Genomic DNA, 128,473 nt, shown 5'->3' with positions numbered 1-128,473 from the left:
CCTTGACTTTTCACTGTGATCCCAATGAAGACCCTCATCCTAGCACCTCCCTTCCTCCGGAAACCCTTCCACACCTGTGTGGTTGGTGCGTCTCCAGGATGGCCCAGCGACCTGCAGGTTCAACATGCCCACCCCCCCACCCCCCTACCCCGCCCTGGCCCCGGGGGCCAGGTGTACTTTCCAGACTCCTAAGGAAACCGTACAAAGGAATGTCTGAAAATAATGACCTGGCAGGGAAAGTCCAGAAAGAAAACGGCAAAATCATGGATAGAACTTGGCACGCAGCTATGCTCAAGACTGTTATGCAACTTAATGAATGAACGGAAACCCTACCTCTAGATGCTGGGAATCTGAGTATCTTATGTCCTCGTGCACAATGCTTTGAATTTGCCAAATTTTCCATAATGAACATGTACCATCCCTTTGGTATTTTTAAAAATTGGATTTTTTTTTTGTTCACTTGGAGTGTCTTAGTCAGCCTGGCCTGCTACAACAGAGCACCCCAGACTGGGCAGCTTATAAACAACAGATACTCATTTCTCACAGTCTGGAGCCTGGAAGTCCAAGATCAGGGTGCCAGCAGATTCCGTATCTGTTGAGGGCCGTCTTCCTGGTTCATAGCCAGTGCCTTTTCACTGTGTCCTCACGTGGTGAAAGGCAGAGGGAGCTCTCCCGTCACTTTTATGTGGACACGAATCCCTTTCATGAGGTTCCACCTCCTGACCTCCCAAAGGCCCCACCTCCTAGCACAGTCACAGTGGGGGTCAGGATTTCACAAGTGGATTTGGGGGGACACCCACATCCAGTCCGTGTCACAGGCGTGAAGCCCAGCCTTTGTGCTGAGGTCCCTGTGGACTCTCCTTCTGTATCTCTGTCAATGATTCATGGAGAATCATGGGGAGTGAAAACGCTTTGGGTGGAAGGTCCCGCCTGTTTTATTATTGACTCTTCAATTCCAGCTGAGGGCTGGGTTTCTGAATAAGCATAGGGAAGAAAATTTACATTTATTTCACTTGTACAGTAGCTCTAAATTGACCAATATGGTCTTTTCTTCTTTAAAAAAGAGAAACGTTGGTTTGCTAACCTGCAATGAATAGATACCTCTAGAAATGTGCATCAGATGTGGGGGTGGGTGAGTTTGAGGAGGAGGGAGAGCTGATGAAATGTTACAAGGTGATGGCCAGGGCAGGACGGTGGCAGCAGCCAGCCCGAGGATCCCTGGCCAGCAGTTGGGGGCCCGCCCCTCCAGCTCCAGGTACATTTTGTACGGCCTCAGACTCTAGTATCTTCCATCACTCCAACCACCAGGCCCCAGAACTGAAATAGAAACCGAAACCCCCCTTTCTACAGTGGGGACAGGATAACATGAGGTCCCTCGAAGGAAACACCAATCAGAAAGTCAGAAGGCATCGGCTCTAACGAAAGAAAAACACGTAAAAGACCTTTGGGCATCACGGGCCTTGATTCTCCCAGTGCTGTACTGTGACCTACCCTGGCTGTGTGTCCTGGGAGACAGAGAACTCTGCCCACTGACCAGCCCTTGAAGCCAGGGACCCCTCTCCCTCCGGTCTCCAGCCACAGGGGAAGGTTTCACCACTGGGCAGGCCGGCCATCGGATGCCGGCGGAGCCAGCTTGGACCCACCTGAAACAAATCTCTGACATTTCCATGGCCACCAGGTGTGTGAGGTGGGCACAGCTGGCTCCCGGTGGTCCAGGATCAGCAGCAGCTGGGTGAGCAGCGCACAGCATCCCAGCCGCCCAGACCTGCGGAGCCAAAGCCGCCATGTGACTAGGTGTCCCAGGTGTGCACAGGCTGGAGACAGGGTCATTCACACCAGGCGTGTGAGCCCACGTTTGTGAGTGCACACGTGCGTATACACAGATGTGAGGCTGTGTGCAGTGTGCGTGTGCAAGGGGGCATGGGGGTTTGCACCGTACACTCACTAGTGCTGCCCTGAGGGCTTGTGTGTGTTTGTTCTCCGGGGCAGGTGGGCAGGACTGGTGCTTCCTGCTGGGCTGGCCACCTGCCTCCTTGGGGCCGCATCCCGCCATTGGCTTAGGCTTCCCCTCCTCTGCTCTGCAGCAAGTTCTGAATAAGCGTCCGAGGGTCTGAGGGCAGTGTGGCCGGCTGTCACCGCCGCCCTCTGGGGGTCAATTTGCTCAGCCCTCCGCTAGGGGGCAAGCTCACCTGCACCTTCACTGTGCCTTTAGGATATTTCATCCATCACGTCTGGTTCAGAGCCCCCAGCTCGGGACTGCCTCACCCCCACATTCACACTCACGCACCGCCTCACACTCGCATGCACGCACGCACACACCCCAACACCCACACTACCTCCCTCACACACCCACCCGAGATGTGGAAGGTCAGAGAGCTTTACCCAGAACGCACACCCCTCCTGGCTCTGGTCTGGGCTGGCCATGTTCCCTGAGGACCCACACCTCTGGCCACTTGCTTCTTGGCTTCTTTGCTCCGGAGGTGACCCTGACCCCACAATCGGAGCCTAGGCTTGGGGGGCGGGGAAGCCAGAAGAGCCATGTGGACCCTAAGGTCAGCAGGTAAGACCCCGGTTTTTCTTCAAAGATGGTTTGGCCACTCCTGACACTCCTATTTCATATGAATTTCAGAACGAGTTTTTCTAATCTCATGAAAAATTCTTTTAGGAATGGCACTGAATTTTATTATTTCAGGTCAATGGGTATCTTTGGGTTCCGCCTCGATGCAAAGGGTCTGGGAAGTTCAGTCCAGTGGTGTCTGCGGCAGAGATCTCGGACACCAGGGGCCGGCTGGGCAGCTCTGCCATGTGGAGCTGCATCCAGAAGACTAACCTTGTGGGGCTCTGCTCGTAGAAATGACCCATGTGGCTGTTTGACATCCTGCCAAGGAGGCTCTCTGGGGACAAGCAGCTTCGGGCTGGCACAGGGGGGCAGACTGTCCAGAACTTGGCATGGCCCTGGGTGATATTAGAGCACAGAGCCTGAGGAGGCAAGAGCGCAGAGAGGGAAGGCCACAGCTCAGGGACCAAGGCAGAACGCAGCCATTCTCAGGGCCACAAGGGCCCTCTACCTGCCAGCAAGAGTGGGACCTGGTGCAGCCAATTCAGGGGTGATGGACAAAGCCACCCCCACCACAGCACACGCAGAGCAGAGGCAGTTGGCAGCCCGCTTAGGGAAGCAATGAACCAGGGCATCCATCACAAGATCACTCAAGGTCAGAAGTAAGCCCAAAGCTCACGTGCAATGTGGACCATGAGTAATCGTGGCCCAGCAGGCCCTGTGCAGCCCCAGGCAGGGAGGTCTCCAGGAGAGCTGGTAAGAAAGGCCGAGCTCCAAACTCAGACTGATGTGCTGCCTTTGTGTAGAAAAACAGATTTCTCTTTGCTTTTATTTCCGTAAAGTTGGAAAGGACCCAGAAGAAGGTGATAACAGAATACAGTCATGTTCCTTCCACCATCTGCCTACTTCGATGGCTTAATCTCTGGTTCAAACCCCATTTTAAAAAGAATAAAAGTCCCCCCCTCCGTGGTCCCCAATGTGACCTGAGCAGATGGTCTGGGGCCCATGAGGCCAACAGAGATCATGGGGAAGATGGCTTGGGGCTGAGGTGACCAGGGCTTCCCTGAAGGGTTGTGTGACCCGTGCCGGGGGCAAGTCAGGAGCAGCTGGCGAGAAGCAGTGCAGGCCGAGAAGTCGGTGTTTTGGGGGGTGGCGGGGGGAGAAGTATTTCTCCCGAGAGTCTCCATCACCTGGCTATGGGTCAAGGCGAGCCCGAGGGCAGCAGCCACCATCACGGGGCAAGCGGGCTAACAGAAGTGCACGGTGAACCCAGCAGGACAGCACCGAGTGCTGCAGGGCTACCTCCCCTGGCGTGATGGGCTCCAGCCCCCCCACCCACACTGGGCTCCCAGGTCAAGTCGATCTGCAGGGCCTCAAAGCTGTCTGGGTAAAGATTAAATAAAAGAAGGAAAAAAAAAGATTAATGCCCTTTATGTCGACAACTGTTATGAGAACAAAGTGTAGATCTGAGTTGGAAGGAGACACGGGGCAAAGTAACCCAGGGTGCTCCCAACCCTTCATGAGCTGCCCTGCAGAAGTGATGGCAACACCTGCATCCAAGGCAGGCGAGCCCCGGTGTGGTTCTAAAAGTCGGCCCTGTCACCAGTTGGAGGTGCCTCTGGCCACCTGGGCCCCAAGGGGACCATGTGGTGCAGGCTCCCTGCAGAGGCTTCCTGGGCAGGGGCAGGGGCACTTGTGGATGCCCCTGTTTCCACAGAGCCCCCACCCCAGGTCATCACCAGGAGGTCCCCCGGGTAGACACCTCTTCCAAGACAGAGGGTACCCTCAGCCAAGGGGGGACCTGGCTGGGTGCATGTATTCACAGAGGCAGCTCCTGTGCACCAGCCTCCCTCAGTGTCAGCAGGCCCCCGGGCCAGGTCCCCCAGGCAGGCTGACTCGGACCTGCCAACAAGGGGCCAAGTGTGGAATGGGACCCCCCCTTCCCAGATGGCAGCTGCCCAGAATGTCTGCCTGGGTAGTAGGTACCTCCCCAGATGAGCCTGGTCCCCATCTGGGCTTGCAGCCTGGGCACCCAGCACCTGCATCCTTAAGCAGAGCAGGTGCCCACGTTTCCAGCTCCTTCAGATTTTAGGGGTGAGGCCACGGACAGCCTGTCAGACCAGCCCCAATTCCCAGAATAGCGGGCACAGTTCAGGGCAGCCTGGTGAGACCGCAGGACAGAGGGGGAGCAAGCAGGAAGCAGCCGTCTGGCTGACTCAGCCCATCTGTGCAGACGCCACTAAGGCTCAGCTCTACAAGGAAACATGGAACAATCATGACAATTCCTGGAAAAGTGGGAATAGGAACTCAACTCACCACCACCCCGACCCTGATGGATCTTCTCGTCCGCCTCCCAGACTTCTCGCCTCTCCAGCACGCCAGCCGTCATAGGCACACAGACGCAGAAGGCTGGGCTGCTCCGTGGGCTGGCCGTTCTGTCAAGGCCTCTGTCCAGTCACCAGCCTGGCTTCTGAGACCAGACAACCTCCCACTCAGTGCCCCTCCGCCCCCCACCTCCCCGCCCAGAGCGCAAGCTAGGGATGCACAGGAGTGATGAGGGATTCCAGATTCAAGGCCACTTCCTCAGTTCCAGGTGAATACGCTCCTTTAGTAGCAAACAATCCCCACATTCCTTTAGTCTCTGAATCTTTTTTCAAACCCTTTATCAGCTGAGCCACTGAAAATCCAACAGCAAAATGGACACTGAGTCGCAGACACTCCATTTGGGAAAGGGATGGAGGGAGGGAGCATGGGGCCTCCGCTCACACGCCACCTGTCAAGTCCTGAGATTTTGTGCCAAACGGCAGCGCACTGAGTTCTGTGAACACATTGTGTGTTTTATGAAGCAGGCGGGGCTCAGAATTTTCCAGAAAGCACACTCATCTCCTTTGCCGAGCAGCCTACCTCCAAAGGGGGGAGGCGGCTGGGGGGGTTAGGCGCTGCAAACATTATTCTTTCCTCTGCCCCAGGGGCACCCACCTGTGGCTGTTCCGCAGCATTCACCTACTGAATACAGAATGGCAGGCATTCGTCCCCCTGGAAGAGCAGGGAGCTCGTCAAGACAAAACGCCCTCATTCACTGACCCCTCGCAGAAGGAAACGTGCATGGCTCTCCCCCTTCCCCCCCCACCCCAGGTAGCCCAGCCCCAGCGTGGAGAGTCCCCTGGGGTTTCTATGAAGGCTGAGCAGTGTCTTCTGCCAGGCGAGCAGTTGTCTCAGCTCTGCCCTCCATCTCTGGGCCTCCCGTTTGGGCCGGCTTTGGCACATTCCAAAACATGGGGACCAGGACAGGTTTGTGCTGACCAGCTGAGGCCCGGGCACCCAGACCTGTCCCCAGGGCTGGCTCAGGGGTCTCTGACCACCTGCGATTAGTCTCCTGCTCACAGCCCTCCCCTCACTTGGCCTTGTGTGGACACCCCCCCCACCCCACCCCGTACTGGACTTTGATCCCCTGTCAGTCTCAGACCTGGTGGCCTCGGGCCTGTTTGGTCTAGCCCTGGGCCAGGATGCCTCTGGCCAGGAGGGGAGGTCAGAGGTCAAATGAGGATGTGGAGGAAGAAAGAACTGCCTAGGGGTAGGGGGGCCAGGAGGGGCCTCTTTGCTCCTGAAGATTCCTGGAGCTGAGGGCCAATCTTCTCAGGCCAGGAAGGTGGAAGGACCCTCTAGACGTCCAACCCCTGCACAAGGCTGAATGAGCCTCTGAAGGGAGGGGGCTGTCGACTGAAACAAAAATCACACAATGAGAGAGCTGCAGGTGGAGTGAGCGAACCCCTCCCAAGAGGTGGGGGAGGCCACCTCCTATGGGACTTTCGGCCGGGAGTTCAGGTGGTCAAGCATCCATCTTGGATTACTGTACTGCTTGTCACAAAGAACAGACATCGCAAGTTAACGATTACAGTGCTTTTCTATGTGTGGGAAGATGCACGCAGCTGGGGTCATTAAAATTCTTCCTGAGACATGCATCTAACTATCTAAGGGGCTGCTTGTCCGGAGTGCAGAACGTCTGTTACCATCTCTAATTCCTGTCTGAGCACAGAGCGCACTGTGGGTGAGCGGCTGCAGTGGGTCGATCTCTGCAGAATTGGACGGTGAGCAAGACACTCTTTGCTCCTCTTTTGTGTGCAGGGCTGAGCCTATCTAGGCTGCAACCCCTCAGCTGAGCCACTCAGGGGAGGCCCCTCAGCCATGGTGACCATCCAGGAGTCCCTGGGAGCCCCTGCCCTTCCCTGGATGGCCTTGAGCTGACACTCCACCCAGGAGGGGCAGCGTGGTGGTGGCCAGGGCCCCACAGACCCTCCCCTGGGAAAGGCTGGGTGTGGGTCGGAGGGGAGAGGCGATGGCCTTCTAAGGACCCATGGTTTTGCACTTAGAGCCCATGGGCATTTCAGCTTGTCCCTACCCCTTCCACCCACTGCCCCGGGGGCCTTGGGGAGGGCCCAAAATAGCCCTGGGGGGTCACCCTACTGTCCCTTCTCCCCCAGTCAATCTCTCTCTCTTTAATCTAATAAAAATCGTGGTTTATTCTTAAGGAACACAGTTTTCTCTGATTATTTAAGCACATGTCCATTGGAGAAATTTTGGAGGAAAAAAAAAAAGTAGAAGAAACTGTAAAAACCTGTAGTTCCCCTACTCAAACTTAATTCCTGATGACATTTTATGTCCTTCTAGCTTTTCTGGAAGTATATATGTTTATATGTATTCAAAAGGAAATTGGGACGATACTGTCTGCACAGTTGGGGATCTTGTCACCAGGTTCTGCTGATGCCCAGACACTACCGTCAGACGTGCCCTGGCTTCACCACAGCCCCTCAATCCACACCAGACGCTGCCATGCACAGGGACCGTGTATGGAGCCTGCAGCTGATGTAGCTGATGTCACAGGAGCATCCCCAACAAGATCCTCTGCTTCTCCCCAGACCCTCAGGTGGTCCCAGAAGCACCAGCACCTCCAGGTCAACGGCACCTCCAGGGAAACGCCCGGTGGCCCCTCTCCCACACAACACACCCCAGGGGCCCTCCCCCTTGATGACCATTTTCAAGCAGCCCCTGAAGAAGGTCTTTCCCAGCTCCCGCCCCCCAGGAACAGCTGAGGAGTCTCCCTTTGTTGGAACCGCTCTTTCCGAGATGCCTCTCGGAAACTCCCGCGGAGGGAGGGCGTCTCCCAGGATGAGAAGGAGCCGCATCCCAGGGCCCTGCCCTGCCCTCTAGTTGACTTGGGGTTACAGTCTTCCCAGGGAAGCATCCTGATTCTCGGGTAATTCTGGGAATGGAGGCAGACAGCTGAAGGGAGAGGACGGTGTGTGGAAGTGGCAGCTCCTCCACCACCATCTCCGGGGAACACTTGGGGTGACTGGGGCCGGGGGTGGGGGAGCAGAGAGGCAGGCTGTGTGGGCCACGCTCATGCTCAGTGGGATGAAGGAAAGCTGCTTTGAAGGGCTCTAGCATTTACATGTTTTGTAAACTTCGCACTGTCCCTCCCGTGCTTGCTGGTCCTGGGACTTCCCGGAATTGCGGCACAAGACTCACCCCTCTTGGCACTGGCTCCCACTCAGCCTTCTGCAAATATTTGCTGAATAAACAAGGGCTGGTTTGGGAAAGAATCTACATTGTTAAAACAGAGTAGTTTAAACAAACCAATAAATATTGAGGACATAAAAATGGATTTATTCTGCCCCCAAAAAAAAACCCCGTGTGGGGATGCCCATCACCTTGCAGGTGAGGATTCTGTGGGGAGCAGGTCTGGACACTGCAGGTTGCCCGGCACGCTGGCAGGGCCCACGGGTGCATCCCCAGGGCCCAGAGTAGCCCGGCTCCAGGCCAGCCCCCACGAAGGGCCAAGTTGGCTCGGGACCTACCTCCTGTGTCCACTGATCCTGCACCTGACTTGTCTGCCACACACCAGGGGTGGTGCCAGGGAGCTCGTCACACTTACACATGACTTTTCCTCCCAGGAAAACGTCCAGCTGGGCCCCACCGGGGGCAGGACACCTACTCTGAGCTCAGAGGCACTGGAACAAGGGGGGACTTGCTGTTTGGGGACCAGAAGGAGGCCAAGGCCAGCAAGCCCGAGGGGATATGGGGGGCAGTAGCAGGATGGGCGTTTAGTGGAGGAAAGGGGGTGGGAGGTGGCCTCAGTCAGGGCCCACAGAGGGACGGGGCCACCAACCCCCTCACTGCGCCATGCAGCGAGTGCATTAAACCACTACACTCGTGAGCACACCAGAGGGTTCCCTCTAGGAATGCCATCCCAGGAGATTTATTTTCTGTTTACCTACGTTTTGTAAATGTTCTACAATGAACACGTTGTCCTGATAAGGGGGAGACAGTGCTCTAATGTCACCTAACGGAGGCGACGCACAGGAGAGCCTGCCCTTCCCCTTCCAGGCAGAGCTGCCCTTCTGCTACTGTGGCCACTGTGTCTCCGTTCCTGGTGCCATATCAGCAAGGTGACATCAAGGTGCACTGGCCTGGCTCGTCCCCAGAGAGGAGAGGAGAGCATCCAATCAGCTGTTGATGATCCGCCAGGGCCTGGGAGGCCTGGAAGCAGCAGGAACCCTGGGAGGAGCTGTGGGCGCAGTGTGGCCCATCCAGACCCTTGGAGCCCCCTTCCCCCCTCATTCTGGGGAGGCCACTGCAGGAGCAAGACCTTAAGGATGGTGTCACCCAACTCACGTGTGGGGGCAGAGGCGGGGCTACTTCACATTCCCTGAAGCAGCAACAAAGCACCCAACTTAATAAAGGATGACAAGCACTTCTATAAATAAAATGTTATAATATTCTGAAGAAAATAAACGAGCTTTCGGATAAATGGAAGGGCATAGCTGGGTCTTGGTGAGGAAGGATTAATATTAAAAATGTGATTCTCTCTAAAATGAAGCTATAAATACAATAAAATCCCAAGAGCGTTGAAGGGTGGGTCAGCTTGGGACAAAATAACCAGATGTTTGAGGAACACAGCCATTTCAGAAAGAAAACATCATATTGCTTGTGACTCCATCAGAAAGAGAAATATTAATGGGTCAAGAATTTTAAATTAGTCTTAAATATTAAAACTTTAAAAATTTCTAAAACACGGGAGTTCCCTGGTGGTCTAGTGGTTAGGATTCGGCGCTTTCACTGCCGTGCGTGGCCGTGGGTTCAATCCCTGGTCCAGGAACTGAGATCCTGCAAGCCGTGTGGCTCGGCTAAAAAAAAATCTAAAACAGATAGAATTAGATTAAGTTAGAAGAACAAGAATAAACAACAAGAACAAAGAACTAAGCAAAAATCTTAGCTGAAACAAAACAAAGAGCAGAATTAAAGAACACGAGCGCTGGGATAAACGGCGCATGGGTGCCACTGAGGGGTGAGATCACAGGTTGGAAGAGCTTGGCTGAAAACCTCCTGGACCTGGGAGTGAAATGGCTGTGACATGTGTGCTGACATCTGGACGGCGGGAGCCCCAGGGAGAGCACTGAAAATGAAGAGGAAGGAAGTGCATTTCTTGGAGTTAAAAAAAAATAAAGTGGGACTTCCCCAGTGGTCCAGTGGGTAAGACTCTGAGCTCCCAATGCAGGGGGCCCGGGCTCAATCCCTGGTCGGAGAACTAGATCCCGCACGCATGCCGCAACTAAGAGTCCGTGTGCCGCAATAAGTGTCCGCATGCCACTACTAAGACCCAGCACGGACAAAATAAATAAATTTTTTTTTTTAAAAAGTGGAAGATCTCGGTTTGAAAGGGGCCACAGGCACCAGGGAGAGGAGTAAGAAAAATACTCCCCTCCCCTAACCAAACACAAGAGGGAAAGTTTACCTCCCCAGAAGGATGATGCATAAAGAAACGAGAACCATTCAATTCTTCCTCAGCTGCTCTGGAAATAAGATGATACTGGACCAGGGCTTTCAAAGTATCGAGGAAACGAGAAGCCAGGATTCTGGGACTGTGCACCCAGCCCCAAGGCATCCAAACACAAAGGTGTGTTTAAACACACTCTCAGGCCCATGAGCCCGCAGAGGGTCTGCACTCAGACACCTGCCCTGACACAGGAGAGCCGACCGTCCGAGACACCAGCAGACAGGTGTGGCATGAAGGTGGCCACATGCCTCGGGGAAGCTGCTCATCCAGAAGGAGAGAATTGAAATGTACACGTGTCAGCGTAGGATGGGTGTTGGCTGGTCCACAATGATCCTGATGCATGGAAAGTGGACTCAACTACCAGAGATTGTCAGGTTGGATAAAAGTCTAGATAGTTTCTGCTTACAAGAGACGCACCTAGCATGTGGACACACAATAGCTGAAAGTAAAATCTGGAAAATGATCTATCAGGAATATTTTAACCAAAGACAGTTGGTGTTACTGTACTGATATCAAACAAAAGAGACTAAAATAGGGCTTCCCTGGTGGCGCAGTGGTTGAGAATCTGCCTGACGATGCAGGGGACACGGGTTCGAGCCCTGGTCTGGGAAGATCCCACATGCCGCGGAGCAACTGGGCCCGTGAGCCACAACTACTGAGCCTGCGCGTCTGTAGCCTGTGCTCCGCAACAAGAGAGGCCGCGACAGTGAGAGGCCCGCGCACCGCGATGAAGAGTGGCCCCCGCTCTCCGCAACTGGAGAAAGCCCTCGTGCAGAAACGAAGACCCAACACAGCCATAAATAAATAAATAAATAAAATTTAAAAAAAAAAAAAAAAAGAGACTAAAATAAATTGGATGATTAGGGTGAAAAGGGTCACTATCTGATGACAAAGGCTCAACTTACCAAGAAGATACAGCAATTTAAATATTTTTACATCTAATAAAATAGCTTTCAAATATATGATAAAAGATTGCTAGAACTACAGGGAGAAATGGATGATTCCCCATCATCTGAGCAATTCCAACCCACCTCTCCCAATCATTGACAAATCAGCTCAAGCTAATAAAATTCGGCAAGTATATAAAAGATCTGTACTACCCCACCGATCACCTTGACGGGAGGGACCACAGAGGATACAAGGATGTCTCAAGGACCCCGAGGCATTTACAACAATTGACATGCGTGTGTGTGTGTGTGTGTGTGCGTGTGTGTGTGTGTGTGTCTCAACCGAGGCACAAAATGGCAAGGTGTCAAAGTGAGGGAGCCCAGAGAATGAGGACAGAAGTTAGAACGAAGTTACAAATTGGCAACAAAAAGATAAACATCACAGCACTTCTGGAATATGAAGAACATGCTGCTGAACTGTTTTTTTTAGTTAGATAGGAAATCAGAACTGAAATCTACAAATTCCTAGAACCGAGGGAAAATGAAACTCCACCTCTCAGCAAAGGCTGAGATTCTAGTGTGAAACTTCTGAGAGAAGAGAAGGGAAGACCATGAGGGAGCCCAGTGCCCTCCAAAGACAGGGTCCCAGGATTGTCTAAAAACGTGAAAGATGCACACCTTGGACAAGCATTCTGTGTTTGTACAGACACAGAAAACTTCTAGAAAGTTATATGAGGAAGTGTCCACAAGCGTTACCTCTGGAAAGTAAACAGGAGTCCCAGTGAGATACAGCACAGTTTGTTTTAGCTTCTTCTTATGACATATGACTGGTTTACTTTCAATACAAACAAACTAGTTTCATTTCAAAAGTGTAAATGCTTTATCAGGACACCCATGCTTTATCAGGACACCCATGTTCATCAAAGTCCCAGTGGGTCTCACTTCGTAGGGACGAGACTCTAACCCCTCAGCTGATGCTCAAGGCCCCTCAGTGTGTAGGACCCTTCTCCTCTCCTGCTCGAACAGCCCCTGCCCAGGACCCCCCGTTGAGCTGAGAGACCCTAGGCAGGGCTGGATGGGAGGGGAAGGAAGGACTGATTTGGGAGGTGGCTTTAGGGATCAGACGCTCCTTCCAGCCCAGGTGGGCATGATGGGCAAGGGGATGGCATGTGGCACTTTGGTCCCCAGGCCAGGTTATTTGTGAGACCTTTCTCTAGTGCCTCGTTGGCCCTCGGGATGGGGCTGGGGACCCCAATCTCGGCGCCCCTCTGTGGGGGGGCTGAATTTCACACTGACCTTGGTGCCACCTTCCCATGAGGACGACTGGCTTTGAGGTTTATCTGCCCACTAGACGAAGGTTACTCCTTTGGCACGTCCAGCCAGGACTTTGTCCTGTTCTGCCTAGCTCAGATGCCGGGTTGCTGGTCAACCTTCAGGCCCAAGTCCAACTGAAGAGGTGGCCCTTTTGCCCTCTGACCTCCTTGAAGGCTGAGATGCTCCACCTGTGGGACAGATGGTATGTTCTGTCCTGTCCAGTCTGGGCCCCTCCTCTTCCACCCACAAAATTCAAGGGTCCCCCAGACTCAGTTCTGCATCCTCCTCTCTTTTCATGAAAGTGGGGCATCACCTACCCCGGCACCTCTCACTGCCTGCCTGACAAGGACTTTCCCAACCATGGGTCCACAGCCTGTGGGACCTCTCCCCTGGTGGCCTAGAAACACGTCTTTGTCCCTTACTGCACCCTGCCAGCAGGTCACCTTGGGTTCTAGTGGAAGGGGACAGTCCATGTGCCACCCAGCTGGCACTGGGGACTTCCAGGCTTCCTCACCCCACCTCCAAACCACCAATATCTGTGGGCTCTCCCTTCTCCATACACCTCCGAGCCTTCCCCACCCCCCATGGAACCACTGCAAGCACCTCCAGACTCGCCGCCTCCACCTCACTCCTGCCTTCCGGGGGGCTTTTGGAAGCTCAGGTCTGATGAGGGACGTCCCACTCTGGATGGAGACAAACCCCTTCTCCTGCCCCCCATCCCCTGACACAGCCCTGCACACGCCCCCTTATTTCTCATAGCCATTGACTCATGACTTCACTGCCCCAGGTGTAAGTTCACAGGACACAGACTGCCTGCAGCTGCATCTGTACACCTGCCCCTCTGTCACAAGGAAGATGAAGCTTGGCGAGTTTAAGCAGGTTGGTCAGTGGGGAGTGACAACGAGTGGATGAAGGGTCAGCAGCTGCCTCCTGGTCTGCAGTGAAGCTGGGCCTTGCTGACGAGCCCCCGAAAGCTGGCGAAGCTGGACATGGACCAAGGACTCTGGATTCAAGTCCACAACACCTGCTTCCCTCCAGCAATTTGAAAAACGGAGCCTAGAGTGAACAAAGAATGACTCAAACACCTCCGCCCTTCCCCACCCGTGTAACGCTCACATATTCCCCTTATTCCCCACTTTCAGAGTCTCAAAGAGAAACTTTTATCTTAGTGATTTTTATAATAAGCACCAAAACCATCTGTACATGAGAAACATACAAACCCCTGTAATGAACCCCTAGCTTCCAATGTTTCTGCAAGGTCAGCACCTATCGGCCTCCACCCTCTGGGAACGATCTCACACAGGTATGCCCCTAGGTCACCTTCGTCTGCTCACGATGTGTCTCCATGCCCACCCTGGGTATGACCCTCCATGGGGAGGGAGCTGGGAGGAGGAGCCCCTTCTGCTCAAGGGCTAATACAGTGCAGTTTAACCTTTTAACTCTGTACCCCTGCTCCTATTTATTATGGCTCCTTATCCCTGTCTGCACCCCCAGTCCTACTTCCAAGCGGACCCAACTTGCATTTCTGACAAGTTGGAATCAGGCTCTGAGGAGTCTCAATAGGCAGTGCTCTGCCCCTTGGGTGAGAGCCTGTGTGTGTGGGTGGTGCACACAGGAGGGGACTGGCAGGTCCCCTGATCCACGAAGGGCAGTGAACCCACCCAGCTCCCCAAAGAAGCATCTGTTCTGAGGAAGCTTGAGGATGGAGAACTCCAGGGATTGGCTCTCCAGGAAAAACAACCACCTGCTGTTTTCTTTAGAATGATCATCTAATGCAGTGTAGGAAATCACTACCAAGAAAATCATCAACTTTTCCCGTGAACTCAGGGCAGTTCCTGAAACTCGAGTGACTTCCCGTTACTTGGGTTTCCTTCCTGAATATAGGACCTGGGTGCCCAACCTCAAGCGGATCCTGGATCCTCCTTCCCGCCTCCTCCTCGCCTGGCTCCGCCCCAGGATCGCTCAGTTTTAACCGGCCCACAGCGCACAGAGGAGCTGCAGCTGCGGGCGTGGATGAGCCGGGCGCATCGGGACCCTGGACTCAGGTGAGGGGCTCGCGGGCCGGGAGGGGAGGCCCAGAGGGGCGGGGGCGGGGCTCCGGGTGTCGGACAGCTTGGTGCGCTCAGGTACGCGCGGGGATGGAGACGGCGTGGCGCGGAGCTCCCTACCCTCACTCAACACTGGCCGCCTCTTGCCACAGGGATGCGCCCAGAGCGCCGGGCCGGGGTCCGCGAGCCAGCGACCAGGGGCGCAGGTTGCACGCCGAGGGAGGGGACAGGGACTTCGCGTCGAGGTGGGAAACTGCGTCTCTGCAGGGCGTCCCCAGGCTCGGCTCTTGGAGGGGCAGAGAGGTGGCATCTCGGGCTCCCAGGCGTCCACCCATCCGGACAGAGGCCCTCCTGCCCCCGACCACGTCTGCGGCGAAACGCATTCACGTCCAGGGCCAGCACGGCGGCTCTCCCACTCGCGCACACACGCTCACTTTCGTGCACACATTCACACTTGTGTGCACTCCCAGGGGTGCACACGCACACTCGTGGACTCTCACACTCATAGGCACTCAGCTCATTCACTCACAAACACTCGTAAAACAGAATGAAACCCCCCAGACTTCCCCTAAGGTGGTGTGGGTGCTCAACTGCCCCTTTCCATGCTGCCCTTTCATTTTTGGTTTAACTGCAGCAGCAATCACTAAATTCAATTCACCACCCACTACTGGTTAATGATCTGCAGTTGGAAAACCACTTTACATGCCTGTGGTGCCAGAGCCCCTGGGAGGCCTTCATCCCCAGGGACATAGTGATAGTGATAGTGAAGGTGGTGGGGAGGTGCCGAGGTCCCAGGAGGGTACAACCAGCAGGTGCAGGGAGGGGAGAGTTCTCAGAGGAAGTGCCTTGTGGTTTTTTTTTGTTATTATTTTATAAAGTCTTATGGGATATCCAAATGTATTTATTTGTTTGTTTATTTAAAATATTTATTTGTTTATTATTTATTTTTGGCTCACACTGTGTCTTTAGTTGTGGCATGTGGGATCCTTAGTTGCGGCATGCATGTGGGATCTAGTTCCCCAACCAGAGATAGAACCCGGGCCCCCTGCAGTGGGAGCGCAGAGTCTTACCCACTGGACCACCAGGGAAGTCCCCAGGAAGTACCTTGTGAACGAGAGTGAGAAGCAGCCAGGTAGAAAGGCAGAAGGGAAGACATGTGCTGAGGCTGAGGCGGCAAGGGTTTTCAGGCTCGGCCCCTAGGCCTGGAGGACTTTCATGCCCAGTGGGGATTCCCTCCAGGCCACAGCAGCAGGGACAGGACATGGGCAGTGGCGCCCTGGACTGGGGCATTTCCTCCCTCTGAGCCAGGAATTGGGGCTCTGCGCCTTTTCAGCTACCTTCTGGAGGTGGTTGGTCACCTCCCTCCACAGTGTTGGTGAAAAGCCGGCCGGGGCAGCGTTGTGCTCACCTTCCCATGTAAACATCCAAGTACATACAAGTGGGTGTTACCGGAGCCTCTGCGGCAGGCGGGAAAGCTGTTCCAGCTGCTCTCAGGTGCTGTGGGAATGGAGATCCCCACTGACCAAGGACCCCTGTGCACCTGGCCAGCTGACACCCTTAATTCCACAAAACTGCTGCCTCTGTTTCCCCAAGATCCTGTGGCAGGACAAGGTGCTGGCAATGGCATGCACTTCCCAAGGTGTTTCACTGACTCCCAAATGTGAACAGCTCCCAAGTGACTGCACAAATCCCAGCTGTGTTGCCCCATCTTGATATGCGCACATGCCAGCACCTGTGTCCATGATTTGAGAGAAAGCTGAATTGTTGCCTCGGTTTTCCCAATCCCAGAAGTCTTGGGGCCCCTCCAGTCCTTGCCCCATGCATGCAATCTTCCTGTACCACACCTGAGCCTCTGCCTTCTCACCCCTCACTTTCCCTGTTGTGCCCTGGCCTCCCTCTCTCCCATTTTTCTGTCCTTTGCAGCATTGGAGAAAAGAGGGGAGACTCAAGCAGAGTAGTGGAGCTGCCAAACTTAAAAACCCATCTGAATTTCAGATAATGAATCACTTTGAAATACAAGTATGTCGCAAATGTTGCATAGAATATACCTAGGTTTAAAAATAAGACAGCAGTGGAGCCCCAGACAGATCAGGGCAGCAGAATGTTCCTGAGGACATGGGGATCTCCCTCCATCCCCAGTCCAGCTCCTCCATCTCCAGTATAGCTCTTTGCAGACAGCCCTTCTGTGCTCTATAAAGTGGAAGTTTGTGTCTCCATTTTATAGATTTTGTTCAGTTGAGTTAAGACTTGTCCACAGTTTTGGGGATCTGCCCCGAGCTGGAGGTCTTCCCAGCTCTTAGGCTGTATCCTCTGATGGTGAGGAGCCAGGCCCAAGGTGGCTGTGGTTTGGGGGCAGAGATGGGTGCGACCCAGGTGTCTCTTATCTGGATTCTGGAACCATGCAGGGGCTTTCCTGGTGAGGAGAACCTCAGGGAGCACATGAAGTTTGACTGAGAGGTTCCTGTGTGTGAGGGCAGAGCCCCCCCATGGCCTGAGGAAGGCTCAGAGGAGACTGGAGGCTTTGGGCAGTGGGAAAAGGAGCCTGGAGTCCCAACCAGGGCCTGTCTGGGAGCCCACACCTTCAGCAGCCTCTGGCTTCCCTCTGACAACATGACAGAGGATGGCCAGGGGTCACCTTTACACAGGTCATACCCCCTCAGGAGGACACCAGGTGGTGGTAGGAGGTCTGTGACACTTCCTGGTTTAATAGTCTCCTGGTCATTTCATTGTGTGTGACAACATACCTATAAATAGCACATCTAATGACTACAGATGGGTGTTTCTTAAGGTGAGGCTACAATAAATACTAATGTTTAAAAAAATGAGTCAGTGTAAAAAAAAATGGTACTGATGAACCTAGTGGCAGGGCAGGAACAAAGACACAGACATAGAGAATGGACTTGAGGACACGGGGGGTGGGGAAAGGGGAAGCTGGGGTGAAGAGAGAGTGGCATCGACATATATACACTACTGAGTGTAAAATAGTTAGCTAGTGGGAAGCAGCAGCATAGCACAGGGAGATCAGCTCTGTGCTTTGCGATGACCTAGAGGGGTGGGATAGGGAGGATGGGAGGGAGGCTCAAGGGGGAGGGGATATGGGGATATATGTATGCTTATGGCTGATTCACTTTGTTGTACAACAGAAACTAGCACAACATTGTGAAGCAATTATACACCAATGAAGACGTATAAAAAAATAAATAAAATAATTGTTAGGATACTGGGGTATATAGTGTGGTGAAAACCACAGAGGTTGGGGCGGGAGGCTGGCGGGAACGGGAGACTGGTGGGCTGGCCTCACTAGGGTGTTTCCCTGGCAGGCAGGTGAAATAGGACATACCAATACTGAGGGCAAAGGGTGGCCTGGCAGACCTGACTCAGGCTCGGGGAACCCCCGCACACCTCTCTCAGAGGGCCCCGTCCTCATTGCTGGAGGTCCCCGGCTGTCCTCCCAGCCAACCTCTGGACCTCAGCCTGCTGCTTCCTTTTGCTTTCCTTTTACTTGTCAACACACATGCTCCCTCCCAAAGTCCAGCCAGGCAGGTCAGCCTCTGTTACGTGAACACACTTTTGCTGAGGTCACCCCCTCTCCATGTCACCTGATCCAGGTGTGAACCAAGGCTGACCTTTACCCTCCTAGCTCAGCTGAGGCCCCTGCCCAGGGCCCATCATGGGGGACTGACTGCACCCTTCATGGGAACGGCCCTGCAGGGGAGGCTGAGCAGGTCTGCAGGGATTGAGCACCTACTGTATGCAGAGCAAGTGGGAGGCCCTGAGGGGCCCTCCCCCCAGCACTGTGTGTGTGTGTGTGTGTGTGTGTGTGTGTGCCCTGTGTGCTTGCTTGCATGTGGAGGGCTGGGCCTCGCAGGGAGTGGGAGTAGGATCAAGGAAGCCTCTGAAGAGGAGGTGGTTTCTCCAGGCTGGTGAGGCCCTGCACGGTCCAGGATTGTGAACTAACCCACCCATTCATTTATTCTCAATCAACATCCCAGAAAGTGTACTTGGAACTTGAAACACGACTCTTAAATTTATAGGAAGGATAAACGCCGGACAAGAGTCAGGAAAACATGTGATGAGGAAAGGTTTTGAGGGGGAGGGTTTCCTCCTGGATACTACAGACCCCTGGGTATCTCCCTCCGAGAAAGAAGACGCCTGCTAAGTCTCGAGGATGCACAGAAGGAACATGGTAGAAATAAATTCGCGTTCAGAGGACTCCGGGTGTCAAGTCTGTGCACTGGGCATTCGGTGGATACGCCAGGCCACCAGCAGGGGGCTCCACCACACATGCCGCTGAAGGGCCAGGCTCCCAGAGCATGGGCTTAGGTGGCGTTCATGTTTTGGTCCCCTGGGGGTGAATCCTTCACGTGGCCCTGAGGACACCTGCCCGCTCCAGCCTTGGGGGTCAGCAGGCAGGCCTCCCTGGGAGCGTGTCCTCCCGCATCTCCAGCCTGGGGAGACTTGGCCTGCCTCCCCGTCGACGGGGCACACAGACCCACGTTGGATGGCCGGGGAAATGTGGGGACCAAAGACTGTTCTGAGGTCGGTGGAGGCAGCAGAGTGGCAGGAGTTGGGGGGGAGACCTTGAGGAGACTGGAAATGCTGGGGGTCCTGCCCAAGGCTTCCTCTAGGGAGGGCCAGTGGCCAGAGATGACCACACAAGATGAGTTTCCTGTCTGCTCAGCCAGGCTCGGGGTAGGACACACCTGTGCAGGGGTCTCCCTCCAGGTAGCCCTGAGGGCTCTGGCCAGGGGGCCAGGAGTCACTGTGTACCACCAGGAAGGATGCCTTTGGGCCCCATGTGTTGCTCGGCACCGTTCTGTGTATTCCAATTTAAGAAAACTTGTTTTGCAAAAATACTCAGGAAAAGGACTGAGCAGATCTTATCTGAGGTGCCAGGAAAAGCCCCAGCACAGAAAGTTGCAAAACCTCTTTCTAGAACCTTCTATCACATAAGGCTCTCAGCAACATGTAATGGTGATGAGCTATTTATACCCATCCTGGCAATTGCTGACTGGCAGTGAAATCAGAAAGGTAGCCACTGGATTGTGTCCAACTGTGAAATCTCAGCCTCTTTTGTGTTATGCTGAGCAGGTTCGGGCAGGATCGGGACAACGGCCCCTCTCCACTCAATCATCAAAAACTTGGTTCTAAAAAAAAAAAATTGGGGCTTCCCTGGCGGCGCAGTGGTTGAGAATCTGCCTGCCAATGCAGGGGACACGGGTTCGAGCCCTGGTCTGGGAAGATCCCACATGCCACGGAGCAGCTGGGCCCGTGAGCCACAACTACTGAGCCTGCGCGTCTGGAGCCTGTGACCCGCAACGGGAGGGGCCGCGATAGTGAAAGGCCCGCGCACCGCGATGAAGAGCGGTCCCCGCACCGCGATGAAGAGTGGCCCCCGCTTGCCGCAACTAGAGAAAGCCCTCGCACGAACCGAAGACCCAACACAGCCAAAAATAAATAAATAAAGTAGCTATAAATGTATGACATAAATTAAAAACACAGTGAGATTTAAAAAAAAAAAAAAAAAATTGATTAAAATTATGTTAATGTTCTCATGGAAGACAAACGTCCAAGGAAAGATAAACAGAGCGGTAGAGAGAGCCTGCCATCCCAGGGGTGAAAACACATGATGGACAACAGCGGCTTGGACCGCATGGCTTGGCAGGCTCTGAGTGGCCCCGCTTGGTGGGGGTCCCTCGGCCAGAGGGGACAGGGTGCTTCACTCTTCAGTGCCTCGGGCACCACTTGCCCTCCTGGAAGGAAGCAAAATTAGACCCTGTCACATGCCACTTGCAAAAAGACCTTGAGATGGATTTAATATTTGAACATAAAAATAGACGAAATTTGGCCATGATGGATTCTCAACGGTCTGGGAGGCCTTTTTATTTTTATTTACTTTTAAATTTATTTATTTTATTTTTGGCTGCGTTGGGTCTTCACTGCTGCTTGCGCGGGCTTTCACTAGTTGCAGCGAGCGGGGGCTACTCTTCGTTGCGGTGCGCGGGTTTCTCATTGTGGTGGCTTCTCTTGTTGCGGAGCACAGGCTCAGTACTTGTGGCACACGGGCTTAGTTGCTCCGCAGCATATGGGGTCTTCCCAGACCAGGGCTCAAACCTGTGTCCCCTGCATTGGCAGGTGGATTCTTAACCACTGTGCCACCAGGGAAGTCCTGGGAGGCCTTTTTAAAAGGATACTTTAAACAAACAAAAACCACTTTAAAACAAAATCTTGAAACTTTCAAGGAAAAGACAGACAGGATGACATAAACACGTGGAGTCTTTATTCCAGAAACAATCAGGGGAGAAATGATGTTGGGGAGGCACTTGCCATGGATGGTGGTTTGTTTCTGTAAGGCGTGAAAGCCTTATAAACCTGTAAGGAGAAGACAGACAATCCCAGGAAAATGGGCAAAGGGCTTGCAAAGGCAGTGGCAATGCAGAAACCCAAAGGGCCAAAAGCAGGATGAGCCGGTCTGCCCCGTGTAGTCCCCGACCTCATCTTTAATTATAGCTGCAAAGGCCACCTTCACAGGTTCTGGATGGACATGTGTTTTGGGGGTCACCATTCACCCCACTACATACAGTATGAAGGGAGAAAGGAGAGAGGATGGGCAGTGGGCATCTCTGATAAAGCTCGTCTAATATGATTCCACATATGTAAAATTACTCACGTGTGTGTGCACACGTGTGCACAAGAATACGTGTCTCTCAGTTGATATCTTTCAGTGCTTCTTTCTTCCTCAGCTACAGATATGGTACATATATGAGAAAAGAAGGCTGTCCTTCTGATAGTGAATTAGGAATAGAAACAAGTTTAGAAAATCAAACAAAGGAAGCTGGGAAACAGCAGCACCGGTCACACGAGTTCAGACTCTGGCCCACTGACCACTCTGGAACCCGACCCCGGCCCCACGCAGCTCAGAGCCACTGGAAGGGACCACACCTGGTGGGGCCTGGCGACTCAGCTTCCAGGGTGGCCTACACCTCCGCTGCCTCAGGACCTGCCACTGCCTCCTGGCAGCCGGGTCCGCCGGCTAAGCCTGGAAGGATGGCAAAAGGAGGCTCCCCAGCGGAAACTGGCCAGTAGCCTATCATACTATTAAAAACAGCTAAAATAAAGCTTCTCTATTTTTTAGGAATGCAGAGGTGCAAAACAATGCATAAAAAAGCAAAGGAGTGATGTGGAGGGTTGGTGGGGGGAGGCAGCGGGGGGGCTGGCGGGGCTGCCTGGTGGGTGCAGGTTAGGGGCAAGGTCAGCCAGAGCCTGATGTGGGAGGTGGGCTCATGGATGCTGATTATTGGGAGTGAATGAATGAATGAGCTGGACCAGTGGTGGGAAGACACACACCAGGAATCATAGTAACGCAGCTCTGGGCCATGTGTGCTCTTAGATTAAACAGGTATCCATGCATAGATGGAAAACTGGCACCCAGGGTATAGCAATTGCCTCTGATTTATGAAGTTTAGCAACACTGCTGCTAGCACTGTCATAAGATGCCTGGGCACATGCAGCACAGCGATTAATCAAACCTCAGGGAGATTCAGGGTCCCTGTTCTTAAGAGAATAGGCACATACCACGTAGAGTCCATTCTGGGTTTGCCATGGGGTCTCATCCAGGATGCACCCAGGGTCAGCACCATCTACTAGAGACCAGAGCACCAAGACACCTAAGGGCAGGGGGATGCGTTGTCACTGGTACACCATACCCTGTACACACCCCACCCCGGGACTCCAGAATCCCATGTGGATTGAGTGAGAAAGAAAGCACCACCCATCCATCAGCCTGGCCATCTGTCTGTCTGCTCTGCCTGGTCCATCCCCCTGGAGGGTGAGCCAACTGGGACCAGCCCTGGGCCCATGGGCACACCCATGCTAGGGTCCACCCCTGCCCTCCCCAGGAGTGTGGCCGCCAACCCAGAGCCCCTGCAGACCCAGCCATTCAGGAGGAGGACAGGAGAGCATGGGTTGGTTTGCATTTTACGTTCTCGAAACCCTTCCTGACTCAAATTAGATGTTTCTTTCAAAATCTGGATGTAGCCATTTTCCTTCCAGGGTAGAGTGGGCCTCCCTCTCCTGCTGCTCCGAGGCCCCCAGATCAGCAGGGCCGTGCACCCTGTCCCACTCCCACCAGGAGCTCCCAGGGCCACCAGTACACTGGCCAGGACCTGCTGGTCCAAAGACCACTAGCCCAACAGGAGTCCCAGGGGCGAGGCAGGTAGAGGGGGCAAGACTACAGGCAGTCAGCTGTCAGCTCGGCTCTGAGGCAGGAACCCAGAGGGGGTTGGGGCAGAATGGGGAGATGGGACAACAGGGAGGACCACAGGCCCCACCTGGTCAAAGTCCCATGGATTTGACGAGTTTCCACACATGCAGTGCTTGGAATGAGGGTGCGATGTGGCCACAGTGGGGGGGGACGACTGAGATTGTCCCTCCCAATGTCATTCTCCTTGCTCGGCCCAGAGCCTCCTGAGGTCAGGACCGAGCCTGTTCACCGACGGCCCCAAGCTCCTGGAAGCGATTGCGTTCACAGTTCTCTTTGCTCCTGGCCCTTCTGCCCAATTCCCCCCAAAGTGGAAAAAACTCAGAAAGGCTGAATTCAAAACGGAAGGGTCCCAACTCTATGACGTTCTGGGAAAGGCAAAACTATGGACACAGTAAAAAGATCAGTGGTTGCCAAGAGTTGGGGGGAAGGAGGGATGAATAGATGGAGCACAGAGGATGTTTAGGGCAGTGAAACTACTCTGTTTGTTACCTAATGGTGGATGCATGTGATTATACATTTGTCCAAACCCATTAAATGTCCAACACCGAGAGTGAACCCTGATGTAAAGCGTAGACTTCAGTCAGTGAGAACAAAGCACTATAGGCTCATCAGATGTAATGAATGCCCCACTGACTGGAGATGCCAGTAATGGAGGGTGTGGGAATTGTCTGCACTTCCTGCCCAATTTTTGTGTAAGCCTAAAACTGCTCAAACACAAAACCAAAAAGTCTATTATTTATTATTATTATTATTATTTTAATCAAAGGGTCAATAGTTTAAATAGCTTAAACTGATCAGGATAAATGTCACTTTTACTGGAGGCTGAAGCCTGAGATGGGCACTTGTTTCAGAGGAAGTGAAAGTTCAGTTTTCCTGATCAGAACTCACGAGTTCCACAGGAAGACTCTTTTTGTTAATAAATCTGGCAAGTGGGCCAAATGTCCCCAAATGCCCAGCTGTGGAATGCAAGAGCGGGAGAGGGGCTGGGGGCTTCCAGGGTGGTCTTAGGTTGGTGTCAGGTTCAAGCGGCTACGCGAGATTCTGTGTGTCACGACCCGTCTCTACAGGACACACGGCTCAGGCAGTTTTGTGTGTTTTATATAAAATTGAAGGATAACCCCTGCGATGTAAATGGGGTTGTCTCCCAGGGACTCGTTTCCTGTCTCGTCCATGTTTCTCATCTGTCTGACACTGGCCCCACTGCACACATCATAAAGGTACAGAGAAGGGTCGAGGCACAGCGGTCAGGGAGGAGCTTGGGGACCCCCACCTGCCCTGGCCAGGCTGTGGCCGCTCCCACTGGCTTCTGAAGGAGCCCAGGGGGCCTCTGACTCATCGGCTTTCCTTCCTCCAGGGAGTGTCCCAAAAACCACTAAGGAAGACGAGGGACCCCTGAGGCCTGCTCTCCGTCCTGCCGGCCACGTTGACCTCGGCATCTCCCCTTCCCGCTCCCAGCATGCTCTGGGCCCTCCTGCTCTTGGCCACCTCTGGGAGTGCTCAGAGTAGAGGTAAACTTCGTGGTCCCACTCTGCTAGGGGGGCCCCCCCGGGGGTGAGACAGGGGTGGAAGGAGAGACCTAGGTCAGGCCAGGAGGGCCCAGGCCCCAGGTAGTGTCAGTGACCCCAGAGAGGGCAATCAGTGGATGTCCTGAGGCCCAGCCGTGACCCACATGTTGGACTGTATCCCCACACAGGCTGGGACAGCCCCAGCTGCACCGAGGACGCGGTTTCTGTGTTCAGGGGCAAGCCAGCCATGATGGCCTGCAACATCTCCAACCTCTTCTCCCACATCAACATCTCCCTGCGAACCTACCACGGGGAGAGCTGGCAGCTCGTCTTCAGTGTAAAGGCCCCAGGAAACTTCCGCCAGGGTGGATGGCAGCTCTGGGTTCAAGGGGGCGAGGCGCACCTGGTGATTGAAAAAGCCCAGGACACCCAGGCCGGGCAGTACAAGTGGAGTCTTGTGGGGCTCCAGAGAAACGTCAAAACCACCACCCTGAACGTCTCAGGTGAGGGCAGGAGCGCCTTGACCCCCAGGTGCTTTCCTGTTTGGGAGGGGCAGCAACCAGGGAGGAGCAATTCCTGCCCACCTGAGGTGCCCAGAGCTACAGGGATGGGGTCTAAAGAGGGCTTCCATTGGCTCCATCCACCCCACATCTGTGCCCCCTCCGAGCTTCTCCCCAGGGCAGCCCGTGCACGCATGCCCTGGGCACCATCCCCTGTTTGCCTGCACAGGGAGCTGGTCCCTTCCCTCCCTAAAAACCTCCCACCCCCCCCCTCTTCCTTTGCTGCAAAACTCCCCAAGTCACCACCCCTCACTCTCACCCCCCCACACCTGGTTGTAATGCAGTCGTGGTCACCCCGAGCTCTGGGGACAGGGAGCAGGGGTTCAGCTTTGCCCCCGACCAGGTACAGTGGGAGGGGCTGAGAACGGCACCCCCAGCCTAGCCAGGCCCTGGGAGGGGAAGCCAGTGAGGCCCTCATGGACTCCTGTATCCAGAGCTCATCTGATACCTGGGGTGGAGGGGCTGCATAAGGGCTGGCCCTGGGCAGGTCCCCACCAACCTATCTGGAATCTCTCTTTGGCAGAGCCCCAAGACACACTCTTCACACCTTCCCGGGGTAGGTGTTTCTATCTTCATCCTGGGGTACAGGAGGGGAGCTTCAAGGAAGCCCCCTTGGGTCTCCCCCCATCAGACACCCGCACCCTCTGTGCCTGGCACCCTGCCCATCCCATGCACCCCATCTCCCTGCCACTCTCCCACCTATGGGTTTCCTGGCTGGAGGTGATGTCCCCCTCGAGGGTGCCCTCAAAGCAGGCAGTGGCTCCTGCACCAGTGAACAAAGGGTGGAGGTCCCGCCTACTCCCCACAGGCCCGGAGATGCTGCTCCCCAATCTCAAGCCTGACCCCGAAGACAAGAGCCAGGTCCAGGTGGTCCTCCCCATCCTCGCCCTGGTCGCCCTCTCCGTCCTGCTGGTCTGCTTGCTGGCCTGGTGCAGAAGGTCTGGCTCCCCAAAGTTCTCCAAGCTCCAGCAGGTATGGGCCCCTGTGCCTGGTCTGTGGGCCGAGCAGGGGGTCTTGGATGGGGTCTTCTGAGACTCAGCACAGACACTCGGCCTCATGGCCTTGTACCCACCGGGGCTAGTGGGAGAGTGGGGAGCGTGCAAGGTCGCAGAGCGCTGGTGCCCCTCCCCCAGAGGACCCCAGCCCACTATGCCAGTTCCAGGCCCAGAACACAGATGCCCCTCTCCCAGCCAGACCACCGGGTCCCCACTGTCCCCAGGACACCCTGGAGGATGGCATGGGGGGAGCTGGACTCCCTGCTCCTTCCAGGAGACCTACGATGTGTGGGCAGTTGGTGTGTCCTCAGGTGTGCCTGTAGGCACAGGTGTCTGCCGATGGCTCTCATCCTTCCCTCCCTCTCTCCCCAGATAAGGAGGCTCTGAGCCAGAGTGGGGAGTTCTGTGCACCACACTCTGCACTACACAGAGGGAAAGTGAGGGGAGGACCAGGCCGAGGACTAGGAAGCCTGGCAGCGTCCTGGCCTCACCCTGACAGGCAAGCCAAGGAGGGCTCTTCAGCAGCTCCTGTGGCCAAAAGTGCAAAAGTTTCAAGTTCCAAAACACTTGACCCAGCAGGACCCTCCCCCTCCTCTGTTCCATCCAGGCCTCTTGGCCTGGGCTCCTCCCTGGGGCAGGAGGGCCATGCTGCTGTCACCTCGGAGACACCCCAGTCTGGGGTCCTGTGTTGATCGTGGACACCCTCCTGTCTTTGGACTATGAACAAGAACAAGTTTTGGGGACCCTCCTGCCAGCAGTTGTGGCGCCAGGATGCGGGGATCAGGGGCCTGAGATGGCGCGTGGGCCCCTCCTCCACCACCAGGGGGTAGAGCAGCCCCTCTGGAAGGGAAGCAGGACAGGTGGCTGCTGGGGACCTGTGTCCAGCCCCCTGGTCTCCCCTAGCCCTGGGGCTCCCCTCCCCCACATCTGCCCCACCTGCTGGCTCTTCTAGGTCCCCAACCCGTTTATGCCAGATGTCTTCATGATCAAAACTGTGTAACTCCACTGAGTGTGTTCTTTTTTTTGGCAGGGGGTGGTGGGGTAGGTCTTTTTTCTTCCTTTCCTCTTTTGTTCTCTTCTCTTATGATTTGATGACTGTCTTTAGTGTTGTGTTTGAATTCCTTTTTCTTTTTTGTGTGTATATCTATCATAGATTTTTGGTTTGTTGGTACCATGAGGTTTTGATATAGCAGTCTATACATATGCATGATTGTTTTAAGTTGCTGATCTCTTAATTTCAAATGCATTTCAAATATCCTGCATTTGTACTCTCCTCCTCTCATGATGACTGGTTTTGATATCATATTTGTGTGTGGATGATTTGCTATCTTTACTGTGTGTTTGCCTTCACTGGTGAGCTTTCCCGTTTCATAATTTTCTTGTTTCTAGTTGTGGCTTTTTCTTTTCCGCCTACAGAGGTTCCCTTAGTATTTGTTGTAGAACTGGTTTGGTGGTGCGTTTAGTGTATTCTTAAAAGGTACATATAAGGTGATAAAAGAAGATTTTTCTAGAAGTACTGCATTCAGTGCTTTGCAAAACATCCGTATTGCTAACCCTCAAGATGAATAAACTAAACCAAATAGCAAATCGTCAAATGAGCTGAGAAACACATTTTTAAGTGGAGAAAATAAAAATCTCAAACAAGCTGCTTCGAGTCTTAAAAACTAAAAAGTTCCAAGGCATCCAAAAGACCAGACGTCTGCGAGTCCTCACTCACCATGAAGAATCCAAAACTGGAGACCCTGCGCGGTGCCTGACGACTGTGGCCTCACAGGAGAAGGATGACCCCAGAGCAGCTTTGCTGGCACCCAGAGTCCAGGTCTAGAATGCGCTGCATTTGCATCTCTCAGGTTAAAGTAACGTTCACACGAGAAATACTGGGTTTGTGCCACCACAGGGCCAAGCCCATGGGACACAGTGTGCACAGCACCTGGGACCGCCATGCTTTGGGGGCCATGAAATCTGTTCCATTTTGCCTGAAACAGACAAAAAGTGTTGATGCATTTGAAGTAATTCAAAGGTTATTTTAACATTGGTATTATGGTGGGAAGGGCTCATGTAAGTCATTCAGCCCCTGCACACCCAAGGCAGGAAACCTAGAAGGAAATACTGCATCTGGGTCTCTGACTAATTTTCATTTTCTACTTGTTGCTTGTCTGTATTTTCAAGGATTTCTCTAAAGGAAGTTTAGTTCTGAGTCCTTGCAATGCCCTAGAAGCCATTCCCCCTGATTCCCTCTGCCTCTCTGCAGCCACACTGGCCCTCGTGCAGACCCGCAGACACACCAGGCACTTTCTGGCCTCAGGGATCATGCACCTGCTGATCCTTCTGCTTGGAACGCTGTTCCCAGACACCACGTGACCCTCCCTCATCTCCTCAGTCCTTTACTCCTATGGCCCCTTGAGGTTTGGCCACCTCTCCTGACACAGGCTCTATGTCCTGCTGCAGGTCTGCTTCTCCATCCCTGGAGGTCAGCTCCGGGCCACAGGCCTCTTGTCCATTTTGCCCTCTGCTCTTGGCAGGCACTGGCACGTCCGGGCGCCCGGTGAGTGTTGGTGATAAACAAAGGCAGAATGAGATTAGGAAGGGTCTTGTTTTGCCAAGCCCTATGCTTTCATCACCTCCTGCAAACAACTTGCTAGGTTCCTAGGGGCCTTTGGCAAGATTCTGCCCCTGAAATAGATACCCCTCGTGCAAGGAACGTCTGTGGGTCAGCCTAGCAGACTTAATCTGCCCCCACCCCCAAACCCCACTCAGGACCCTGAGCCATCAACAGACAGGAGCATCTGGCCAGTGGAGGGGGCTTCCAGGGAAGAAACAGCTTAAGGCTTTCAGACCACATGTGAGCCATGTGCACACACCTGTGTACATGCACATGTGGCTTTGGGCCCAACACTTGAGGCTTGGCCATCTGGCCCGTGGCCCACAGAGGAATGACCTCCTGGTTGCCTAGAGTCTGCCTCCGTGTCCGCGGGGTCAGGGGCCAGGCATGGGTCTCCCTCTGCCCTGGGGGCTGATCACCAGGACCTGGTGCACCAACATAGGATGCTAGTCCAGCTGAGATGCCTCCAGCCCCTGCACCCACAGGAAGCAGAATCGCAAGCCACCAGGGCAGCCGTAGCCTTGGGCACACGCCCTGGCCCCGTCCCTACAGCCACAGCAAGCCTCCATGCTGTGGGTGTGACTGACATAATACTCCAAGTTTCTGGGCATAAATCAGGTCCCCACGTGGGGACCCCCTTATCTTTCTCCTGGGCCTTCCCCTGCCTCACCCTCCTTTCTCCTCTCCCTGTTGTGAAGCAGGGGCAGAGGACCAGGACCATGGGTCTACCTGGAGGCACTCAGCAGTTTAGAGGCGGGGATGAGGGCCACCCCTCCCAGCCTCGCCCACAGCGCCTCCCCTCACTTATGGCACCGCCTCCAGGAAGCCCTCCTGGAATGCCCAACCTACAGTCACTGTGTGCAGTCCCCCTGCCTACCTCCTGCTCCGTCCTGCCCCGACTGCCCCTGGAAGTGGCTGTCTGTGACGTGGTGGCACGCAGTTAGGTGCTGCAGACAGGAAGTCTCGACAGCCCTGTAAGCGGGGCCCTGCTCTTCCCCCACTGCAGTGAACATGGCTGGGCTCCTGGGGCTCCAGCTGCTCCCCATGCTCCTTGTGCTCCCCTGCAACCTGGCTTCCCAAGGTAAGCACTTCCCAACCATCCGTCACCCCGTCCCCCACTGCACCCATCAGCGGGCTCAGCGCTCCCATCCAGCCAACCTTGCAGCCCTCCCCTCCCCGCTCTGGACTCTCCTTCTGGGAAGGGGGTGCTTCCCCTTCCCAGGGATGCTGGGGATGCTGAGTGTGACCTTCCCTTGAAGCCTTGGCAGCCCCTCCAGAGGATAAGGTCCAGCTTTGGACACTTAGACAAAAAACAATGGGCACCAAGACGCTGATATCTGGGTGCAGAATCACTATGGTTGAATCTCTTCTTTCTCTTTACCTGAATGTCTGGGGACTTTCTCTCCTACAACCAGCAAGGCTGTCTTTGTCCTGAGAGAACATTGTCCTTCGGTTTACCTTTTGTGCGAAGTTCTGCAGTAAGAAGGAGATATTAGTTCCGCAAGGTGGGATGGGGGACCCGGCAGGTGCAATTCTTGTGTTGTCTCTCCCAAAAAGAGCTGCAGAATTTAGTTTGTGGAGAGCTGGTATTTGGATTATGTTTGCACCTAGAAGTGGGTCCTGCTGGGCCTCACTGGGCAGATGAGGGAACTTTCTGGGTGTCCCATGGACAAGCCAGGATATGCCCACCCCATGGAGCCACTGGCTTCAGGTGCCTGGAAATGGTGGAGAAACTGAGGCAGTAGGCATTGGAAAGAGACAGGGAGACAGGACAGTGCCCCCGGCTCTCTCGGGAACTGTCATTTAAGAGGGGGAGAAGGTGTAGAGCCTGGGAGAGTGGTTGGAGGTCTCAGCGGACGGCCTGCCACTTTGGAAGGAAGAGGCCCTGGCTCCGACTTCCCCCGACCCTCAGGGTGGGGAGAGGTCACAGGCTGCCCAGCCCCCTGGGGCCCCTTTGGAACTTGAGTACAGCCCAGGGTGCTGGCACCATGAGCTGCTCCAAGGCTTCCGAAAGTTGCCTCATCCTTGACAACAGCCGGCTGTCCAGGACTTCGCTGGTGGTCCAGTGATTAAGAATCCACGCTTCCACTGCAGGGGGCATGGGTTCGATCCCTGGTGAGGGAACTAATATTCTGTATGCCATGCGGTATGGCCAAAAAAAAAAAAAAAGATATTAAAGCCTTCTTTAAATTAAAAAACAAAACCAAAATAAAACAAAAACAGAAAACACCCAGTGGGCTGACCCAGGGCACCTCTGCCCTGCCACCATCCCCGGCAGAGAGGTGGGTCCCTGCCCCTCTGGCCAGGCTGGTGGTGACAGTGGCAGGTCCCCCTTGCAGAGGTCTGGCAGTCCCCCACCTACACGATCGCTTTAGAGGGGGACTCTGTCAACATCACCTGCTCCACCCTGGGGCCCCTGCTTGGCATCTACCTGAAGCAAAGGTGGCCGAAGCTCAGCAACGTGATTTACTATGAAAACGGGAGGGAGCCCACCGTGGACCAGCGGTTCCAGGGCCGCATCACCTTCTCAGGGCTGCAGCACAACCTGACCATCAGCATGCACCACCTGCAGCTGGCCGACACCGGTGACTACGCCTGCCAGGCCATCATGAATAACGAGGTCTGGGGGCCCGGGACCTTGGTCGTGGTGACAGGTAAGGAGTGTGCCACCCCGGGGACCACTCCACCTGCCTGCTGGCCAGCCCGGGCTCCATCTGCCCCTGTCTGAGGATCCTCCCTCTACCCTTGCTTGAGTTACCACAAGCCCACCTCCTCCAGGAAGCCTCCTGGATTCCCACATGCACACACACTCCAGAGCCCCGCCCTTGCCCTGAACCCCAGAGGCTCTCATGGACTCCCTCACCTGCCAAATGCCTCTCTCTGTTCCTTCTTCCCAGAAAAACTGCCCCAAACAGAGAACACGTGCCAGGAGACTCAGCGGATACACTTTGCCCTCCCCACGGCCCTGGCTGTGGGCTTCTTCCTCATCGGTCTGGGGCTGGGAGCAGTGTGTGTGCTGAGAAGGACACAGGTCAGTGTGGACCCTCAGATGTCATCTGCGTCCCTATAAGCCCGCATCTCTCAGAGAGCAAGGAGGGAAGGAGAGTGGTTAAGCCCCAGGGAGTTGGCCACATGGGAAAGCTCAGCACCCACCCACTCCCTCCGTCAGGGTCTCCTGGAGCTCAGAGGGTTTGGACGGCAAGGTCCAAGGTGGGAGGAAACCCAAGAACTGGAGCCCCCAGCAAGGACGGGTGTGGGACCAGGAAGACACGTCCTGGTCAGACGTTTACGGGGGAGCGAGAGGAGGGTCCAGAGAGATCCTTTCGGAGAGCATGGGGATGCCGCGCGTGACTGTGAGAGTGTGCACGTGTGTGCGCACATGTGCATCGGTGTGCATATGCGAGTGTCAGGCCTGTGGGTGTGTGAAATCCATGTGCGATCATGGACTGGAGGCAGGAGGGGAGGGGGCAACAGAGACAGGGGCCAGGAAGTGGTCAGCTTGCCCCTGGTCCATCAGCTTTTGCCCCCACCTTCACCTAGCGCCTCCAACTCCATGTCCCCTGCAACAGCCAGACCCCTCCCTGTCCAGGGCCAGGGAGCAAGGTCACTTCCACCTGCAACTCCCCGCCGCTGCCCGAGGGCCCTGCCTCGCCCACCCTTTCCCAGACCTGGGCAGCTCTGGAGAACTGGGGGTCTGGCCGAGGACCCTCCTTAAAAGGGTTCATGCAGGCCCCCAAATCTAAAAGCTTCCTGTGGGGAGGTGCCTTGAAGATAGAGGGTGCCCCTGAGCGAGCTGCCCCCAGTGGTAGGTCACAGGCTTTCTTTCAGATCCAGAAACTTTGCTGTGCGAGGGATAAGACCTCGGCGTGTGTGATCTACGAGGACATGTCCCACAGCCGCTGTAACACCATGTCCATCCCCAACCAGTACCAGTGAGCCTGGCAGGACCCCAGGCCTCCCTCTGTCCAGCAGAGCTCTGGGCAGACCATCCAACCCAGCATGGACACACAGGCAGCTCCCCACAGCAGTCAGGCTGCTGCTGCCTCCTCCAGGCAGCCCTCCTTGCCTGCCTCCCACCCTTGAGGCTGCTCCTGGCACCTTGGAGCCACCGGGAAGGAAGCTTTTCTGTCGTCCTGCTGCCTTGACCCTTCCACGGCAGAAGAGGCTGCTCTGAAGGAGGGACTTGGGCCTGGGGCAGCGGGCAGCTGGGGGGTCTGGGGAGGCTGGGGGCTGAGCGCTGACCCCAGCCCAGCCTTGCCAGAAGTAAAGGGCTTCTCTTCTCCCCTTTCCAACTCCAGTGTCTATTTCTCAGCCAGCTTAGAGTCGAGGAGGGGAGGATTGCCTGACACCCTCCCTAGAGTCTCCAAGGACTTTGACAGCCTAAGGGATTATGTGTGAGGTTTTCAGGAAGGAGGGAGGGGCAAGGGGACACACACTCACTCCAGCCCCTGTTTAGGCTGGAGAAGGGGCAAATCAACCAGAGTCCTCCTGGCCTCACTAGCCTCCACCATGGGGTGACGTGGGGATGGAGGAAGGGGAGCTAGCAGCAGTGGTCTGGGGGTCTTAATAGAGGGCCACTCCTGGTGTGCGCTCATGTTGGGGTGCGATGGGACCTTGGGGAACCGACCTTGGGGAAACAGGCGCGCCAAGAGTGGATGTGAACCATGGCTGCGTCCTCCTGGACTCGGGGCCAAGAAACAGCAGACCATGCTGCCCACCAACTGAGATGAGATAACCCTTCATCCATGGGGTTTGCAAAGATTAAAGTGTCATTAGCGAATGATGTTCGTTTTAGCTGGAATTATATCTTTGGGAAAGATCTTTGGGCATAGAAACAAGATTACAGTGATATCTATGGCAGTGTTGCTTTTAATACAAAAATCAACAACTGAGAAATTACCTAAATGTCCAAATAAGAGAACCGCTATATCGATTATGGTTTGCACATGCAGCAGGCATTAAAAGGGCACCATGAAGAATCTGAAACATCACGCTAGGACCTTTGCAAGATGCCAAAACAATACAAGCTGGTGCAGAGTGTGTGTATGATCCCACATTTATAAAGCACAGATGGGTGTATGTAGTTGTTTAAACACATGACAGTACTTTTATGTCTACACAGATGACATAATGGAAGAACAAATGGGGTGTTGACACTGGTTCTGTCGCTGTGAGGTGTGTGTCACCGGGGCAGGGAGTCACTGGGACACCCTGGGCTTGGGCTGGGCAGCTCAGAACATGATCTCAGCTGTTCTTGTGGAGGGTACCGGGACCTGCAGCTGGGACCCAAACGGGTACCAGGGGCAAAGGCAAGGAACACAGCGCCCCTGTACCCCCTACCTCCCAGGGCCCTGAGGAAAGGCAGGCCACCCTACAGAGCCAAGTATACAGCAGGTGTCCACCTGTTGCCTGCTGACTTCTGGTCTCCACTCTTGTGGCCTTGGGCAAGTCCTGCCTCTCTGGGCCTCAATTTCCCCATCTGTAAATTAGAGGAGTGGGATCCACGCTGTCTTCAAGGGCTGGGCTCTGTGGTTTCCCACACTGGCCACCCTTCCCACTGCCCCGACCCTCAGCTCTCACCGTAGTTCTGCCCTCTTCTCACCACCTGAGACGGAAGCAGACAGCGCCATCGGCCCACCTCCAGAGGCCCTTGTCATCGGAGGCATCTCTCCACCCGACTCCACCCCAGCGACCAGAGGCTGTGCCCCCTCGGTCCTCCTCCCCTCCTTGTGGTCCGTGCTCGGGGCTGTGCTCCCTACCGTCCTCCCCTCGCATGATCACCCCTTAATCATCTGCTTCTCTATCCTTTGCCAGGACTGTGATGACACGAAGGGCAGGGCTGGGTCCCTCCTCCATGTGCCCCCTGCCCCACGTTGAGCACCACTGCATGCTGGGCATGTTACATACATGTAAGCACACTGGCATTTAAGTACTCCTGGCTTTGTTTCCGTTGTGACAGAGAACCCGAGTGTGGCCTGAGTCCTGGTTCTCACATGTCTGTGTCTGGGTCTGAGCCTCCTGGGCCTCGATTTCCTCAGTGTAAAATGGGGGCAGGGAAGTGGTCCAGTGGTTAGGACTTGGTGCTTTCACTGCCGAGGGCCCGGGTTCTATCCCTGGTCGGGGAACTAGGATCCTGCAAGCCGCATGGCACGGACAAAAAATAAAAATAAAAAATGCGGCCAGCAGCTTCCCTACCTGGGGGGGGCCATGAGGACCGAGATACCTCAGGTCAGCCCTCAGACTGGCTTCCGCAGAGCAAATGCTTCACCACCTTTGCGGGTGTGGACTGAGCCTACGGCAGCTAGAGGCAAAGGCCTTGACTGTGGCAGCAGTCTCCACCCTCAGACCGAAGCTTTGGGGGTTCCAGTGGGGGGCTTTTAACTTGGAGAAACAGAGTCAGCTTGGCCCAGGCTGGCCAAGCACTGGAGCAGCAGTGGAAACACGGGCCTCCGGGCACTGGCTCCTCCTCACTCTGGCCCCCAAAGCGTGGCACTGACCCTCCTGACACAGGGGCTGGCCCGGGACAGCAGCCAATGGGGAGGGGCCGGCACAGTGGGCAGAGGGGTCGGAGGGTGGGGTCTCAGCTGGCCCAGGGGTGCACCCCTCCCACTCCAGGTTGGCCTGCCCCAAATCCCTGGGCTAAACTCACTAATTAAAAGATAGTCTCGGCTTCCCTGGTGGCGCAGTGGTTGAGAATCCGCCTGCCAATGCAGGGGACAAGGGTTCGAACCCTGGTCTGGGAAGATCCCACATGCCGCGGAGCAACTAGGCCCGTGAGCCACAACTACTGAGCCTGCGCGTCTGGAGCCTGTGCTCCGCAACAAGAGAGGCCGCGATAGTGAGAGGCCCGCGCACCGCGATGAAGAGTGGTCCCCGCTTGCCACAACTAGAGAAAGCCCTCGCACAGAAACGAAGACCCAACACAGCCAAAAATAAATAAATAAATAATTCTTTAAAAATAAATAAATAAATAAATAAATAAAATAAAAGATAGTCTCAAACTGTATTTAAAAGAAAAGATTCAACACTATATTGTCTGCAAAGAACAATAGGAACAATAGGACACCACAGGTTGGAAGGAAAAGAATGGAAAACATATAAAAAGCAAACATGAACCACAAGAAAGTTGGAGTTATCAATCCTACCTTCTGGCAAAATAGTAATACTGGCAAAGCGACAATAGAACAAAAACACATAACCAGTTTGAACCCATGAATCTAAAAATAACAAAATGCATAAGAACAGGAAGGACGTAACCACTGTGAGAAATAGAAAAATCAACAAATTAAGCCTGAGATTTCAATTTGCTCCTTCAGATCTGAATCATGCTGTTAGTTAATGTGAAATCCCACACTCATCGAACAGAAAATAGACATGACTGTACACCATATGTGAAACTTTAAAAAATGATCATTTACTATCAAGAGGAGCTGAGCAAAAATAGAAACAGAATGAGGTCTACAGGCCCAACGCTGTTGACATGAGCTACAAACACACACACACAAAACAGTGGTGCACATTTTATCCTAACTAGACACGCCTGTGATAAACTCAGCCTTGGGCTTCTGAGGAGGGGCAGGTTGTGAGTTATCCTGGACGACCTGGAGGGGCCTCTGTCAGGGACCCAGCCTGAAGGCCATGTGGCCACCCCCCTGTACCACCTCAGGCTCGCCCCAGGGTGTGGCAGAGAGGCTCACTCCAAAGTGTGGGCAGAGGTGCAGCCCAGGGGAGCCTGAGCTCATGCACACCAAGAGGGGCTCTCTAAGGAAATAAACACGAAATCACCAGTGCAAAACCAGGTACAAAAGCAAATCTTTATTTAGAACAAAGAAAGGAAATCACAAATTTTAAAAAGCATCCAAAATATCCAGGAAATAACAATATTTTAAAATTAATGAACATCATTAACAATTCTATTTTATGCTCCATAATTTCACTGCCTACTCTTTGGTGGCCTCTTGATATGACCACAAAAGAACACAGAGAGGGAATTCCCTGGTGGTCCAGTGGTTAAGACTCCATGCTCCCAATGCAGGGGGCCCAGGTTCGATCCTTGGTCAGGGAACTAGACTCCACATGCCACAACTAAGAGCCTGCATGGCGCAACTAAAGATCCCACATGCAGCAACTAAGACCCAGCGCAGCCAAATAAATAAATAAATATTAAAAACAACAACAACAACAGCACAGAGAAATACCATTCTTCTGAAAGCACCGCTGGATCAGGATGTGCTTGGCCAGCTGGAGATGCAGAACAAGTGCCTTGGCTCCCTACAAACACAGGGGTTTCAGAAAATTCTATTTTTCAAGAGTCTCGTACCAGAAGAAAAAGGGAGGACGGACGGTGCTGTTGTAATTGTGTTGGGCTGCATCATGGAGGGCGGTCCTGGAGGTGAAACAGGTTTTGACCGGCGTGGACGAGCACCAAGGCCTCTGCCAACAACCTCACGTTTTACACACCTCACCTGGCACTGCCAGGCACGGAAAGTCGCAGGCTCCCTCCGTCCTCCACCCCTTGACCCAAACCTTCCTGTCGTGAAGCCGGAGAGCCAGCCCAGGAGCCGGGGGCCGGGGGTGGGGGGGGTGGGGTGTGCAGGGAAGAAACCTGTCTTAGTTTCCCGTGGAGTCCATAATGAATTACAAATTTGGTGGTTCAAAACAACAGAAATTAATTTTTTCACAATTCTGGAGGCCAGAAGTACAAAACCAAGGTAGGGTTGGCTCCTTCTGGAGGCTCCGAGGGAGAATCTGCTCCAGGCTTCTCCCAGCTCCTGGTGGTGCCAGTGATGTGTGCTTGCTGGGCTTGTGGCCACATCACTCCGCTCTCTGCCCCTGTCACTGAGACAGGAGATAGATGGGCTCCAGGCTAGGCATTTACAACTGGCCTCCTGTTTACGTTCCTTGGGGCGAGAAAAAGATGGGCTTCAGGCCGGACACTTACGGCCAGCCCCCTGTTTGCACTTCAAAATAGAAGTAACAACAGAAACAGGGTAAATAGCCAGGACACTTTAAGATAACAGTCAAGGCAGGAACAGAGAGGGGCTAAACCCTGTTTAAGTAAAAGATCAAGAGGTCATATATTTCCAATCCTTGGGGCAAGGGAGACATTGCATATGCGCAGAAAGCCTCCTTGGGGGTCAAAAAAGAGGGGGCACCACCCCAGAATAGGTGATGCCAAGGCCCCCATAGGCCTCTGGGCTGGAAACCATCTTGGAAAAATGTTGCACACGTATGTTGGGGAGGGTCCTAGGGCGTCAGGTGTGGAAAAGGCAACCAGATGATTGGTCAAAGGTAAACAAAGACCGGGAAGAACTGCCCTGTATAAACGATTTCACCGCCTCCTTACCGTGCTCCTCTTCATTAGGGGGGACGCCCACACCCTTTTTCTCCGGGTGTGTATCTCTGCCTTGCTTCTGTCTTAACTAAACAAACTGCTTCCCTGTGTGCTCTCCCACTTGTTGTACTGTGTCTTTAATGGTAAACTTTGTACCTGTTTTTATAGTTTTTGCCTCCTTGAGAAATGCATTTTCTCAATGGGGGCAAGGGCCGGGGGAGTTTTGCTTCTTAGCCTCTAGCCCCTGGTGGTATAGTGGCTAAGGTTTTCATACAGGTTACCCAGGTTCAATTCCTGGGCAGGGAACTAAGATCTCGCTTCAAGCCACCTCTCACTGCTGCCTCTCCAAGATCATTACCACATGGCCTTCTCCCTGTATCCAAATTTCTCTCTTCTTATAAGGACACCAGTCATAACGGGATTAAGGCCATTCAGGATGGTCTCCTTTTAACCTGACTACATCTGCAAAGACCCTGTCTCCAAATAAAGTCCCATTCACAGGTCCTGGGTGGACATGAATTTTGGGGAGTACCATTCACCCTCAGTGCACCGTCCCTCTCCCAGATAGATAGCAAAATCTTCATGCATCTTGAAGCCACTGCACACTCATAAGTAGACCCACTAACCAACTAAATGTATCCCCAGCCCAACTTCCTCTTAGCCAGGCCCCAGAGATGCTCTGGGCCAGCCTGAGGCCACCTGACACACGAGCACACTGGAAGGAGACAGGGGTCTGAACCACCGTGGTTACACACCTTTACCAAGTTTTACATCACACCTGACCCTCCAGGCCTTGGGAGGGGCTGAGGCCTGAGTGTCAGAACCACATAGCAAACCCGCCTGGGCCCACCGGCCAGGGTGCTTCTGGGAGATACGTCCACCCTGAGCTCCAGCTCAAGCCACCTACGCACAGCTTCTAGATGCCACAGAGTAGATGGTCATTTCTATACAGCAGGTGAGATGGGGTCCAGGTACCTGAGGGGCAGCACCAATCCCAGGTCGCAGACCCGGCTCAGCCCCACATCCTGAAGCTTCCCTGACGGTCTGCTGTGAGCCTCTTGGACCATCAGGCCTGAGGCCACCCCAAGCCCCTACCCCACTGAGGAACTTTCCAGCCCTGCCATACACCACATTGCTGTGGCGTCAGCTCTTGGCTCCCCAAGTAGGGGACACCCAATTAAGGGGCAGTGGGTGCTCAGCCCCTGAAGAAGACGCCGGCTGTGCCCTATAGATGTCCGTGTGATGTAACCAGGTTGGGGTCCAAAGGTGGAGCCAGGGACAGTTCTTGTTCTTCTAAATGAACAACTTTTATCTCCATCCAACAAATACTGACCGAGTGGCCATTCTGCACAGAGCACAGGTCTAGGTGCTGTGGGTACAGCGGTAAACAAACTTGGGGCCCTTCCCCCAAGGAGCCAGCACTCCTAGGTGGCAGGAGAGAGATCTGGAAAGAGGCACCTGGGTGCTGGTGAGAAATACTGCAGGAGGGGGATGCAGGGAGCCAGGGGCGGGGGGAGGGCGGCAATGCTCCATGGGGCCAGCGTGGGGACACCAGGGGAGGGCCTCAGCCTGACACCACACCGAGGGTCAGGGCTGTAGATAAGTCCATCTGCTGCCCTCACTGCCCCTGTGGAGGACTCTCAGGTCTGCAGGCCTGGGCGAGGGGGAAGGGTAAACACGAGGAGACCCTCCCCCACAGGCGCAGAGGTGAGCAGCTACAGAAATGTCAGTCTGCTCACAGGCACCTGTCAGCCTGGCCAGCAGAGGCTGTGGTTGCCGCGACGGGAGCTGCTGTCTGGGTGCAGGAAGGAGAGGCGAGGCCTGCGGTGCCCCCCACCAAATTCTCGCTCCCCCGCCGGCCTCACATCCGCCCCCAGCCCTGCTCAGTCCTGCAGCCCCCCATCCTCCCCAGCCCCCAACACCCACAAGGGCAATAGCACAAGTGGTGCCCGTATCCAGGCAACTGTCTTTCACACCTAAACCAGGGAACCAGCGGCTAATAAAATGTCCCCCCATCACCACCTTGGCAAATGAAAACCCACAGCCCCAACATGGGCCAAGGATGCCTGTGCACCTTGCCCTGACCCCCTGCCCCCACCCAGCCACCGGGGCAGCCACAGTCCTGGTTGGTCCAGCCGCCACCAGCTGGGCGCTGCTCCCACCTCCTCTGGAGCCCTTGGCCAGCCCTCCCCATCTGTCCCCAGCTCCTGGAGGCTCCTTCCACCCTCCTGCCCTCCCCTCTGCCTCCTACCCTTCCCAGTCCCCCTCTCCCCCTCCCCCTCTTGGGTCCCCTCCCCCTCCCCTCTTCCTCCTCCCCCTTCTCAGTCCTCTGGCTGAGGGATGTCATCCCTTTGCAGACTCTGACCATTCTGCCCTCTAGTGGATAGCGTTCAGGGCCTCCTGAGCCTCCCTGGTCTCCCTGGGGATGGACAGCCATGGGCAGGTGGCCTGTCTCCTCAGCCTGGAGCTCCCACAGTTCCTTGGACCTGGTCCCCGACACACGCATGGCATCTGCCTCTCTCAGACTCAAGCCCTGGGCTTCAGACATTCAGTCCTCACAAGGCCATGCCCTGCCCCACCCCCCCGGGGACAAAACCAAGCCAGGGTGGGTGACTGGCCCCCACCTCAGCCCCCACCCTGATGGATGGCCCAGGAAGGAGGGCTCCCTTCAGGTTATTACCGAACTCAGGTTCAGCTGCTCGCCGCTCAAAAGCCAATAATTCAAGAGGCAAGTATCAATAGAAAGGAAAGTTGCTTTAATCACAAAAGCCAGCAATCTGGGGAGAAGTGGATTCATGTCCCAAGACCAACTCTGAAGATTCTGCTCAGCCATGACAGTTTTTAAAGGGGAAAAAAGGAAAGAATCTCAGTGAACCATTGAGGGAGGATGTTGGGTTCTGCATCATTCTCCATTGTGTGCACACTTCAGACATTATCTTGCCTGCGTGATCTGCCCGTAGGATTGCTAAGGGGACTGTTGCAGGTAGAGAGCTAGTCATTTTTTAACTGCTCAATTCTTTTTTTTTTTTTTCCCCTTAAGATTTATTTATTTATTTATTTATTTAATTTTATTTCTGGCTGCATTGGGTCTTAGTCGTGGCACGTGGGATCGTCGTTGAGGCACGTGGGATATTTCGTTGCGGCGCACGGGCTCCTCTCTAGTTATGGCGGGCAGGCTCCAGGGTGCATGGGCTCTGTAGTTTGCGGCACACGGACTCTCCAGTCTAGGCACATGAGCTCAGTAGTTGTGGCGCACGGGCTTAGTTGCCCCGCGGCATGTGGTATCTTAGTTCCCTGACCAGGGATCGACCCCATGCCCCCTGCATTGTAAGGCAGATTCTTTACCACTGGACCACCAGGGAAGTCCCTAACTGCTCAATTCTTCATTGTTTTTATCTAGGAAACAAATCAACAGATTAGGCAAGGCATGGTGTGCATTCAGGAGAGCATAAGTCAGGAGTTTGGTTAAATTGCCTAGTGATCTTCTTCCTATAATTAGGTTCTTTTAAGGTTGGAGGGAAACAGAAATGGGCAAACAGAAAAGGGGCAAAAGAGCTGCTTTCAATTCCCCACTGTCAAACATCATTCCATTTCTATGAGATCATGGGTGAAAGTCCATCTTCTGTAACTTCTTCATGCTGATATACGGCACTGTATTCTTAGAGTGGAAGATGTCAACATGGGCCTGTAGTATCTCTTTACTGACAATTTTAATTGCCCGCTTACACATATGGGCAGAGCAAGCTACAATTATTTTGATGCCCTCAAAGATACAGATTATTATGAGCAATAATATTAATCCTATTCTCTTGAGGCCAGTTCTTGGAATTGTGCTAGCCATAGATTCAGTACTGCTCAAGTTGGAGCAGCTTCTGTCATGGCTGCAGTCTGGTCATCATAGCAAGAAGTTCCAGGCTATTCTCAGCACGTCCAGGGAACGACTACCTTGACCTCAGAGTCTTCTACCTGCCTTCCCCACACACACACACCTTCTGCCCGAGTGGGTCTCTCTTCACCTGGGCTTGAGGCTTTGGTCTTCACACACCAGAGGTGGGGGGTCTCCTGGGAGACCAGGCAGAGGCTGGGAAGATCCCCTGCCCAGTCTCCCATCTCCTTGGGTCCCTGCCAAGGGGCTGTCACTTGCCAAGCTACAGGGCTGGAGAACAGTGGTCAGCCCCCAAAATTGGCTGTGTTCCTATGATCCTCTAGCCATGGTGTCCTGGGGACTCACTGGTGCCCCTCACTTGGACCTCATCAGCATCATCAGAAAGAATATCTGGTCCTGGTCACTGAGCTTGGGAGGGCTCTCTTGTGACATGGTCGGTCACATCTTCTTGTCTGTAGCCGGGCCACTTAGAAGGGGGGCTGCCTCTCTCATCCCCTCCCAGGACATTGTATGTCCCCCAGGTCAACCTCAAGCATGCTGGACCCCTGCCTGGACCCCTTTGTCCGTTCCAGCGCCAGGGCTCCAAGACCCGCCAGCTTGCACTGCCCCTCCCAACTCGTCCATTTCTCTTCTGGTTCCCTGCTGCTGTCACCTCCTCCCTCTTCACCCAGAGAGCCTGCTCTGAGCTCAGATCTGCCCCCAAGATGTCCCCATTTCTGCCCCCTGGTGTCTGAGCCGAACCCTGATGGCCCCACCCAGTCCATTCTGTGTGCCTGTAGCTGGGAGGTCCAGCTGGGCCTGCATGTCCTGGCCCCTCCCTTCCCATCATCTCAGCTGGCTATCCTCCCATTGCCCCCAGAACCCCTTGCTGGTTCTGTGAGACCTAAGGCTTCTCCATCCACTTCCTCTGGAGCCAAAGGCAGGGTCTGAGCAAGGAGTGGGGCCCTGAGGAGCCGCTGTGTCCATGGCACAGCCTGCACACACACCCACACCTTCACCGGCCCCTGGCCTGCCTGCGACCCACTCTCTTCGCTGTCTGCTGGAATCCTCAGAGCTGGCCCCTGGCTGCCTTCAAGGGCTTTTACTGCCTGCAGGTGACGAGCTCCCAGATGGTGTCCCAGCACCCAGCCTGGCACAGCATGGTGGTCAGTCAGGTTCTAAGCAGGGTCCCCAGCCACTGTGGGCGCTGTGGAGCCCGTGGAGCCCTAACCGATCTGGGTCCAAGCAGCGGCAGCTGCCACCCCTCGGAGCGATGCAGAGAGCAGAGCCTCCTGCCCTCTGGCGGCAGGACGGGGACAGGGCAGGGAGCCAGCCCAGCTAGTGTTCCTGGCTTGACACACCAGGCCTGGAAGGAAGCACCAAGTTCCCAGAGTTCAGCTCCTCATTGACAGATGGGGAAACTGAGTCCCAGAGGTGGCAGGGGCCTTTGACAAGAGGTGGAGCCCCCCAGCTTCAAGACGACTTCCCTAGCGGGCTAGGTGCTGGTCACGAACCAGTCTGTTCTCACCAGACTGTCACCCTGTCCCCAAGAAATGAGCATCCCCACAACGTTCCTGATGGTTTAGGGGTCTAGGGTTTAGGAACTTTAACAATCAACCCGAGAGGCTGGGGTTATCCGGACCAGCAGGGCTCACACCCCAAGTCAATGATTTGGGGAGCTAGAGGGACAGAGGGCAAGGAGCCAATTTTCTTCGTGGGAAAGAGCTCTCCGGAAATGGGTAAGAACGAGAGGAAGGAGCAGGCAGGTCGCAAACAAGGTAACAGCTGACATAGACACGCATGAAAACGCTCACCCACAATTAAAGAAAAGCAAAGGGCAGCTGTCAAGTGCAATTTTCACCCACGACTTAGCAAGTCTCAGAAATCTGTAATACAGGGTTGGCAATGCTGTGCGGATCAGACCCCTCACACACGACGTCTTGTTTACAGAGATGAACTCAGCGAGAAAAACAGGCACGGGGGACTACAGCTCCCAGAAGCTGAGACCCGTGGCCGTCAGCACAGGACCTGTGGCCACCACCGCCTACCAGGAGAGGCGTGAGGACGCAGCCAGCCAGGTGGAGGACACCTCACCCCTCAGACTGGCTGGACGGTCCAACCGCAGCCGATGTCGAGGTCTGGGGGTGTGGGGCATGGGCAACACTGTTTGTTCGTTTCACCAAAATCTCTGCAGGGCCCCGAGCCCAGCCTGGACCAGGCTCCGGGCTCCAGGCTCCGCGCTCCAGGCTCAGGGACGGCGCCACAATTTGTGACTGCAGCTTTGCCGACTGGTGGCCCCCAGACCAGCCTGAAAGGAGGAACTGGCAAGGTGTGTTTGGCTCCATGATGAGGGGCGTCTGCTTCTTTCCCAGGACACCTACGTCATCCAGGCTAGTGGCTGCTCTCATGGAATCCAGCTGCTCCTGCCCCCTTGACCTCTACCTGCCCTTCTGCCGGCCTGCCCTTTGGGCCCCTCCTTCCCTCTAAACCTCTAACTGCCTCCTCCTGGAGCATCTGCTCCTCTGAACCACCAGCCCCTCGCATTTGCCCTCAGCTTGGTTCCTTGAATGGTATTTGGGGATTTTAATGTCCCCGAAGTTGAGAGGGTCTGAGGTCGCCCAGGGCTTCCTTGCTCTGGGGACGGGTCTAGGCATGAAAACTTCTATAACTGTGAAGTCCTGAGCTAAGGCCTGTCACAATGTCAAGGGTCTTACAACAGCGTGGGGAGGCCTCTCTCTTTCAGTGCCAACCCCCAGACCTCTAGGCCCATCACCCTTCATGAGTGAAATAAAGACCTTTCCCCACGGTGCCTGCAGCAGGTGTTCTGCAGAATGGACTTTTCACTGTTCCTTCCCAGACATCCTGCTCCAGGGCTCCAGACCCTTGCCTTTGACCTCTCCTCCTCATCTGAACATGGAGGGGGCTTCTGGCCAACACCTTAAGACAGAGCCCCATCTCCCAGCGTCTGCGGGAGGGCAGGAGCCTAGCTCTGATAAGCACCAGTTAGCAAGCCCAGATAGGCTTCACATGGACAAAGCCCCTTCCCACTTTTGCAATTTTTCACTTCTCTGACTCTACTGAGCCATCCCCCTCCCTACTTCCCCATTTTCCCTTTAAAACATCCCATCATCTCTGCACAGATCTGGAATGGAGCTCAGCTCCTTCCCTACTGGCAGAGATACAGAATCAAATCTTTTTTCACCACTTTGACCAGCGTCCAGGAACCTCTGCCACAGTCACAGGGCCTCAAATGTACCTCTCATTCCACACCCTTCACTCCTGCCCCCAGACCAGTCTACACACTGCTCCCTGCCCTGGGGGGTGCACAGTGCCCTGGACAAAGGTCTGGGGATAACAGCTGGGGGCACACTCAGAGAAGCTCCCTACCCCACCTTCCTGGGGGATGCTGGCCTGGCTTACGAGCACAGATCCGCTGAGTCAGGTATTTCATGGGAACCTACTTGTCAAAATAAGCATCCTGGGATGATGATTCAGAACACACTGGAAATATAGGAAAGGAAGCTCTTGTGGAGGCAGGAGCCCCACATCCCAGCACACATGCTGGTTCCTGGAACCGTCTCAGGCCCAGGGACGCCTGCCCAGTCTGCCCCCAAACAGAAACACACAGTGTGCTCCTCCCCCACATACACCTGCTACACACGTGCACCCGGTCCCCCTCCTATGATGCGCCCCCCACCCCGGCCCTGGACTCTTCCCCCCAACCTCACCCCTCTCAGCTTTTTCAGGCAAACACCTCCTTCCCATCCTTCTCACCACTCTCTCATCCTCCCGTCCCTCACCTCCATTTCCCACCCCGCAGTCTCAGAGGGAAAGGACCTGGAGGGCTGGGATTCCACCCACCCAGCACAGCCCTGGGTGCTGAGGGCAGTTCTCACCCTAGTATGACAGGAAACAGAGAATGGTCCCCTTTCACTTTTTGTATTTTAATTCAGATTACAAATGATAAATGGAATATTACCTGTCATATCAGTAAACAAAGGATGTCACAGTCATCAGCAATTGCAGCCCTCCAACGTGAGCCAGTGAGCCCTGAGGAAACCCAGGTTGTGAAAACACAGGATACTGGCCCCCATAGCTAAGATGCATATCAAAGAAATGATTTCAGTGAGCCCAGTCTCTTGCATCTTCCCATACATAGAAAAGGGCTAAATTCCTGAACTTGAGGTATCTAGTTTTCTTTAATTAATAGTAATCTTTTGTTCCTACTACCTGCCCTTTGTTGCAAAACTTCTACATAACCTGGCTGCCCCCCTTGCCTCTTCGGAGCAATTCTCTCAGGGTTACTTGAGATGCTGCCTCCCCGGCTTGAAGTCCTAAAAATTCCCATGGAATAAAACATCGCTCTCAACTTTTAGGTTGTGAATAATTTTTTAGTCAACACAAATAATTCACAAAAGTAAAAATAAAAGGATAATAAAATTCTTTTTTAGAAATTTTAATAGGAATTTAAACATAGAAAGCCTCTTTGTCCTTTTATCAAGTGGTTTTAAAGCACAGACATCAGAACTTCCCTGGCAGTCCAGTGGGTAAGACTGCACTTCTAATGCAGGTGGCTCAGGTTTGATCCCTGGTTGGGGAACTAGATCCCGCATGCATGCCTCAACTAAGAGCTCACATGCCGCAATGAAGACCCCACGTGCCGCAGCTAAGACCCAGTGCAGCCAAAATAAATAAATATTTTTTTTTAAAAAAAAGGCACAGACATCACTAAAGATGAAACAGTACTGTCCTGGGTCCTTTCAGTCATGTGAGATGGTCTAGGTGCTGGTGGCAAAATACTGGGATGTGGTCACCTGATGACCATTCCTCCCACCATCGCTGGGGCCCAGGACTGCTCTATCCCTTTTCATCTTCTGATGCGCTTGCTTCCCCTGTTTCTTCTCTTTGCACTGAGGGCAGCAAATGGGAGATTCCGGACCCTCCACTGTGTTCAGTAGAGCAAACTGCAGCCACAGAGCGGTGTCTGCAGAAAGAGGCTGAGACTTCCGAGGCCCCGTGGGAAACTGAAGAAGCAGCGTCATCCTTCCAGGTGATGCCATCATTCTTCCGTTTTCTTACTAGTTTAGTCATTGTGGGCATAGTTGGTAATAGTTGATGAGTCATGATGAAATAATTCCTGTAACCGAGCAGGACCCTATGCTGCCTTCCCCCACATCCTCTGCTTTAGCTCCTCTCTGAAACACCTAGATAACAGTATCTGACACACATTTCCAGAGTAGTCTTATAGATGCTAAACCCCCCCACCAAAAAGCAGACGTTAACTACTTGATGACCATGAGCCCCAGGACTCCTGGAGCCTAAGGATGCTGTTAACCCCTGTGACACCACCCTGTTACCTCACCATCAACCAATCAGAGAACTGTGCATGAGCTGATCACACACCGTGGGACTCCCCTCCCTCACCTGGCCTCTAAAAAGGCTTCCCTGAAACCCACTGGGAGTTCGGGCTCTTTCAGCACTAGCTGTCCCAGACTCCTTGTATGGCGCCTGACAATAAATGCTGCACTTTCCTTCACCACCGGGTGTCAGTAGATTGTCTTTACTGCGAGCCTGCCAGCGGACCCAAGTTTGGTTGGGTAACATTCTTAGGATGATGAAGTAGCAAAATGTCTCAAGATACAGGAAAAATAAGACAGGGGTCAGTGGGCCACAGTGGTTAAGTGCAAGCCAGGAGGCGCTTTACTCTATTTAGAAACAAAAGTAACCTTGTGTTCCCTTTGTTCTTTGAAGACCTGTAAAAATTAAAGTCTCACAAGAGTTAGAACTGCCCACTACCTGGGGTGCTAAAGAGGCAACCGAGACCGACGTTGGCCCCGGCCCGCGAAGGTGCAGCAGGGGTGCGTCGGGGCGCGGCCTGGAGGGGCGGGGAGAGAGTGCAGGAAGGGGAAGAGGGCGACACAGGGGTCGCTAGACGCGGAGGGGGCGGCGTCGGGGAGGGAAATCGCGGGGAGGGGGAAGGGGCAAGGCAGGGAGGAGGACGGGACGGGAAGGGAAGGGTGGGGGCGGGAAGGGGAGGAGGAGGGGCGCAGGCTCAGAGCCCAACACCCGCCCACCTGCGGGTGCTCGGGGGACGGAGGGGGTGGGGAGGGCCAAGTGCCCGGGCCACTCCGGACTGGAGCGTTCTGGGGGCGCCCCTGAAGTGGGGGAGCCTGCTGAGCTGGGGGCTTCCGCTCCGCGCCTCGGGGACCACTGAGGATCGCGGGAGGGCCAGGAGGCCGGCTGGGGACCAAGCCAGATGCTCCGGCCGGGTTTGTCAGCGCGGCCTCAGGTGGACAGCGACCCAGGCAGCTAAGCATACCTGGGGGGAGACCCCCGGCCGGAGGCCCTCGTTGTCTTCGTCTGAACGCGAAGCCCCAGGGGCCCCGGGCCGCAGCGCAGCCCCGCCTTGGTGGGCCAGAGCCCAGGAGTCAGTCCTGGTGTGAAGGGGCTCCTTGCACGGCCCAATGCCAAACCCCTACCGAGGGTCTGCGCCAACGCTGCTTTCTCCGAGACAGGCACAAGTCAACTACGCACTTTATATGCCATCTGACTTTTTACAAAGTTGCCAAAGCAACCCAACAAACAAAGGAAAGTCTTTTCAACAAATGATGCTACAATAACCAGACATCCACGTGGCAAAAATGAATCCTATGTTACATCATGTACAAAAATTAATTTACAATGCACAATAGATTTAAATGTGAAAGCTAAAACTGTGAAGTTTTAGAGGAAAACAAAGGAAAATATCTTCTGACCTAGGGACAGGCAAAGGCTTCTTAGTTCTAAGAAAATAGAGAAATTCGACTTCATTGAAATTTGAAATGTCTGTTCTTGAAAAGACACTGTTAAGACAATCAGCAATCCAGAGGATGGGAGAAAATATTTGCAAAACTAATACCTGACAAAGACTGGTCTCCAGACTGTATAAAGAACTCCCACTGCTCCAAATACAAAGTCAAACAACCCACTTGGAAAACTCCATCCTATCTCACTTTTGCTTTTTTGACCACATTTGAAAAAGGGCCAGCCAAAGAGTGGACATGAATACGACTGTCTTTTATGGAATCAAGTCCATGGTTTGGGGTTTATTTCCATTGCACCTTGAGGAGGAGAGCCAACCAGCCCAAGAAAGTAAATTAGAAGCTGTCATTAACTGAAGGACACAAAACAAAAGTGCCCAGATGTAAGTTAATGTATCATATCACAGGCAGAAATTGGAATGTGTGCTTTTTTCAGATGTAACAGTTTAACTGCCTACATGATAGAAAGTTAAATAAAACATACACTAACCTTGTTACTCTTCAGTTATCAAATACCCTCCCTGCAATGTGACTGAAGCTGGCAGAGTGAGGTATGCCTGCCCAGAATTACCAGAGGCCTGAAAGTCCTCTTTTGCAACACTATTTGCAACACAGAAGTTTAAGTGGTCCCATTAGCTAACTACACTTTTGCTGTCTTAAACAGGGGGTTAAACACAGGGAGGGGTATTTGAAAATTCCTTTTCCGTGTAATAATCCCTTTTAAATGCCCTCCTGGAAGTTACCTGTGATAGTACATTTCTAATAAAATGTCACTGTTGGAAAACAAATTTTTTAAAGTTAAACAACCCAATTTTTTTTTAATAAATGGACAAAAGATTTGTTCTTCTCAAAAGAAGAAAAAAGCACTTAGTGTCATTCATCATCAGAACAATGCAAATTAAAACCACACTGAGGGGGCTTCCCTGGTGGCACAGTGGTTAAGAATACTCCTGCCAATGCAGGGAACATGGGTTCGAGCCCTGGTCCGGGAAGATCCCACATGCCACGGAGCAACTAAGCCCGTGCGCCACAACTACTGAGCCCGCATGCCACAACTACTGGAGCCCGTGCGCCTAGAGCCCGTGCTCTGCAACAAGAGAAGCCACCGCAATGAGAAGCGCACACACTGCAACGAACAGTAGCCCCCACTCGCTGCAACTAGAGAAAGCCCGTGCACAGCAACGAAGACCCAATGCAGCCAAAGATAAATAAATAAATAAATATTTTAAAAAACAACAACAACAAAAAACCACACTGAGATACCATTTCACATCTATTAGAATGGCTACAATTTTTTTAAAAGTGCTGATGAGGATGTAGAGAAATTGGAACCCTCATACACTGTTAGTGGTGTGCAAATTGAAAGCCATGATGGAAGAAGATCTGTCAGCTTCTGGTGAAAATAAACAAACTCCTATCCTTTGACCCAGTCCTGGGTATCTGCCCAGAGAAATAAAAACATATGTCCATGCAAAGACTGCAAAAAGAATGTTTGCAGCAGCTTTATTCACAATAGCCAAAAACTGGAGTCAGCCCAAGTGTCCATCAACAGGATGTTTACAATGGGGCACTACTCAGCAATCAAAATGACAAACGATCAATGCACGAAACAACATGGATGGATCTCAAAAACATTATGCTAAGTGAAGAAGCCTTACACAAGGGTGTGTACTCTGTGCTTCGTTTATATGACTCTATGAACAGGCAAAACTACGGTGGAAAAAATTAGAACAGTGGATGCCTCTGCACGGTAGGGGAGGACATGGAATGGGAAAGGCCGGAGGGAACTTTCTGGGAGTGATGAACATGTTGTGTTTGTCTGGATAGCATCTTGGCTCACACAGTGGTGTGTATTTGCTAAAGCTCAGCAAACGTATGATTAGGATTTATGTACTTCATTGTAAATTTAGCGTTAAAAATCTATAAACAAACACTACATGTTAATGGTATGCGTGCTGCAGTATGTGGGGGGAATTGTGCTTATATTTGCAATCTAATAATATTATATAGTTTTTACTCTAATGGTTTAATAACATAACGAGCACTTGCAAATCTACCTCCAGCACCAAAACTAGAGCATTTCCAATAACTTGCATCTGTCTATTCGTGTGCTTCTCCCCGTCCCTCTCCCCAAGATATTTAGCATTTTCTTGCTTTAAAGGGTTCCCCCCAACGTTTGTATGCTATTTATGTTTTACGTGTTTATAACACCTTTATATGCCTAACAGTAGACGGACTGCTGGATGTAAATGCTAATGGCAGAATTTGGGTGGTGTTCACTGGAAAATAGACTTTGCTGAGTTTGAAATTATCCGTTGAACAAAACCCTGAAGTGCAGGTTGGCGTGAGGCAATGGTCTCATCTTTGGGCTGTCCACCCTGGACGAGCACTTTGCCTGGGGAGAGGTGCCCGGGGGGCAGTGCTTCGAGCGCTCGGAGCTGGCCCGCAGGACCAAGTCTCCGGAAACTGTTGGGAACCCCGCCCCCGCGACCCCAGCCCTGTGACCCCGAGCCCTCCCGGCGTCGTAGCCGCGACTACCAGCCGCAGCCCAGTACCGCCTCCCTGGCACATGACCGGGCCTGACCAATCACAGTACAACAAGCCGTGGCCTGTATGATTGGGCCAGGGTGGGCACATGATCCTAAGTGACCAATCAGAGTCCAACGATGTCTCTTTAAGGCGGAGCAGTCCTCGTTCTCTCAGCTCGGTCCCCTGGCGTTTGCAGGGCTGTGGTGCAGCTACGATTGTTGGGGGCGCTTGGAGGGGTTCTCCGGCGACACTAGAGAGCTGCCGAGACGCGAGAGGCGCCCGCTTGGACGACGGGGCCCCCTGCTGCATCTCCCAGAAGGGCGACGTGGGATGAGTCTCCCGGGGTCGGGACCGGAGCGGAGTCTTCGGCGTGGTCAGCCCCGGGCTGCTTGGTCACATGTGGTTCTGAGGTCCTGACTCGCTAGTTCCGAAAGCCTGGCCCAGGGGACCCGCCCAGAGACAGGCGGTGCGGACGTCAGGCCTCTCCTGCAGGCCCACCGCGCTGGGGTCCCCACAACGCGACAAGGACGCGCCGCTGGAAGGAGCACAGGGGGCTCCGGATTAAATGCTGGGCCTTTATTGAGTTAACAGTACACTTATTGTAAAATTCACTTATTTAAAGTGCGGGGTTCAGTGGTTGTCAGTATATTCAGAGTTGTGCAACCATCCCCTCTATCGAATTTCCATTTACATCACCCCAGATGGAAACCCTGTACCCATCTAGCAGTCATTCTCCGTCCCAGTCCCTCCAGCCCTAGGTAACCACTCATCTACTTTTGGTCCATATAGACTTACCTATATTGCACATACTAAAGAATTAATTCCTTGTTCATCTGAAGTACAAGTTTAACTGGGTATCTTGTATTTTTGTTTGCTAAATTTGGCCCCCAAAGGGGGGAGTATTCAAGCATCCTCACCTGAGGAGGGGGACCAAGGCACCGACTGGAGTGTAAGATCTGCCCATAGGACATACTTCCAGAGTATGGTTTCCAAGAAAATGGAACTCCAAAGAAGCAGGCAGACATCAAGCCAATCCCTGGCTGTGCATGGGTCCTCTGGGGCTATCCCTGATACACTCTCCATGGAAGGTACAGGGGTTCATGGAGAGGAACAGTTAGGGTGATTTCAGGTCTCACAGGCCCTAAAGGTCTTTCATGAATATATTTTTTCTGCAATGACCCTCCTTCCATATTTTCTAGTTCTCCCTATATTTAAAAATAGTCCTGGTTGTGTGCTTCTTAAATCACGTTTCAATTTTGTTGTTGTTTTTGACCATTTCCCACAATTTTGCGATGCAACATTGGTCTCTCTGAGCAGCTCAGTGACCCTTCCTTTCACCTGGAAGGCCCTGCTGGTGGGGACTGTGGCTGGTGCCTCCCATCCCTGCCCCGCTTCACAGCAGAGTAAACTGAGGCTGCGAGGCCTCACCAAGCTCACCAGAAAGTAAAGTAGGCTCTGCAGCTTGCAGGCTAGCCTTCCAATTTCACAGCCAGTTTCCTTCTTCCTCTGAGGGTCAAGTTCATCACATACCTCAGGTCATGGAATATGATAGTGTTTCCTAAGTGCAAGGCCCTCTCTTGTTTCATCTATTTATATTTTACTCATTCATTCCCTGCTCTCATTTGCCTGACCCCATAGGCAGCCCTTCAGATGTGTTATGTGTGCATGTATTTTTTTCATCTCAAGAGATGATAGATTTAAATACTAATTCTTAACTACAATTATTAGCAAGCTAGGAATAATGGGGAAGATCTTTAACTTGCTATGGTAACAATCAGTAGCCTACAGCAAATACCTTTTTTTTTTTTAACTTTTAAATAAACATCTTATTTGGCCACACTGTGTGGCTTGCAGGATCTCAGTTCCCCGATCAGGGATGAACCCAGGCCACAGCAGTGAAAGACTGGAATCCTAACCACTAGGCCACCAGGGAACTCCCTAAACTTTTTATTTTAGTACACATGTATGCTTACAGAAAAGCTGTGAAAATAGTACAGAGTTCCCATATACCCCACATCCAGTTTTCACCTATTGTTAACATCTTACATGACTGTGATGTGTTTCTCACAATTCATGAGCCACTATTGATACGTTATTTTTTTAACTAAGGTCCACGCTATTCAGGTGTCCTCAGTTTTAACCTCATGTCCTCCTGCTGCTCCAGGACCGTCCAGGACCCCACATGACATTTAGTCATCACGTCTCCTCCGGCTGCTCTTGGCCGGGAGGGTCTCTCAGAGTTTCCTGGTTTGAATGACCCTGACGGTTTGGAGGAGGGCTGGGCAGGGCTGTGCAGACTGTCCCTCTGCTGATGTTTTCAGCAGATGTTCCTCTGTCTGATGTTTTCCTCATTGTTACTCTGGGCTTGTGGGTTTGGGGGAGGGAGACCACAGAGGGAAAGTGCCCTTCCCATCACATCCTGTCAGGGTCTGTGCTCTCAACATGACTCCTCACCATGGCTGTGCCCTTGGTCACCTGGCTGAGGTGTGTATGTCAGGTGTCACTGCTGGGGAGTTCCTCTTTCTCCCCTTTCCATCCTGTTCTCTCTGGGGGGACGTCACCACATGCAGCCCACACTTAAGGGGGGGTTTGGTCTCCCTCTCGGAGGGCACAGCCATCTATATATATGACTTGGAATGCTTCCACACAGATTTGTCTCTTCTCCCCATTCATGTATTTATTTAATCATTTTTATATCAGTATGGACTCATGGATACCTATTTTTGTACTTTGTGTTTTAATCTAATACTTTGTTGCTCAAGTTATTCCAGCCTTAGCCTTGGGAACTCTTTTACTTTGTGTCCCTTTAACAGAACCCCTTTGTTGTGGGTTGTTTTGTTTTTGAGCACTTCTTTCCTTTCTAGCTATGTTTGTCTGCTAGGGACACCATAACAAAGCACTGAAGACTGGGAGGCTTAAACAACAGAAGTTTGTTTTCTCACAGATCTGGAGGCTGGAAGTTTGAGATCAAGGTGCCTGCAGCTTGCTTTCTCCTGAGGCCTCTCTCCTTGGCCCTTAGACGGCCATATCCTCCCCAAGTCCTCACACGGCCCTTCCTCTATGCATTTACTCAGTCCTGATGTCTCTTTCTCTTCTTGTAAGGACACCAGTCCTGTAGGATTAGGGACCCACCCTTATGTCCTAATTTAACCTTAATTACCTATTTAAAGGCCCCGTCTCCAAATACAATTGCCTGGGAGGTTAGGGCTGCAACCTACGATTTTCTGGGGTGGGGGGGAGGTGGCCACAATTCAGTGTACTAACCTGTGTATATACACGTATCTATAAATATTTCTGCATGTTTCTACAAGTATCCATAATAAGCATGAATTCCTATTGGTGTCTCTAATTCTATTACCTCATGGATCATTCTAGCCTTTTCCCTTGCTTATCTGTAAACTCCTGCTCCAGCAGAGAGAAGTGGCTCACGGCATCCACCATCATGCACTCAGTTGTTCAATTCCAGTGTGCCTGCACAGTGGTTTCAGAATTAACTGGTCCCAGTGGGAAGCAACATTACCAACTACAGTATAGGTCTGTGTGCTGTTATTTTGCCTTTAGTCTTAGGGACCCACTCATTCCCAAAGTTACTGAGGTCAGCACCTTCCCCCCATCCCCTACAGTGAGATGGTCTCATCTATTTGTAATGCAGCTGGATTCTTTTGTCATTTCATCTGGAGATCCCCATCTCCTAAATGATTCTCTTACATTTGCATACATTAAGCTTCATACAGTCTCTGGGTTTTAACAAACGTGTACTTTCATGTGTCCACCATTACAGTACCATACAGAGTAGTTTCACTGCCCCCAAAATCTTCTGTGCTTCACCTATTCGTCCTTCCCCCCGCCCCCACCCCTGGTAACCATTAATTTATTTACTGTCTCCGTAGTTTTACTTTTTCCAGAATGTCTTATAAATGGAATCATACAGTATGTAGCCTTTTCACACTGGCTTCTTTCAGTGTAATATGCATTTATGATTCATCCATGCTTTGTGTGGCTTGACAGCTTTTTATTGCTTAATAATATTCCATTGTATGGATGTTCCAGTTTGTTATCCTCTCACATACTGAAGGATATCTTGGTTACTTCCAGTTTGGGGCAATTATAAACAAACCTGCTATAAATATTTGCAAGAAGGTTTTTGTGTGGATATAAGTTTTTAACTCAGTTGGGTAAATACCTAGAAGCATGCCTTAGTTCAGGCTGCTATAAGAGAACACATAGACTTGGTGGCTTAAATAACAAACATGTATTTCTCACAGCCTGGAGGCTGGACATCCAAGATCAAGGTGCTGGCAGATCTGGCATCTGGTGGGAGCTGCTTCCTGACTTGCAGAGATGTCTTCTTGTGTCATCATACAGCGGAGAGCAGAGAGTGAGAGTGAGCTCTCAGGCCTCTTCTCAGAAGAGCCCATCAGGGGCTCTGCTCTCATGGCTTAATCACCTCCCAAAGGCCCCACCTCCTCACACCATCACACTGGGGGTTTCAACAGAGGAAATGGGGAGGACCAACGTTCAGTCAATAGCCAAGCACGATTGCCGGATCTTGTAGCCTCTGGGACTGTGGGGAACATGGGTGTCACCCAGCAGCTCGTCCTGGTCTTGGTCTGAGCCACTGCACATTCTCCTTTGCACCACCAGTGCTGTAGGCTTGGGGGTGTAACCCCCATCAGGTGAAGGAAACGCTCTTCTGTTTCTACTGTGCTGAGGGCTTTTTAATCAGTAACAAAATAGACTAAATCCGCTGTATTCAAGACACGCATCAAATGCTTTTCTGTACCTATCGACTTAATCATAGGATCTTTCTCCTTTACTCTATGTATGGGATGAATTGCATTGCTGTGTTTGATGTTAAACTAGAGAAACCCAGACCATGAGGTCTATTTCTCACTTGTAATGGGTCTTTTTTTTTTTTTTTGCCACACCTCGTGGCCTGTGGGAACCTAGTTCGCTGACCAGGGATCGAACCTGTGCCCCCTGCAGAGGAAGCACGGATTCTTAACCACTGGACTGCCAGGGAAGTCTCCTATGATTGGGTTTTATTTCAGATGTTTTGTACCCAAGTTCCTGAGTGAAATGGGCCTCTCATATCCTCTTCCCATTTGTCTGCTTCGGAGCCAAACGCAGTGAGCTGGACACATCCCACTCTCTTCCACTTTCTGGAACATTTTGTCCAAGACAGGAATTAACTGGTCCCTGGAATCAGGGTGGGACTCACTCATAAAGCCCGGGCTCCAGGCTGGGGGAGGAGGGGGCTTGGACAACCACTTTTTAGTCTATTCCTGTTCATTACTTCATTTTGCCCTTCTTTTTGTCATTTTATATTTTTCCAGGAATTATCTACTTCATTTAGGTTTTCAGTTTTATTAGTTTATAAGTGTTCCTAATTCTATTATTTAAAATCTGTGCTGTGTCTGCAGTTATTTCCTCTTCGTATGTTTTATTTGCAGTGACTTGCTTTTTCCTTCTTCCTTGCCAGAGTGTTTTCATGTGATTGTTCTTCCAATGAACCAGCTTTGGGTTTTGTTCATCTCCGCTCTTCCCTCTCTCTCCCTCCTCCATTGATCTCTGCCCTTTTAAATTTCTTTTTGTATTTTCTCCTTCTTGTTTCTTTGGGTTGGCTTGGAATTAAACTGCATTTCTGGAATCCATGCTTAGTTGGAGCAGAGCTGGTCTTGAGTCAGCTGCCTTTGCCAGCCCATCCCTCTCTCGATGTCACCGAGATTGTTTTCAACAACGGTGACGGCTGACCTTTCCCAGTGTTTGTGCGTCCTGCGCGCTGCAAGACCCTGTAGCACAGCCCCCCTCCACCCCTGCCCCACGCTCCCAGGCAGGTGTCATGAGCCCCATTTGAGAGCATTCCAAGTCTAGCCTTGATCTGACCCCGGAATCCTCAGCTCCTGCCCCAGCGCCCAGGGCACCCCGCCCGGAGGCCTCCCGAGGGAACAGGCTTCGGGCTGGGCAGGGCTGGGTCGCTCAGCCAGATGCCCTCTGCCGGCTGAGATGGTGGGGTGTCCCGGCTGGAGCAGGCTGCTCTGCTGTCAGAGGCCCCAGCCCCCTCCCTGTCAGGGACTTTACCACAGGACCTTCCAGGTGTGTGAGGCCCCCAGGGGAAGGGGTGTTATGGAAGTGCCCATGGCTGCCAGTTCACTGGGTGGCACCTGTAGAGGCCCTGCCCACCTGGGGCGGAAGCTCGGCCCGGTGACTCACTGCCCAGTCGCGCAGCACAACTGGAGATGCAGAGGTCAGCAGGCGAGGGGTCTGGGCTCTCCCAGCTGGCCTGGCTGCAGGGCACACAGGGTGGCCACGAGAAAGGGGAGACCACCCGAGGCCAGAGACAGGCCAACAGCTGCAGCCCATCAGAGAGGGAGATCTGGAGGTCACCCCAACTTCCTTCTGGCTGGGCCAGAAGCACAGGTGCCCCAGCCGTGTGGGCATCACTCCCTGCCCAAGGCTGCCGTCTCTGGCTCCTGGGGTGGCATCTACAGCCCTGCCTATCCCCAGGGCCAGGAGAAGGGGCTCTCTAGGGAGCTCTGCGGGCGAGGAGGGGCAGGAGCAGGTCTAGACCCTGACTAGAGGATACCCCCACCCTACCTTCAGGAGATGACGGTGGACAGAGAGTGGTGGGGCTCGGGCTCGTGGCCAGAGGCAGAGGTGAGAGGCCAGGAGAAAGGCCTCCGGTGGGAGGGGCTACCACCAGAGATCCTTCCACTCATGCCAGGGCAGGGTTGGGTGGCCCAAAGGGGTGCTGCCCTCAGACTCCAAAAGAGGCTGCAGGGATCTGCTTCCTGCCCAGGAATAGGGCTTGGGACCACTTTGGGGCCCTCTTGCATCCACTGACCATAGGTGACAGTAGGGCAAGCTCTAGAAAGCACCTGCTCTTCTTTTCTTTTTTTTTAAATTTATTTATTTTTTGGCTGCGTTGGGTCTTCATTGCTGAGCGTGGGCTTTCTCTAGTTGCGGCGAGCGGGGGCAACTCCTCATTGCAGTGTGTGGGCTTCTCATTGCGCTGGCTTCTCTTGCTGCGGAGCACGGGCTCTAGGCACATGGGCTTCAGTAGCTGTGGCACACAGGCTCAGTAGCTGTGGCTCACAGGCTTAGTTGCTCTGCGGCATGTGGGATCTTCCCGGACCAGGGCTCAAACCCGTGTTCCCTGCATTGGCAGGAGTATTCTTAACCACTGCCCCACCAGGGAAGTCCCAAGCATCTGCTCTTTACCGGTCCCTCCTGAGCCAGGGATTCAGGCTGGAAACCAGCTCCCTGAGGCTGGAAAGTAAACAGGGAACCACAAAGAGGGGGTGGGGAGCTTGGGCTCAAAGTTCAGTGTTGACTTGCTTTCAGAGAGAGACTGCCTCAGCCCCTGCTGGCCCTCTGTCTGTCCAGTCTAAGTACTGAGGACCTACTGGGGCTGTGCAACAGAGCCTCTGCCCTCCTGGGGGGCTGGGGCAGGGTGGGGCACTCCCGAGCTGGGCCTGGTAACACAAAGACCAAAGACCTGACTTGTACCTAGCCCAGGTGGCCAGTAGCCTCTCGAGTGGGCCCCAGCCCCCTGCCCCTGCAGCTCTGAGGCTCAGGACTCCAAATGTCAGATCCCCTGCCTTACAGATGGACAGGCAACACTCACACTTGTGGATGTTCTTTAGCTCTGCCCTGGGGGCTGGCACAGCAGAGCCATCCATCCACCTGGCCTCCTCCAAGCTCACCCTCACCTGACGGAGGTAAAAGACCTGTCTGGGAATCAGGCCCACCAAAGCCTCTAGCCAGTGGGCAGAGACGCTAATCAGGCACCGGGCTCCATCTAAGGCAAGGGGGTCTCCACCTTGGCCCCAACGACACTGGGGGCCGGATCATTCTCTGTGGGGGGGCCACCCTGTGCACTGTAGGACGTTGAGAGCATCCCTGCCCTCCACCCACGAGATGCCAGTGACCCCCTGATTGTGATAACCCAACATTGCCAAATACCCCTCCACACCCCTACCCCAGTTGAGACCTCTGGTCTCCAGCAGCCCTGCCCAAGAGAGCTCTCTGGGATGATGGAAACACTCTGTTCTGTGCTGTCCGATCCAGGCATCACTGAGCATGTAGAACGTGTCTAGCGAGACTGAGGAAGTAGGTCTTTACTTTTACTTCATTTTAATTAAGCTAAAGAGCCATGCATGGCTAGTGGCTGCCTTTGCAGCAAACGCCTGTCAGTGCTGGAATCCTAGCCCAACTCTGGCCTCCACCCCAGTCTGGCCTGTGCCTGGGAATTTGGTTGGGGGCATGAACTCACTTCCATTTCCCTCCTGGCGTGGGTCGGGGCTGCATGCCTCTACCCGATGAGTCATGGGGTTGGCACGGAGCACCCAGAGCCTGGAAGGCTGCTCGGCCCAGTCCCACGGGTGCTCTGTCTGGCCAGGGCCCTGGATGTCCCCAGCATTTCCTGGAGTTTTCCTCGGCCAGTGGCTGGGTACTAGCTGTGTGGGAAACACTCACATGCACACACAAGCCGCCAGAGCCGCAGACCACAGCCCCATGGCCCCCTGTGTCCACCTGGAGCCTGTCTGGGAGCTCCACAGTCCTTGTTCACTTCCCGATGGTTGGCTCATGCATTCTCAATCCCCCAGAAAAGGACTCACTGGGAAAATTTTGTTACTTAAGTGGGGATGATCATTAGTAGTGGTGGCAAGGGGTGGGCACGGTCCTGACTGCCCCTGGATGGGAGCCGAAGGCTCCTGAGGGGGGGCCCGGCCCTGGGCTGAGGTGAGAAAAGAATCCCGGTGCACAGCCTGGAGGGCACTGTGCTTCCAGAGCTGCCCCTGGAAGGTCAGGAGCTGAGGACACAGCTGGAGGACTCAGGTCCAGAGAGCAAGCGGAGTGGGCCTGGTCTGTGTCCCCTGAGGCAGGCCCTGTGCTGGCCCTGGAATCACTCCCTAACCCCAGAGTCTCTTCCTGCTTCCAGGGGGAGGCTGTTGGGAGAGAAGACATGCCTTTCAGTAACAGCAAGCAAAGTTCTAAAAGTGCGGGGGGGCGCTGAGAGCAGGCTCTGGGCCTCACCCCGGGGACAGTGGGAGGCTAGTGGACTTGGAGCAGAGAGTGAGAGGGCTGATGTGTGGGGCTGCTGTTTAAAGGTCAAAGGTGGTTTCCATCAGCCAAGGGCATTTGCTCCCCATGAAGGAAGCGGAGCCTCACCTTTGGCTCAGGGAGGGGTAAGGGAGTAAGCACTTAGTGTGGGACAGTCTGTGTGGGCTGATCTCCCCCTCCCCCTCTACCCTGGGAGCAAAAGGAAGGTTGGTTGTGTTTGTCCTCATGGCAGTGGAACCCCGGACCCGTTATGCCCCCACCCAGCCCAAGGGGACCTTAATGGGGTGTTTCTCCTCCCCACTCAAGAGTCTCTGCTCTTACACTTGCTCAGAGGCCCCAGAGAGAGTTCCCAGCTCTCAGTCCGCATGTCAGGCCCCTGGGTGGGGAGGGGTCACAGTGAATTGTGTCCAGAAGTGCACTCCCACCCCTGCCAACCCACAGAAGCCCCTCCAGGTGCTCTCTCTTCCTTCAACATCTGAGGGGCCAGCTGCTTCATCTCTCTGGGCCTGTGAGTGACCAATAAGCAGAATCCCCTCCCAGCCACAATGGATGTGGGGCATAAGCAAGACAAAAACTCTTGTTTTCAGTCCTTGGGTTTTAGGAGCTATTTGCTATGTGGCTTACCCATCCCATCCTGACTGAGACAGTCTGTACCTATTTGATCCCAAAGTATCCAGGGCTGAATGTGGGCACCTGGAAGGTGTGGGGCTGGGGACTCCAGGGTGCCCCGCTCCAGGGTGGGCACCTGCTGGGCAAGAAGCACTGGCTCCCTGCAGGGGCCTAGGAGAACGTCGGTCAGAAAGCATGTGTTTTTGGGGGGGAGTGGGCATACCCAGCCCCATGAGAGAGCCCCACAGAGGGCGCTGAGGGTCCAGAAGTTTGCCCACTTTCCTTATCCTTCCTCCCGCTCTGACACTAGGGTAAAAAAGCAGGCTCAGGAGATGAAAGGACTGTCCCCTCCAGCCCCTGGGAGCTTCATGCGACCTGGGCTAGTGAGAGGCTGGACCCAGGATCTCTGGAAGCTACCTACCAGGGACTTGGATTTTAATAAATGAAGAGAGCAGAAACCATGAATCCGCCCAGGAAACCCATCCTGCCTGGAAGGGCAGTTTTCTCAGGGCAGGCTCAGGATGGTGGGGAGAAAGCTGTAACTGCTCCCTGCCCAGGCCCCCAGGTTCAGGCTGCCCAGCCACGGCCCAGCCCATCCTACTCCTTCTTCTCCCTACATGGGATCTCCACCCCGCGTGCTCTGCTGCTGCCCTGGAAGCCCTGCAGCACTTTGCATTCATCCCTGATGTTCCTTCCCCTTCCTGATGTTAATAAGCAGTTTTTTTCTGCTGTTATTTGAAAATAAGACACAAACTATTTTTCCCACCAAGATGCTCTACTCCTCACCTTCCCCCCAATAACAAGATGAAATCTATGGAAAATTTATTCCTGTTTTCTTGCCTCCTGCCCACCTATCATGAGACCTCAGGAAGGATTCTATCCCGACTCCCTACCTCCAACTTCCGATCTTTTAGCGCTAGCCTACTGATAGACTTCCTGGCAGCAGCCCCTTCCATATCAAGGATCTTTATTCAACACTTACTTCCCCCAGTTCCAGAGAGATTATCACTACCTGTTTTCCACTACATGTCAGCATGCATGCAAGTATATGCACACAAACCACATGTATGTGCACAGATATGCATGCATGTAGGCACATGAACTCACAAGTGCATCCGTGCATGTGGTGTGCATATACGCACATGTGAGCGCACACATACATATGTACATGTGCACACATGCAGGCATGCACATTGTACACATCTGTGTGTGTGGGCGTGTACACATGCATACGTACAGATAGGAGGTGGGGGAAGACAGCTCACCACTGCTCTCCTGGTCCCTTTACTTCTCTGCCCTGAGAACTGGGTTTTGTCTCATTCTTGTTTACTAGGAGGCCTCTCTGGGCCCCTTCCTGGCTGGGCTCAGCGTGTGCAACTCAGGTGCCGGCACATGAGTCCAGGGAGCAGTCTAGGCTGTCCGAAGATGCTTTTCCCCAGCCTCTGCAGGCTTCGGGTCACACAAGGAGCCCAATGTCAGTCTGAATCTTTTTCCTTTGTCAGCAACCGCTTTCTCAATGAAGCTTTGAAAATCTCTTCCTTACCCGTGGGGTTTAGGAGATTTATCAGGATGGGCCTGGGCGGGGCCTGTTTTGGCCTCCTGCCTGGAGCTCTCTGGACCTCGCACGCCTACATCCCTGGATCTTCCTGGAGATGTTCTATTATATCTGTCCAATGGTCCTGGTCATGCTAACCACCTGTCGCTTTTGCTCCTCTGGGACTCCATCCATAACTGAGGTCTAAGCCTCTCATTTTTCCTGTGTGCTTTGCATCTCCTCGCATTTTCCCTCTGTGATATGAGGTGTTGCTTCTACCTGGACATCTAGGTGTTCATTGACAGCTGCCTCTCCTTCAGTTCACTGGCTGACATTTTTCTAGTTCAGTTTCAGGGAGTCCTCTCTGCAAGAGAGCACACTGATAATGTGTGTGTGTGTGTGTGTGTATGTGTGTGTGTTCAAGTGTATGAGCATGGGTTTTCTCTGCTGGGGCAGAGGGGTGGGATGTTTGCACAGCCTCCTCTGGAAGATCTTCCTCTTTGACTCCTGGGCTCTGGTCCGTGTCCCCTTCCTTTGTCAGTTTGTTGGTGCCAGGTCTGGTGGAAGAGGGTGCTGACCTCGACATCTGTGCCCACCCCCCCAACCCCCCCAGGGGTGAGGACAAAGCCATCATCCTGCCCTGGACTAGTGGCTGCTCTGGGCTGGCTGCTGCCCCGGGCTGGCCCACCCGGCACCTTCCCCGCACCATCTCCACTGCACCTGTGGCCTCATCCACTGTCTAGGTTACAGAGTCAAGACACAAACAACCAGGACCCAGGCAGACAGCACAGTACTGTTGCAGCTGTCTGAAGCTCCTGGCACCCGGGTGAGGAAAGCAAGAAAAATGGAGCCATCAGAGTCATGGGGGCCTCAAGAAAGAGCGGATGCTGACGGGAAGGGAGGGCAAGTCTTCCAGGAGGAAGGGTCCCAAGTCACCTGCTGCCAAACCCTTTAGGATAGAAAACTGTCTACACCAGCTGCTCCACTGCCTCTCCTCCCCTCTCTCTCTTTTTCAATCCATGGATTTTTTAAAAATTGTGTTAAAATAGACATAACATACAATTGCCGTTTTAACCATTAAATGTACAGTTCGATGGCATTAAGTACATTCATGTTGTTGTGTAACCATTACCACGGTCCATCTCCAGACTCTTTTGATCTTCTTAAACGGAAACTCTGTTCCCATTAAACATTAACTCCCCATTCCCCTCCCCCTCCCCGGTAACTTCTACTCGACTTTCTGTCTCTATGAATTTGCCTGCTCCAGACCTCATGTAAGTGAAATCAGTCTTTGTCCTTTTGTGACTAGCTTATTTCACTTAGTATAATGTCTGCAAGGTTCATCCATGTTTAGCACTTGTTGGAATTTCCTTGCTTTTTAAAGGCTGAATGATATTCTATTGTATGTACCGGCACACTTTGCTTTATTGTGCTTTGCAGATATTGCATTTTTTACAAACTGAACATTTGTGCCCTGTGTCAAGAAAGTCTATTGGCACCAGTTTCCACCAGCATTATTTTATTTTATTATTTTTAAAATTTTATTTATTTATTTTTGGCTGCGTTGGGTCTTCGTTGCTACACGCGGGCTTTCTTTAGTTGTGGCGAGCGGGGGCTACTCTTCGTTGCAGTGCACATGGTTCTCATTGCAGAGGCATCTCTAGTTGCGGAGCACGGGCTCTAGGCGCGCAGGCTTCAGCAGTTGGGGCATAAGGGCTCAGTAGTTGCGGCTCGTGGGCTTTAGAGCGCAGACTCAGTAGTTGTGGCACACCGGCTTAGTTGCTCCATGGCATGTGGGATCTTCCCAGACCAGGGCTTGAACCCATGACCCCTGCATTGGCAGGCAGATTCTTAACCACTACGCCACCAGGGAAATCCCAGCATTATTTTAAAATTAAGGTATATATACTGGGTTTTTTTTTTTTTTTAGACATAATGCCTTTGCACACTTAATAGACTGTAGTATAGTGTAAACATAACTTTTTTTTTTTTTTTTGCCATGCAGCATGTGGGATCTGAGTTCCCCGACCAGGGATTGAACCCATGCCCCCTGCATTGGGAGCACGGTAAAACTTTTTTTATTGAAGTATAGTTGATGTACAATATTATATTTTACAAGTGTACAATATAGTGATTCACAACTTTTAAAAGTTATACTCCGTTTGTAGTTATTATAAAATATTGCCTATATTCCCTGCGTTGTATAATATACCCTTATAGCTTATTTTATACATAATAGTTTGTACTTCTTACTCCCCTACCCCTACATTTTTATTCCCCCCCCCCACTGGTATCCACTAGTTCATTCTCTATGTCTGTGAGTCTGTTTCTTTTTTGTTGCATTCACTAGTTTGTTGTATCTTTTAGATTCCACATATAAGTGATATCATAGAGTATTTGTCTTTCTCTGTCTGACTTATTTCACTTAGCATGATACCCTCCAAATCATCCAGGTTGTTGCAAATGGCAAGATTTAATTCTTTTTTATGGCTGAGTAATATTCTTATATATATATATATATATATATATATACACCACATCTTCTTTGTCCATTCATCTGTTGATGGATACTTAGGTTACTTCCATATCTTGGCAATTGTAAATAATGCTATGAACATTGGGGTCCATGTATCTTTTTGAATTAGTGTTTTTGTATTCTTTGAATATATACCCAGAAGTGGAACTGCTGGGTCATAAGGTAGTTCTATTTTTAGCTTTTTGAGAAACCTCCATACTGTTCTCCACAGTGGCTGCACCCATTTACATTCCCACCAACAGTGTACAGGGGTTCCCTTTTCTCCACATCTTCATCAACATTTGTTTTTTGGTTTGTTTTTTAAATTATTTATTTATTTATTTTTTAAATTTTATTTATTTTTTGGCTGTGTTGGGTCTTTGTTGCTGCGTGCAGGCTTTCTCTAGTTGTGGTGAGCAGGGGCTACTACTCTTCGTTGCGGTGCGCAGGCTTCTCATTGCGGTGGCTTCTCGTGTTGCAGAGCACGGGCTCTAGGCACGCGGGCTCAGTAGTTGTGGCTTGTGGGCTCTAGAGCGCAGTCTCAGTAGTTGTGGCGCACGGGCTTAGTTGCTCTGCGGCATGTGGGATCTTCCTGGATCAGGGATTGAACCCGTGTCCCCTGCATCGGCAGGTGGATTCTTAACCACTGCGCCACCAGGGAAGTCCCTGTTGGCTTTTGCTAAAATCATAGAGTATTTGCAATTGCGGGTGCCCTGGAAAATCTAGAATAGGATAGCCTCTCTGGGCCTGTTTCTGCATCTCACAATGATGTATTGATGATCTCTAAGGGAACAATGCAAGTTAGCATACTTATGGTTTGTCAACATGTAGCAGGAGCAGAAAGGAGGAGACTCACCCCCTGGGTGCTCACGTGGGACCAGCTGAGGATGGTAGTCATGGGGGGCGACCGTCCCTCCAGGGTGTGAGCCTGGGTCACAAAGCCCCTCCTTGGTGACCCTGGGCTGCCCCAAGCTCTGGTCAAGGGGAAGCCACAGGTAGACACAATTTGCAAATGACCCCGGACCCTGACCCATTAATTGGCTCTTGCCAGTGACCTGTGATCTGGGGTAGAAAAAGAACAAGTGACCAGGACCAGCCAGTAGCTGAAGGAGGCACAGCAGGGAGGTCAGGGGAGGTCAGGGGCAGAAACTACTGGAAGCCAGAGTAGCCAGCCAGAGAGGAGGAAGGAGAGCAAAGGGAGTGGCTGGGAGGTGTGGGGTCACCATGAGAGACTGCAGCCACAGGACCCAGAGCAGCTTCCACCCCCTGCCCAGCCCCAGGTCAGGTGTCCTTCCAAGGACATGGGCACATGCACATGCCTCTTGTTTCTGGAGATTGGAGTGTGTATCTATCCCTCTCCCCCAAAGAGTCTGACAACCCATGGAGGGCTGAGGTGAGGTCGGGATGGGAGAAGGGAGGTGTGTGCTCTCAGGGGACAGGAAAATGCAAACCTCTGCAGCCTGATGCCAGCCCTGGCCTGACCTCAGAAAGCACAAGGGCTTCGTTCATGCATGGGGCGTTCGGGCATAGGTGTGGGGTACGGGCTTCTTTTTGGGGTGATGAGAATGTAAAATTGACTGTGACAATGCTTGCTATATACTAAAAACCATTGAATTGTATGCTCTAAATGGGTGAATTGTGTGGTTTGTGAACTCTGTCTTGATAAAGCCACTCACATAGGCACACAATCACACACGGCACAAGCCCAGGAATCTTCTGCACACCAGGACACACACGGTCTCAGCTTGCTTCCTTTGTGCTCTGCTTTCACACGAGGGCAGAGGACAGGCTGGGCATCCCCTCCCGTCCAAAGTTTCCTCACCTGCCCAGGAGGTCAGAGGGGGTTTGGGTTGAAGCAAAGGGGACCATGTATTTGGAACTGCATTAAAACCGCGATGCCAGGTGGAATGGGGATGGTCTGTGGAGAGAGACGTGGGACCCTGACAGCAACACATAGGGGATGGAAAGAGGTAGCAGGGACCGGCCGAGAGTCCAGGCAATGGGGAGGGCCTGCAGGGACGGGATTGGGTGAAAGGCCTCCAGCCCTCCAGCCCCCACCCCACAGGCTTTTGGGTAAGACTTACCTTCTGTGGTTTCAGATTAAAATAAAAGACCCCGGGCAGGGGTGTATAGGCCCCCAGCCCAGTTGGGAACACACCTGGGGCATCCTAAGTGTGAGTGAGTTGAGGGGGAGATGGCACAAGCCAGTGTCCCTGCTGGAAGCAGAATCATGAGCCTTGGAGGGGGCGGTGAAACCCACCCTGGCTGCAAAGGCGGGGGTCTGAGCCTGGCAGTTCTGCTTGGAAATGGCCTGGGCTAGGAGCTGGGAGTTCATCCATGTGAGTCATTCATGAAGCCAGCGTTTACTGAGTGCCTACTATGTGCCAGGCGCAGGCTGGGTGTCAGCTTGGAGTCAGTGTGAGCTGGGACACTAATGAGGCCATTTCCAACAAAAAGAACACTCACCTATGTGGGAGCCTTCATGCCACATGCCAGCCTTCTGGCCGTGTTATTCCTGGTCCTAACACCATGCTCCAAGGGCGGGTCTAAGACACTGACTTTCACCTTCTCAAGGTCACACAAGAGCAGGTCTAGAGAGCAGAACATGAGCACAGAGAGGATTGCAATTCTGGAGAGTGTACCAAGCCCTCACTCCGGCGGCCAGAAGTGGGGAAGCAGCTGTCATAGTACAGCCTCTACAAGCCCTAGCCCTGCAAGGGTGCTTCACAAATGGGAAACTGAGGCACACACAGGGGACGACTATGTGATTATCCTGATCAATTCTGAGAAAAAAAAGAAGCAGGCAGAACCCTGGGACCTGGGGGTAGCCCAAAGAGCTGCAGTTTCTTTTTGAGAAAGGACATCGAGGCCTCAGTAGGGGAGTGCTGACCAGCGATCAGTCCAGGGCAGCTAAGGAAGTCACCAGTCCAGTATTTCCAGGGAGCTGGTGCCAAGCCCCTTTCTGTTTTCAGTCTCCACTCATGGCTTTCTCTCGTGGGGAAACTGGACACTTAGCACATTCTGCCAGCAAGGCTAGTTTTACTAGTTTGGCAAAAATCTTCCCAACACCCTAAGACTGAGAAACTAGGCTAACCACTGTGCATGGACATGGGGTGCTCCTAATTGCCCACCACTCATTAGCAGCTGATCACGGTTTGCCTTGCAGCCTCTCCTTCTATCTTCACACTGCTATGTAATGCTCAGGAATTGATGACCGCTCCCCCAAATTGACCTCCAACTATTTTCAAACAGGGACTGCACTACTGAGGCTGAGTGGTGGAGAGGGAAGACTTGTGAATGGAGAGACCAGGCACTTTCTTTCTCTGGAACCAGGGAAGATGATCCTGAATGGTGGCCCTGGCAGCTATCTCACCCACACCTCTATGTAACCCCTGTGCTCAGAGTAGTATGTTTGTTAGCTGTCCAAAAATATGTATTAACAGCCTGTTTTATGGTTCTTTCTTTTTGGCTGGGGTGGGAGATAGGCCTAGAGAAGCATCGACACGAAAGTCATTCCTTCTTGGTTCAGGCACCTCTCTGAAGATCCAAGGCAGACTAGATGAAAACATTGATCCAGTCTCCAGGCAATGGAACTGGAGAGGCAGGCAATGCAGGCCTCACCCTCTGAAGGGTGGTAGCATCACCCTCACCCTTCAGTCTTGACACCAGGCCCTAGGACGGCTCCTCCTTCCGTCTTAGGCTTGAGAGTGCTGTAGGTCCGGGACTTAGCTCATAGGGTGGAAAGGGAACCGCACAGTGCACGCCCTGGCCAGCCCAAGAGACCTGTGCACACTTGTGTCCCCTGTAGCCTGGCCTGTGTCACTTCCCACAGGCGCCTGTGCAGGGAGGGCGGCCCCCTCCTGGAGAGTCCCGAACGTGCGGGTCTGGGGCCTGGAGGGACAAGCTCTCTCTCCTCTCTCCCTCCAGCAAAGGGCACTGCCTGTGTGCTTGTCCCAGGCCTGTCGCGAGGAGACGCTGGCTTCCCAGACACCTGCGGGGACAAACGAAGACCCTGAGAGAGAGCACGTGGGTCCTGCATGCGGAAGGGGGCCAGGCAGGAGGCTATCGGCCCGGGACTGCTGCGAGGAACAGGGGGCAAGGAGAGAAGGAGGTCTGGCCTAGCCCGTACGTCCGAGGGTCGCAAGGATGAAACAAAACGCTGGGCCGGGGGGCGGGGGCCGGGGGCCGGGGGGCGGGGGCCGGGGCCCCGCCCCGCCCTGCCCTGCTCGACCCCGCCCCGCCCCAGCCTGTCTTCCGAGGCCCCGGCCCCGCCCTAGCCCCGCCCCTAGAGCTGTGAGGTCCCGCCGCCGGCCAGTTGCCGAAGCCGCGGCCCCGCCCCTCGGTCAGCGCGGCCCCGCCCCACCGGGTTGCTAGGGGAAGTGACATCACAGCGCGATGGCGGTGGCTCCTTCCGGCAGCTGAAGGGGGTTTAGGCCCGGGAGATCCGAGTCCATCCGCGGCGGGGAGAGGGCAAGCGGGGTGGGCAGGGGCCGGAGCAGGGGCGGCGGCGCTCGCACTGTCCCATCCGTCCCGTATTGAGGCGTTGGGAGCGGCGGGGCGGCCGGAAAGCGATGGTGAAAGCGGGGCCGTGAGGGGGGCGGAGCCGGCAGCCGGACCCGCAGTAGCGGCAGCAGCGGCGCCGCCTCCCCGAGCTCAGACCCAGGAAGCGGCCGGGAGGGCAGGAGTGAACCGGTCGCGCCGCCGCCGCCGCCATGGAGCTCAGAGTGGGGAACAGGTACCGGTTGGGCCGGAAGATCGGCAGCGGCTCCTTCGGAGACATCTATCTCGGTGAGGCGCCCTTCCCCGCGGATGGGCAGCCCCAAACCGGCGTCCCCCGGCCCCGGTTCCGCTCCGGCCACCTCCCCGGCGACCCCGCCCCCGGCGGCCCCAACCCCAGCCCCCGCCCCGGGCATCCCCTCCGGCCTGCGGCGGTAAGCCGCGTCCCCGTCGGTTCGGGCCTCCCAGTTCCCCAGGCAGGAACTTGCGGCCTTTCCGACCCGCGCCCTCGAGGGCACCTGACCAGCGTGCGCTCGCGGCCTTTGGGGAGCGGCCGGGAGCCTCGGTTAGGCCCTCGCTACCCGCTCGGCCCGCCCGCCTTGTGTCCGCTCCCGGTGTCCCTCCATGCAGACAAAGGGCCGTCGGCGAGTGCGGCCCCCGTGTCCTGCGCGCGTGCGGTGGGCACGAGTAGAGTCCGGGGCTGGCCGAGGCTTCTTCGGCGCTCCTCGCGACGATGCAGCCCCGGCTGACCAGCCCCTCTGGCCCGGGGTCTGGGCCGTGGACCGCAGGTGGCGCGCAGGGTCGTCTGGGGGCCAGTAGAGTGGTCGTTGAGAATATGTTGCGCATCCAAGTTCTGTACTAAGTACCTCGGCTTAAACGAGAATGACATTCAGGTGATTCGGGACAAAGTTAGCGCTAGGGTGTTGGGAGAATTAGAGGCAAATAAAGTGGCAAAGCTCTGCTCATGAGCGTGTCCTTTTGCTATGAAAATTTTCCAGGTAGACTGGAAAAAAATGGGATTAGAATGTTCTGGATTGTTTCAGATTTACGGTGAAAGAATGCGCACATGCATGTGTGTGATAAAAGGTTGGCTTGAGTCTTAAAGTTGGAAGTTTTAAAAATATAAGCGTTTCTCAGAGAAATTGTGTGTAAGTTACTCCTACCCCCGCATTTGGGGACATCCAGCCTGGCCCGCGATGCATGTGCAGAGGGACTGTCATTGTGCAAGTTTGGGGGTGAACATGCTCTGCTTGCGCAGCCCGCTCTGGTGTTTCTCTTTGGCTGGTGTACTTGTCAGGGAGGGTCAGGAATAGATTTGTATGTCAGTAATGCTTCTGGTTATGCCTTTCAGATGGTCCCAAGTGTGTGTGCTCAACGCCCCATCCTTGCCTCTTGTTACCTAGAGAGGATGCACGACCTCCTGGGCTAATGGCGTAAGAGGATTCCACACTTAGGGTAGTTAATAATTGCTTTTGATACCCTTACCCTACAGTGTAATCCTGTCACATCAGTATGTGTTTTACTGCCCTGCTGAGTAAAACGCACTTTAGAGATACTTGCATTTTACTATTTAAATATTTATGTCCAGTAGTCAGCAGTTGCCTTCTCAGCAGTGTTTTGGGAGGCAAAGTGCTGGGTAAATGCAAGCTGTTTGCCTTATTTATAGAACAATAGATTTTGGCAAAAGTTTTAACTTAGGATCTAGGAGCTGTACTGAAAAACCAATCTATTAGCCACCCTTACACAGATATGAAAAAGTAGATATTTTGAACCTTTTTGTTCTGTGGTCTGAAACCTTGCCAGACGGTTTTCTGCTTTCCGAAGCTGCGTTCAGACAATCAAATCGTGGAACGTTGTCACCAAGTCATTCACAAAGAAGTTGAGAGTTTTGTGGGAGACCCTGAAAGCTTATTCACAACTGTGTCCTGTGGGCCTCACTTTGTGCTGGGCACACCAGTGGTGCTTGATCCAGCCAGACACCGGCTGACCGGTCCCAGAGGGGTCTGTCCTCAGTTTCCTCCTTCATGTTTATCCTAAAATGGATAGACTGTGGCTCTTGCGCCCTAGTTATGAGTACCCACATGGCCCACCCACTGGAGTACACTTAGAGTTACTTGTGTGGGGTTGGGTACAACCGATTCGGCGTTGACTCTTGGCCCATGTGGTGGTCCCTTCAGGCTACATGCTACCCCACTGAGGAAATGTGAAGTGGTCTTGTTAGATTGAGATATGACTGGAAAGGTGGGTCAGAGGAAGCTCACTATATACTGAAGTTAAGGGTCAAAGATGACCGATCCAAAGACCATGGGATGGATTGAGTCTTCTGTACCATGTTTTTTTTCTATTTGTTAGGCAACTAGTCATTAGTTGAGGAATTCGGTCCTCATCTTAAAAGTCGTTATGTTCTACGTATTCTAGTGTGACAGCAGTTAAAGTCGTTCCTACTACTGTCATTTTGCTATAGGTCAGAACAGTCTTAACTCCTCCTTCTTCACCTTGGTTTAAATGTGGGGTTTCGGGTCTTGGATTTCCACCGGGGACTTTCTAGTGCTTTCAGACGTTTGAAGCCGGGGGAAGAGAGAGCTGTCCTTCAGCTTGCTGAGTACCTTATGGACCAAGAAGGCCCAGTGCTAGCCTCCCTTTCCAGCAGCCTGCTGTGCTGACATGAGCACGTGGCAGCGTGCCCTGCAGGTTATTCCAGTCCTTCCCAAACGGCGTGAGCCCCCTGTTGTCGTGGAGTTCTGTTCTTGTTCCATGTTTGTCTTCTATAGGTGGTGGCAGTACCTCGGACCCTCCTCCCTGCCCTCCCATTCATGCTTGGTAGAATGGAGGTTTTCTTCCTGCCAGCTGTTAGCATTTGTACTTGATCCTGTTGCTCGGTCAGTTTATCAGAGGATGGCCTCATCTGTCCAGCTGTTACCCAGGTGGACTGTGTGGTTTGGCTTCATCACATACACAGATGCTTTTGGGGAGCTAAAGCTTAGTAACCTCTTCATATTTTTGATTTTCATGTTTCTCCCCTCGCTGACTTTCATTCTCTTCAGTGGCACCTAGCAGGGTGTCTGGCACACAGTAGGGGTTCCAAAATGGTGGCTGGCTGGCCAGGAGAGGAAAGCAGTTGCCTGTACGCAGCTTTCGTAGTCACGTGCCTGTGTCCTTTAGGGTGATGGCTTGAGTGTTTCTAGATACCGCATCAGCTGCCTTGTCAGTGGTTGCCCTGCGAGAGTGCCCTTTGCCCTGCTGTTCAGAGGCCTCTCCCTATTTCTTTGTCGATAAGACAGTCATCAATGGGAGTTACCTTTTTGTCCCAGGACAGGGTCAATCTTGGGGTTAAGTTCATTTATCATCTGCCTTTGCTCAACTTGAGGGACATAATTTTGTTTTCCTAGGACCGGCATTAGCCTGTGTCTAAACGTAGACTAACATCTTCGTCTAGTGAGGGGGAACTCCTGTCTGGCACTGGAGCTGCACAAAAGAGCTGAGGTTGTTGGGTGATAAAAGACCTCACTATAAACAGACACTGAGTAAACGTGATGTGCCACTTGGTTTTGACTTGCTCTGAATCTGGAACCCAGAGTTCAATAGTATCTTTCAGATTTTTGTTCCCCATCTAGAAGTACTTCTAAAAGTTACCTGTTGTGAAGGACCAGGTTTTGTAATTTCCATTCTGTGGCAGATCAGCACTTTTGTAAAATAGGATTAAAATGTTGCAGCAATGTCATGTTGCTGTCAGAGCTCCTGGGTGCTTCCTCGCTGTCCTGTGTTTGTCCCCTTGTGGACTGGTGGCAGTTTGAGGACAAGACTTGGAGCAGCACTGCCAGTAGAGCACAGGGGCTGCTGTCAGCCAGGGGAGGTGGGACAGGACTGCAGGGCTACAGTGGTGGACCACCTCAGTTTTGCTCAGTGGTCTCATGTTTGGTTCCCGTGGAATACCCAGAACTTGAAGCGCTGCTGCTTCACCCAGTGGTGAAGACCTCTCAGAGGAGGCAGCCTGCGTGTGTGCTGCCCTCAAGTCTGTTTGGCAGAGAACCCAGCCTCTCCTCTTTGAGTCAGCAGACTCAGGGTAACCTTCACAACTGTGATGCTGTAGAGGGCTGGTTCTGTTTCCAGGTGTGATCCTGGGGGAGGCTGGCTCTGTTGCTGGTGTGATCCTGGGGGAAGTGGGCTCTGTTTCCAGGTGTGGTCCTGGGGGAGGCTGGCTCTGTTGCTGGTGTGATCCTGGGGGAAGTGGGCTCTGTTTCCAGGTGTGATCCTGGGGGAGGTGGGCTCTGTTTCCAAGTGTGAACCTGGGGGAGGTTGGCTCTGTTGCTGGTGTGATCTTCGGAGAAGTGGGCTGTGTTTCCAGGTGTGATCTTAGGGGAAGTTGGCTCTGTTGCTGGTGTCACCCTGGGGGAAGTGGGCTCCTTTGCTGGTGTGATCTTAGGGAAGGTTGGCTCTGTTGCTGGTGTGATCTTAGGAGAAGTGGGCTGTGTTTCCAGGTGTGATCTTAGGGGAAGTTGGCTCTGTTGCTGGTGTCATCCTGGGGGAAGTGGGTTCCTTTGCTGGTGTGATCTTAGGGAAGGTTGGCTCTGTTGCTGGTGTGATCTTAGGGGAAGTTGGCTCTGTTGCTGGTGTGATCTTAGGGAAGGTTGGCTCTGTTGCTGGTGTGATCTTAGGGAATGTTGGCTCTGTTGCTGGTGTGATCCTGGGGGAGGCTGGCTCCATCTGCTGGTGTGATCCAGGGGGAGGCTGGAATTCATATTGTGTTCCAGAGTTGCCTGCAGTCATTTGTCCCCAAGACTGTCATTGCTGCAGGGTGACTCAGATATTAGCTTTACCAGCCACAGTACAGTGGAACCAGAAGTGTTCTCAGCCTTCTTGAAGGTGCTACTTCAGTAGGTAGCCTGTGTGGGCCCAGACTGTGTTGTCACTGAGAACCTGCCTCCTGGCAAAGGTGACAGGGCTGACATAGTTGGAGGAGCAAGAGTGCTATCATCAGAGGCTTCTCTGCTCCTGCTTTGGGGTGGGGGGAGTTGTTGATGTAACTAGTAAGGTGAGTCATCTGTTCCTCATGGGCTGGTGAGTTCAGTTCAGAGTGCCAGGTCCTCACAGGAACTCAGAGTTCATTTTTCGTTTGCACAGTACGTTTTACAATGAAGTAATTTCTCTTGTAGCTAGATAGATTATCCCAGCCTCAGGGAGGAAGAACAAAATGTATTACCTGTCTTTCTTCTGAGTGCCCAGGAGTCTTTGTGGAATGGTAAATGGAGTTCTTAAATTTAGAATGGTCACTGGCAGTGATCAGATGGTGGTTATTCCCATGGAACCCCAGCATTGGTGACCGGTTTTGGATCCAGGCCCGCTAGAAGCAGCCGCATCTAAAGCAGCTGTCTGAGCAGACTGGAGGAGAAAGTTTCTCTGTCCTTCTTGGGCAGTTACTGGGTTCATGAATATCAGCAGACAGCTCTCCTGCAGGTCATCATTGTTCTAATGCTTGCTGACCTTACTCTGCCTTTTATCCGAGAGTCTTAACATTCTCTGTAACCAGTAATCCATTCATCCCACAACTCCCTCATGAAACAGACTGCTGGTCTCCCTGCTGAACTCAAATGGTGAGGGAAACTGAGTCGCCAGGGACTGGCAACATTGCTTTGCCCAGCAGGATGGGTCTGGGTTCTTTCTGGGCTGCTGGAGCCAGTGTTAATTCCTTCACAAATAACCATACTACTGGGAAGGATTAAAGTGCTTTATACTTAGAAGGAACTGGTGAGGAAAGCAGGGGGAGAGCTAGGTATGTGCTTTCTAAAGACTGCTTTTCCCATTCTCTCCAGTGAATGCTCCTTGAGGGAGGGCTTGTAGCATAGCTTTGGGTCAGATTGGAACTCAGGAGCATTCGTGTGTGAAGCCTGGAGGGATAGCGGTTGTCACATTTGCAGGTCCATATTGTAGTAAAGAAGAGGACGGCACCTTGAGGTTAAAACTCTAATCTTTAATCACGATCTGTAACCAGGAGGTGTGAGCAGATGTATTGCCGGTTTTAGCAGAAAACTAGCAAAAGGTGAGTGACAAGTACACGTTGCATAGATGTGATTAGGGCTTTGAAAACAGAGCCCAGTCCTGTTCCAGTGTCCGTAGGAGACACACAGTATGTTCTGGTCCCTGGGAGGGGAGAGGTGTGCTGGGCCTCCCTGGGCCTGGCCTGGCCTGTGATGGCTGAGTGATGGCTCCTGCCATGTCTTGGGAACCGACTCCCCTTGAGAAGGGCCCTGCTGTATGCGGCTTGGTACCTGGGCCACATGGACTGGGATGGGCTGAGGCCATGTGGGAGTTCAGTGGAAACCCAGCCACCCCTCTGGAGAGAGGCTCACACATACCCGAGACCTGTCAAGGCAGCATGGAGAAATGGGGCCCACACGGAATGTGTTGCCCTGGGACTCCCCACGGTCTGGCTTTGGGTGGGTGAATACAGGGCTGACCAACAGGCTGGATGAGAAGGTTCAGACCAGATGGGGGGTCCTATGGAGAGAACTGCATACCCTGTCTTTCGGTCGCCTGGTGATCAGAGTAGAGCCATATGGAAGTGGGTGATGTAATACCAAATAAGACTTTTCTATACGTATCAAATATTCCTGTTTTAAAAAGTGAAAATAAGGCCATTTTCCCACAGGGGTTTATCTACCACTGACACCATCTTGTAGTAGAAAGTGGAGTGCATCCATCACCTGGTCCTCCTTGGAAGATTCAGATAGCACTCATTGTTTCTCCAGCGTGTTGTAACATTGGGTGAGATGGTAGACACCAAACGATTAACGTTTGTGATTTTCTTTCTTTGCCAAGGTACGGACATTGCTGCAGGAGAAGAAGTTGCCATCAAGCTTGAATGTGTCAAAACCAAACACCCTCAGCTCCACATTGAGAGCAAAATCTACAAAATGATGCAGGGAGGAGGTATGGTCTTTACCTGTTAAGAAAATCAAGGTGGTGTTTGATGAGGGAGAATGCAGATGTCACGAATCACAGTCTGGTTAATTAGGAAAAAGGGCAGAAGCGTTCATACCCTTGACCCCATCCTGTGGCTTCCTTCAGATACTGTCTGAGAGGCCTGCAGAGGGCCTCACTCGACAAAAAGAAACATCATTTTATGCTTTTTGCATAAATATTCCCTTCCTTAGTTTCATATTACGTACTGGTGTCTTTGAATGCGGACTTGTGTGAACGCTGACCTGGAGCTTGCTGCTGGTCCTCCTGTGCTGCCTTGGTCATGCCCGCATCTTTGGGATGGTCCCTGCAGACTCTCCTGAGTGAGACCGCTTCTAGCTCAGTTACTGTCCCCATTCTGTGAAACCTCCCCTTGGGCCTGAGGGTACCTGATATCAGAGTGCCCATCCTGATTTCAGAGTCTACCTTTTAGAATTCTCTGGACTTTGAGATTGTTTGGCTAATGGAGCAGGAGGGGGTTTTATTGGGGGTCTCAGAGTCCTGAAGACACCACAGCATTTTGAAGGGTGTGCCTGTGCTGCTCCCCAAGGAGCTCAGGAAGCCCAGGCACAGCCCTGAATGTCTTGAGCTTTCTCTGGGGACAGGGCTTCGTGTGTGAAGAATAGCTGTGTTATTTCCTTTTGGATACCCTTCGAAGCAGAAGCCCCCATGATACTTTCATAGTTGAGGGGGGCGGTGGGGAAGGCTCTTGGCACCTTGCCAAAAGAAAGCTTGTCTTCAGAGTCTGTGTTGGTCCTTTGGTCAGGTGGAAAGGGAGGACTGGTGATGTGACTTCTTGACATCTTTGCTTCACAAAGCAGTTTAATCTGTGCTACTTACTACCAGAAACCAGCATATCTCAGTTGACATAGCACAGGGTGTCTCTTTAGCAGCAGATATATCTTAAAGCAACACAAACAGTCCTATGAGACGGCTGCAGAAGGGGGTGTCCAGTGCTGCTTGTCCTGGGCATTATGGGACCAGAGCAGGCTGTGGGTTCTCAGGTGGCACATAGGGAGGAAACTCTCTGGCCCCTCCTGTGCCCAGGGAGACATTGGCAGAGGACCCTGCCAGTGTGTCTGTCCTCTGGCTGCCCTCAGCAGGCTTCTCAGGCATCGGGGATGGTCTACACAGCTTTTAAGGTGGTGATGAGTAGGAAGAGGTGACTTGGTTTGTGGCCTTCATGGTGGGAGGAGCTTGGTGCTGGGGGTTGGATGCAACCTTCTGACTGAAAAGCTTGTGTGTTTGAGGAGCAGCATCTCTGAGAACTCGGAAGCTGGGCCCCCAGGGATGGAGGGAAGAAGAGCTGACTCCCAGGGAGGAGCTGGTGTAGTAGATTGAGACTCAACAGAGGGGGACTTCCCTGGTGGCTCAATGATTAAGAATCTGCCTGGCAACGCAGGGGACACGGGTTCGACCCCTGGTCTGGGAAGATCCCACATGCCGCGGAGCAACTAAGCCTGAGCGCCACAACTACTGAGCCTGCGCTCTAGAGACCGCGAGCTACAACTACTGAGCCCGTGTGCCACAACTACTGAAGCCCGCGTGCCTAGAGCCCGTGCTCCACAACAAGAGAAGCCACCGCAACGAGAAGCCTGCGCACTGCAACGAAGAGTAGTAGCCCCTGCTCGCCGCAGCTAGAGAAAGCCCGCACGCAGCAACGAAGACCCAACGCAGCCAAAAAGAAAGAAATGAATGAATAATTTTTTAAAAAGACTCAACAGAGGGAATTCCCTGGCAGTCCAGTGGTTAGGACTCTGTGCTTTCACTACCAGGGGCATGGGTTCAGTCCCTGGTCAGGGAACTAAGATCCTGCAAGCCCTGTGGCGCAGCCAAAAAAAAAAAACTCAACAGAAAGGAGTTTATTTGGTTTAGAACAAGGTCTCTCCTCAGAAGCATAGCCGTTTGTTGTGGAAGCTGTCTTCTGCGTGGAGGACAGGGAGCAGCATCCTAGGTGCCCGTAGCCCCCCGCCCCCAAGTTAGGATGATCAGAAATGTCTCCAGACCCCACTAAATGCCCCTGGGTGCACCGTCACTTCCTGTTTTGACCCCCTGGTTTAGGACGTAAAGGATCACTTGCTCTCCTGGTCTTCCCATGCCCCTTCTCTAGGATCCTGGAAACCCACTGGGATTCCAGAAATAGACCTTCTCCTGTCTGGCCCTTCCCCACACATAGGTAAGGTTTTACTCCTGTTTCAGATACACACTTGGTGAATACTATCAAGGTGTAAATTTCTTTTTTAGAAAACAGATTCTCTCCAGGAGAGCAGAGAGCACCATCTTGCTACTGTTCTGTGAGCTCGTCCTAGCCAAGATAAAGCTGGGATGGCAGGGGAGATAGAGGTCGGCTCTGCGCAGAAACCTCATAGCTCTGCTGTTGACCAGCCTTCTGCATCCATCTCATGTGGGTGCATCTCTGATCGTGGCTCTTCTTATGTTAAGTTCTGGGCTTCGTTGCAGGTGGTTGATATTGACGGCATCGTAGGAGAAAGCTCGAAGCCCAGGGCCTGCCTTGCCCTCTCTAGCTCGTAGTACAGGGTTGCCCGGGATGCTGCCTCATGATGGTGGCCTTGCAGTGCCTGGCTAGAGACAGCTGCTGAGCTGGGTCACTCAGGTCCCCTAGGGGAGGGGTTAGTATTAAAAACAAAAACATGTTTTGGGGGTGGATGAAATGGGTGAAGGGATTCAGTTGTATGGTGACATTTGATAACCAGACTTATTGTGGTGATCACCTTTTATTAGTGTATACAAAGATTGAATTGTGTCGTACACTTGAAACTAATATGTTATATACCAATTTTAACTCAATAAAAACAAAAACAAACACACGCTAGTGTCAGGTATTGTTAAGAGCGTTTTTAAGCATGCGGGCACGTTCTCTGCCACACAGTCATGTGCAGTAGGTATCATCAGCCTCGTGTAACAAATGAGGAAACTGAGGCTGTGTCCAAAGGACACAGATTTGAACTTGAGCATTGTAGCTTCCAGGCCATTCCTGCACAGTGGCCCTCCATGGTGGTCAACGATCAAGAATGTGCCCCAGGGCTTCCCTGGTGGAGCAGTGGTTAAGAATCCGCCTGCCAGTGCAGGGGACACAGGTTTGAGCCCTGGTCCGGGAAGATCCCACGTGCCGCGGAGCAACTAAGCCCATGCGCCACAAATACCGAGCCTGTGCTCCAGAGCCCACGAGCCACAACTCCTGAAGCCCGGGCGCCTAGAGCCTGTGCTCTGCAACAAGAGAAGCCACTGCAAAGAGAAGCCTGCGCACAGCAACAAAGACCCAACGCAGCCAAAAATAAATAAATTAAATAAATAAATTTTTTAAAAATACCTTTAAAAAAAGAAGAAGAAGAAGAAAGTACCCCAGGTCTAGTTGGAGCAATAGGTAAAAAACCTGAAATAGCAGAAATAATTCTAAGTTAATTATGTTAGTGAAGGACATGGGTGGACGCCAAGTTTTTATCAAAACAGAGTGGACTGCCAGGCAGAACCTAGAGGCTAAGGCTAAGGCTGAGGCTGCGCTTCCCAATCCTGATAACCCCACAAAGTGTCTTTAGACCATGTTCTCCTTCGGGAAACTCCAAGTGGAGATCCTTTGTTTAGTTCACAGCTGCTTCTGGTCAAGGTTCATGGCGGGTGTGGGACAGGAGTGTGGGCCCTTTGTATCAGAGAATCCAGGCCAGGGGTGAGGGTGGGAACTCTGCGCTGAGGGTGGGTGGATGCCACCAGCAATGTGGCTGTGGGGCCACCAGTGAGTAGAAACAGGCAGCTTCACCCGAGTTCACTCTCTCATCTCATGTGCCTGTCCAGTTCCCACAGTGTATTTGAGACAATCACGGTCTTTTTGCTATGAAATGTTTTACAGTACTTAAGAACATATGTAGCTCGTGGCTATCAAGAATACTAAAGTGAACCCCCAGAACTCCCACCTTCTTGAGAGAGGGAGCAGGACGGCCCTCGTCACCTGTGTGCCCACCCCAGGGCGCCCTCTCTGCAGCTGCCCAAAGCCTGTCTCCGCATGCCCTTGCCTAGTTTGTTTTTATTTTTTTAATATTTATTTGTTCGGTTGCACCGAGTTTTAGTTGCGGCAGATGGGATCTTTGTTGCAGTATGCGAGATCTTTTAGTTTCGGTGCGCGAGATCTTTAGTTGCGGCGTGTGGGATCTAGTTCCCTGACCAGGGATCAGACCCGGGCCCCCTGCATTGGGAACTCAGAGTCTTAGCCACTGGACCACCAGGGAAGTCCCGCCTAGTTTGTTTTTAAAGTTTTGATTCTTCATCATCCTGCAAGAAATTTGTTTTTAAAAATCTAATGACATTGTCCAGAAACATTTGACCATTGTATTTACAATTGTTTTAAGGTTGAATTGCCAAACACTTCATGAAAAATTGTATTTGCGTTAATACTGAGTCCCCATATTTATATTGAAACTTCCCGCAAATCAAATAGAAAGCATTTAGCTAGCACTCTCCCTCATTTTTCACCCCCAAGCATATGTTTTGGTATCTTTGGACTCGATGAGGGAAAAAGTATCAAGTGTTCAGAGCTGCACATAAGAGTCCAAGTGACCCATTTCCCATATTAAGGGCATGTGGGCAGGGGCAGCTGGGTGTCCCTGGCATGACTGGTCGCCTGGACACAGGGCAGCACTCTGGTGGCTGTGTGTCTGACCTATAGCCTCGCATGTCCTTCCCCGGCCCCAGGAGCAGCACTCTGGCGGCACAGGTGCATTTTTAGCTTCCTGGTCTCACTGCATCAGATGTCTGAGGTTACAGAGCAGCAGTCTGTGCACAGGCGGCGGAATTGTTCTTGTGAATGGCTTTTGAGCTGATTTCTGCCTGGGGCCTCAGCACTTAGTTTACAGACAGTCTGCTTAGGATGAAGCAGGCAACACAGCATCCTGCTTTTCTGGCCAGAGAACTGAGAATAGGAGCACCCTGCTTCTGTTGTGTCTTATCTTAGGGTGATGAGGTGCGTTGGTGTTGCCAGTAAGAAGAAAGGTGCTGCCAGTGAAACAGACCATCAGAGCAGACAAGTGGCAAGTCCACGCCCCCTGTCGTCCCAGTTCATACGCTTTTGAATATGAGTAATACAATCTTGCCGTGTGTGTTCTACGACTTTCTTTTTTGATCCACTGTGTTCCTGAGGTTCTTCCATGTTTGACACAGTTGTGGTTTGATGGGTTTCATTGTTGTTTATAGACTCTTGTGTCTCCATAAACAGTCCTCCCTGTGTTGAGGAGCGCTGGCTGGCTTCTAGTGTTTTGCTCTTAAGGATGGTGCGGCAATGACTCCCTCACCCACGTCTGGTGCAAAGCCTGTTAGTGGAATTGCTTTCCGTGAAGCAGGCAGGTGCTCGGCCTGCAGGGTGGCACCCAGGCCACAGGGATGTGTTCCCAGGTGGTGTGGCACATTTACCTTCCTGCCTGCACAGCCTCGGCGCTCCTGTTGGATCCACACCATCTTCAGCCTTGCCATTACCATTTCTCTCCAGTGTGTCATGGGGTGTCTCAGCTAGCACAGAAGCTAGCACAGAAGGAAGAAATTTTAAAGAATTTTAAAATTTAAAGGATGGAGAAGGAAGAAACAAAACTTATTTGCGCGTGATTTAACTTCCTACATAGAAAACCCACAAGACAAGTTAGAGCATTGAGCCAGATAGCTTAAGATCAAAGGATAAAATCAGTTCCTTTCATTACACCGATAACGGTCAGTTAGGAAATGTAATTCTTTTTTCCCCTCAGTATGAGTAAGTCTTTATTCATTGCATTTGACAGGGAAAAGGGAGGGAAAGGGCCAACATGTGTGACAGGACTTGGCGAGTGGGAAAGGAAGTGCTGGCCTGGCAGAGTCAGCCACTGAGTCTTTGTTCTCCAGGCCCCAGGGCTTAGTCTCCTGTAGTTCGGGAGCAAGGGGAGGGGAACAGGAGAGGACAGACTCCTCCTTCCTCGTAAGTTCAGCATTTCAAACAAAGCTTTGGTGTCTAGCCGTGAGCATGGAGTTATATTTCTGTTTCCTGTTAAACAATCATGTGGCCACTTTGACAGAAATTTCTTGCACTTGCACAAAAGCTCCTGAGTGACTTCGAGATACATTCATCTTCCCCTGCTTGGTCTCCCAACCTCCCTTTCTACATAGAAGGCCCCCCTTGCTTTTCTCTACCCAAGGATTTTTTTTTTTAATACTTATTTATTTATTTGGCTGTGCCGGGTCTTAGTTGTGGCACGTGGGATCCTCATTGCCGCATGCGGGATCTTTTAGTTGCGGCCTGTGGGATCTTTTAGTTGCGGTATGCGGGATCTAGTTCCCTAACCAGGAATAGAGCCCGGGTCCCCTGCATTGGGAGCACGGATTCTTAACCACTGGACCACCAGGGAAGTCCCTACCCTGGGATTTGAGATTAAAGTAGGTTTGATCCATCCAATTACAGCAGTGTGTTTGTCATGAATCATGTCAAGGAACAGTCTTGACTTGGAGCTGGGAACAGGGGATGGAGTGTTGCTAGCTGCTTCAGCACTTTTGCACAAATCATTTAAGAGTTGTAGAGACACCCCACAAGCTAAATGTACAGGTGTGTGGACTTCTGGGGGATTGGGGGTGGAGGAGGGAGTAGAGTAGGAGTCAAGTTTTTAGGACAGAAGATTTGGTCTGAAATGGGGGAAGGGGGCACGAAAGAAAGGATGGCTCAGGACCCCTATTTTGAGTGGGGCCCTCCCCAAGTTTATGTTTCAGATCCTTTGCCTGGTGCACAACCTTTTGTCTGGCTGTTCTTTGAATACAGTAGGAAGTTTGTAAACAGTGAAGCCCCAGAAGAACATGGAAAAAGACCAACACATTGTATTTACACCAACTAGGCTACCTAGCGTTCATTTCAGATCAGTGGCTCATGAAGTCCTATGAAGCCTCCAGTAACTAGAAGGGCAGCAGCTGGGGTGACAGAACCCGGCATCAGACATACATCCCCCCAACCTGTGTGCTCCAGTGCGTTCGCCCCATTCCATCACCGCGAGTCCCAGCCTGTGAACTGAGCCCTTTGTCCTTCAGCTGCTTCAACACTGACCATTGCTACTGCGGGCAGGATGCTGGCACCAGGCACTAGAGAGAAGCCCTTGCCTGTGGTCTCGAGAAGCCGGGGCAAGAAACCCACGATTAAAGCTTAAGGATTTTGGTCTTTGCTTCATCTGGCCAGCTGGCAGCTTGAGGTGGGTGCAGAGGTACCCTTTGAACCCTTTTTTTATGGATACACAGGAACCCTAATGAAGGATCGGGGAAATGAAGCAAGTCTATGCCTGGGGTTGGAGATCCGGCACTGGAATCCCTCACCCAGCCGTGCCTTCCTCTTGGCGCCGGCACTTAGGTCTGCCTGTCCTGACCTGTCCACACCATGTTTCCTGTTCAGGCTGATTTCCACCCTTCCAGTAGGAGGAGATCAAGTCATGGGGCAGCAGTTAAAACCTCGTCTCCTGTGGAACATTGAAGGTGGAGGGGTTCAAGAGGACACACACACAAGCCACCTCTGATTAGGAAAAGTGAGGTGGTTCAGTAGGCCCTGCCCTCCAAAACATTGTTCTCCTTGGTAACAGAACATCAAAAGATACTCCTGCTGTGCAGTCCTGGAGCTGCTGCCTTCTGCCTGGGATTGCTCAAGGGCTTGAGAGTGCACTGCCTGAGACTAAAACACACAGAACGTTTCTATCAAGGAGAAAGTTAAAATGCAGAAGATGGGTCACTTGCACACAGCTAGTGCAGTTGGCATCCTGAGAACGTGGGACCCCAAGGAGCAGTAAACAAGTGGTGCTGGCTGCAGGGGGGAGGGGGTGGGTAGCAGGTCTACAGCTGTCGCCAGCCACCCCTTTGCCTGTGCTCTCAGCCTGGCGTCCTGTCCCAAGAGTGGGTCAGGAGGAGGGGAAGCCCTGCCTCAGCCCTGAGAGACTCTCCCAGAGAGCAGTGGTTTGTGCTTTGGTCTTGTGCTCAGTCTTCTCACTCCGACACAGGAAGTGTTATTATTACATAGCCTTTAAAAGGAAAACACTTCCCTATCCTGGCCACTTTCAAAAGCTGGAAATTTGGGGGTGGAGACCAATAAGTATGCAGGTTCTGGAGGGATTTCCCCCACACCCTCGAGCACTTGCACGGAGCATGGTTGGCGTTCCTCTGTTTCACCCCTCCCCCTGCCAAGAGGGAAGTGGGTGGGTGCTGTGGTAGGGGTGGCAGTGCCCCTACCCACCCTTTCCCTGCTTTTGCCACTTTGTTCCTCAGACCTTGTGATCGCAGAAAGCGCCACCCACTGTGGCTCAATTCTGCCCTCTGGTGCTTCTCGCTCCCCGCACAGAACACCCACCAAGACTGGTAACTGGAGAGACTCCAGGCCCTTGGGGGACTTCTGAAAGGTTAGCTCCACTGCTTCTCCCTCCTTCAAGCTCTGGAAGCCCTCTGTGTGCAGCTGACTCTGGGGCTCAGACATCCACTTGGAGGCCAAGTGTGACCCCAGTGCTCGTGGGTAGGAAGCTGAACCAGGTGCATGGTGACCCACTTTGAGGTGCCAGTACCGCACAGCAGCTCTGCTGGCTCCTTGGAACAGCTGCCTGCAAGCAGCTGTTGGGCACAGAGCCCGCAGTAGCGGAGCCCAGATCCCTGGTCAGGTGGCTGCTGGCCCCAGAGGAGTCCAGAGGCCAAAGTTTCATTCTTTTTTTTTTTTTTTTTTAAAGCATCTGGGAGCATTTCTTTTTTTTTCTTTTTTTTCTTTTTTAATTAATTAATTTATTTATATTTGGCTGTGTTGGGTCTTCGTTTCTGTGGGAGGGCTTTCCCTAGCCGTGGCAAGTGGGGGCCACTCTTCATTGCGGTGCGCGGGCCCCTCACTGTTGCGGCCTCTCTTGTTGCGGAGCACAGGCTCCAGATGCGCAGGCTCAGTAGTTGTGGCTCACGGGCCTAGTTGCTCCGCGGCATGTGGGATCTTCCCAGACCAGGGCTCGAACCCGTATCCCCTGCATCGGCAGGCAGACTCTCAACCACTGCGCCACCAGGGAAGCCCCTCAAAGTTTCATTCTTAAAGTACTGTAAGTATAGAGGAATAAATCCTAAGCCAGGTGTGACCTGCATGCAGAAAATTTTTAAACTTCCATGGAGAACGCTGATGAGGACTCAAGCAAGTGGAGATGTTCTGTTCATGGAGAGGAAGACTCGGCACGATGTCTCCCAGAGCTGCTCAGAGGGCTCAGGGGATTCCAGTCATGGTCCAGCAGGGCTCTCCTCCCAGGAACAGGCTGACGGATCCGCAGAGCAGCGAAGGGCCAGGTTGACCGAGGTGTAAATGCCACACTCACAGAAAACGCTAGTGACGACCCAGCACCCAGTTGGGTGCTGGGCTCCTAGTATCACTCCCCACCGAGAGGAGCCCAGATTCCAGGGCGAGGCAGGAAGAAAGAAGGCGAGTCTGGAGCATGTGGCTGAAAGGAAAGAAGTGCTCGAACACTGACGGGCATGAGTCCACAGGACACGGGGGAGAGCTTGAAGTGGCATCTGTTGCCCCAATTTGGGACAGTTGAAGCCTCAAAATGAACAACGGATTATAACATGTGGAGGAAACTCTCACCATTTCTGTTCAATATAGTATTGGAAGTCCTAGCCATGGTGGTTGGACAAGAAAAAGAAAAGGTATCCAAATTGATAGGGAAGAGGTAAAATTGTCATTATATGCAGATGACATGATACTATATACATACATATATATATATAAAACCCTATATATGGACTCCACACAAAGACTACTAGAAATGATAACGAATTCAGCAAGGTAGCAGGATGTAAGAATAACATACAGAAATCTGTTGCATTTCTTTACACCAACAATGAAATATCAGAAAGGGAAGGTAAAAAGACAATCCCTTTTAAAATTGCATCAAAAAGTACAAAATACTTAGGAATAAACCTAACCAAGGAGGGTGAAAGACTTATATGCTGAGAACTATAAAACGTTGATAAAGGAAATTGAAGATGGTTTAAAGAAATGGAAAGATATACCATGCTCTTGGATTGGAAGAATGAATATCATTAAAATGGCCATACTACCCAAAGCAATCTACAGAGTGAATGTGGTCCCTATCAAATAACCCATGACATTTTTCACAAACCTAGAACAAATAATCCTTAAATTTACATAACACATGGAGGAGCGGAGGAGAATTCACAAGTCCACGATGACACACACACACACACACACACACACACACACACACACACACACGTTAAGCTTCACAGGCGGAACAATCAGAAATGGAAAGTCACCACTTTGTGGGCACTTATTATTGATTGGTTTAGATGGTAATCAAAGGTGGATGCAAACGTACAACTTCAAGTATTGACACTACCCTCAAAGCTTCATCCACAGATTACTTATTAATAACAAAGAGGGGGATTCCCTGGCGGTCCAGTGGTTAGGACTCTGCTCTTTCACTGCTGAGGGCCCAGGTTCAATCCCTGGTTGGGGAACTGAGATCCCACGTGCCCCGCGTTGCGGCCAAAAAAACCTTACAATAACAAAGAGAAAAGTATCTTTTGGTGGAGAAATCTGGCAGATTTCCGTCTGACAGGTGATCAGAACCACCAATCAGGCAAATCAAATTTAGGACCGTTCAAAATTGACCTGAACTCCTCAAATATGTCTCTGTGATGAAAGATTTAAAAACTGTTCTAGACTTAAACATGGCAGTGCATGGTCCTAGATTGTACCCTGGGCAGGGGGACTAGCCTGAAGGACGTTACTGGACATGCAGTTGGGGAAATGTGAGTGTGGACTGTGTCTGTCTTTGGAATGTCACGTGTGGTCACCTGCAGTGTTGTGCCACCCACACTCCAGACACAGAAAGACCCTCGTGGGCACAGAATTCTGACTTCAACGGAAGAGGTGTTAACGGTCAGTGAGGAGGGCCTTGTGAACACACGGTGTTGAGGTCTCTGGGAGGCCTGCCTCCCCTCACCCCAAACTCCACTTTCAGGTGGATCAGGTGACTTCAGTGTGAAGAGGAAGACTAAAACATTTTGATTTGTTTAAATCAGCGTTATTGAGGTGAATCAAACTGCATGTGTTTTGAGTGTGTGATTTGAGAAGTTTTGCCTGTGTCCCCTCATGAAACCGTTGCCGTAATCAAGGCGGCGAACACATCCATTGCCCTTCAAAGTTTGTTGGGTCCTTTTGTGGTTCCTCTACCCCCGCCCTCTGTCATCTGCTTCTGTCGCTATAGGTTAGTTTGCATTTCCCAAAGTTTCCTGTGCAGGGAGTAGTACTGTGTGTTCTTTCTTTGAGATTTTGTGTGTGTTATCAATGGCTACTCCTTTTTATTGCTGAGAAGTACTCCCTTGTGTGGGTAGTTTCTTTGTCCCTGCACCTGTTCATTTGGGTTGGTTCCAGGTTTCAGGTACTCCAAACAAAGCTGCTGTGAACTTTTGTGTAGATATTCATATGGACGTTCATTTCTTTTTCTCCTGAGTAAGTGACTTGGAGTGGAATGGCTGAAACAGAAGTAAGCGAATGTTTTTCCTCTTTAAGAAACTGCCAGACTGCTTGTACTTATGTTCCCACCAGCAGCATACAAGGGCTTTGGTGGTTTGAGTCTTTCAAATAACTTGTTTGTTTTATCTAAGTTATTGAATGTATTGGCATAAAGCTGTTTATAATATTTCCCTACTAGACTTCTGATATTTGTAGAATCCAGTGATGTTACCTCTCATTCCTATTTTTTTTCTGGCCGCGCCATGCGGCTTGTGGGATCTTAGTTCCCCCGACCAGCGATCGAACCTGGGCCCTCAGCAGTGAAAGCTCAGAGTTCTAACCACTGGACCGCCAGGGAATTCCCTCTCATTCTTGATGTTGGTAATTTGTGCCTTCTCTATTTTTTCCCTGATCAGTCTGATTAGAGATTTATCAACAATCTTCTCAAAGAAACAGCTTTGGTCTCAGTCATTTTCTCTTGTTGTTTCTCTGTTTTCTGTTTCATTGTTTTCTGCTGTGATCTTTTGTTTCACTTCTGTTTGCTTAGGGTTTAATTAAGTATTTTCTTAAGGTGGAAGCTGAGATCATTGATCTGTTTTCTGTAGTATAGACATTTCGTGGCTGTAAATTTTCCCCCTACCGTAGCAGCATCTCAAATCCTGATGAGTCTTCATTTTCATGTAGTTCAAATGCTGATTCCCCTTTTGATTTCTGCCTTGATCCATGGGTTATTTTGAACTGTATTATTTAGCTTCCAGATATTTGGGGATTTTACAGAGAGCTGTTGTTTATTTCTAATTGAATTCCACTGTCTTCTGAGAACATACATTGTATAACTTGAATCCTTTTTAGCTTTATTGTTTTATGTCAAGAATGTGGTTTGTCTTGATAAATGCCCCCTGCGTACCTGAGAAAAAAAGTGTGTTCTGCTACTGAGAGGGATGATTGGCGTCTCTAGTCAGATTGTGGATTTGTCTCTGTCTCCTTGCAGTATTGCCTCATGTATTTTGAAGCTCTCTTGTTACCTGCGTGCATGTTTAGAATTATGTTTCCTTGATCAGTCAATGCCTTTATCACTGTGAGATGACTGGTAATATCCCTGGAAATATTCTTCTGCACAGTCTACTGTGTCTGATGCTGACATAGCCCTTCTGCTCTCTTGTCTGATGTTGGTGTGATACACTGTCCTCCTTGTGACCTAGTTGTATCTGAAGGATGTTTGGTGTGGGCAGGGCAGTACAGCTGGTCCTTTCTTTTCTGTCTAATCTGAGAAAGTGTGCCTTACCTGCGGTGTTTACATTCAGTGTGATTAATGACAGGATTGGGTTTGCTGTTAGTTTTTGTCTCATCTGGTCTTTGTTTCATTTCCCCCCTTTTTTACCTTATTTTGGATTAATCAAGTATTTTTTACATTTCTTAATGATTTTTCTTGTGATGATCTCCTTTGTTGAATTCTGTCACTATCTCTGTGTTGTTACTTTAGTGGTTGAGTTAGGGTCTATCATCTCTTTAGCAGGATGCAGAGGAACCTGACCTTGCGGGCTTCCACCTGCCCACCTGCCTGCGTGATGGTGTCATGTGTTTATATTTACATGTTGTAAATATTGCAGTGTGTTATTTTTGTTTAAGCAGTCATATCTTTTAAATTTAAATAATTTTTTATGTACTTATGTTGTTATTTTCATTGCTTTTCATTCCTTTCTGTAGGCCCAGACTTCCATGTGGCATCATTTGCCTCCTACCTGAAGGACATCCTTTTACATATGTCACAGTGCTGGTGATTGATTCGGCACACTTTTTGTATCTGAAAATGTCTCTGCTGAGGTGTTTTTCGGCAGATTGCCAGTTCTTTTCTCAGCACTTGGAAGATGTTCCTCCACTGTGCTCTAACATGTCTGTTTTCTCTGGCTGCTTTCAAGGTGTTCTGATTATCACTAGTGAGCGATTTGACTGTCAGCTATGTCAGTGTTGTGTTCTTTATGGTACTTGTGCTTGGGGCCTGTTGAGTTTCCTGAATCTGTGGGTCGTTTTCCTCAGCTCTTTCTTTCAGTGTGGCCTCTGTCCCCCTCCTCCCCTCTCTCCTCCAGTTACAGACAGCGGGTACCTTGAAGTTGTCCCACAGCTCTGAAGCTCATGTTGGCTTTTCCAGTAATTTCTACTGCTGTGCCTTCAAGTTCACGAGTCTTTTCTCCTACAGTGTCTGGTCTGCTGTTAATCACACCCAGTGTATTTTTCCTCTTAGACTTTGTAGTTTTCATCTTTGAAAGTTAGATTTGGGTCTTTTCTTTTTTTTTTTGGCTGCACCACGCGGCATATGAAATTTTAGTTCTCCGACCAGGGATCAAACCTGCACCCCCTGCATTGGAAGCGTGGAGTGTTAACCACTGGACCGCCTGGGAAGTCCCTAGATTTGGGTCTTTTATATTTCTGTCATGTTGTGCCTTTGTTTAACTTCTTTTGACATGGAATACAGTTACAGTTTATAGTAACTTTTATTGCCCTTCTCTAATGATTCTAACTCAGTTTCTGTTGATCTCAGTGTGGATCACATTTTCTGCTTCCTGGCATATCTGGTAATCTTTGGATGCCAGACACTGAATTTTACCCTCTTGTGTGCTGGGTATTTTAATGTTCCTCAAATTCTTCCTCAGCTTAGTTATGAGATGATGGTACTTTAATCTGCTCAGTTTTTGCTTCTCTGCTCACACTCTCAGGCAGGACTTGGGCAGTCTGGGCTCATCGTGTCTCAGGTGTCGGTGTCATTCATTGCCTCATGTTCAGCGTCTTAGAAAACCTATGTCTTTCTGTATGTTCTTTGTTCTCTTTTCTCTTCTTGGTTATTGTGGATGTGAGGGTAAATTGGGTCCCCATTACTCCATCTTGGCTGGAAGTAGAAGTACTTTTAAAATAATAAGCATCTCTTTCTGACTCTGAGTTAGGGAAGGGTGTCTTATGTAAGATACCAAAAACATTACTCATAAAGGAAAAGATTGATACATTCATGTTTGTTAAAATTTAGCATCTCTTCTCATCAAAAGACTCCAAAAGAAAATAAAAAACATGCCATTAACTAAGAAAAGGTATTTTCCTCACATAAAAAAGATAATAGTTTAATATCCAGAATTTATAAAAGAACCGCTATAAATAGGAAAAAAACACCCTGATAGAAAAAAATTGACAAAGATATGCATAGACATTTTAGAGAAGAGGAAACATGTAATGCCAATAAATAATGAAAAAAGATCCAAATTGAGAGTTCAGTGAGACACCATTTTACATCTACCACTTGATTGATAGAAATTAAGAGCTCTGACGAGACCCTGCATCCAGTAGGAACTCATGCGTTTGTGGTGGGGTTGTAAAGTGGGTTATTTATTTTGGAAAGCAGTCTGACATGATCTTGTATAGTCAGATAATTTGTACCCTGTGTTTCTAGGTCTATACCTGGGGAAACTAGCTAAGAACAAGAATTTCACATGTGAGAATTTTCACCAGCGGACAAACATAAGAATGTATTTAGCAGCACTGTTTATAATGGGGAAAGCAACCCTAAACAGTGCAGGTGAGGGAAGAATAGATGAAGTGTGCTGTCCTCTCCAAGTGGAGTATTTCACAGCTCACACTCTCACTTTACTAAAAGCAAGGAAGGGGTACAGTCCTGTGCATTTGTTGTCTGGGGGGCGCAGGTGTGGGAGGAAAGGGGAGTGAAAGTAGATGCAATTACTGGGAACGTCCCTGGTCTGTGTGGTGGGCCACAGGCTTTTGTTACATTATGCCTTATAACCTATGGATTTGTTAAATTTGTTCTCACGTGCAAATGAGTGAGAAATTTGTTCTAATGTGCAAATGTATTTTAAAAATATTTAATTGTAAAAATGAAAAGTTGCCCCGTTGATATCAAAACTAAAACTGTTTAGGATCTTATAGTGCCAGAAAGGAGGGCAGTGCTCAAAACAAACAGAGCCTGCAGTGATGGGGTGTTAAAGGGCCACAGGAGCCACGGAGGAGCAACGAAGGCTGGGATGCTTGGTGCAACAGAATAAGTGACATAGTGTTGGAGTACAGACCAAAGTATAAAATAGACACTCATGGGTCCACACTGATAGGAAAAAAATACCAAATAAGTAAATGGGGGAGAAGAGACAAATCTGTGTGGAAGCATTCCAAGTCATATATATAGATGGCTGTGCCCTCCGTGTTTGGGAGGGGGCCCAAACACCCCCCTTAAGTGTGGTCTGCACATGGTGACGTCCCCCCAGAGAGAACAGGATGGAAAGGGGAGAAAGAGGATCTCCCCAGCAGAGACACCTGACAGGCACACCTCAGCCAGGTGACCAAGGGCACAGCCATGGTGAGGAGTCGTGTTGAGAGCACAGACCCTGACAGGATGTGGTGGGAAGGGCACTTTCCCTCTGTGGTCTCCCTCCCCCAAGCCCAGAGTAATAACGAGAAAAAATCAGACAAACCAGTAGAGGGACAGTCTGCACATCCCTTCCCAGCCCTCCTCCAAACCATTGGGGTCGTTCAAACCAGGAAAGTCTGAGAGACCATCCCGGCCAAGAGCAGCCGGAGGAGATGTGGTGAGTAAATGTCATGTGGGGTCTGAGACAGGTCCTGGAGCAGCAGGAGGACATGAGGTTAAAACTGAGGACACCTGAATAGTGTGGACCTTAGTTAACGACAGTGTATCAGCATTAATTAAGCATTAAGCATCGCACTGGTGCAGGATGTCAGTCACGGGAAGACTGGGGGTATGGGAGGGAGCGCGGCTCCTCCTCCTGAGCCCCTCATCTCACCCCTGCCGTGAAGTTGGCCTCCCACCCTCTCTGCACGTCACTTCTGACTGCTCCTGCCCAGCCCTCTGCTGGCATCGTGGGCACAGGTGCCCTCAGTGCAGGTGCGCAGGAGGCAGGCTGACGCGGGCTCTCTTGCAGTGGGCATCCCCACCATCCGGTGGTGCGGGGCTGAGGGGGACTACAACGTCATGGTGATGGAGCTGTTGGGACCCAGCCTGGAAGACCTCTTCAACTTTTGCTCTAGGAAGTTCAGTCTCAAAACTGTCCTGCTCCTTGCTGACCAAATGGTAAGACTTCATTTTTCTCAAGTGAAGGGCAGCCTGCGTGCTCAGCACAAGCTTGGTTTGATTCATCAGTTTGATGAGGCCTTCAGGGCTGTTTGCTTCCTTATTGTGCTGTTAGTGCGCAGGGAGAAAATGGAAGCTCGTTAACTCTGAAAGTTAGTGACCCTCGGCGGGCAGGGTGCGTCTGCGTGTGGGCCTGAGTTCCCTGGGTTCCCTCCACCAGGCTACTACCTGGGGTTCAACCTCTCACCCCTGCTTCTCCACCTGCAGATCAGTCGTATTGAGTACATTCACTCGAAGAACTTCATCCACCGAGATGTGAAGCCGGACAACTTCCTCATGGGGCTGGGCAAGAAGGGCAACCTGGTCTACATCATCGACTTCGGGCTGGCCAAGAAGTACCGGGACGCCCGCACCCACCAGCACATCCCCTACCGCGAGAACAAGAACCTCACCGGGACGGCGCGGTATGCCTCCATCAACACGCACCTCGGCATCGGTGAGCCCTCCTGCCCCGGCCACAGGCCCGGCTGTCCTACAGCCTCCTGGGGGCCCTGAGGGTGGTCAGCATGTTGGGTGTGGAGGCTGGCGTCAAACCTTTGTAGCAGAGGCTGGTGTCCGGGCCTGGAGACCTTACCTTGTGGGGCGTGGGGAGACAGGCATGTGTTGGGGCTTCCTGACGGGTGGCGGTGCGTCTCCGAACAGCACAGCAGGGGCACTTGTGCTGAAACAAGGAATCCAGGTGTCCTTCCCTGTGGCTCTGAGTTCATCCCCAGGAAGCGGGGTGTTTGCCGCTTTGACCCGCTGTCCTCTCTCCCCAGAACAATCTCGAAGGGACGACCTGGAGTCTCTGGGCTATGTGCTCATGTACTTCAACCTGGGCTCGCTGCCCTGGCAGGGCCTGAAGGCTGCTACCAAGAGGCAGAAGTATGAGAGGATCAGTGAGAAGAAGATGTCCACTCCCATTGAGGTGTTGTGTAAAGGCTACCCTTGTGAGTGTCCTCAGCTGGACAGCGAGCCACCCCTGTGGTTCTGTGGGAGGACGGGGGCCTGTGAGGCTTGGGAAAGGAACCAGGGAAGCCCCCCAGAGGCTGGCTGCCAAGGCCCCACTGATGTCCTGCATGGTTGGGGAGGTGAAGAGTGAGCAGGTGGCCTGCCCTTTAACTGGCCTCAGCCTTCTGTCCCTGGCGCTCCTCTACCTTCCTGAGCCGTAACTCGGGGAGTTTTCCTTTTGTTTTTGTGGGACTGCCCCTGTGATAAATGCCTCAGATGAAACTCTCCTTTGCTCTGTGTGCTCAGTTTTCTCAGCCTCTTTCCTCAAAGCATGTTCGGTGTTTCAGGTTCCAGCTTTCACACCCTCTGTTTGGGTAGCTGGGAGTGGTCAAGGGTTTTGTGGACAGAACCATGCTGGCTCCCAGTCAGGGGTACTGCTGGTTACCTCCGAGTTTCCTGGTGTTTTACAGCTGAATTCGCCACGTACCTGAATTTCTGCCGTTCCTTGCGTTTTGACGATAAGCCTGACTACTCATACCTGAGACAGCTCTTCAGGAACCTGTTCCATCGCCAGGGTTTCTCCTATGACTACGTGTTCGACTGGAACATGCTCAAATTCGTAAGTGTGCCCCCAGCTCACTGACCGCTCAGCGTGGAAGGGGCATGCCAGTCAGCAGAAGGCCACTAGCTGCTGCTGTCCCTTCCTGGGAGCTACACGGGGTGGGGCTTCAGGAGGCATGGCTGCCACACGGGGAGCACGAGGGGTTCTGGGAAGCCAGATGCCTGTTGGCAAGTGAAGAAGGCACCTCAAGGCTGCAACGGGGCTGTGGGGTTCCTGGGCCTGAGGTATGTCCGCAGTGCAGGTCTGCCCAGACCAAGGCTCTTACTTGGAACGCTGAGGTCATTTTATCATCATCATCATCCATCCGAAGGACATTGTGGCTGCGCTGGCCTGTGAGTTTCTTGTCAACGGGGTGTGGCTGCCGCCGGGTTGGGTGAAGACTTCCCTACTCCTCCCCCTACCAGGCTGTGCCGAGGCCCGGCCTCCGAGGGGGCGGGTGGCCTGGGAGGCGCTGTGTGTTAGGTCTGCGTTTGGCCTTGTGATGAGCTAGATGTATATTTGATTTCCTTTGTCAGCTAGTTTGTTCATTAAGTGTGAGCCTGTGTTGTGCGCACGCATGCTGCCGGGGCTGGGGGTGGGGGGGCTTGAACCTTCATTTGTTTTCCTCTCTAAAACAGGCCACCTGTCCCTGAAACTGTTGTATGAGTTTGTTTAATCTCCAACACTACGGCCAGAATTACAGTTTTTTTTTGTTTGTTTTTTTTTTGTTTTTTTTTTTATAAATTTATTTATTTATTTATTTATTTTTGGGTGTGTTGGGTCTTCGTTTCTGTGCGAGGGCTTTCTCTAGTTGCGGTGAGCGGGGGCCACTCTTCATCGCGGTGCGCGGGCCTCTCACTGTCGCGGCCTCTCTTGTTGCGGAGCACAGGCTCCAGACGCGCAGGCTCAGTAGTTGTGGCTCACGGGCCTAGTCGCTCCGCGGAATGTGGGATCCTCCCAGACCAGGGCTCGAACCCGTGTCCCCTGCATTGGCAGGCAGATTCTCAACCACTGCGCCACCAGGGAAGCCCAACAGTTTTTTTTTAATTTCCACTTTCTCTTTAATTAAAAATGTGTTCTATGAGCTTAAAACAAAAATGGGCTCGTTTCTAGGGTGACAAAATCTGATGGAGGAACAGAACCTCCTCTTCAGAGGGTGCAAAACAGGAAGCCTTATCCCATGGCCTCACAGGTGCAGGGGTGTTCACACAGGGACCAGGTAGGGGTGGGGGGCTGCAGCCCGCAGAGCCAGCCTGCCCTGGACCTCGCCCATGCCATCCTGGTGCCAGGCCCCTCTGTTAGGATGGCCTTCGAAGGACAGCCTTTGGGAGTGGTGCCACAGGTTACCTGGAGTCTGGACATCAGGGTGGGCTTCCTGCCAGAGCCACTTTAATAAGTTCTTTGTTCTAACATTGTCATCCCTCCCAGGGGCTCAGCAAACCTCTTCTGTAAAGGACCAGACAGTCAATAATTTTAACTTTGCCGTCTGCACAGTGGTGCGACCGCTCAACTCTGTATTGTAACTGGAGAGCCGCCCAAGCAGTGCGGCAGTGAGTGGGCGTGACTGTGCCAAGAAAACCGTATTTGCAGGAATGGGTGTGGCTGCATTTGGCCTGTGGGCTGCAGTTTTCAGACTCTTGCCTTACAGCGCTGGTAATTAGGACGTGACCTCTACTAGGGCAAGTATCTTAGCGTCACCACGTAAAATCAAATGTCCCCGTATTTCTGGTTTGATATTCACTGAAAGTGTAACTAGCTGTTTGTTCTGGGAGCAACTAGCTTAGCCTAGGCGGTGCCCACCGCATGGCCCGCATGGATGAGCCTGGCTGCCGGCCTCCTTATTTCAAGTGCACCAACAGGACATGGGCCTGGCCCGGGCATCTGGGCTCCAGTTGGACCCCTCAGCCAACCATATGCTGTCCCTCCCACCTGCCTTGCGGACTCCCCCAACTGTTGCCGCATTGGGCCACCTCTGAACTGGGCTGGTTCCCATCCCCGTGTGAATGGTCACAGAGAAGAGGGCCGCCAGGTGCCGTTGGTGTCTGGGTTCTGAGGAATTGCTAAGGCGATGGGGTGGGGGTTTCCTCTGCTGTGCTGGGAAGAGGAGACTGAGAAGCCTGGTTCTGCTCGCCCACGGTCGTGGGACGGGCCATGTGTGGACCCAGAGGGAAGAACGCCTGGCTTGCCGCGAGGCTGTGGACGGCTTTGCGGGCAGACTGTCCCACACACCCTGGTGTTTTCTCGAGTGGCAGCCAAGGGCCTCAGGTGGTTTTTCACCAAACCCAGTTCAGTTCTGGTCTCACCCTCTTTCCTCTGTAGGGAGCCAGCCGGGCAGCTGACGATGCTGAGCGGGAACGCCGGGACCGAGAGGAGCGGTTGAGACACTCCCGAAATCCAGCCACACGCGGCCTCCCTTCCACGGCCTCGGGCCGGCTGAGGGGGACACAGGAGGTGGCTCCTCCCACCCCCCTCACCCCTACCTCACACACTGGTGAGTGGTCCCGGGGCTGCAGCTTGCACCCCGGCCCCTGCTCTGCAGGCAGTGGGGGTTCTGTTTTGAGCATCACTTGTTCTGGACACTCCAGTGTGTGACCTCGTGGGGTCTGGGCAGGAGTGCCTGGTGGGCGAAGACATGTGCATCCTTATTCTGATCAGTTCTTATTTCCGAAGTTAGACAGACCAGGGAACGCCCTGGGACAGTGCCTTCAGGAATGTGTTTCCCAGACGTTGGCCTCTTGAAGGATTGTGTTCCCTGCGAGCTCTGTTGCTTTGCCTCTTGTTCTTCTCATGGCACGACATCCTCCACCACAAACCTCTCCAGCCTCTTCCTTGCCTGTCGAGACAAGCGTTGTAGGCAGAAGCCCCGGCTGCCCTCCCACTGGACACCTGGTGCTTCGCTCCCGGGGCATCAGTGGAGCCCATGGTGCCGGCCTAGTCTTAGGGTGCAATAGCCTGTCCTGTGCCCGACACCCAGGCAGCCGAGAGTCCTTGTTAGACGTGGTTCCTGAGGAGATACCCCGTGCTGGAGCGTGGGGCCGTATTCCGAGGCCTCATGCTCGCCCCTGTCTCCCTCTCCTCCAGCGAACACCTCTCCTAGGCCCGTGTCCGGCATGGAAAGAGAGCGGAAAGTGAGTATGCGGCTGCACCGCGGTGCCCCGGTCAACATCTCCTCGTCCGACCTCACGGGCCGGCAAGATACCTCCCGCATGTCCACCTCACAGGTACGCGCCCCGCGGGCCGGCGCCTGATCTCACCCAGGCTGGGCGCTGCAGGCCTCTGGCTTCTCCATGTTTGGTCTGGTCTTACGGGCTCCAAGCAGAGTGGGATGATAGTTTCGAATGCTTTCCTTCTTTCCTGCCTTCCCTTTCTCCCCATTTTTGGGTGTTTTAACCATTGGGGGAATGTTGTGCCCCTCGCAGTTTGGCCCATTGGTTGAGAGCCTCTGTGACAAGCTTTGTGGGGTAAGGGCTCTACACCCAGCCCCCCCCCGCCCCCCCGGCAGTTGTGCTGGGATGTGCCATGGGACCTTTTCTCTCTGGCTGCCCTCCATGTGGCCCCCAGCCCCCGGCCAGCTTTGGAGGCTTGGCCGTCTTCCCTGGGCAGACTGGAAGTGCCAGCCCGCTCACGCCATTTGTCGTGGGCACATCCAGCCTTTGGGACTCTGTCCTCGTTCTCGTTGGCCAGGTGCTCCCCCAGCAGAGAACCCGGGGGGGTGGGGGTGGTGTATTGCCGGCGGTCATTCTGCAGTGTCATGCCCAGCGCTTGGCGACGTGCCGTGGGCTGAGGGTTCCTGTCTTCTGATGCCCCTTCTGACGTTTGTCTTCTCTCTGGCGAGGCGAGTGTGCTCAGAGGTGCAGGGCCTGGCCCCGGGGCCTCCTCCACCCACGTCGTCTTCCCCATCTGGCTTTCCTCGCTGTTTTTCTGTTCTCACTAACGTGCCTCCCTCAGCAGAGCAGCTCTTTACCTGCTTGCGGACGTTTTTCCTCAACTGGCTTTCAGGGTCTCCTCCCGTGGGCAGTGGCGGTGGGCAGGGGTCCTGTGGGGGCCGGGACTACCCGGTGGTGTCTGCTGGGTGGGCAGGTGGTGAGTTCAGGAATGACGGAAGCCCAGGTCCTGGCCATGTACTGGGGCAGCATCCGTCTGCTTCACCACGATGCCTCAGGTTTACATTTAGCTCCCTGCCCTCCCCCTGTGCTTGCTGGGCAGTAGGTGTAGCTTGTTGCTGAATGTGGTGGATTGAGCATGTTGATCAGGAGGGCACAGGGTCTGTGAGAATTGCTCAGAACTTCAGTCCTGTGGTGTCCAGCTGGTCTTCTGGCAGAGGAACAAGGTGTGCCCAGGCAGAGGAAGTGCTCCTGACCATTTTTCTTTAATCAAGTGAAATAGTATTTTTACCAAACACTTGAATTTACTAGTAATTCTACTAGAAATGGGTTCTTATATGGTAATTTTCTCTCAAAGAGGCTGAAGACGCAGGTCGTTTGAATTGTGGGGCTCAGCGGGTCTGGCCAGAGTGATGAGATTGGGCCTCTTCGGGCTCCCGGCCCCACACCCCTCCTCTGTGACCACAAGACACGGAAAGGGCTTAACACGTTTCTTCCACGAGCCCTGGAACGCATGAGCCAGCAGCTGGGAGCAGGTCCTGGGAGGTGTTTTGCCGCCCCTGGCCAAGTGGGCCTGGCTGAGGGCCCTGGAACACCTCGGCCATCAAGGACCAAGGAAGGGACAGGCTTAACTTTTTTTTTTAACACAAGAAAACGTCTTTTGCTTTGAGGATCGTTGAGGGAAACGGAAGAGGCAGAGGGTTCTGAGGGTGCCAGGTAGTTATGGGTCTTAGTCCAGCCTCTTCTCCAGCTTGTGTCCACCCCTCAGGCCACCGACCCATGAGCATTGAGCACACGCAGCTCCAGGGTGCGTGTCTTTCACGTGTCTTTGTTCTCTGGTTCTCTCTCTGCTTTCCATATGAAGAAGTGTCATGTGGGCCTGAGCACTGGCGGGAAGTCTCTGAAGAGATTCGATTTGGGGGTATCCTCTCCCAAAAGAAGCACCCTGGTCACCCTGGGGGTTTCCTTAGGATCTTCATGTTGAGGACAAAGCCCCTGAGGGCGTGTCCCCGGTGCCCTCCATCCTGGGGACAGCTCGGTCCTTTGGGTTTTTCTGGTCATCCCCCAGGCGCTCTTCCTAAGAGACTCTGAAAGGCTCTTGTCCACCAAGGACGTGGTCAGAGTTGCTCCACCTTTTACAACTCTATGGCCTCCATTCATCGCCCTCCCCGGCAAAGATGCGAGCGGGAGTAGGGGCAGTGGCACACCAGTCCAGGGGGCGGCACCACGTGTGCACAGACCCTGGCCTCTCTGTGGCCCGGCGGGGGCTGCTTCCTACCAGCTTCCTCTTTGCCCCTCGAAGAGGAGAGATTGCGTCCTGTGCTGATGCACCCAGTGCAAAGGAGTAGCTCACCCTCAGCACAAGAGTACCCAGAGCCGCCCGCCTGCTTGGGGGAGGGCCCTGCCGACCCTCTCCAGCTGGAGGTGGGAGGGCGTGACATGTGTCGCTTGTCCTGGCCGTTCCTCCTCGCCCCCATGTGCTTCTCCAGGGACCACAGTCCCCACATCCCTGACCCCGGCCTGCGAATCTGGCCTCTCTAGCTGGAATAATGTGGAGACTGAAGGGCTCCTGGTGGATGAACCTGTTTGTAATGTTTCTCTTTGTGAGGAGGGCCTCCTCCATCCAGTGCTATTGGTAGAACGTGATGCTGGTCCGTGGTGCCAGTTTTTCCTTCAGGCTTACTCGTTTTAATCCCTGCGCCCCAAGTAAGGTCCACAACCGTGTCCTCTTCCTTGTGTCAGTGAGGAAATGTGTCCAGTCCTTTTGTCACAGGGAGGTGGTGTCCTCTCCACCTGCCAAGCACAGGCCTTGGGGAGCCGCTGGTGCCAAGAGCTGATGGAGGGGCTGCCGTCTGGGCATCCAGTTTTCTTACCACGTGAGAGTTGGGAAGGGTCTCCCTTGTTGGCCCCGTTGACAGATCCATCCTCAAGGAGCAGCAGCGGCTGCATGTCCAGGGGCCACTCTCGAGAGGCGAGACTGAGCTCCTGTGTGGTCCCTGGGTCCCCTCGAGCGGCCCTGGCCAGTGGTCATGGACCTGGTTGAGGCAAGGCGAGGCAGTGCTTGCGGAAACAGGAGGGCCTCACGTGCTGGTCCGGCCAGCGTAACCCTTACCAACAGCTGTCTTTTCCCCCCACCTCAGAATAGCATTCCTTTCGAACATCACGGCAAGTAGCTGCACGTCTCCCCGTCGGAAGGCAGCACTGGGTGAGTGTGCTCACGGCGGGGCTCCTCAGCAGGCGCCGGGCGGGGTGGGAGCTGCCGCCCGCTCGCCGACCGGAGGGAGCACGCAGGGGGTCGGGCTTGCATGCCAGGTGCCCCAGGTAGAGCAAGGCCCCTGGCCCAGGTCCTCTCCTCACGTGGATTCTAGCGCAGCTGTGGTGGGCTGTCCAGTCTGGGGTGACCCCAGAATCCTGTCTGTTGGCCTTTGGCCTTTGCTGTGGTCTCCAGTCGGGAGCCGGCGTGGGGAGCAGGAGCCCAGTCTCGGCTCCAGTGGCCCCAGGGGCCTCAGAAGGTTCGGGGCCGCGTGGTTCCAGGTCGGTCGCTGGATGTGTGTCGTGTCGTGCTGGCTGTGGGGGCCGCGCTTGGCAGGGGCTCTTGCACTCTTGCTGCGTGAGACACTCCTGATGGTCCCTGCTGTCCCGGCTTTGTCATCTCTCTTCCTTTAGCACTGATTTCTGTCCTCCTCGTTTGTTTTTCTTTTTGAACTTGGTCTCTGCCTAGCATCTTGTCCACCACGCTCTCGTCTGTATTCACCCATCAGCCACAGCCACCCGCTCCCTGCCGTTGGTGCATGGCTGGGCATCCAAGCCAGGCTCCCCTCTTGGTGGCGATTCTTGTGGCTCCTCCCGGCCGAGGGCTTGCAGCTTCTGTCCACTCGGCGCTGCGGTGGGAGACCAGCTGCAGTTGTAACGTGACTGCACTCTTGGGGACATCTTGATGGGAAATGCTTTTCACGTCTTGCCCCACATGGAGTCCCAGTGCCCGCTTGGGGCCTGGTCCCTGTTTTTGGAACACCAGGCTACTTTCCAGGAAGAGGGGCTGGGAGTAAGCATCTCTTGCCCGCTTGGACTCTGGTCTGACTGATCATGAGCTCGCGGCCCCACAGCCTCCTTGCCTGCATGGCTCTTCCTTCCCCGTCTTCCTGTCACTCTTTCTGCTGCACGTATCCTGGACTTGAGGGACCTTCCAGAGCAGCTGGGGGTGCGCGTGTCCAGAGGGGCTAGGCGGCATCTGTCCCCTGCCCACCAGGGCACTGTCACTGGTGTTTTGTGCCCAAGCCCGACTGGCTCCGTTCCTCTGGCCTCACGCTGACCTTCTCCTGTGCTTTGGCTCCGACAGATTCCCGGTCGGGTGGCGTCCAGTGGTCTGCAGTCTGTCGTGCACCGATGAGAACTCTCCTTTTTGCTGAGGGCAGACAATGCATGGCTGATCTACTCTGTTACTAGTGACACGCCCCCGGTCTAGAACCGAAATGTTAACACCGGGACCTCTCCAGGCCACCCACCCAGCGACGCCCATGGGGGAAACAAAACACAAACCCAGCCGGACAGACTCCAAGCGCTGCCATCGCCAGGGGCTGCACTGAGCCCCCGTGAACTTGGTTCTAGCGGGGCTGGGACGAAAGCAGTGAGACGGTTGCAGAGAGAATCAAACTCCCATTCAAGAGCCTTTCAGTCCCCTCCGTGGTGGCGCACCCATGTCCCTGCCGAGTCTACTGTAACTACCGATCTTCTACTTGGTTAAGACAGTTTTGTATCATTTTGCTAAAAATTATTGGCTTAAATCTGTGTAAAGAAATCTGTCTTTATTGTTTCTTTCATGTCTGTTTTTGTGGTCTTGAAGATGCTGACTTTAAAGAATTCTAAAGCAGGCACTGGTGTGGAGTTCGTGTAGAAGGAGTGAGGCAGGGAGCAGAGCCCGTGGGTTTCCGTGGTCTGCGTCTCGTGGTTTGTTGTGTGGTCACTGTGGAGAAGGGATTTTCTCATCAGAAATTCTATCACGTGTATATGCGTGTGTAAGTAACGTGTGTGTCCGTGTGTGCCGTGTGTCTCGTGACCTCATTAACCTGGTTTTGGCTGTCATGCTCCTTTCCCACCGTAAACTGAAATGCCTGCTCACTGCAGACCCGCTGGGATTCTTGAATCATCAGAGCAGTTAGGAAATGCTGGCTACACGCATGGGCGCAGCGGGTCCTTCCCCACAGAGCAGCCCACCGATCTGACCTTCCCAGACGCAGCGAGAAGGAAGCTGAGCCTGAAGACTGCAGAAGCTGTGGCTTCGCGTCGTGTCACTGATCCCTCGGGAGAGGATTTCAAACTGAGAGACTTGGGTCCCTCCGTGGAGTCGTGTGTGATTATTTTGGTGGCGGTTGCCTCAATGCTTTTGAATCTGAGAGATTTTCTAAATAGGCTGTCAATATTACCAGTGCAGATTGGCCCTTAATCTGTGTTAATATCTATGTGCTCAAAACCAAGGGCCATGGTGTCTGCCCTAGGTGCCAGCGTTGCCCAGAAAGGCCAGCGAGCCCAAGGAAATCCACTCTGAAGTGCCAAGAAGCAGGTGACTCTGATGACCTGATTGTCCAGGAGGGTGAAGGGTCACCCGCTTTTGTGACTTTCCCTGGGACATAGTGACCCCACAGAGGCCAAGAGGCAGAGCAGGGCTGAGTCTCCCCAGAAAGACCTTCTGGGTCAGCCCAGCTCCAGGTGGTTTCCTGAGACACTCTCCCTCACTTTGCAGTAGCAGAGGCACCAGGTAGTAGTGGTGGCCGGTAGACAGGAGCCCCCGTCTCTGGAAACGAGGTGCAATATATATGTTCATAGGTACTTTCACATTTCTTCGCATCATCCCCCTGCAGTGTGTTCTGTTTGGAAACTGGGACACTCGTAGGAAGATAGGGACCTAAAAGGTGTCCACGTCTGCGTTTTCCCTTCCTGCCCCCAAAGTCCCAGCACAGGGATGCTGGTCCTAGGACGCCCTGACTGCTGTGTTGATGGCACAGAATGCAGCTGTTTACTTATTTCTGATTCCTGAGCTGGCTACTCTGTAAGTGTTTTGGGGTGTGGGCACTTGGCCAGGTCAGGCTGTGTTTCTGGGAGTGCAGAGGGAGCTCGCGTGGGTCAGAGTGAGTTGGGGGCTTTCATTGTGGCCCAGTGCCTTCTGCAGAGGTGGGCTTCCCCTTCCCAGCAAGATGTTAGCAGCCGCAGCCCCAACATTCTGCATCCAGGTTTCCACCTGAAATTGCCAGATGGCATTTGAGAAGTGGACTCTGACCCCGAGTCCTCAGCAGTGTGGTTGTGGACAGTTGTGTCCCCCCTTATTTAACTCCCCATCCTGACTTGCAGGAAACATAGTTGGAATGTCTGTATCAACCTGTGTATCCGTTGCCAAGTCTCTGAACTGCGCTTTTGTATGACCACTGTATTTGTGTCCTTAACTACCGTGTAAATAATAAATTCATGACGACTTCTACCTTTATTCCCTGCCCCTGCCATGTGGTCTTTATTTCATCAGTTTGAGTTTTGATTTGTTTAGATTAACTATTTGAAACTAATTTTCTGAGACTGGGCGTTCGTGTCTGTCCTTTTGAAGCCTGTTGGTGTACTTTGTAAGCTGATCAGGAGTAGGTGGAATGAGCCTGTGGGACGTGGCAGGGATGTGGCTGAGTTGTCGCCGGTGCAGGCCATGTGCACATACCAGTCCCCTGCCTTAACTACCTTTATGGAAGGAAGTGCTTCCACCCACCTTGGGTTTTCTGGGGCGTGAAGAGCACGGTAGCTGACACATAGCCATGTTCCTGCTGCCCGTGGTGGGTGCTCGAAGTGGCTGCTGAGTGGGCCCTTGCTGGGACCCAGGGGCTTGGACCTGGCAGTTGCCATCCCAGTGAGAACACCACCCTGCATGCCCCATGCCCCGGGCGTTGTCCTTTCTAATCAAGGCAGCGTCTGCAAGGGGACATCATCCGTCCATCTGTTGGACTCATGGCCTCCGCTTCCCTCTCCCCCTGGAGTTGTTGGAGCCCAAGACATTCCTACCCCTGGGAGCTCCAGACGGCGCTGAGTGAGAAAGCATGGCCCCCAGCAGGCTCTCCTGCCCACGGTGACTTGCAGGGCTGGCCGGGTGGGAAGGTCCGTCCCTCTTGAACTGGGACCACAGATGTGCTCCCATGGATGCGTGGTAATCAGCCACTTCCTGGTCCACACCCACTTGTCCTGGAGCTGAGCATGCTGGCCTTCCGTGCGTTGCAGGGAAAGCTTGGCGGCCCCACCACATGCATGGGGAACAGGTGGGGCAGGTGGATCTCCCACCTGCTGCTGGCTTGCTTTTGCTCCTTCTAAGCCACCATGGCTATGCCAGTGGTCCCTGAGATTCCGAAAGGGCCTGAGCTCTTCTTTGCGGGTTCCCCACCCCAGCCTGCTGACATTTGGACCCAGCTGAAATGGTGACGAGGCGAGCCCTGAGCTACCTCTTGTTTTCCTGCCAGGAGGTGGACCACAGGCAGGACAGGGACCCTGTCATCTTCCGCTCAGAGCCTGCCTGTCCTGCTCCCTAGCCCCCTCGCCACCTCTGTCTGCCCGACACAGAGAGCTTCGCCCCCTGACCCGCGTGGCAGGCTCCACACTCAGGAGAGCAAGCTCCGGGCCCATGCCTCCACCTCCCACCCTCCCCTAGGCCCCATCACCACTAAGAGTGGTGCTTGGAGCCCCTCCTGGAAACCCCTGTGTTGGGGGAGGGGACCCCTCCTGCCCTTCCCGCTGCCTGCCCCGCCCCCCGCCCCGCCTCCATCTGCTGGGAGCTCTGGAAGCAGCACCCCTTTCAGCGCCATTACCTGTAAGGGTGTTTAGGGTTACAGGGGAGTGTCCTTTAGGGAACCATGAGGGGGCCCTGCAGGTCTAGGCGGCTGCCTTCCAGACCGCCATTGGCAGGACCCTTAGGCAGCCACTGACGGTGGCGTCTGTCCTGCCAGGCTCTCCTAGTGTGGGGCCTGCACACGTGTCCCGAGGTGTTCTCCGCACAGGGTGGCAGGTGCCCCGAGGTCTGGCCAGGGTGGGGGTAGCAGCCCAGGGTGCCTGGCTCGTGTACCCCACCCCCCAATTTAGGCTGATTGTGTATGTGTCCTCCAAGGAGGTGCTGAAGGGCCCGTGAGAGTGGGCTCAGCACGGGCATCTGGGTCTTCACAGGATGCTGGGTGTGAGTCTCCTTTAGTGGGACGTCTAGAGGGTTAGGGGCAGCCCCGTCCGCACCAGAGCACTGATGACAACTGTCGTCAACTGCTCTTAGGGCTCTTGACAGCCACAACTTTGAGGACAGGAAGTTTTTTTTCTCTGTGTCTTGGGCACAATTGGAAACATCTGGAACCAGAAAACTAGGCAGTCAAGATGGTCTGGTCACCTTCTCCCCCAGGGCCCCTGCGGATCAGTCTCCAATCTTGGCAGAGCCCCTGGATGCTTTAACCAGCTGGTGTCGCTGCTGTGCGGGCAGGGGGCCTCAGGTCCACCCTGGGGTGCATGGGTCCAGCCCCAGACCAGCTGCGGGTCCCAACCCCAGCGGAGCAACTCCCACATGTTGACCATCTCAGAATCACTGAACAGTGTCCCCAGAGCATGCCTGTAGAGAGTCGCCAGTCCTCGAGTAGGGAGGGGGGAACGCATGAGGCAGCTTCGGGTGAGAATGAGGGGGTACTAGCGCGGGATACTGGGGCCCTGGTCACCACCACAGCTGGTTCCAGGAGACCCAGGATAACTGAATGACTGGCGACAGCCAGGCCAAGCTCATATCAGGAGAGAAGGGGGTGGTGTGATGAGGGCTGGGAGGTGGCTGGGGGAGGGGCACAAGCAGGCTGCCCACTTGCATCCTCTTCCCTGCCTCCCTCCGGCTCAGGTAGGTGGTTGCAGAGACCACAGGTGGGGCTCGCCCTTTAAGACCTGACAAGTGGGGCGCTTATGGCTCAGCTTTGCCCAGGGGCTGGCCTGGGGGCCCTGCCTGGCCCACCTTATTACAGGGTGAGGTCAGCGGATGCAGGGCTACCACTTGACCCCTGTGACTGCTAGCACCACCCACAGCCCAAGCCCCTGGCAGAGGGGAAGGGAGGACAGAAAGGATGACAGATGGGGCAGGGGGCTGCGGGCAGGTGCCTGGCTCCCTCATAGAGCTCAAGGGGCAGATGGAGGAGGGAGACAGCAGCCCCTTCGGGGCGACCTCTCTGGGGCGGACCCAAGATGTGAGCTCTTGCTTGCTTTTCGTTGCAGAGGAGCAGGGACATGGCATCTCTCCGGCTGCACACGGCCCGCCAGGGTGCCCGCTGCCATCCCCAGCGCCCTCGACGCACCACCTACTGAGGCAGCCCCAGCGGCCTCTGACCGGGCTCCCAGCCACATAGGCCGCCGCTGGCCACAAGGGCAGGTGGGTGTGAAGTACCCGGGGTGAGGCTGAGTGGGGCTGTTCGAGGAGGATGGGGAGCAGATACCAGCCCAGGACGCTGACCACATGCGGTGACTGTCAGCTAACTGAGGGGCGAATAAACAAAAGGCAGGCAGATCATTTTCTTTAAACACACACCAGTGAACAGAAACCACACGTATATCTCAGCTTCAGTGGACACACCCCTGCAGCGTGACACCTTCCCTGCCAGCCACCAGGGTGCTGTGTGAACACTCTGAGCCATTTGGGGTCCATCAGGGCAGGGTCCAGAACCAGCAGTGCTTAGAAGGCCGACATGGATAACAAGGACCAGAACCACTTTGTAAAAATAACCAGGCTATTTGTTGATAAAGTGAGATTTGGGGTGAACAGTTAGACTACTGCCCCTACGTAGAGCAAAACTCCTGCAGCTCCTGGAAGATATTCCTTCTGAGACGGCACCTCCCACATGCAGGTTTATCTCAAACCTTCAGAAGTGAAGGAGGGAGCTTTGTCCACTGGACGCTCAAAGAGGGGTGGGCTGGGGCGCATGGGGAGACCCGGCAGGATGGGGCGCTCATGGGCACGCAGGGAGGCCTGTCGTGGCAGTGCCCGCTCCGCAGCTGTCCCCGGCCCCGCCCCCTGATTAAAATCATGTTGTCTCCAAAGCGTGGGTCTCTGGGTCCTTGAGCCCAGCGGTGGGCACCGGGCTCCCTGGGGTCAGCAGGTGGGGTCCCTGGTGCAGATGGCTCATAACCGCACGGCTTGGCTTCACCACAGATCCACCTTGGAATGACACGTTCCCACCCTGCCACGTCCCCTGAAAAACACTGATCGGGCGATGATCCGCTGCCCGGGCGGCCGGCGTGGAGCCAAGAGCCCCGCCCAAGCTAGTCCTGTTTGTGAAATAAATACGAGCGTTGATGGTTTCTGTCCAGTTCCCTGCCACCCCTGCTGGCCTCCCCCGGCTCAGACGCTCGTTTCTGGGGTGTGAACGACCTCCCCGTTCTTCTCAGGCTCTGTCTTCAGGAAGTGCTCCACCTCCCGAGAGTCCACCCTCACGTCCTCGGGGGGCTTGTGATGCTCCTCCTCCGTGGCCGCCTCGGGCCTCTTCCCAATGCAGAAGAAGTTGCCCAGCACCAGCACGATGGAGGAGGCCAGCACCTCAGCCCCCGCCAGGACAAACACGTACTGGTACACGTGCGTCGCATCCAGGAGCTTGCCTGCAGTGCAGGGGGACAGGGTCAGCCCAGGGCTGCAGCTTCCACCGAATCCCCCCAGTCACCAGTGCCCTGCCGGGGACAGCCCAGGGCCCTTGAGGCAGCCACCCACACCCCCACCACCTTCCCCCGGGTAGCGCAGACCCAGAGGCTAAAGCAGAGTGGCTTCGATGAGGGTTTGGAGCAGAGCCTCCGGTGGGGCCTCATCCCCCGCCAGGTGGAGGCGCCTGGAGGGATCTGGCCCCGCTGCCTGTCACTGTGGCGGCCCTCGTAGGAATCACCTGGGCCCCAGAAGGACCCTGGGACCCCGAGACAGTGACGATCCAGGCACCTCCTCACCCTCGCCCCAGACCTCTCCAGGCAGGAAGAGCCAGAGGCCAAGGCCAAGTGGGAAGCAGGGGGACTACAGGGTTGGCTGGAGAGACCCAAACCCAGGTGCAGAGGCTCGGTGGGGCCTTGGCCACACTGCTCCCACCGTGCACACCATTTTAATCACACACCATTATTTTCTCAGTTATCAAAAAATAAAGCAAAAGCCCAACGTAACAGAAGCCAACCCGACCTTCAGCTCTGAGCCTCCCCAGCGTGTGGGGACAGCCAGAAAGGAGGACCAGCACTCCACCCTGGAGCCATCACCTGTCCCCACGACTCAAGCCCATGGCCTCCTCCCACAATGAACCAAGGGGGACCCAGAGTGTGTGAGAGGCCATGTTCTCTCCTGACACCGGCTGGCCATGTGCTGAGGTACACGGTGGCCTGGCTAGACAAGGCTGGGAGCAGGGGCGGGGGGGGTCCCTCCAGCTAAGAGCCCCCATGGTGAGTACCCTCCCCAGGAAGAGCAGGTGTGGGAACTGCCTGGAGGCCTGGCCAGGCCTCAGGGAGGGGAGGCACTTCGCTCCCCACCCTGCCCCCAGCACTCACCTCCCGACGGGGGCCCAATGAGCACAGCTATGGCCTCCAGCAGCAGCACGAGGCCAATGGCACTGGAGAACTTCTGGGTGCCCACAATGGCCATGAGTACCTCGAACTGCAGGGCCCCCACCATGCCGTAGGAGATGCCAAAGAAGATGCAGAAGACCACCAGGCCACCGTAGTCGCTGGCCGTGGATCCCGTGAGGTCGGTGAAGCCGTTGAAGAACATGGCGAAGCTGAAGAGGTAGACAGAGTAGGGCCGCACCTTCTTGAGCCCTGTGATGAAGCCGGCGGTGGGCCTCGCGAAGATGTCGATGAAGCCCAGGATGGTGAGCAGGAAGGCCGCCTGGGTGTCGGGCACACCCAGGTCCTTGGCGTAGCTCACCACGAACACAGGCGGCACAAAGAGCCCCAGCACCATGATGGAGGCGGCCAGGGCATAGATGACAAAGCCGCGGTCCCTGAAGACGCTCAGGTCCAGCAGCCGCCGGGACGGCCGCTGGGGCCCAGGCCCCGAACCGGAACCCAGCCGGGGCGCCTCCAGGGGCCGCATGAGTGCAGCACACACGCAGCAGTTGAGCAGCAGGCCACCCAGGATGAGGAAGCCGCCCCGCCAGCCATAGTGGTCCTGCAGCACCTGCCCCAGCGGGGACAGGGCGCACAGGAACACCGGGCTGCCCGCTGCTGCCAACCCGTTGGCCATGGGGCGCCGCTTGTTGAAGTAGCGGTTGAGCATGATGAGTGAGGGCTGGAAGTTGAGCGCCAAACCCAAGCCTGGAGGAGAGTGGGCGGGTGAGCGCAGGTGGCCCGGCCCCAGTTCTCCCCAGCACGGGCTCCCGCCTGAATGATTGTATGTGTGGGTCTGACAGGCGTCGACGTGAGGAGACTCAGCGTGTGTTCAGAGCCCCTGTTGCCAACCCACGTGCCCGGGAGAGACAGACGGGGGACGAGGGACAGGATGGCGCCCCGTGGGTACACCCCACAGCTGCCCACTCCTGGGAGGTCCTTTCTCTTCCATCAACATGAGCCATCGCCACCCGGCCGCCCCACTTCTGGCGGGGCCTCACTCACCGGTAATGACCCCAGCGGTGAGGTAGAGCTGGATGATGCTTCCACAGAAGGATGCAGACACCATGCCCAGGGATGCCAAGAGGCCACCTGTGAACATGACGGGCCGGCAGCCAAAGCGATTCACACACACGCTGCAGAGCGGGCCTGGGGGGTGGGGGACAGCAGCTGAGGGGCGGGACCGAGGCTCTCCATGCCCAGAGAGACCTGCCCTTCCCTGATGCCCCCTTGCCCCTGGCTCAGGATACACAGGGGCACCAGGTGCCCAGTGTGCAGGTCACGCTCGCCCATCTTTTAAGCAAAGCATGGCTCACAAGGAACGGTCCCCGTTAGAGGGGTCTTTTCTGGTTGGTCTGTGCAGGCAGCAAGAACGGCTCCGGGATCCAGCACAGCTGTGCAGACACAGCCCTTTGGACAGGGTCCCAGACAGCCTTGGCCTGTGCCCGTCTGCACTTTGGAGACCACGGCATCCTCGAGGGCTTCCCACCAGGTGCCCCTGGGGACCGGGGCTGAAGACGCTGGGTGCGCTACCGAACCCCCGACCCCCAGGCCTTTTTGTCCGGAACTGAACTTGCTGAACTCCCAGAGGCAGTCACCTGGCATGACGGCCCCTCACCTGTCCCGTACAGCATGGCCAACAGGATGGAGGAGATCCAGGCTGTGTCACTGTAGCCTATCCCAAACTCTCGTATGAGCTCTTTGAAGAAGACGCTGACCGCCTTGGGGAAGGCGTAGGAGAAACCTGTGATGACAAAACAGCCCCAAAGGATGGCCCAGCCCCAGCCCCCATCTGGGGCCTTGACGCCCGTCGGGCCCTCGTCGACCACTGCCCCTCCCATGGCCAGGAGGGCTGGTTCCGCGTCCCTGAGAAAGAGGAAGCCAGGCTGACTCGGTTGTCAGGCAGTCACCCAGCTGCAGCCCTGCAGTGTGGGGACAGCACCTGAGGGCTGGCACCCGGGCCGGCCACCCCTCCCTTCAGGCCTCAGCCCCCAGCAGGAGCTCAGCTCTGGGCCAGGCCACCTCCCCGATGTTACCTGAGAGCCCTGCCTCTGACCCCTACCTGTGCTGGGTGCAGGGCAGGAAGGTCTGGGGTGACCAGCAGCTGCAGCTCCTCCTCCCTCCCCCGCTCAGGCCTGGCCTGCTCCCATACAGCTGGCTCTAAAGGGCAGTGGCTTTTTTGGGCTCAGCCAGGTCTCAAGTTACCTCCTGAGGAGGGCAGACCCCAGTGGGGAAGTCAGCCGTGCTCTGGCCTCCCGCCTGACCCTGTGTTGGGAAGCAGTGTGGTTTTAGCAGCCAGCACCTCGGGCAGTGAAGCCAGCCCTGGTGAGGACCTGGGGCCCGATCTAGGCTGCAGTCCCTTGAGACCTCAATCTAGATGTGGCCAGCCTTGCTCTCCCACCCCCAGGGGGACAGGGCGCCCCGGTCCTTTCCACTCTGATCACACTGCACAAGAAGTGAGAGTCTGAAGAAGAGGCTCACACAGGCTGTGCTGTGCGGGGAAGAGCAGGTGGGGAGGGCGGGGGTCACTGTGCTGGCCCCGACTCGTCCCATCTCGTTATCATCCACCTGCCTCAGCTCTTTTGGGAGCCTGAGGGCAGCAGGGCCAGCCCAGGTGGAAGGTGCCTGTCGGCCGCTGGAGTTTAACCCTTCTGGCGAGGGAAGGGCATGAGGGACACGCTTCCACCCGGCCTACCAGAGCAAACCATTCTAGCCCCCAGGCTGCCAAGGAGGGAGCTGGCCGCACCCACTGCCGGCCCAAAACCTGAAGAAGCTCAGGGTCAACTTTCCTCTTTTAAACCCCAGGAACTAAGCTCATTTGAGGCCCAGTAACTTGAAACACTGCAGCCAGATTTCCACCTGGAGATCCTCCCCTCCCCTCCCATCTTCATCCCCTACCCCTCCCTGATCCTTGCTCCAGAAACCCCCTAATCCCAGAGATCAGCCTGGTGGCCTAGTCCCCCCACCTCACCTGGCAGAAGCTGTTCCAAGGACAGAGTAGACCTTGCTGCAGGCGCGGGGAAGGGAGGGCTTGTTGGATCCAGCCGCTTGCTGCCCACTGAAGCTGTCTCCCCACCAGCAGCGAGCTATAAACCAGCTCCCTGGTGGGGGAAGCGCTGATATGTAGTATCTGCCGACTTAGTGGTGTAAACACTCCACCTGCACGATGCCCGAGCACTTCCTGCACGAGCTGCACACGCAGCGCCACAGCCCCCTTCCTATCAGCCCGCCTTCCTGGGTTTCATAATCTGTCCTGACTCCACCCCTTGCCCCCTTTCCTTGAATCCTTCTTGACCTGGCACAGCCCTCCGGGTGGCCACTCTTTCATCTGAGGCTACACAGAACCTGGGACAGGGCTCTGGAATGAGGACAAGGGCTTCTATGCCCGGACAGTCTGAGCACAGCTTCAGTGTGGCGGGAAAGGAATGTGGAAAATAAGACACACTCTCTGCTCCCCCTCCGCCCCCCCTGCCTCCAGCCTGCCCCCCAGCACCCCAGCCACAGGTGCTGTGCTCTCTGGGGGCTCTGATTCAGTAGTCTGGGGGGGATCTGGGCTCTGATTTAGCGGTGGTGGGGCGTCTGAGATCTGATTCAGTGCGGGGGGTGGGCTCTGATTCAGTGGACAGGTGGGTATCCAGGTTCTGATTCAGCAGTGGAGGGAGGTCCTGGGCTTTGATTCAAAGGGTGTTGGGGGGGATTGTTTTTTAAGGGCATCCTAGGTGATTCTAAGAAGTAGCTGCTGTCCGTGGGCACCACCCTTTGATGACCAGACCTCCAGGAGCCAGCTGGCTGTCAGGGTGATGACAAGGCAGACACAGCCCACCAGAGCAGAACAGCGGCCCTGCCCCCCACCCCAGACTGGGCCAGAGGTCCACCTTCAGAGCCTCTGCTGGTTCTCAGCTGGGCCAGGGCCACAGGCGCCACTTTTGGGAAACCTAGGAGAAGCCCTCACCTCTCCCGGCACTCAGACCCCAGTGCTCTTTCAAGCACTTTGCCCCAGTGCTTGGAAGGCTCCTGGGCTTCAGCGAGCAGGATGAAGGGTGCGTCCGACGCCAAGGGCTGCGCAGCCGTCCGGGGACACAGCTGAAGGGTGCACGGGGGCACCCCAGCCAAGGGAGCCCCCCATACTCCTGCAAATGTGTGCACAGACCCGTGACCTGGCATAGCCCCCTGGATGGCCACCTCCACATCTGAGGCTGCACAGAACCTGGGACGGGACAGTCTGAGCACAGCTTCGGTGTGGCCCACCCCTAGTTTCTCCTCCAGAGCCCTGCCTTTGACAACACAGCCGGGTGCCTGAGCCTGGAACGGGACAAAGGGACAAAGGTCATCCGCAGCCAAACTTCCCGGGTGGGGGTACCGAGCTGCTGTCCCTTCCCCTTGATAGCGTTAAGTTTAAAAGGTCTCTAAGGTACGTGCATCTGAGTGATATTAAAAAAAACAAAAAACTAATAAGTATATCTTAGGAATGGGAACATTCCTAAGATATACTTATCTTAAGCAATACTTATTGATGCAGTGACACTATTTAAGGCAGAAAGCACAGGAACCCCAGACCCAGGACTCAGGACAGTGGTCATGGTCATGGGGGCACTGAGGGGCTGGTTGTCCTCAGAATCCTGGCATGTTTGGGGTTGTGGGCTTCTTAAAGTAAATCAAGTGGGCCATGTAGAGGCCAAGGAGGGGAGTGTGTCTGGGCCGAGCAATTAGGAATAGCCCAACTCTTATAAACCCAAGGTTCCAAAACAGAACAAAGGAGGGCCTCCCTCTGAGATTTCTGTGGTTCCACCAGCCATGCCTGGTTCACCATGGGGATCATGGGCACCCCAACCTTTGAGGCCCCATTCTCTGCCCGCCAGGGCTGGGTCCTCCCTGGAGGCCCCCAGGATCCTCAGGAGAACTAGCATCTGGGAGGGTGAGGAGGCAGAGGGATGGGCGCCAAGGCCCAGAGGCAGGAGGGTACAGCGTGTTCTGGGACCTGCGTGGGCCAAGGGGCTGCCACGTGAAGCTCATATGGGGAGGGGGCCATCTTTTGTGCCTGGACCAAGGCCCAGTATGGTCATCTCTCTCACCAACCCCTGAATGCCCCAGAAGCTCTTCAGACACTACTTTCTCCCAGCTAACCCCCCAGCCCAGGGTGCCAGCCACACTGAAATGACCCTCAACCCGTTCCCCACACCAGATGGTCCTCAAACTGAGGTTTCTAGTGAATTTCAGTTTGCCAACGGAGGTGTAGGTGGTGGTGAGCAAGCAGGGAAGATGATGGAGGGCTGGGGGGCTCTAGGTTGGGGGCAAAGGGATTTCGCTCAGCAGTGCTCTGTGTATTTATGGGGTGGGTGGAGAAGGAGCTGGGATTTCCAAGAGCAAAATGTCCTCAATCAGCCCAGCCCGTCATGTTGAAGAGGCAGGCTTGGGTACAGGTGGCTGATGTTCCAAGGAAAACCCAGGGTGGGAGGAGCAGCCCCCTTGGGGGCTGGTCGGAGACCCTCAGTGCAGCGCAGAGGGAGGTGGCACCAGCACATCTGTGAGCACATGCCGGCCGGCTGTCCTTTCAGTGACATTTAGTCTCCCAGAGAAGCATGCAAACCATGTACGCAGCCCAGAAATAACCCGCCCTCTGGGCCTCAGAAAGCTGATCTCCCAGGTGGGGTGTATGTGCCCGCTTCTGGGTCAGGTGAGGCTCCAGGGACTGCCCCCAGGTCCCGGCCCAAAGAGGAATGTACACAGAGGTCCCTCAGAATGACCCGTCCATTGTGCCCTCCCAAATCAAGGGCTCCCACCAGCTGCTCCCTCAGGGGCCCACTGGCTATCTGGGTGAGGGTCCTAGCTGGGGTCAGGCTCCAGCTTCTGCATTACCCCTCTCCCCAGTGCCCCCCTTCTCTGCCTACACTCACCGGCTTTGAATGCCATCTCGGTGGTGACAGTGCCCAGCCTCACCCCCACCCCCGCATATCCACCCGGAGAGTAGTGCAAACCTCATACCAATGCGTTCCCAACCCGACCCCACACGCCCACCTCAGAGCCAGCCCTGAACTCACATCCTGTTGGCCTCACCACCTCCCAGACCCCTTCTGCCACTCCAATCCAGCCACAGCTTGCCGCTGCTCATTAGGCCTCTGTACTGGCAGTCCCCTCACCCACCTTGGGTCCTGGGTCTGTGGCCCATCAGTCCCCAGGGCAGGCCATGAACCCAGGGAGCAGGGTTCAGTGCGGGGGGGCCCCCAGCCCTAGAGCCTGTGTCCTGTCCCAGGTGCTAAGTCGGTGCACTTTCTAGGCTGGCCAGTTACCTAACTGGACTTCTAGTCCTTGGAGACTAGCTCCAGGTGGGCAGGGCAGGAAAGGGGCAATTACATTTCTTCCTGACTCTTCCCGCACCAGGTGGCTTGGGAGACATGCCTGAGCAACAGGGAAGCGGGCCAGTGTGGCTAGCACCTGGCTCCTCGAGCCCCAAGGCTCCTGAAGCCCATGGGGGTAGCTGACAGGCAAGAGGGTGCTGCACCCTCAGGAGGAGGGAGAACCTCCCCTCCTTCCTTCTCCCATTGCCCCTGTTGTGCAAACAGGTAACCAGAAGACCCAGGACGCTCTCACCCATCCACCACTGGTCGGAGTGCCTGTCTCCCTCCCCAGATGCCCACCTCAGCCCTGCCCTCACCTGTGTTTGTAGCTGTGACTGGAGGGAGGTGACTGGGGCTTTTTCTGGGGAGGTGGGAGCTGGGCAGTGGGTGAAGGTCTGGTCCAGGCCTCCTCAGCTTGGCCTGGGCCCTCCACCCCACCTCCACTGACCACACAGCTCTCCACCACATGTCCAGTGCCCCTGAAAACTCTCAGGTGGGCTCACGTCCTCTTGCAGGGGCCAGTGGGGTGGAAACAGTGGCCTCATTCACCAGATTGGACACTGCGCCCCAGGCCAGCCCCTGGCTCTGAGTCATTCTCCGCTCCACCACCATCACCCCGTTATGACAGGAGGAGGCCATTCGAGAGTGGCCCTGGGGATGTTTCTGTGCTTACCCTGTTGGAGCCCCCTCCTCTAGAGAGCTCAGTGGGCAATGAGGAGGGGCCAGGAGGTAGTTGAGCAGGGCCACGCTGTCCCCCTCCAGGCCTGGACCCAACCCTGCCCAGCCTGGGAGTGCCTGGCCTGCCCATACACGTGGCCACCTTGTCCCATTCCTCAACTCCCTACAGCCCCCCAACCCGAAAGCCTGTAACCTAAAGCCAAGGCCCAGAAGGTGGTCTCTGTGTCGGCAAGCCCCACCAGCCAAGAGGGGCCCCTTCCACCAAAACTGGGTTCCCAGCTCCTACCACCACCACATAGGGCCTTTGGAACAAGTAGGAGGGGGGAGGTGGCTGAGGAGGGGAGAAGGGCTGGGAGGGGGATGTGGAGGGACCCTGAGCTCCACCCACCACCACCCCCACCCGACCCGAGGGAGCAGGACGGACAACGGACGCTCCTTCCCGTTCCAGCTTCTGGCTGGGCAGGTGGGGGTCAGGCCGACCTCGCCGCCAGCGGGGGGCTGGGAGGTGGGGAGGGAGAGAGGATGCTCCGCACGGCCCCGTCCCAGCCCCGCTGCTTGGCCGCGCGCGGGACGTGGGGGACGTGACCGCGCCAAGGGAGGAGCCGCCGCCGTATTGCCTGAAGTAGGCGCCCTCCCTCCCGCTACCGTATTGGCCGGAGCGCACAGCCAAGGCGCGCGGGTGCCCGGATCAGCGAGCCCCGGAGCCACACTGGGCGTCCCCGAGCGCCGAAGGGGACCCCGCGGCTCCCACAGAGCGGGGCCCACTTCACTGTCCCCCCTTTGGGGCCAGGTGGGCGCGAGTTGGAGCTAGCAACATTGACAGAGAACTCCGGGTCTCCGGGACCCACTTCCCCGCACAGCCCGTTTCACAGATGGAGACTGAAGCCGGGAGGTCTGCACTCGCCGAGGCGAAGCCATGAGGAGCCCCATGCCTTGTCCGCTCCTGCTCCGCCCCGCCCCTGTGTCGGGGCCCAGTGCGCCCGAGGCCTGATCCTGCCTGATCCGGAGGTGTCTCCAATGGACTGATCGCTCTGCTTGGCTGTCTTCTCCACTGGTCACCTCCCAGAAGGGCCAGCCCGGGGCCCTGGGGTGGCTCTGCTGGGCTCCTCACCTCGAGGAGGCTGAACTGGCCCCCTCCACACCTGCCAGGTCTCTGCGAGGACCGCCCTGGAGCAAGTCAGCCTTGTCATACGGACACCACCAGCCAGTGAGTGGGACCCCACAGACCGCGCTCCACACACTCTCCCTGGCCAGTGTCCTGAGGAGCATGAACACCTCCCGCTCCTGCTGCCCTTCAAACTGAGGTGTCCAGCTGGAGTGGGTGAGAGCTGGGTTGCCTCCTGGGTATCAGGCCCTGCCCAAGGTCACATGGGGTTGTTACAGAGCCTGTCTGGGGATCAGGCCTCCCAATGTCCACCCCAGGCACTGTCTACACCACAGACTGCTGGGCAGGAAGGCTCCACGCCTGTCTGGGCACTGCCACCCATGCCCTCAGAGCCCCTTGGGGGCAGACCTCCCACCATGGGAGCAACTCCTTAACAGCTGAGCCCAAAGGGCCCAGTCCATCCTCCAGGACACACTCCTGCATCTGTCCCTGTCCCTCCCAGCGCCCATCTGACCCCTGAAGACTCTTGGGCCTTCAGAATGAGGCAATGGACCCCTGAACCCACTAACCCACACAGCACCCACACCTGCCCTTGGCTTTGGACAAGCCCGTCTGACCTGGGCTGCATGAAGGCTGTTGGTCCAGCTGCCATCTCCTGCCCCTCAGACCATTCAGCCTGGCCATGGTCATCACACAGAGTGATCCTGTCAGCCCAGGCACCTCTGGGTGCGCAGCTTAGTGCATCTGGGACAGAGAAGCACTCTGGGCCCTGGGCTGCCCCTTTGTCCCTCACCCAGAATCCAGGCACCCACCCCCCCACAAGCGGCCATGACCCCAACTGCTTCCCCTTCCACTCACAGGCCTGCCAGCCACGGGCCTGGGCCAGCATCCATGTAGGTAAGTTGTCAACCCACTTTTCAGGTAAGTAAACCAAGGCCCCTGAGGCCCCACCTGGTTTTCCCAGGGCTAGGGGCCTGGGAGAAGGGTGAGGCGAGCTCAGGGACTCCAGTCTGATCCTGAAGGTGGGTCCCCATCTCTCTGCCCAGGGTCTGGATCAGAAGCCTTTGCCTGAGGGCAGGTTTGGGTTGGTGAGTGTTTAGGGCGGCGGTGAGAACAGGGAGGAGGTGAGAGAGAGGACGGGCCCTCGGGCACCACCACCCCGGGCGCCCCGGCCTGGAGCGCACGTGCTCCCCAATCCCCCGGCAAGGGGGCACGGGCCGCGGCAAGGGGGCGTTAGCCCCACCAAATATAGCCGGCGAGCCCCAGACGCTCGCCGCGAACCGAGCTATTTATACCCGGAACCGGAGATGCAGCCCGAGGGTTGCCCGACGGAGGGGCGCCCAGACGAGCCGGGGAAGTCGAGGTCGCGCGACTCGGGTCCGAGGGCGCGGAGGGGTGTGGCTGGCTCCCCGGGGCCCTCAGTGGGGGCCGCCCGGGGTGGGGGGCTCGTCTGTGCCCGGGGCGCCCCCGGACCAGGAGGGCGAAAGGCAAAAGTGCGGACCCCGAGGCCGCTCCCACGCCGGGTGCAGACTCAGCGCCGGGGCGACTCAGAGGGTCCCAGTCCCGGAGCCGCGGAAGCACCCGGGAAGTGCCTACCTGCTGCCGCTCGGCCGCCGCGCGCCTCTGCTCGCCTAGCTGCCGGGCGCGGTGCCGGGGGCGACTCAGTGCTCTGGCCGCTCGCGCGGCACTTCCCCAGCGTACGTCACCGCCGCCTGGCGCCGCCCTGCCTGGACCCCGCGGGAGGGGCGCCCCAGTGCTCCCCGACGGCGCGGACACCGGCGCGGGTTGTGCCTTCTCTCCCAACCAGTCCCGCTCCCCCGCGCCCTCAGACCGGCCCCCCAGCCTCGCCATCCCCTGGCGCTGGGCTGGGAGCCCGGGCGCGCAGCCCCCTCCCGCCCCTCCATCTCCCACCCTGTGCTCGCTCGCTTCCCTCTGCCTGGGCTTGATGGGAGCCCGACTGGGTCCCGCAGTGACCCCCGTCGCCCCCGCGCCCCGGGCCGCGCCCTCTGACAGGTGAGCGCGCGCATCCAGGCGCACCCCACGCCGCGAAGTGCCCGCGGACCCCGTGGGGTTCCCGCCTCTCGGCTCAGCTTTGGGGCTTTGCAGGCCTCCCTGGCCAAGCCCCCTGCGATCTGCGCCCCCATCCAAACCTCGGGGCCGACACCCGCCCCGGCCCCCCAACCCCCACCCCGCCCTGCGTGGGTGATCTTGGGCAAGACCTCCATCCTCTCTGACTTCCGTTTCCCCCTGTGGCTTTGTGCGCTGCTGAGCCAGACAACAGCCGCTGCCCCTCCTCTCGAGCTCCCAGAACCGGGCTGTGCTGGGGGTATGGCGGGGGCCCCAAGGCATGCTCCACATCCCCACACCCCGCAGACACTCACCTAAGGGGAGCGTTGATCCTGGCTGATCCTGGGCAAGGTGTTTCAAACCCCGGGTTTTCTCATCTGCAAGATGGAAAGAACTAAGGTTTGAGGAGGCACCAGGGAGTGTGGCCATTGGTGGCCTGGGCCCAGGACACCACTTGGTGGCTGCCCCCGAGCCACAGGACCACTTTCCATTGAACCTACTTCAAAATGACACCAAAGTCTTCTGGGACTACAGGAGGCCAGGCATTGGTGTCTCTGGGATTTATGGCAAAGATTCCAGCTCATCCTGGACAGGGTGACAGAGTGAGCATCCCTGGAGGATTACCCCCCTCCAGAGGCCTATGGGGTGGCCCACCCCCCTTGGCACAGTACAGAGGGGTGGGCAGAACGGTGGTGGTGTTGGCCTCCTGGCCCAGAGTTCACCATCCGACCACCCCTTCTGAGACACCAAGTCCACTGAGGCCTTCTGCTTTTTTTATTTCAGATGCCGGGAGACCACCCCACCACCACCCCCTGTCAAAAGAGCCCTGGCACTCATAGAGGCTGGGCTGGGTCTAGCTGCCACCCCGGCCCGGGACCCGACCACCCTCACCCCCAGATGCTAAAGAAGTTGCCACATAGGCATGCACACACAAGAAAGCAGGAAGCACAGCCCAAGCCTCCAACAGCAACTTGGCCTAGGCCTTCCAGGTGAAGCCCTACTGAGTTGGCCTGGATCCTGGGTGTCTATAGGGGCCCTTGGGAAGGAAGGGGGTCCCCATGGGGTATCAGATGGTACCCCCAACTGCCTGTACCAACAACACTCACTGGCTTCCTCACGGCTGAAGGTGGAAGGTACACCAGCATGGGAGGGCATCTGAGGGGGTGCAGGGCAGAGCTGCAGAAGGGAATCCCTCACCCGTGCTGGTAGCTCCAACCTCTGGGGTGGGGCACCTCCCTCCTCTGCCTCAGATCATTTAGACCCACACCCTGCCCTGCGTGGGCCCCTCCTGCCACCACCTGGATGCCCTACCCATCTTCATGAGGCTTGGCAGCTAGTGCCCCTCACCCCAGGAACCAAAGATTCCTGTTAGGTAGGAGCTGTGCAGCCCTCGAGCCCCGACCCCACCGCTCCTGCCCCCACCCACCCCAAAATGGAAGAGCTCAGAGCGGCCCAAAAAGGGAGACAGATGTGGGGTGGCTGGGGTCTTCCGACCTGCTCCCGGCCTCCCTCAGACTAGCTCTGGGTCTTCTCTGAGCTCTGCGACCAGGGAGGGCCCCCAAGGGCCCCCACCCAGTGATCTGAGGGAGTGCCTGGGATCCACCCTTGCTCCCCAAGAAGGAAAGGGACCCCAAAGCTCCATCTGGGAGGGCTGGGGGTGTTTATCCAGAGATACTGTGGTCCTGCAGGAGCCCCAAGGAGGGAGAGGACAGTTCCCCAGACCCAGGGCCCCTCAGGCATGGTCTTCCATGGGTGTGGGCCCCAGGGCCAGCCTGGCTGCTCACGCAGAGCTGAAGTGTGGGCTCCCCCCTCCCAGGGACAGCGGGGGCAGGCTGATCAGGCACCGGCTTGCCAGCCCCTGCCCCCACCCCAGCAGGGCTCCAGGGAGTGTGCTTTGACTGGGGAAGTGGAGGAAGACCAAAGTGGGGTGGCAGAGTGATGGCCTCTGTGTGTGGCCCTGCGTGGGAAACCACCTGCTGACAGTCAGCGGCAGGGCAGAGCAGGCTCCCCCCAGGGCCTCCCCTGGACCAGGGCCCTGCAGGGGAGGACCAGAAACCTCCACAACCTGAGACCCTCGGCCTTCCAGACCCCAAGCTCCCCCTGGGTGCTTCAGTCCACTTTCCAGGGCCAGGAGCCCTGAGCACAGCAGGGAAGAAGCGGGTGCAATTCTGTGGTGCAGGGGAGGGGCGGAGAAGGCCAGGGACACCCACCCCAAGTCTGACTCCGATGCCTCGTCCCCCGCAGTGGCCCTGGGCTAGCCCCCCAACCCAAGCTCCCCTTTTCTGAAAGGGAGGGGGTGGGTGACCCGGGGAGGTGCAGCCACCCCTGGCGAGGTGGGGGGGATGCTCTCCCTCATGACCCAACCTGCTTCTGGCCCTGCCCTTCCCCACGGTCCACCACACCCCTGCCAGTGCCCCCACCTGCTCCATCTCCTGGATTCTCATTCTTCCAGTTGTTCCAAATCACAGCTGCAGGTCCCATCAGGCCCTAGAACGTGCTCTGAGGGGCCTCCAGGCCTGCCTGCACCCTCTCCCCGGCTGCTGCAGCTCCTGGGTGGGGACTGTGCTCCACCCTCCCCAAGGAGAGAAGATGGATATGGAGCAGGGGTGTCCACTGGGCCCATCACCTTCTCAGAGTCTGATCTCCATTTTCCACCCAGATGGTGGATGGGAGCCAGGCTCCGCCGTGCCACTGTCTGAAAATGATCTTGGAAACCTGGAGAGACTTCAGAGGGTCTCAGTGGCAGCCCCCCGGGGAGGATGGTGGGACAGGCCTCCTGCTCCTACGCAGGGCCAGATCTCGGGCATCAGGGAAACTTCCAGGGTCTGATGGGGCCATGCAGAGGCCCCATCCTTGAGCCCTGGGCACCCCCACTGGGCTCCAGGCCCCAGCCGGGCCATTCATCCTGCCCCTGGACTGCCTGTGCCACCCAGCATCGGTTGCCAGCACCCCGTGGACGGGTTCGGGGCCAGCACAGGCTGGGTCGGTTGAAGAAAGCCGAGTCATGGGACAGACATTCTGGCTGAGCCTGGACCCCCCAGCCCTGGGGTCCAGCTCCTGACCCCACCGTCCTTAGGGACCTGGAGGCAGGCAGGACTGTCGCAGCCGGTCCTCACTCACACCACAGCTGGGCCACACCTCCCATGATTCAGGGTGGAGAGGCCGCCTTTCCGGAAGACTGAGGCCAGTGGTACACAGGCCCCTCCCCAAGGTAGGCCCCTCCCCTTCCTCCCTGCTTGCCCCTCGGCTTTTCCTCAGAGTCAGTTCAGGCGCCCTGAAAAATAAACATATTGACCACTTGGCTGGCCCAGGCTGTGGGCGGAGGTAGAAACAGGCGGCAGAGGCCAGACTCCTGCCCAGCCCAGCCTGATTCACCTGCCCTCCCCACCCAGGGCTGGTGTTGGGCACTGGGGTGAGGGTATGGGTGGCGCTTGGGGGTGTCTGTGGGGGGTGGGTGTGTCCGGGGTGGGGTTCTGTGCGGATATTGGGGTGTCTGTGGCAGGAGTTTGAGGTGTGGCTGGGACTGGGGGGGGGTGGGCTCTGGCTTGGGCCCTGGCGGGTGATCCCTCTGGTAGCCGTTGGCTTTCCCCTGCGGAACCCGGCTGCCTGCTGCCCCTCGGGCCAAGGTCAGTCACAAGGGGGGCCGCCCCAGCTGCCCACTCCTCCTGACCCTGCAGCAGTCCTGAAGCGAGGGTCTCACCTGGGAGGTGAGGAACAGCAACCCAGCATGGGAGGCTGGGTCCAGGTGGTGGCAGCAGACTTGGGGCAATGGCCCCCCTCCTCGGTGGCCGCAGTGAACTCACCCATGCCACTAAGAGACAGGACTGAGACAGGGTCGCTGCTGCTGCCGAAACATTCAGCACCCAAGGTCAGTGGGGCAGCTGGGCAGGCGTGCCCAAGACTCTTGTCGAGGTGGGGTGAAGGGGCCTAGCAGAGAGGAAGTCGTGCCGGCAGCCCGGGTCAACCCTGACACGCTCTGGCCTCAGTGTCCTATCCGTGAAGTGGCAGTGAAGCCCTCCTGACCACTCTTGGGAGGGTTTGAAAGCTCACCCAGCTCACCTGTTAGGGGTGTCTCCCCGGCCCCATCGTCCAGCCAGACTGGTCGGGGGGGCTCCCATGTGGACAAGCCCCCCCGCCCCACCCACGCCAACATCCATCCGCCGGGCTTCAGATTGAGGCCTGCCCCAGCTTGGCATCTCCCTCCACCTTCCCAAAGTCACCCATCACCCTGCACCCGTCACGCCCACCCCGGTCCTCAACTGAGCTCTGCTTGGACAGCCAGTGAGGGCATCGAGGGTGGGGCACCTGCAAGGGGTGAAAGGGGGAACTTCTTAGGGCCACAGCCTCTGAGGACAGGTAGCCTCTGTCCTGAGGCTGCTGCCACACCCTGTGGCACCCTGTGACGCCCTCGGGAGCTCTCCTCTCCCCCCCCCACCCCCATAGATGAAATGGGCCTGGCCTAGAGGAGGCGGGACTCAAGTGCAGACCTGAGCTTAGATGTGGGAGGGCACAGGCAGAGGCAGGGCATGGGGAGCGGGCAGGAGGCCCCTGGCCTGGCCAGGTGTGGATGACACGGCTGTGGAGGCTGGAGACTGGGGGTGCAGTGGAGCAGCGCCTGCCCCGACCCCACCAGGCTGAGAGGCTCCTGGGACTCCTGTCGGCTCTCCTCCAGGCCTCTGTGCCTTTGCACGTGCTCTGCCCTCTTCCCGGGGGAGGCCAGTGAGCCTGTGCTGTGGCTTTGTTACCTGGATCGTGGCTCCTCCCCAGGTGAGACTGGGGGCCAGAGCTCAGGGGCCAGGTGAGTGCGGGAGGATCCCGGGCAGGTGGAGGCAGGCCTGGGCTGTCCGAAAGTGCCCGGTGCTTAGCCATGACGTCCCTTCTGCAGGATCCTGTCAAAACACTGGTGTCCAAATGTCCTGCCTCCCCCTGCCCACATCTATAGATGTGGGGCCTCGGCTCCAGGGGAGACCCCAATGGGAGAAGACAAGGTGCCTTGTGTCGGGGCCCCCTCTCACCCCCCACAGGCGAGAGAGGTATTCGTTCTCTATTGCTACACAAGAAATCACCCCCAAAACTTAGCCACTTAAAACAGTAAGCATTTATTACTCGCCCTGTGTCGGAGGGTCAGGAATCTGGGGGCGCCTGAGCTGGGTGGTCAAGGTTTCAGGAGGACCCGCTTCCAGGATGCGGCTGTTGGCAGGGGATCTCAGGTCCTCTGCAGATAGCCCTCTTGGGAGGGCTGCTGAGTGTCTCACACCATGGCAGCTGGCCTCCCCTGAGTGAGTGGTCCAAGACAGCCAGGGGGCTTTGCGGACCCAGTCCTGGAAATCCAGCATCATCCCTCCTGCAGCTTCCACTGTTAAAGTCACTCTGTCCAGCCCACACTCAAAAGGTGGGGAATTTGTCTCCACTTTTTGAAGGAAGATTAAAGAATTTAGAGGCCCCAGAGGACACCAACCCTTGACCCTGGAAGGAAGGGGTGGGGGGCAGGTGTGGAGCCAGACCACAATTGCTGTCAGGGCTACGACCACTGATCCCCTGGGGAGGGGGCTGCTACTCCTTCCTCCCCACCCCTAGCCCAGAAGTCTCCAGGCAGGGCCCTTTCCAGGTAGGTCTCAGCGGGGTGAGTGGACTTGATATTTGGACCTGAGGGCTATGCAGACTGCCCCCACCCCGCCACGCACCCCTCCAGCTGCCCAGCCCTGATGTTGGGGTACAGGACGCAGCTACAGGTCTGCCCCTTCACCTCTTCTCCTGGGCCCTGGGGGTTCAGGTGTGACGGTTCTCCTACCCTCGGCCACTGAGAACAGCCTGAAGGATGAAGGACGCTGCAGTCATCCTCGTTTTACCTAGCCAGTCACGTTTCTGAAGGCGATGACTGCAGGTAAGGTTTCCGACAGACTCTGAGGTGGAAAGCAGTGTGCAAAGTCGAATCAAAGTAGGTCACGTGATTGCTCTTAGAAATACACACATGCCTCGGGAGAGGTACACGCCCCAAGCGGGATCAGGTAAGGCTACATTCAATTTCTCCTTTACACTTTTCTAGAATTTCCCAGTTTTCCTGCAGGGAATATCTATTAGTTGACTTTTTTTTTTTTCAATTGAGGTGATATTCACATAACATGCAACGGATATGTAAAGTGTACAACTCAGTGGCATTTACTTTATTCATAATATTGTGCAAACACCAGCTCTCTCTAGTTTCAAAACTTTTTCATCACCCCATAAAACCCCATAAAAATACCACCCTGTACTCATTAAGTCATCATTCCCCATTTCTTCCTCCCCCATCCTCTGGGAACTGCTAACCTGCATTGTGTCTCTGTGAATTTGCCTGCTCCGGGTATATCACATAAAAAGCATCACATGGTATGTGGCCTTTGTGTCTGGCTGCTTTCACACAGCACAATGTTTTCAAGGTCCATCCATGTTGTTGTCTTTATAACTTCATTCCCTTTTATGACTGAATAATATCCCACATTTGGTTGTCCATTGATCTGTCAATGGACATTGGGGTCATTTTTACCTTTTAGAGATTGTGAGTAATTCCGCTATGAACATTCCTATAAGGTCTCTCTGTGGACATAGTTTTCATTTCTCTAGGTCATATACCAAGGAGTGGAATTGCTGGATCATGATAATTCTATGTTTAACTATTTAAGGAACTGCCAAACTGTTTTCTGTTTTCCACCTGCACCATTTTACATTCCCACCAGCAACGTATAAGAGTTCCTGTTTATCCACATCCTTGCCAACACTTGTTAGTTTCTGTTTTTTAAAAATCAAAGTCATCCTCATAGGTGTGAAGTGATATCTTATAGAAGTGGTATCATACTGTCATTTTGATTTGTATTTCCCTTATGACTAATGACAATGAGCATCTTTTCATGAGTTTATTAGCCATTTGTATATCTTCTTTAGAGAAATATCTGTTCAAGTCCTGTACCATTTTTTAAAGTGGATTCTCTTTTTTTGGTTGAGTTTTTTTTGTTTGTTTGTTTTTAGCTGTGCGGGGTCTTAGCTGCGTCATGCGGGCTCTTAGTTGTGGCATGTGGGATCTAGTTCCCTGACCAGGGATCAAACCCTGGCCCCCTGCATTGGGAGCTTGGAGTCTTAGCCACTGGACCACCAGGGAAGTCCCTTGGTTGAGTTTTAAGAGTTCTTTATGTGTTCTGGAGCCTAATCAGATATATGCTTCTCCTATTTCCCGGGTTGTCTTTTCACTCTTACATTGTCCTTTGATACAGAAAAGTTTTATATTTGTTTCTTTGGTTGCTGTGTTTTTGGTGTCATATCTAATAATCCATTGCCATGAAGATGTACCCCTATGTTTTCTTCCAAGAATTTTATGGTTTTAGCTCTTACGTGTAGGCTGTTGAGTTTTGAGTGGATTTTTGTGTATGGTGTGAGGCGGGGATCTGACTTCATTCTTTTGCACATGAAGATCCAGTTGTCCCAGCACCACTTGTTGTATTACTTTCATAATTACAAAAATAGGTAAAATATAAGCCTGCTCCTGTGTTTAAATTGAAGTAGGCATTGCTCGGCATGGGCCACCCTTTGGGTCTAGAGGCTGCCCTGGTCTCTCCTTCCTACTCCTGGGGCAGCAAAGCCCTGCCCTAGACCCTTGTCCCCTCCAGCACTCGCACGTCAGTGGGCAGATCACCAGCCTCAAGCCAGAGGCCTTAGTGATGGGCATGGAGTAGGAGGCAGGCTCACCTGGGTGCTGGGGGAGGAGCAGCCCACCCTGACATAAAGGGCATGAGGTGTCTGGAGCCTTGGCTGCAGCAAAGGCCACTGGCTCTGCGGGGCTGACCTGGCCTGGGGAAGCCAGGCCAGGTTGGGTCAGGCCTTCAGAGAGACCCATCTCTCTCTGGGATCAGGCTAGTGATCAGCTCCTCCCCTCTCAGCTCAACCTTTCAGCCTGGAGGCTGGATAGGGCATGGCCCCTAGGGTTTGGCCTTTCCCTGCCCCCACCTGCTGCCCCAGGCCCTTTGGATCCAGTCCCCCCAACTTTTCCTCCCATTTGCTTCATTCCACCTGCCCTTGGTCCCACAGGCGGCCACTTGGGGATCTGCCATCTCTGCCCCATCCTGAGCTGTGGGCTGGGGGCAGGAGGAGGGTCAGGTCTCCCTCTGCCCCTTCTTGGAGCCAATCTAGGTCCTGGGGGTGGGATTGGGTCAGGGTTGGAATTGTCACTTCGTGCTTTCCACTGGCTAGAGCCCCCCAACTCCCTCTTTGCTCCTTGTGTCCACACCCCCTCCTCTCCCTGGGTCCTCCCACACCTGTGCCCTCCAGACCCCACAGGCAGCCCTTCCAGCCTTGCTCCCTGTGGTCCCTACTACCCATTCCTCCCTCCCCTCCTCCTGGAGGCCACACAGTCCAGGCGCCCAACATACGGCTCCTCTGTCTGCTGCCCGCAGGCCTGTTTGCCCTCTAGGTCCCGCAGGCTTGGGGGCTGCTGCTGTGGGACGTTACCTCCCTGTGCCCCCCTCTGCCTTGCCTGTCGCCGTTTGCCCCCACCTGTGGCCTGAGTGAGGTGTCGCTGAGAGCAGTGGAGTGGCCAGCCAGGGAAGGACTGGTGGCCAGAAGACCACTGGGGGCTGGTGGTGGGAGCCTCCCTGCTGTCGGGTCTGGCACAGCCTCCTCAGACGGGGGCCTGGAACAGAGCTGGCGACCACACAACCTCTGCTGGCAGTGGCTGCTCCCACGGCCTGTGCACAGCCTGAGGGCGGCCGGGCTATACCTGCAACCTCACCTGCTCTCCAGGTGAGGCAAGGTGCCCCTTCACAGGTCGGGGCCGCTGAGGAGGCTGGCTGAGCCCAACACTGCACAGACTCCCGCTCAGTTAGGTACCTTGCCCAGGGGGCATCTGGCAAACGCCCACTGTCCACACTCCCTGTCCAGGTCCCCAACCCCCAAGTGCAGTGGCCGTTTCTCAGACCACAAGCCTCCAGGCCCCCTCTTCTCTCTCTGTCCATCTGGGGGGGTAGCCTCTCCCCTCTCAGGGCCCTCAAGACAATCCTTGTGTTGGTGACCCCAAGGCACCCCTGCAGCCCAGACTCCCTGAGGACCCTCAATTCCCTGGGCCAGTTGGAACTCCCTGCTGCCGCCCCCTGCACCGGGGGCCTTCCTCTGGGGTCCTCTCTT

At 54.3% G+C, this 128,473-nt stretch overlaps 3 protein-coding genes across 12 annotated transcripts; 2 read left to right on the top strand and 1 right to left on the bottom strand.

The window, feature by feature from the left end:
* The first annotated feature begins 14,553 nt into the window (after nucleotides 1-14,553).
* CD7 (CD7 molecule) lies at nucleotides 14,554-33,348 on the top strand. Of its 2 annotated transcripts, XM_036837725.1 has the most exons (10): nucleotides 14,554-14,637; nucleotides 24,258-24,411; nucleotides 24,597-24,911; nucleotides 25,492-25,524; nucleotides 25,777-25,940; nucleotides 28,412-28,508; nucleotides 29,572-29,646; nucleotides 30,905-31,219; nucleotides 31,463-31,596; nucleotides 32,394-33,348. In XM_036837725.1, exons 2-10 carry the CDS (start codon nucleotides 24,360-24,362, stop codon nucleotides 32,499-32,501), a joined length of 1,293 nt encoding a protein of 430 aa, XP_036693620.1. In that variant the 5' UTR covers nucleotides 14,554-14,637; nucleotides 24,258-24,359; the 3' UTR covers nucleotides 32,502-33,348. The 2 variants fall into 2 exon arrangements, with proteins under 2 accessions (XP_036693620.1, XP_036693621.1); XM_036837726.1 differs by lacking the exon at nucleotides 25,492-25,524.
* Nucleotides 33,349-69,202: 35,854 nt separating this feature from the next.
* On the top strand, nucleotides 69,203-106,951 carry CSNK1D (casein kinase 1 delta). 7 transcript variants are annotated; one of them, XM_036838062.1, is made up of 11 exons: nucleotides 69,273-69,605; nucleotides 75,304-75,351; nucleotides 76,131-76,241; nucleotides 92,697-92,845; nucleotides 93,113-93,341; nucleotides 93,664-93,834; nucleotides 94,306-94,454; nucleotides 96,756-96,927; nucleotides 97,518-97,657; nucleotides 100,681-100,745; nucleotides 101,880-104,021. In XM_036838062.1, the coding sequence occupies exons 1-10, from the start codon at nucleotides 69,530-69,532 to the stop codon at nucleotides 100,711-100,713; spliced, it is 1,278 nt and encodes a 425-aa protein (XP_036693957.1). In that variant the 5' UTR covers nucleotides 69,273-69,529; the 3' UTR covers nucleotides 100,714-100,745; nucleotides 101,880-104,021. The 7 variants fall into 7 exon arrangements, with proteins under 7 accessions (XP_036693959.1, XP_036693954.1, XP_036693957.1 ...); XM_036838064.1 differs by lacking the exon at nucleotides 75,304-75,351 and having other exon boundaries at nucleotides 69,203-69,605; nucleotides 101,880-104,018; XM_036838059.1 differs by lacking the exons at nucleotides 100,681-100,745; nucleotides 101,880-104,021 and adding an exon at nucleotides 106,790-106,951 and having other exon boundaries at nucleotides 69,271-69,605.
* A 118-nt stretch (nucleotides 106,952-107,069) lies between these two features.
* SLC16A3 (solute carrier family 16 member 3) lies at nucleotides 107,070-118,917 on the bottom strand. 3 transcript variants are annotated; one of them, XM_036838057.1, is made up of 7 exons: nucleotides 118,853-118,917; nucleotides 112,110-112,239; nucleotides 111,344-111,403; nucleotides 110,757-111,004; nucleotides 110,144-110,287; nucleotides 109,082-109,846; nucleotides 107,070-108,163 (listed from the first exon to the last, which is right to left on the bottom strand). In XM_036838057.1, exons 4-7 carry the CDS (start codon nucleotides 110,977-110,979, stop codon nucleotides 107,910-107,912), a joined length of 1,386 nt encoding a protein of 461 aa, XP_036693952.1. In that variant the 5' UTR covers nucleotides 110,980-111,004; nucleotides 111,344-111,403; nucleotides 112,110-112,239; nucleotides 118,853-118,917; the 3' UTR covers nucleotides 107,070-107,909. The 3 variants fall into 3 exon arrangements, with proteins under 3 accessions (XP_036693952.1, XP_036693951.1, XP_036693953.1); XM_036838056.1 differs by lacking the exon at nucleotides 111,344-111,403; XM_036838058.1 differs by lacking the exons at nucleotides 111,344-111,403; nucleotides 112,110-112,239; nucleotides 118,853-118,917 and adding an exon at nucleotides 111,201-111,337.
* Nucleotides 118,918-128,473: the final 9,556 nt, after the last annotated feature.

This window comes from Balaenoptera musculus, chromosome 20 (genome assembly GCF_009873245.2).
Source record: "Balaenoptera musculus isolate JJ_BM4_2016_0621 chromosome 20, mBalMus1.pri.v3, whole genome shotgun sequence".
Taxonomy (NCBI): Eukaryota; Metazoa; Chordata; class Mammalia; order Artiodactyla; family Balaenopteridae; genus Balaenoptera; species Balaenoptera musculus.
This window is presented reverse-complemented; position numbering and strand designations above follow the sequence as displayed.

Bases quoted from the DNA above. Each gene is read 5' to 3' on its own strand.
- CD7 (XM_036837725.1), top strand. From the start codon at position 24,360: ATGCTCTGGGCCCTCCTGCTCTTGGCCACCTCTGGGAGTGCTCAGAGT. The intron at 25,525-25,776 runs GTAGGTGTTTCT...TACTCCCCACAG, and splicing joins ACTCTTCACACCTTCCCGGG to GCCCGGAGATGCTGCTCCCC. The intron at 31,220-31,462 runs GTAAGGAGTGTG...CCTTCTTCCCAG, and splicing joins GACCTTGGTCGTGGTGACAG to AAAAACTGCCCCAAACAGAG.
- SLC16A3 (XM_036838057.1), bottom strand. From the start codon at position 110,979: ATGGGAGGGGCAGTGGTCGACGAGGGCCCGACGGGCGTCAAGGCCCCA. The intron at 110,288-110,756 runs GTGAGGGGCCGT...CCCACCCCCCAG, and splicing joins GGCCATGCTGTACGGGACAG to GCCCGCTCTGCAGCGTGTGT. The intron at 109,847-110,143 runs GTGAGTGAGGCC...ACTCTCCTCCAG, and splicing joins CACCGCTGGGGTCATTACCG to GCTTGGGTTTGGCGCTCAAC.
- CSNK1D (XM_036838059.1), top strand. From the start codon at position 69,530: ATGGAGCTCAGAGTGGGGAACAGGTACCGGTTGGGCCGGAAGATCGGC. The intron at 92,846-93,112 runs GTAAGACTTCAT...CTCCACCTGCAG, and splicing joins TGCTCCTTGCTGACCAAATG to ATCAGTCGTATTGAGTACAT. The intron at 93,835-94,305 runs GTGAGTGTCCTC...GGTGTTTTACAG, and splicing joins GTTGTGTAAAGGCTACCCTT to CTGAATTCGCCACGTACCTG.